Source organism: Coregonus clupeaformis, chromosome 20 (genome assembly GCF_020615455.1).
Source record: "Coregonus clupeaformis isolate EN_2021a chromosome 20, ASM2061545v1, whole genome shotgun sequence".
Lineage (NCBI taxonomy): Eukaryota > Metazoa > Chordata > Actinopteri > Salmoniformes > Salmonidae > Coregonus > Coregonus clupeaformis.
The window spans coordinates 59,474,173-59,604,381 of NC_059211.1; the positions used below are offsets into that span (position 1 = coordinate 59,474,173).

General features: G+C 44.2%; 2 protein-coding genes across 2 annotated transcripts; both read right to left on the reverse strand.

Moving 5' to 3' along the window:
- Positions 1 to 26,130: 26,130 nt before the first annotated feature.
- LOC121538929 (nesprin-3) lies at positions 26,131 to 71,524 on the reverse strand. Its single transcript, XM_045205833.1, has 19 exons — positions 71,396 to 71,524; positions 65,905 to 66,060; positions 61,772 to 61,944; positions 61,310 to 61,448; positions 60,824 to 60,994; positions 57,256 to 57,411; positions 56,707 to 57,054; positions 54,335 to 54,471; positions 43,716 to 43,890; positions 42,670 to 42,852; positions 42,419 to 42,562; positions 41,969 to 42,103; positions 40,745 to 40,906; positions 40,309 to 40,481; positions 38,697 to 39,912; positions 36,872 to 37,030; positions 35,044 to 35,241; positions 33,494 to 33,541; positions 26,131 to 29,458 (listed from the first exon to the last, which is right to left on the reverse strand). Exons 2-19 carry the CDS (start codon positions 66,046 to 66,048, stop codon positions 29,270 to 29,272), a joined length of 4,050 nt encoding a protein of 1,349 aa, XP_045061768.1. The 5' UTR covers positions 66,049 to 66,060; positions 71,396 to 71,524; the 3' UTR covers positions 26,131 to 29,269.
- A 381-nt stretch (positions 71,525 to 71,905) lies between these two features.
- On the reverse strand, positions 71,906 to 109,206 carry LOC121539586 (gamma-aminobutyric acid receptor subunit rho-2-like). The gene is made up of 9 exons (XM_041848203.2): positions 108,883 to 109,206; positions 106,980 to 107,086; positions 78,852 to 78,919; positions 77,787 to 78,010; positions 76,636 to 76,718; positions 76,229 to 76,369; positions 75,682 to 75,834; positions 74,273 to 74,493; positions 71,906 to 73,965 (listed from the first exon to the last, which is right to left on the reverse strand). The coding sequence occupies exons 1-9, from the start codon at positions 109,107 to 109,109 to the stop codon at positions 73,615 to 73,617; spliced, it is 1,575 nt and encodes a 524-aa protein (XP_041704137.1). The 5' UTR covers positions 109,110 to 109,206; the 3' UTR covers positions 71,906 to 73,614.
- Between the last annotated feature and the right edge of the window lie 21,003 nt (positions 109,207 to 130,209).

Here is a 130,209-nt window from a genome sequence, read left to right on the forward strand (position 1 = left end):
ATGAACATTTTGAAATGTAAAAATAACAGTTTTCCCACCTTGAGGGGAGGAAAGAGTCCACTACATTCAGTGGTTTATTTTGGATCAAAGAATCACCCTCTCCTAACATGGTCTGATTTTGCATCCCAAATGGCACCCTATTTCCTACTTTTGACCAGAACCCAGAAGGCTTTGGTAAAAAGTAGGGCACTTTGTAGGAAATAGGGTGCCATTTGGGATGCCACCAGGTCTCTGTGGGTAGCTGGCCCATATAACCTGGTTCCTGTGTAGGGCCACGTCAATAGAATGGCCTTATGATGTGTGCTCTGCATGCTAGCGGGCGTTATTAAAGGTACAAACAGTGATTAAAGCCCTGGTAATTATAAGGTTTAACCAGAATTATGTAAATTATTCTAAAATTACAGGTCTCTTCTCTATGTCCAGTCCATAGGAACTTCATGCACAGAGGAAATCGTAGGCCCACTTTGTAATAAGATGTAGATGGCAGTCAACTTGCAACAGTAGTTAACGACAAAAAAGAGCAAAAGATTAAAAGAAACCCATGAAAGCCCTTCTTGTATTACTGATATGAACTTGCATGCCATTTTCAAGACTCTTTCTAAACCCTCTGTCAAAATGTTACACATACCTTCACATGAGATGTCACACTACCACTTGTATTGTCACCTGCCTTCACCTGAATGATGTACAACCAACGCCTGTTAGTATAATGTTTTACAGTATTTCAGATCTGTATCCAACATCCCTTTGAATGGCTAGTGTGCAGTGTGCACCTGTTCATAGTCTTACAATAAGGATGATTGACCTCCATAGTGTAAATACAATAAGTAAACCCATTAAAAAATATGACACTGCCTGAGCAAATATGCACAATTTGCAACGTTGGTACTAGGGTTGCAAGCATATTTGTTATTTTTTATAACCAGGATACAGGATACAAACAGCTCAAGAGGTATGCTTAGATATGCAGAAAAAAGCCATCCTCACATACTTGGTGCCCCCTCAGAGTTTTGGGATGCATGACACCCCTGCACACACACACACACACACACACACCTGGCAGGTGGTTCACACACACAAAAACACACAAAAACACACACACACACACACACACACACACACACACACACACACACACACACACACACTGAACGATCCTATACCCGGTAGGTGGTTCATCCATTATAGATTAAAAGCCCTATCATGGAGAGGAGCACAGCAGATTCCTGTTACCATCCTTCTCCCACAGGGAGCATGGACATATCCTATTATAATACTTTTATAGTAGCACTTTGGACACTTAATTAAACAATGAATTACATCATCAAGCACTCACAGAATTAATTTTAATCTCTTCTCTGTTCACGTTTTCTAATGACACTGTATAAACAAGCAACATTTTGTCGGCTGTGGATATTCATTTCTGTTGGTCTCTCCTTCCAGGACTGAAGTCCCTGAAGCCTTAGCGGTGGCGTCTGTCTGGCTTGTACAGTACTGTGCTGTGCTTCACAGGAAATGTGAATCAATAATTAGTGAAGCGAGTGTTTATGCAGCATGATGCGAGGCAGGCTAGATCCTGCGACAGATATTTGTATGTCTTCATTATACAGTACTATACAGTACTATACAGTTTCTGACATATAGTGGGAGGAAAAGACAGAAGCTCAAGTACTGTAGTTGATAAGAAACAGGTGTCAGAGTGGTTTAGATAAGAAACTGTACATTAGATTGTTTTAAAGACACACTACAGTTCATACTGTGCTCAGTATAGCAATCATACAGTGTGTGTATGAAATGTGAGGATTGCTTATGTAGCAATTGTTTGTCAGCCAGAGAGGGTCATCTAAAGTGGATAAGTAAGTTTTGGTTCTGTTTTTCTGTCCATGTCATGGAAATGTTGTTCTGGGTAAATGAGAGGAATAGCACGTTTGACAATTTTATTATTTTTTTCAACATCAGTTAAGAAAGTTCAGGAGAATTCAGGAAAGCATGTCAAAAGAATGCAGTAGAAATGGATTTACAGTATGACTGTATAGCATTGTTTGTTTGTTTGTTTGTTGACAAACTCAGTGCCAGCTAGGTCCCATCTGGGCAATACTAGGCACAGCTTAAGGCAGGGCACCAGCTGCTGCTGGTTCGAATAAGGCACAAAGAGAGGACCGACAGGCAGTCAGACAGATGCATAGAGAGGAGTGTTGAAAGGACAGACAAACAGTGCAGATGCAGTACATAAGAAAAATAGGGTAGCAAAGTCAGAAGCACTGAAACATAGCAACTCAGCTCTCAACTGCAGTATAGAATGCCTTGTAGAATGAATCATTTGTCACCTCCTCAGAGTAGCCGATAGGCAAAGTCGAGTTAGGATGTGTCAGTTATCCCGTGAGAGCTTTTATCCCGAACCCATGACAGTGTTTTAGGTGCCAAGCTTATGGTCATGTTGCAGCAGTGTGTAGGAGGGAGATTCCTAGTTGTGAGAAGTGTACAGGAGGGCATGAGGAATGAGTAGTATCGGTGTGTGTTAACTGTAGGGGTACCCATGGTGCTGGAGATCAGAAGTGTCCGGTGAGAGAAAGGCAGGTTGCGGTTGCCAGGGTCAGAGTAGTACAGAAGGTGTCGTATGATGAGGCAGTGAAGAGAGTAGTAGAGGAAGATGGGTCCAGGGTGAGGGACCCTAAGAGGCTCCCTGTGAGTAGGCCGAGACCAATAGAGAGTGATAGGAATAACATGTTTCAGTAAGGTTGGTTTCTTAGTGTTCATAGCCATGGATATCAACTGTACAGCAGAAATGGAACGTAAATCACAGAAAATAGATGTTGTGGTGGCAGCTGCAGAATTTTACTGCAGAAGAGTTACAAGGTGTGTTGAACGATAGTGTCCCGTCCTCCCAGGATCCCGGCCTGGTGTAGGATCAGATAGAGCCAAGTAGTGGAATAGTGGTGAGGTTTTAATGGGTATAGGGTTAGTTGAAAGGGCAATTTCCCTTTTCCCCATCCCTTTCCCCTTCAATTTTTTTGTCACAAAGTGTCATGAATTCACACTCCAGAACAGTAGGCAGAAACACAGGGCTAGGTAAGATAAATAGATGAATAGGGAGGCCGTAACCAGCCTCACACTCCAGTACAGTAGGTGGGGGTATATGTACCTTTCAGTTGGTTGCGATCCGCCAACACAAATTTAAAGAAGAAGAAGAAGTGTAAGCGAGCTAGAGAGAGAGATGGGGGGAGATATAGGGAGAGAGAGAGACAGGTGGGAAAGACAGAGGGAGAAAAAGAGAGAGACAGGTGGGGAAGAGAGAGAAGAATGCTGCAGAATAGACCAGTCCCAAAAACGACAATAGCAGCACATTTTATTTTGTTTTTCTCAGAGCTGTATTTAAGATAAGAGAGCCCCTCCCTCTCCCTCTCCCTCTCCCTCTCCCTCTCTCTCTCTCTCTCTCTCTCTCCCTCTCCCTCTCCCTCTCCCTCTCCCTCTCCCTTCCCTCTCTCTCTCTCTCTCTCTCTCTCTCTCTCTCTCTCTCTCCCCCCTCTCTCTCTCTCTCTCTCTCTCTCTCTCTCTCTCTCTCTCTCTCTCTCTCTCTCTCTCTCTCTCTCTCTCTCAGGGTCTGCTTCGTGCAGTGCCGATCAGTACAGTCATATGTATGAAGCGTTGGGTCAATGCTCTCCAGCCCACTCTGAGTACCATGCGGAGGCAGCTGTTGTATAACACAACACAGAGCTGAAAGTGATTTTACTCCCACAGAAAGTGGTTGAATTTTAGAGAAAGAAATAGAAATGTACTTTATTCAACACAAATCAACTCCATCACTTAGCTACATCTAAATAGTGCTCTACAGTGCTTCATAATACATAATGTCACACCCTGATCTGTTTCACCTGTCTTGTGCTTGTCTCCACCCCCCACCAGGTGTCTCCTATTTTTCCCCATTATTCCCTGTGTATTTATACTGTACCTGCATTTTCTGTTTGTCTGTTGCCAGTTTGTTTTGTTTTGTCTGGTCTTACCAGCGTGTTTCCCATTTCTTCAGTTCTTGTTTTCTAGTCTTCCGGGTTCTGACTTTTCTGCCTGCCCCTGAGCCTGCCTGCCGTTCTCCCTTTTTGACTCTGCCTTGGATTACAAACCTCTGCCGCCCTCGACCTGCCCGTTTGCCTGCCCCTTTGTTATAATAAATATTCTGAGAACCGAACCATCTGTCTCCTGTGTATGCATCTGGGTCTTATCCTGAGTCGTGATAGTACGAACTGGCCATGACTGACCCAGCAGACTCGGACCAGCTCGGCAACACTGTCTCCCTCCAAGGAGCCACCATTGGAAGACACAAGGAGTTACTGCTTAACCTTGTGGAGGGACTCCATACCTTGGCGGAACACCATGACCATGCCTTCAATGCATTGTTGGAACAATTCCGCGGACTATCTACTAGGCAGCAAGCTGTCCAGTAAAATACCAGACTCATCAGTAGGTAAGAGTACACTGGTGGGCCATACAGGGAGTCTCCCATCTCCCATTACTCGCACTCCTCTCCATGCTATTCTGCTATGGGGTGACCGGTCTAAATCTCTCCGGGTGCTCATGGACTCTGGGGCCGACGGGAGCTACCCTGGTGTCGGAGCTGGGCATCTCCACACAACCCCTCTCCATTGGACGGACGCTCTATTGGCAGGGTCACTCACAGTACGGTTCCCATCAACCTGCCAGTGTCAGGTAACCACAGTCCATGCAGTTTCTGTTCATTGAGTCTCCTCATGTGCCTGTGGTTTTGGGATTGTCATGGCTCCAGAGGCACAACCCCCTGATCGACTGGGCTATGGGTTCTATCCTGGGTTGGAATCCCATTCTGTCATGCACATTGCCTCAAGGCGGCGCAGCCCACCCCTGGGCGCCCTCCTGCGGGCTTGGGAAAAGCCTCAGACCTCTCAGCCGTTCCCGCGGAGTACCAGGACCTCCGGGAGGTTTTCAACAAGGCCTCGCCACATCTCTTCCTCCGCATTGACACTACGACTGCGCCATTGACCTCCTCCCGGGCACTACACTGCCTCGGGGGCGGTTTTATTCCCTGTCTGGTCCAGAGACCAAGACCATGGAAGTATACATTGAGGACTCTCTAGCTGCACGATTCATTCATCCTTCCACCTCCCCGGCCGGCGCAGGGTTCTTTTTTGTGGAGAAGAAGAACAAAACCCTGTGCCCGTGTATCGACTACTGGGGCTTAATGACAACACGGTAAAAAAACTGTTACCCTCTACCTCTCTGCTCCTCGGCTTTTGGGCGTTTCCAGGGGGCAACCATTTTTTCGAAGTTGGGCCTTCAGAACGCCTACCATCTGGTTCGGATACGGGAAAGAGACGAGTGGAAGACAGCCTTTAACATGGCTAGCGGGCACTATGAGTACCTTGTTATGCCATTCGGACTGACCAACGCTCCCGCAGTGTTCCAGGCCCTGGTCAAGGATGTGCTCTGTGACATGTTGAACCGGTTCGTGTTTGTCAACCTCGATGACATCCTTATCTTTTCCCGTTCGGCTCAAGAGCATGTTCTCCACATCAGACAAGTCCTCCAGTGCCTCCTGGAGAACCAGTTGTTCGTTAAAGCTGAAAAATGTGAATTCCATCACTCCACTATCTCTTTTCTGGGATACGTCATCGCTGCAGGGAACATTCAGATGGATCCTAACAAGGTGAGAGCGGTGGTGGAGTGGCCCAAACCTACCTCCAGAGTGCAGCTTCAACGCTTCCTGGGATTTGCTCATTTCTGCCGACGCTTCATCCGGGGCTACAGCACCCTGTCTTCCCCCCTCTCTGCACTCACCTCATCCAAGGTTCCGTTCACGTGGTCCCCAGCTGCTGACCGGGTGTTTTCGGATCTCAAGCATCGATTCACCACAGCCCCCATCTCAATCCATCTGGACCCATCCCGTCAGTTCGTGGTGGAGGTCGATGCCTCAGACATTGGAGTGGGGGCCGTCCTGTCCCAGCGTTTTAATCCCACTGAGATGAACAACGAATTAGAAAATCGGGAACTTCTTGCGGTCAATATGGCGCTGGATGAGTGGAGACATTGGCTAGAAGGGGCAGAACATCCATTCTAAGTGTGAACCGACCATAAGAATCTGGAATATCTCCGCACCGCCAAGCACCTCAACTCAAGGCAGGCTCGTTTGTCCCAGATTCTGCCCGGTTCCTTGTCCTGGAATGGGCTCATTCCTCTAACCTCACCTGCCATCCCGGCTCCCGCCGGACCTTGGCTTTCCTCAGACAACAGTTTTGGTGGCTCACCATGGTTCCTGATGTCTCCACGTTCATCGCCACCTGCACTGTGTGTGCACAGAGTAAGACTCTGTGGCAAGCTGCGGCAGGCCTCCTTCAACTACTCCCTGTTCCTCACCGCCCCTGGTCCCATATATCCCTGGACTTTGTCACTGGTCTCCCCCGTCTGATGGCAACACCACCACACCCGTCGCTATGGGCGGGCCATAGGGGGCCGGGCCCGCCCCCAAAAATGCTTGTGCCCCCCCCCCACTTAAGGGAATTTATTATTAAATATACGTACTGTAGGCTAATAATAATTGTGCCCTGCCCTCCCATGCATTTCATATGCCCCCCTTAAGACTGAGGTCTGGCGACGGGTCTGAACACCACCATCCTTACGGTAGTGGATAGGTTTTCCAAAGCCGCCCATTTCATTCCCCTTCCCAAGTTACCCTCAGCCAAGGAGATGGCCCAGCTCATGGTAGAGCACGTCTTCTGGATCCAAGGACTTCCGGTCGACATGGTCTCCAATCAGGGTCCTCAGTTCTCGTCCCGATTCTGGAAGTCGTTCTGCACCCTCATTGGGTCATTGGCCAGCCTGTCCTCCAGGTTTCATCCCCAATCTAACGGCCAGTTGGAGCAAGCCAATCAGGACCTGGAGACGACTCTTCGTTGCCTCGTCTCTGCCAACCCCACCACCTGGAGCCAGCAACTCGTGTGGGTGGAGTACGCCCGCAACGCCTTTCCCTGCTCAGCCACTGGTCTCTCACCCTTCGAGTGTTCTTTGGGTTACCAGCCTCCGCTCTTCCCTGAGCAAGAGGAAGTCAGCATACCTTCGGCCCAGATGTTCGTCCGCCTGGAAGAGAGCCCGGTCCGCCCTTCTTAAGACCACCTCCAGGTATCGCGACAGGTGGACCGCCACCGGACCCCGGCTCCCCGCTATCGTCTCGGGCAGAGGATATGGCTCTCCAGTCAGGATCTGCCCCTCCGGGTGGAGTCCCGTAAACTGTCCCCCCGCTTTATCGGCCATTCCCCATCTCTAAAATCCTTAGCCCCACTGCTGTTTGTCTTGTGTTGCCCCGCACCCTTCGTATACATCCCACTTTCCATGTGTCTAGGAATAAACCTTTGTCTCACAGCCCTTCATCTCCTGTTTCCAGAGAAACCTCTGCCTGCCCTCGACCTGCCCTTTTGCCTGCCCCTTTGTCATAATAAATATTTATTAGAACCGAACCAACCGTCTCCTGTGACTGCATCTGGGTCATATCCTGAGTCGTGATACATAATCCCTTTAAAGGCACAGTGCACTATGAGGTTGGAATAATACTGTGAAATTGTGAAAATTATGAAAATGCCCTTCTAGCATAAGAGCTGTTTGAAATGACCGCCTGAAATTTCTGCCTGTTTTGGTGAGATGGAGTTTTGGCCTTCCATTACGACAATGAGTTAAATAGACCAAAAAGAACGAGCGTTACAGACCTTGAATAGAAGACAACAACATATTTAATGAATCAATGCTAGCTCTTAAAGGGGCATTGGGTGTAAAATTTTCAATTACAGCATTATTTAATCTGCACTTATTCTTCAGCTATTTATTCTGTTACCAATAACATTTAAATGGTAATATTATCTTCTGGTTATAATTATTATGTCTGATCTTTTAACTAAATGCAATCTATTAGCTTTTTAAAAATGTGAGTAGGTATATCTAGCTGTCCGATAACACATTTTGATAGAATGGCTTGTCCTGCACAACACAGAGTGCATTGAGTGAATGTCGGAAAAAGATCTTGGTTCCTTTCTAAACATAGCAATGTGAATGCAAAGAGGACTCAGGCCACAAAATAGGTGAAGTGAACTGGCAAAAGGGTTGAGTCTTCATTCAAAAGCAAGAGTTCACTTTAAAGAGGACTGAGATTGGTTATTTTAAAGAGGACTGTATGTGAAAACACCATAAGGTACATAATTGACCCTTTGCTAAGCCCCGCCCCCCTTGCTTACCGTTGCAACTCAGCCATTTTCCCGGGAAGCCCAATTCCCCATTCAACCATTGGCGAAATCCCCTCTCAATGATCTCAAACTGTGTTTGTAATACACAATGAAATTAAACACAGACTACCCCTTGATAATTAGGAAACTCTTGGGTCTATTGTGATGGACTGTCATTACAATTGCTTCACATAACCTGGTTTGTTGTGTAGCTAGCCACTGAATGGCTCTGAATTCACTGTCAGCATGCAGTCAAAGCTATAGCCACTTTTGGAGCCAATTAGTGCTCTCAAGTCATCTCCTGATGTTGACAGCAGTTCGGAGTTGAATTCATAACATTGCTAACTTAGCTACACAGCAAATTGGGCAGTGTTACCTAGTGTTGATTTTTCAGAGTGACATTTCTAGTGTTGATTCAGATGTTAAATGAACTCTGTAAGTGTTACATTTACACTCATTGATGTAAAAGAACCCCAGTGTTGGTGTTATTAACCAGTGTTAAACAAAAACCATGCCCATCATTATCATATTTTCCAGCATGCTGTATTGCAGGTAGATTTTTTATTTATTGTTTGTTTCAATATCTATGTTTTCGCATGTACATTGATTGATTAATTAATCTTACGCTACTCAAATATAAATAACATATATTTTTTCTAAACTAATCCAATCTGTTACGTGGACATACTACACCTGTTACTGAAATGGTTGTTCCAGTTTAAATGGTTTAGATGGTCTCATATCATTCTTAATTCCAAATGCTGGATATCCCCACTTTGGCTGGATTCCAATAGGAATTACACATCACTTTGCAAGCCATCATAATGTGACTTGCAGGCCTGTTAACCTTGAGTTTGCCACTGTACTAGGGTAACACTAGGCCCTCAAAATAAGGCCTTATTAAATTAACAAATACAGTCATGGGTGGTAACTCTACAATTCAATTGAAAGGCATGTGCAAAATGTGCAGTTTTGTCACACAACACAGATGTCTCAAGTTTTGAGGGAGCGTGCAATTGGCATGCTGACTGTAGGAATGTCCAACCCGAGCTGTTGCCAGAGAGTTGAATGTTCATTTCTCTACCATTGACCTGACTGCAGTTCGGCGTCGTAACCGACTTCAGTGGGAAAATGCTCACCTTCGATGGCCACTGGCACCCTAACCCTGGAATACACTACGGACAATGAACATAATTGCATTTTATTGATGGCTATTTGAATGCACAGAGATACCATGACGAGATCCTGCGGCCCATTGTCGTGCCATTCATCCGCCGCCATCACCTCATGTTTCAGCATGATAATGCACGGCCCCATGTCTCAAGGATCTGTACACAATTCCTGGAAGCTGAAAATGTCCCAGTTCTCCCATGGCCTGCATACTCACCAGACATGTCACCCATTGAACATGTTTGGGATGCTCTGGATCGACGTGTACGGCAGTGTGTTCCAGTTCCCGCCAATATCCAGTAACTTCGCACAGCCATTGAAACGGAGTGGGACAACATTCCACAGGCCACAATCAACAGCCTGATCAACTCTATGCGAAGGAGATGTTTCGCGTTGCATGAGGCAAATGGTAGTCACACCAGATACTGACTGGTTTTCTGATCCACGGCCCTACCTTTTTTTTTTAAAGGTATCTGTGACCAACAGATGCATATCTGTATTCCCAGTCATGTGAAATCCATAGATTAGGCCCTAATTTATTTATTTTAATTGACTGATTTCCTTAGATGAACTGTAACTCAGTAAAATCTTTGAAATTGTTGCATGTTGCATTTATATTTCTGTTCGGTGTTTATTGCATGGGTTAAGAATCTTTTTACATATTTGGAGCTGTGATGCCTTCGAGATGACTCACCTTAGCTTGTCCCACAATCATAGTGTTGCAATGGAGAGCTACAGTTGAAGTCGGAAGTTTACATACACTTAGGTTGGAGTCATTAAAACTAGTTTTTCAACCACTCCACAAATTTCTTGTTAACAAACTATAGTTTTGGCAAGTCGTTTAGGACATCTACTTTGTGCATGACACAAGTAATTTTTCCAACAATTGTTTACAGACAGATGATTTCACTTATAATTCACTGTATGACAATTGGGTCAGAAGTTTACATACACTAAGTTCACTGTGCCTTTAAACATCTTGGAAAATTCCAGAAAATGATGTCATGGCTTTAGAAGCTTCTGATAGGCTAATTGACATAATTTGAGTCAATTGGAGGTGTACCTGTGGATGTATTTCAAGGCCTACCTTCAAACTCAGTGCCTCTTTGCTTGACATCATGGGAAAATCTAAAGAAATCAGCCAAGACCTCAGATTTTTTTTTTTAGACATCCACAAGTCTGGTTCATCCTTGGGAGCAATTTCCAAATGGCTGAAGGTACCACGTTCATCTGTACAAACAATAGTACGCAAGTATAAACACCATAGGACTACGCAGCTATCATACCGCTCAGGAAGGAGACGTGTTCTGTCTCCTAGAGATGCAAATCAATCCCAGAACAACAGCAAAGGACCTTGTGAAGATGCTGGAGAAAACAGGTACAAAAGTATCTATATCCACAGTAAAACGAGTCCTATATCGACATAACCTGAAAGGCCGCTCAGCAAGGAAGAAGCCACTGCTCCAAAACCGCCATAAAAAAGCCAGACTACGGTTTGCAACTGCACATGGGGACAAAGATCGTACTTTTTGGAGAAATGTCCTCTGGTCTGATGAAACAAAAATAGAACTGTTTGGCCATAATGACCATCGTTACGCTTGGAGGAAAAAGGTGGATGCTTGCAAGGCGAAGAACACCATCCCAACCGTGAGGCACGGGGTGGCAGCATCATGCTGTGGGGGTGCTTTGCTGCAGGAGGGACTGGTGCACTTCACAAAATAGATGGCATCATGAGGAAGGAACATTATGTGAATATATTGAAGCAACATCTCAAGACATCAGTCAGGAAGTTAAAGCTTGGTCGCAAATGGGTCTTCCAAATGGACAATAATAATAACAATGACCCCAAGCATACTTCCAAAGTTAAGTTAAGGACAACAAAGTCAAGGTATTGGAGTGGCCATCACAAAGCCCTGACCTCAATCCTATAGAACATTTGTGGGCAGAACTGAAAAAGCGTGTGTGTGTAAGGAGGCCTACAAACCTGACTCAGTTACACCAGTTCTGTCAGGAGGAATGGGCCAAAATTCACCCAACTTATTGTGGGAAGCTTGTGGAAGGCTACCCGAAATGTTTGACCCAAGTTAAACAATTTAAAGGTAATGCTACCAAATACTAATTGAGTGTATGTACACTTCTGACCCACTGGGAATGTGATGAAATAAATAAAATATGAAATAAATCATTCTCTCTACTATTATTCTGACATTTCACATTCTTAAAATAAAGTGGTGATCCTAACTGACCTAAGACAGGGAATTTGTACTGGAATTAAATGTCAGGAATTGTGAAAAACTGAGTTTAAATGTATTTGGCTAAGGTGTATGTAAACTTCCGACTTCAACTGTATATGCATTAGCTAGATCAGAAAGGGGCTGGTGGGCTGAGTCTAGTCCAGGCTAATTTAGCTTATCTATCTGCAGGGGTTTGATGTTTCTGGACACAGATGACAAGTGGCGGCAGCTCGGCCTATATTTAAACTGTGTTTGTGTCTGTGTCCCAAATGGCACCCTATTTCCTATAAAGTGCGCTTCTTTTGACCAGGGAATATATAGGGTGGTATTTGGGACAGTCCTGTGACTTCATAAGGCAGGGACACTTCCTTATTTCTGGGAGATTTGACACCTCTATTTCCTGTCTTGTTGTTATAAGAGAAAGCTGGGAATGTTTATGTATCCCCAGTGGTGATGCTAATGTGGTGGAGGGACTAGTGTGACTCATTAGCAATAATGGAAACTGGCTTGTAATGAAGCTGTAAGTGAACTTGGAGTGTGTCCTTTGCAGGGAAAAAATAAGGAATGCAGAGAAATGCTTTGGAGGGTTAGAGGCTCTGAGGTTTTAACCATAGAAATAGGATGATTCTATTTCTGTGGTTGTAACGAACATGGACCTCTGTACTCTATCTAGAAAAGCAGGTCTAACAGTGGACATACATGCAGTAGTACTACACATACTGTACTGTGCATAGCAAACAGCCACACATGCAAACCCATAGAGCCTAACTCACATGCTCACAAACAGTAAAATGTAAAATGTAAAAATATAAACAGAAACAAATAAACAGCTCCTCCCACCCCCACACCTCCACTCACTCCCGAAGCTCAGCGTCCATCTCTCTGTCTATCTGTCCTCCTGATTGGCTGGATATGGAGCTTGGATGGTCAGAGGGAGAACAGGCTTTTAACCACAGACACACTGAGCATGCGTCAACCACACTGTGTCAGTACACAGACACTACTCTAGTCTACACACAATCTTATGCATCAGTCTAGACTCTAATGTATTACAGCAGCTGGGCCAAATACATGATACAAATACAATATGAATGGAGTTGTCAGGTGTAAAAACATCCTCTCCCACTCTCACCCCGTTTTGTCATCGTGACATAATTTCACCACAATGGAGACCTAATTTTCTAGACCTAGTTTCCCTGTGTATAGTTCTACAGTCAGCAAGTTTGTAGTTGCATTTAACAGAAAACTGATAGTGCCTGATGAGCTGATAGAAACACGATATGCGTGACACTTACCGATGATCTGACTGGATTAGTAATCACAAAATGTGTACGGATTAGGAATATACAGATGTGCCATAACATTGGGGATAAAAAAGGTGTTGGTGAATCATAGACTAAACAACACTAAAGCAGACAGTGATCATGAAATGAAAAAGACCAAGTCTGATTCTGAATGGATGAACTGTATCCATATACCATAACCTTATAGGCCTACAGTATAATAGTCTGGGACGTCTTTGGTGACAGCGATTTACAACCGCCTGTATTATCGAGCTCTCCTGAAAGCTCTCTTACCAATCTTAAGGCCATTGTCACTGCCCAATACAAATCACTCAAAACACACTGGCTCGTCACAGCTCCTCACAACACCAGAGGCATCGATTCTGTCCTAAACTGTCCAATTTTTTATTTTTCATTTTCTTTGTAATAGATAGGGTTGCAAAGCTAGTGGTAATTTACCAAAGTTACCAGAATCTTCTTTAATTTTGGTAATTAACAGAAAATCTATGGCAATCTGTCGTAACTTTTGTAATTTATACTTGAATAACTTAAAAAACATATATATATTCATAGACAGTGCCTTCAGAAAGTATTCACACCCCTTGACTTTTTCCACATTGTGTTGTCTTATAGCCTGAATTTAAAATTCAGATTTTTGTCACTGGCCTACACACAATACCCCATAATATCAAAGTGGAATTTAGTTTTAAATTGTTTTAACAAATTAATTAATAGCTAAAGTGTCATGAGTCAATAGGTATTCCACCCCTTTGTTATGGCAAGCCTAAATAAGTTCAGTAGTAAACATTTGCTTAACAAGTCAAATAAATTGCATGGACTCACTCTGTGTGCAATCATAGTGTTTACCATGATTTTTGACTGACTACCTCATCTCTGTACCCCACACATACAATTATCTGTAAGGTCCCTCAGTTGAGCAGTGAATTTCAAACACAGATTCAACCACAAAGACCAGGAAGGTTTTCCAATGCCTCGCAGTAGATAGGTTTAAAAAAATATACACTGCTCAAAGAAATAAAGGGAACACTTAAACAACACAATGTAACTCCAAGTCAATCACACTTCTGTGAAATCAAACTGTCCACTTAGGAAGAAACACTGATTGACAATAAATTTCACATACTGTTGTGCAAATGGAATAGACAACAGGTGGAAATTATAGGCAATTAGCAAGACACCCCCAATAAAGTAGTGATTCTGCAGGTGGTGACCACAGACCACTTCTCAGTTCCTATGCTTCCTGGCTGATGTTTTGGTCACTTTTGAATGCTGGCGGTGCTTTCACTCTAGTGGTAGTATAAGACAGAGTCTACAACCCACACAAGTGGCTCAGGTAGTGCAGCTCATTCAGGATGGCACATCAATGCGAGCTGTGGCAAGAAGGTTTGCTGTGTCTGGCAGCGTAGTGTCCAGAGCATGGAGGCGCTACCAGGAGACAGGCCAGTACATCAGGAGACGTGGAGGAGGCCGTAGGAGGGCAACAACCCAGCAGCAGGACCGCTACCTCCGCCTTTGTGCAAGGAGGAGCAGGAGGAGCACTGCCAGAGCCCTGCAAAATGACCTCCAGCAGGCCACAAATGTGCATGTGTCTGCTCAAACGGTCAGAAACAGACTCCATGAGGGTGGTATGAGGGCCCGACGTCCACAGGTGGGGGGTTGTGCTTACAGCCCAACACCGTGCAGGACGTTTGGCATTTGCCAGAGAACACCAAGATTGGCAAATTCGCCACTGGCGCCCTGTGCTCTTCACAGATGAAAGCAGGTTCACACTGAGCACATGTGACAGACGTGACAGCGTCTGGAGACGCCGTGGAGAATGTTCTGCTGCCTGCAACATCCTCCAGCATGACCGGTTTGGCTGTGGGTCAGTCATGGTGTGGGGTGACATTTCTTTGGGGGGCCGCACAGCCCTCCATGTGCTTGCCAGAGGTAGCCTGACTGCCATTAGGTACCGAGATGAGATCCTCAGACCCCTTGTGAGACCATATGCTGGTGCGGTTGGCCCTGGGTTCCTCCTAATGCAAGACAATGCTAGACCTCATGTGGCTGGAGTGTGTCAGCAGTTCCTGCAAGAGGAAGGCATTGATGCTATGGACCGCCCGTTCCCCAGACCTGAATCCAATTGAGCACATCTGGGACATCATGTCTCGCTCCATCCACCAACGCCACGTTGCACCACAGACTGTCCAGGAGTTGGCGGATGCTTTAGTCCAGGTCTGGGAGGAGATCCCTCAGGAGACCATCCGCCCCCTCATCAGGAGCATACCCAGGCATTGTAGGGAGGTCATACAGGCACGTGGAGGCCACACACACTACTGAGCCTCATTTTGACTTGTTTTAAGGACATTACATCAAAGTTGGATCAGCTTGTAGTGTGGTTTTCCACTTTAATTTTGAGGGTGACTCCAAATCCAGACCTCCATGGGTTGATAAATTTGATTTCCATTGATAATTTTTGTGTGATTTTGTTGTGAGCACATTCAACTATGTAAAGAAAAAAGTATTTAATAAGATTATTTCATTCATTCAGATCTAGGATGTGTTGTTTAAGTGTTCCCTTTATTTTTTTGAGCAGTGTATATTAATTACATTTTGGATGGTGTATCAATACACCCAGTCACTACGAAGATACAGGCATCCTTCTTAACTCAGTTGCCGGAGAGGAATGAACCGCTCAGGGATTTCACCATGAGGCCAATGGTGTTTTTAAAACAGTTACAGAGTTTAATGGCTGTCATAGGCTTGACAACTGAGAATGGACAACAACATTGTAGTTACTCCACAATACTAACCTAATTGACAGAGTGAAAAGAAGGAAGCTTGTACAGATATTTTTTTTTTATCTCCAAAACATGCATTCTGTTTGTGGGAAAGCAATTAACTTTTTGTCCTGAATACAAAGTGTTATGATTGGGGCAAATCCAATACAACACATTACTGAGTACCACTCTCCATATTTTCAAGCATAATGGTGGCTGCATCATGTTATGGGTATGCTTGTAATCGTTTTGGACTATGGAGTTTTTCAGGATAAAAAATCTACGGAATGGAGCTAAGCACAGGCAAAATCCTTGAGGAAAAACTGGTTCAGTCTGCTTTCAACCAGACACTGAGAGATGAATTCACCTTTTAGCAGGACAATAACCTAAAACACAAGGCCAAATCTAGTTGCTTACATAGAAGATATTCAATTTTCAAAACCTAGACTAGCGTAGCTTTACAGTGTCATCATATCTAGATTTACGAGGTCATCCCCGAGGGCAAGACCTTGTGACAGCAACACGGTTGTCACTAGTCACCACAGACACAAAGTCTCTCCCTATTTCTACAATTTCTCTTCTTAAAATGTGATTAGATAACGAGCCGTTAATATCATGGCTGAACTGAGATGACTGTATAGGAGTTAAAAATGTGCTTGAGGGTGTTCTAAAGGTTAGGTCTCCCTTTCATACAAGTCTATTCTATCATTAAAAAAGAAGAAAAAACAAGGATGGCCGACAGGCGCAGGCCTGGGGCGGTGACAGTATGGTGAAAACAACCTATCAGAGAGGGAGCTGTAAATCTACTCGAACAGATTGATGGCAGGTCACATTCCATGACAGGACTCTGTCCACACACACACATTCCATGGGGGGCAGAGACCGAACACAGCACATCCACTGGTCTAGCACCTCACCTTAAAATTGATGTTTTGTTTTCCAAAGATCCAACCTGTTCTCCACATCCAACCTGACACAAAAAAATAAATAAAAAAGAAATAAAAAAATGTATGCACGCATGACTGTAAGTCGCTTTGGATAAAAGCGTCTGCTAAATGGCATATTATTATTATTATTATCACACAGTTAAAACAAAAACATACTCGGACCGACTTAGACTATAAAGAGGCCTTGGCGTTAGTGTTAACCTGGTGAGAAGAGAAGAAAGAGGAGAGAAAGTTATTAAATTTTCCAAACCTAGACTAGTGTAGCTTTACAGGGTCATCATATCAAGGTCATCCCCGAAGTCAACACCTTGTGACAGCAGTGTTTTTACTAGTTACCACAGTCACAAAGTCATCAACCCCGCCTATTTCTAAAATGTGAATGCCTAAGCCTAACGTTAAATGAAGACCAAAAAGCAAATTTTTGTTTTCATACATTTTTATGATATAGACAATATTTACTTTGTGGCTGTGGTAACTAGTGGAAACCCAGCAAGCAGCAGCTGCCATGGCAACGCAGTGAAGGATTAAATATTTACCCGTGTGGGTGGTGAGGTGTTGGTCAGCCAATCAAACTACAAAATGGAGGTGGTCTGGTCAGCAGACAGCCGTAGCAGCACAAAAGGGCCAGGTTCAGTGAGAGGGCAGATAGAGTTCCTAAGAGGTGTTTACAGGCTAAGTGATCATGGGACTATACTGCTGTGGAGCACCTTTGAGCTGAGAGAGAGCCCTGACTGTGCAAGGACAACTTCACTATGTTATTCAATGCGTTTGAATGGGCTAATAGCAGTAAGGCCAAATAAAAATGTTAATCAAATTATTTTGGTATATATATTTTTTGATACTTCAGGGGGTCTTAAAATTCCAAATCAAACAAAATCAAACAGCAAAATGATCCTTGGTATGACCTTCTTAAAACAATTCCATAGAGCTTAGTAGGCACAGATCTGGGGAAGGGTACCAAAAAATTCCTGCAGCACTGAAGGTCCCCAAGAACACAGTGGCCGCCATCATTCTTAAATGGAAGAAGTTTGGAACCACCAATACTCTTCCTAAAGCTGGCCGCCCGGCCAAACTGAGCAATCGTGGGAGAAGGGCCTTGGTCAGGAAGGTGACCAAGAACCCGATGGTCACTCTGACAGAGCTCTAGAGTGCCTCTGTAGAGATGGGAGAACCTTCCAGAAGGACAACCATCTCTGCAGCACTCCACCAATCAGGCCATTATGGTAGAGTGGTCAGACGGAAGCCACTCCTCAGTAAAAGGCACATGACAGCCAACTTGGAGTTTGCCAAAAGGCACCTAAAGGACTCTTAGACCATGAGAAACAAGATTCTCTGGTCTGATGAAACCAAGATTGAACTCTTTGGCCTGAATGCCAAGCAACACGTCTGGAGAAAACCTGGCACTATCCCTACGGTGAAGCATGGTTGTGGCAGCATCATGCTGTGGGGAGGTTTTTCAGCGGCAGGGACTGTGAGACTAGTCAGGTCGAGGTAAAGATGAACGGAGCAAAGCAAGAGATCCTTGATGAAAACCTGCTCCAGAGTGCTCAGGACCTCAGACTGGGGTGAAGGTTCACCTTCCAACAGGACAACGCAGGAGTGGCTTCGGAACAAGTCTCTGAATGTCCTTGAGTGGCCCAGCCAGAGCCCGGACTTGAACCTGATCGAACATCTCTGGAGAGACCTGAAAATAGCTGTGCAGCGACGCTCCACATCCAACCTGACACAGCTTGAGAGGATCTGCAGAGAAGAATGGGAGAAACTCCCCAAATACAGCTGTGCCAAGCTTGTCGCGTCATACCCAAGAAGACTCGAGGCTGTAATCGCTGCCAAAGGTGCTTCAACAAAGTACTGAGTAAAGGGTCTGAATACTAAATGTGATATTTCAGTTTTTTATTTTTAATAAATTAGCATTAAAATAAAAGTGGCCTCCATCATTCTTAAATGGAAGAAGTTTGGAACCACCAATACTCTTCCTAGAGCTGGCCGCCCAGCCAACCTATAAATAAACATACCCCGAACAGGATACGTTTTTTTTTTGTTTTACCGTTCAGGAAACGTATGGCTTCATTCCCCCAACCAATGTTAAACCAAAAACATACGTTCCCACAACTCCCAACTAAGTAAATGTGCTAGCTGGGTGTTTACCTTGATGCTGTGCATTGGCAATTTTAGCATGTAAATGTTGGGGCAAACTCAAAACTTTTTTTTTATGCATGCCAGCAAAGCCACTACACAACACATGAATTGCACTATAACGGTGACAAACGGTGCTCACAAACTGTTAGGGCCTCCATAAAGCTGTCCCAACAGCAGTCCCAACACCTTACCACTGCTCCACCTGGCTATCAGCGGAGCCTTGTCTGGCAACAAAACAGTTCATTCAGCCTCATTTACTGACTTTTAAAAAAACATAGCTGATATGGCTGACTTGCTTAAGCAAATATGGTTTCTACTGACAACTGAGATGTACAAACTATGGCATAAGGGGACGACATGCGGATAAGAGGCAATCCGTAATTTCGATTAAGACAATAATGAGCGAGCTAGGACGGATGTAGTCAACATAATTATTTGTTCAGCACTTTTGAAATGTACATCGACAGAATTCAGAACATGGGCCGTTCTTACAGTATTCTCCCTGTACACCAAGTCAGAAGCGTAACATAAATAAAGGGGGCAGACAATGAAAGCTCTTACAATATTCTATGATTACATTTCTCTAAAACAGGCTATAGGCTACCATGTGCACCACCAAGTCAGAACAGTAGGCTAAATTATGAGGGGAAAATTGACCAAATTATTAGGATGTGGCACATGGGCTACTAACAGCTTACTGCACAACATACACTTAGTATTACTTTCTTAGCTACAGTATACATATCTCCCTGGCATATTACATCATTTATGCAGCAGCATACAAGACACTTTTGGACACACTTTGTTGTGCTGTGCTCACTTGAACAGGAAGGTGGCGCGGCGGTTATCAAACTGTCATCAAAGCCTGGCATTCTCTGGCTTTATGGTGCTTTCAAGACAACTGGGAAATCTGAAAAAATCAAGGTCGAATCATGATGACGTCAGTGATCTTCAGGTCAGAGCTCTAGAAAGAGGCCCAAGTTCCCGACTGTAATTCCGAGTTGGTTGACCGTTCAAAACGTATTTTCCCAGTCGGAGCTCGTTGTTTTCTGAGTTCACAGTTGTCTTGAACTCACTGAAGTCTGAGATTTCCCAGTTCCGAGTTCCCAGTTGTTTTAAGCGCGGCAGAAGTCATGCTGGATTGACAGCATGGACAATGTTGAATGTTTATCCTTTTAAGCTTGGAAAGAGAACCTTAAACCCAGACTTGGACCACACACCCACTCCCCTGAATAGCAGGCTAGTGATTGCTTTGCAATGCTTGCAGTTAGTTCCTTCCTAACCACTCATTGTTGAATTTGCAATTTCCAACTTGTTGTGTAATGTTTACATCCAATGGCCGATGAGCACCGATACATTTTATCTATAATTTATCTTCATTATTTCTCTTCATATGACAAGGATTGAAAAGGATTTTCCAGTAGATTGTTGACTTACATTTACATTTTAGTCATTTAGCAGACGCTCTTATCCAGAGCAACTTACAGGAGCAATTAGGGTTAAGTGCCTTGCTCAAGGGCACATCGACAGATTTCTCACCTAGTCGGCTCGGGGATTAGAACCAGCGACATTTTGGTTACTGGCACAACGCTCTTAACCACTAAGCTTCCTGCCGCCCCACTTGATTCATGATGATGACTGCTAGCTTGCTAGCTAAGATTTTGAAAGTATGATGTTGTCATGATCAGTCCAAACAAAGCTACTGTAGATATAACATAATATGATCTAATTTTATTTGTTGCCAATGACCTTGAGCCTTCTTGGATGTGCACTTCTATTGTAACTCTATGGCAGCATCCATGGGGCTTGAATTTATTAGCTCTACCCGTAGATGACTGACAGAACACCGAGCCAATCACGGCGCAACTAGAGAACATTATCAACCCCAACACTCCGTATTTTCCGCTGGCTGCCCCACCACAGAAAGCACTGAGCTAGGCTGAAACACCTGCATTTTGGAGCTGCATTACTCAAGAAATCAAAAAAGAGACCAAGTTTGTATGCGGCTTTATTAACTCAATATTTTTTTTTTTTTTTACATTGCTTGCAAACTGATATGTGACACGTATTAACGCCAAAATAACATACAAAACAGGCAACAGAAGAAAAAAAAAACTTGCCCTGAATGACAGGTCGCCACTGATGCTGTGTTTACCCTCTGCTCCCTGAATACAGCTCTCTCCTCTGTTTACTCTGCAGTCTAATGAGAATTGGCTGAATCCGGTTACCATAATAAAATCAACAGCCTACTGTTCCGGCAGGCAAACAGGTAGCTCACTAGTGATTTGTCCCGCCACAGTACATGCATCACAAATGGAACACTATTCCCTAACTAGTTCACTACTTTTGACCAGAGATATGGGTCCTGGTCAAAAGTAGTGCACTAAATAGGGAATAGCATTACATTTGGAATGCAAACAGTGGCAGCCTTTCAACCTGCCGCTAAGCATTTCCCCCCTTTCATCCAGGTCATTAGAAAAACACATAGCAGAGATATACAGAGGCCACAGACTAAGGTCAAATAAAGAGGATGCAATGAAATACACTACCTGACCAAAAGTATGTGGACACCTGCTCATCGAACATCTCATTCCAAAATCATGGGCATTAATATCTAGTTGGTCCGCCCTTTGCTGCTATAACAGCCTCCACTCTTCTGGGAAGGCTTTCCACTAGATGTTGGAACATTGCTGCAGGAACTTACTTCCATTCAGCCACAAGAGCATTATTGAGGTCGGGCACTGAGCCGTTGTTGCTCCTAGGTGTTTCCACTTCACAATCACAGCACTTACAGTTGACTGGGGCAGCTCTAGCAGGGCTGAAATCTGACGAACTGACTTGTTGGAAAGGTGGCATCCTATGACAGTGCCACACTGAAAGTAACTGAGCTCTTCAGTAAGGCAATTCTACTGACAATGTTTGTCTATGGAGATTGCATGGCGGTGTGCTCGATTTTATACTCCTGTCAGGTGTGGCTGAAATAGCAGAATTCACTAATTTGAAGGGGTGTCCACATACTTTTATATATACAGTGGGGAAAAAAAGTATTTAGTCAGCCACCAATTGTGCAAGTTCTCCCACTTAAAAAGATGAGAGAGGCCTGTAATTTTCATCATAGGTACACGTCAACTATGACAGACAAAATGAGAAAAAAAATCCAGAAAATCACATTGTAGGATTTTTTATGAATTGATTTGCAAATTATGGTGGAAAATAAGTATTTGGTCAATAACAAAAGTTTCTCAATACTTTGTTATATACCCTTTGTTGGCAATGACACAGGTCAAACGTTTTCTGTAAGTCTTCACAAGGTTTTCACACACTGTTGCTGGTATTTTGGCCCATTCCTCCATGCAGATCTCCTCTAGAGCAGTGATGTTTTGGGGCTGTCGCTGGGCAACACGGACTTTCAACTCCCTCCAAAGATTTTCTATGGGGTTGAGATCTGGAGACTGGCTAGGCCACTCCAGGACCTTGAAATGCTTCTTACGAAGCCACTCCTTCGTTGCCCGGGCGGTGTGTTTGGGATCATTGTCATGCTGAAAGACCCAGCCACGTTTCATCTTCAATGCCCTTGCTGATGGAAGGAGGTTTTCACTCAAAATCTCACGATACATGGCCCCATTCATTCTTTCCTTTACACGGATCAGTCGTCCTGGTCCCTTTGCAGAAAACCAGCCCCAAAGCATGATGTTTCCACCCCCATGCTTCACAGTAGGTATGGTGTTCTTTGGATGCAACTCAGCATTCTTTGTCCTCCAAACACGACGAGTTGAGTTTTTACCAAAAAGTTATATTTTGGTTTCATCTGACCATATGACATTCTCCCAATCCACTTCTGGATCATCCAAATGCACTCTAGCAAACTTCAGACGGGCCTGGACATGTACTGGCTTAAGCAGGGGGACACGTCTTGCACTGCAGGATTTGAGTCCCTGGCGGTGTAGTGTGTTACTGATGGTAGGATTTGTTACTTTGGTCCCAGCTCTCTGCAGGTCATTCACTAGGTCCCCCCGTGTGGTTCTGGGATTTTTGCTCACCGTTCTTGTGATCATTTTGACCCCACGGGGTGAGATCTTGCGTGGAGCCCCAGATCGAGGGAGATTATCAGTGGTCTTGTATGTCTTCCATTTCCTAATAATTGCTCCCACAGTTGATTTCTTCAAACCAAGCTGCTTACCTATTGCAGATTCAGTCTTCCCAGCCTGGTGCAGGTCTACAATTTTGTTTCTGGTGTCCTTTGACAGCTCTTTGGTCTTGGCCATAGTGGAGTTTGGAGTGTGACTGTTTGAGGTTGTGGACAGGTGTCTTTTATACTGATAACAAGTTCAAACAGGTGCCATTAATACAGGTAACGAGTGGAGGACAGAGGAGCCTCTTAAAGAAGAAGTTACAGGTCTGTGAGAGCCAGAAATCTTGCTTGTTTGTAGGTGACCAAATACTTATTTTCCACCATAATTTGCAAATAAATTCATAAAAAATCCTACAATGTGATTTTCTGGATTTTTTTCCTCAATTTGTCTGTCATAGTTGACGTGTACCTATGATGAAAATTACAGGCCTCTCTCATCTTTTTAAGTGGGAGAACTTGCACAATTGGTGGCTGACTAAATACTTTTTTTCCCCACTGTATAGTGTATAATATGATTTTTATTCATTGAGTAGTGATGTGATTGTGGGGGAAACATTTTCAGACGGAACACAACCTGTCATGCCGTTAACAGTAATTGTGTCAGTTGTCTTGCTTTGAGGAGATATCTCTAAAGTGAATGGATGTGACCAAAGTGAGTCAGGGAGGAATATGGGATTTGGAAAGTGTAAAGGGATTAATCCCTCAGTGCATTGTGTAAACAGCAGTAAACATGCTGCTGTGCTCTCTCGGCTGACAGGGGAACATACTGTTACATGGTGGTTACGTGGAATCATGATTGATGGCTCATCTGGAGAATGGAATGGATAAATGTGTGTGTGTGTGTTCATGCACTACGTGTTTGTGCACCCCCTACAGAATATGTGCCCTTGAGGCATCATACATTACGTTGTAAACTTTCACTAATAGGCTAGGTTGTAGCAACCTCATGATGGGTATAGGGAACAGTATCATGTAGTAGACTAAACCTATCGGTTACATTGAGCTGAGTGAATGGAATATGAATGACAGTCATCCAATATGCTGTAATAGAAATAAGGCCATGCTCATCTTAAACGCCACCGACCGCCAAAGTTGTGTGTGTGTGTGTGTGTGTCTCTCCATATTCTCTAGGAAGTGCTAATCCTCCTATAGGAAGGCTTTGTGAGTGAGAAGGAAGAGTATTTCTATCACAGATTTATTAACATGCCAGATTGAGTCTCAGTGGTGTAGCTGAGAAAAGCAGGGTTGTGTGTGAGCGAGGAAGCAGTTTGCAGAGAGTGGGTGGATGGGTAGAGGCAGTGAAATACACATACACACTGATCAAGAGTGTGGCGAGGTACTGTGTATGTGGGTTGGAGGAAATAATCAGTGCCACACAGAAGAGATGCATAGTATTAGGTAAGAGTTGTTGATCTGTTGTGTACGTGGGTAGTAGGAAAACACATTTAAAATCACACAAGTACACATACAGGCACACACACATTCACAGGCACCCAGTAATTTGAGCTCCACAACCCATATCCAGTGAGTGGGTTGGTGGTATACCGCACACATAGAATAGAGAGAGGAGAAGAGAAAACAGTCCAACTACACCAAGAGGGAATTCCATTTGAAGTAATTAGGCCAAACAAGGGCTCGCGCACATAGCAAAGTGTGCCACTGTCGCTATCAGCCTCTGCCAGGTAGGGCATAGTCTACACAAATCAAGAAGATTGACCAATTTGACTTCAGATTCTGACGTTTATCCACGTTTCTCCAAAGTCAAATTTCGAAGTATTTTCACGAAATTCCGACGTGTTTTTAAGTTAAGGGTTAAGGTTTAGGATAGGGTTAAAACTAAAAAAAGACATAACGAGTGTCTTGTCATGACCTTCGGATCCATTCGGAATGAATTCGGATCCAGAGTCATGGGATTACGGCCATCCGCGACGCCCGTCCACAACGCCCTAGCAAACCCAAGCCTACTTGATGTTAATAGCACTCACTGTTGCCCCTAGTGGCTGGAAGGCAAACGGTCACCTGAGTGTTGCACCAGAGTGCTTGTCATGCACAGGCTGAGCACCAGACATAAATATTGTTTGTCTGCCAGATTGTGTGTGTGTGTGCGCGTGGGTGTAGAATTGGGAGCTCATCTGTAACTAACAAATCAGATGTTTTGGCAGGGCAGCTACTGTGTCTTCCTTAGATGAGATGTTCTTGCTTTCACTGGTGGCCTAAATCACAGCCAAATGAATTTACTGAGAATGTCATAGTACGGTACAACTGCACATCTCGTGATCTGTTTTGCAGAGAGAGAGAGAGACAGAGAGGCAAAGCGAGCAGTAGAAGAGCTAGTAAACGTTTCATATTTGACTGTGAGGCTGTCTCAGGTTTTTGGTGTCAGTGTGTCTGGTGTGTTCAGTGTGGTCCAGCTTGTTAGACCCGTTCAGTCCTAACCCTCTATTTAACACAGGAAAAGGAAAACCTATCTGCACCTATGAGATACTGTTACATTAGCGGGGCTGTATTTCATTCCAAAATGTTGTCCCCTCCCTTCTGCCCTTTGCTCACCCACCTTCACAGAGCTGATACAACTGGAAAGGTGAAAGCAATATGGTGGAAACTAGGTGTAGGAGCTAATGCTTACACATGTTCAGTCATTTCAGATCCAAAAAGGAGAGTGAACAAGAGCAGAAAGGAAGATATTTTTTGGAATTAAATGCTGACCTGTAGAGGTGCAACCTAGTATGTGTATTAGTAAGCAACCTGTGGTAATATAATATGCTGATCTCCTATTTCTTTATATTTTTGTTCATATTTTTGTGAATAGTTCACTAAAGTTTAGCTTTATCATACTGGCCCCCTTTTAGTCTTTTTTGACATGTGCAGGCACAACCTCACCTAACATCCTGGTATGTGATAAGGAAACATGTGCTTACTCCATGACCTGCTCAGAGCCTTTCAATCATTGACTAACCAGAGGCTAGTTAAACTAAACAGCCTACTACACTTTAAACCTGTGTGCATCCCAAATGGCACCATATTCCCTACATAGTGCACTAGGTTTCTCCAGAGCCCTGCTCTGGTCAAAAGTAGTGCACTATGTAGGGAATATGGTGCCATTTGAAGTGCAGACCTGGTAACTCAGGCATTTTACTCATGCTGATCCAGTGAGTATTTTCTCCCCAACAACAATAACTCAACCATGAGCGACACCATATAGACTCAGATATCAATTATACACACTGCACATTTATTGCCAGTTTGAGTACAATACAAAAATATTGGTTAGGCCCTGTTGATACATTTTAAGCATTTAGTTCATTTCAAAATATAGTAATAAAATAGAGCATAATATTGTGCCGTTTTACAAAAGCTTAGAATCTTCATTCCTGCATGCGCGTTTAAGTATTTTTTTTGCAAAGCGGATACTCATTTGCATAACACGTTATTCCAATCTACTCTTATGTCCATTTTTATTACATTGATACATTTAGCAGAGCACTTAGTAGACAAACTCCTTCCTAAAAACACCCAAAAGGAATGTGATTAGGGTTGCAAAATGTTGATAACCTGGACATTTTTGCAAAGTTTTCCAGAAATCCTGGTTGGAAGATTCATGGAATCAGGTCTCTCAAATACTCCAACCTAGATATCTGTAAAAAAAAAAAAATCTGATTTTTACAACCCTACTTCCAATACACACTGCAGAGTAATCTGATACAGTATTCCATGATATTCCCTTCATTCTCCACCACTATTTCTCATCTATTATTGATTCCCAGTTCCACTGCAGATCCTTTCAAGAGCACTTCTGAAAAAGGTTCAAGTGTAAGTCCATATGGATGCTCCACATGTCTGGCTACACACATACAGTGAGATTCCTGGCAGGGTATTCATTTGAACCTGCGTTGATTGTAAAGGTTTGCATACGCATCTAACTCACTCTAGCAGTGCAAGAAGCAGATTGGTACTCAAAAGAATGCAGCATATTACTCTATGGTACAAGTATGGTGACGTTTAGTCCTCTGTATTTAGTTGAGCATTTATGTCTAATATTATCACATTTAGAGCTAGATATGTTTCATAAATATGTATGAAGACTAAAGAAGAGCATTGCATAACTTGTGTATAGATAACACTAGAATGGTATAAATATTCAGTTAGTTCTGCTTTGGACAGGTAGGGCAGGCATGCGAGTTTCCTTTAATTCTTTCTTAAGAATGAAGTTTCTCAGTCATTTAACATTCATGATGACAGACGAAGACAGCCCTCTGAAACCTTCGACTCAGTCGAACTAACACACGCTCTCCCTCATTCCGAACAAAAGCTAACAGTTCAACTTTAATCAAATTTTAAAATATCAAACTATTTGTGGGTTATAACCTAATTTTGCTGTCGTAACAAAAAGACCTGTACTGTGTGATAGGACACTAATAGATTTAATGCGATTTGGTCTCCGTTGCCCTAGCAACCCTCTGGTCTGTAAAACAAACATGTGAGGGAGGGAAAAGTACAAAAGTGAATGAGAGAAGAGAGGGGGATGCAAGAGAGAGAGGAAAGAGAGCAAAGGTTGACCGGGTCATTGCATCGTTTTAAGAGTCTGCTCAAAAAAGGACATTCTCCCATAACAGGAGCTATTTCCATTATATAATCTTGGCCCTGCTGAACATTACGTATTATAAAGAAAGTTAACTTTGCCTCTAAAGTACTCTGTGGTCCAAGAAAACGTCATGGGCCAAGATAGAAGGCTTTCTAATTGGTGTTTTCATAGAGAAGTTAAACTGTGTGAAGGGATCATTACGACAGTGTTCAAATATAGCATAGCACCTTTAGGAAAGAAAAGCATATTGTTCAAACATGCCTACAGTACAGTACAAATAAATATACTTGTACAGTCAGAAGTGGGTACATCATGCATACCAGCACTGACTGATTTTCTGTATGACAGTTTTTTTTTAACACTGAAACATGTCAAATTGATTAATTTGAATTGACACACGATAGAACAGGGGTGTATTCATTACGCTGAATCTGTTGTAAAACGTTTTGCAACAGAAAATGTTTACTCCAAACAGAAAAAGTTTTGCAACGAAAACGAGTTCCTATTGGACAAATTCAGTTAGGTCCCTCCCCGTTTTTTCTCTGTTTGCTCCCTTTTGGTTCTTAAAATGGTAAAGGGTTTCCGTTGCAAGATGTAATGAATACACCCCAGACATTGTGTTTTGGGATGTGAGCACATCCTGCATCTAGAATTGAAGCGCTAGACTGTCATGAACACAGTGCTAAAATTGATAAGGGTCCTTTATGCAAAATACATTATGTACAGATAAAAAATAAAGCTTTAAAACATCTTACAATCACGCAAAAAGAAAAAAAGCATAATGTTATTTGTGCAGTTTAAAATTAACCACATCTTTGCTATACACCAGTCTTTAAAGGGGTAGTAAACATTATATTTTTGGGGGGTGTATGATCAACGCAGTCATTTTCTAAGACATCAAATCCCTCCAAATAGAGGAAATAAAAATCCACTTCCTCATCCCACATCCTCTCCACTCCATCATCATGCAAAGTGCTTGGTGGCCATTACTGTAGCTACTGTAGTACTGTGAATAGGAGAGGGAGTGGAGCACTCTACTCTGTGGATGTGCTGCCTGCCTGTGTGATAGAGGAGCTGAATTGGCCTGATCGTGTGGGTTGCAGAGTGGAGAACAGCTTGAGTCAAAAGGAACAGGTGGAAAGAGCCGAGGCTACCCGCCCACACACTGACACATCCAGCACAGACACACATTCACACACTAAAGGCGTCAGCATGCTTCAGTTCGGCTGGCACCTAGCCGAACAAGTGTGCGGTTTGTCCATTTGAAACGCCGTAGCCAATATACAAGTCCTCAAAATAGTCAGAACTAACCTAAGATAACTCAAGACATCCGTTTTTGCCAAGGAGATCTTAGTCGCGCAATTTTACATCTAAGATGTTTGGTGCAGTATTTCTCAATGAAAAAATGTGCATTCAAACGAGTCGTCTCGTTGAATGACAGCAAAGACTTTACTGAAGAATCCCTATTGTTGACCAATCACCAATAAAGGGGCGTAGACTTCGGCACCGAACTTCAGCTTGCCTCCAGAAAAAAATTTGTGTGCCCGAACAGCCGATAAAACCCTCACTGAAGTCCAAAACGTCACAAAATGTTGTATGCACAAACTCCTCCGAACTGTTTAGGCTGGGAAGCATGCGGATGCCTTAACACACACTCACTGACCCAAACTGACTCTTACACATACCCACAGTCACAAAGACACAGTCACAATCACGCACACACACTGAATGGATTGAGGGTGAAGAGGAATCGACTTATATAATCCTCCTATGTGGGTGGAGGTCCATCGTAGCGTAGCATGATGTTGAAGGAGCGGGCAAAGTTGTTGGACAGAGAGCAGCTGGAGCCTTCGTCCATCCAGGGCAGGAAGAACGCGAAGAGGAGTAGGGCCAACAGCAGGAGCCAGAGGGGCAGGGCCACCCGACACACACGGTACAGCAGGCCTGGAGTCTTCCCCTACAGGGAGACAATATAGAGATGTTAATACACACACACACACAAAACCTACTTTCCCATGCCTGTAATTTAGTAAGGGAAATATTGCCAACTACACAAACACTCACAGACATGTAAGTATCGTAATTGAACCCATCAAATCCCATTCTCGTACTTTCTCTCAAATACACATACTGTTGTACATTCCTTGTCTATACCATTAAGAGCACGAGTGAATAACCAGTGATTGAGGATAAACCGTAAACCTTTTAGAGGGGCCATGTAATTATAATGGGAATCAGAAAAGCCCAACTGACATCAAAATTAATACAAAAGTGTGTGTGTTTTACTCTGAGTATTTCTGTGTCCCATCAACTGTGGGCGATACACAACGTCAGAATGTTAATCCAATGTACCAGACTCTCAGTACATCTGCCTCTCAACATGGAGGAACATTCTGTGATGCTGAAATATAAATGCTTCTCATAATTGGTAGGTAATGACACCACATTTGACTGGTTCATAATGAAACAACGTGCCAATGTCACAGTCAGATAGGCATCTTAAAGGGATAATCTGGGATTCCAACAACAACAAAACGACTACGCAGCTACTTTTTTTGGTAGTCAGCAAGGCTGGAGAAATGTAACCACTCAAATTCAGAGACGGAGTTATGGATGCAAGGACTGACAATCCATGACATCAAAATTATAGTTTAATGTCCCAGTTTGTTGTACAAATCCCAGATTGCCCCTTTAAAGGGAGTGTTAAACGGAGTCACTTTTAAGATGACTCATTCACTAGGGTCATGGTAGCAAGCTAAGTAAACAACAAACAGAAAAGGCTCACATCCCTTTCAATATTATCAGGGCTGTGATGACACACACAGCATTCACGCACACCCACACACCACAGAACAGAGTGCTCTTCCAAGTGAAGCATGTAAATCCTCGCCCACTCTGTCCTCTCTGCCCTCCACCTTCATGTTCACTCACTCAACAAGACCCTCTCCATCAACCCCCTCTTCCTCCTCTCCCTCCTTCTCTCAAACTGCTTTCCAGAGCACATAGGATCGAGAGAGGAGGAAGATGTTGAGGAGGAAGCGCAAGAGAAAATCTCTCAACAGACCTGCAACTTTCCTCGTTCTACCTCTATATCCAAACTCCCATCACCGCTGTCCCAGGTACTCAAACTAAGCAGTCCCAATAGCAATCCATTTGACAGACAGGTGCTAAGCGCCCTTAAAGAGATTAATCAATCAATCATTGTATACAAGCACTAAACTCATCAAGCACCGTTAAACTCAACCCCCTGCCAGAGTGAAAATTACTCAGAGAGCTGTTCTAATGGGAATAGGGGTGATGAAGATGATTATTTTATCCACTTCAATGATAATGAGATTGGTGATGATTTGTTTTTGTAATTCATTATCTGGTGTATGTGAGGATTGTGTGTAGCCAGTGGAGGAGATTACGGTTGGCCAGGGGGTGTAAGTTTGTGTTGGGCCGTGAAGAGGTATAATACAGGCCAGGGGGTGTAAGTTTGTGTTGGGCCGTGAAGAGGTATAATACAGGCCAGGGGGTGTAAGTTTGTGTTGGGCCGTGAAGAGGTATAATACAGGCCAGGGGGTGTAAGTTTGTGTTGGGCCGTGAAGAGGTAAAATACAGGCCAGGGGGTGTAAGTTTGTGTTGGGCCGTGAAGAGGTATAATACAGGCCAGGGGGTGTAAGTTTGTGTTGGGCCGTGAAGAGGTATAATACAGGCCAGGGGGTGTAAGTTTGTGTTGGGCCGTGAAGAGGTATAATACAGGCCAGGGGGTGTAAGTTTGTGTTGGGCCGTGAAGAGGTATAATACAGGCCAGGGGGTGTGTGAACTCTGGGTTTAGTAAATTGGAGGGGGTCCTCTGCAATCTTTCATGCCATCCTCTGCATGTTTGTGTTATAGTTGTCCAGGAAGTTTTGGTTGTTGGGTTTACCTTTGTCAGTAGATAGGAAGGTTGTAGGCCAGGGGGCTCAATTATGTAAACAACCCTATGTTTATACTCCAAAGTAATGACAGGTCAGAAAGGAACTCAAACTAGCTAATGAGACCTGAAGAGTTAGCTATCTCTCTTGATCTCTCCATAGGTGTGTTTATGTGGGACAAAGGCTCCTATTGTATGAGGCGCAGGTGCCATATCTACACTCATTGGATAGTGTGCACTTAGAATGCTAACAAGCACCTTTAAACATGACTAAAATAACTAAGAGTAGTAATAACAGTCGTCTATGCAGCGTGAACAGATGTTGACACTCATAGCCCGCAGAACTAGCAACCACAATTCCTATAGAGTGATTTGTGGATGGATGAGTTTCAGTGTCTTAGTGCAGATGCTGCAGTGCTCTGATTTTTCTCATTGGGGTACTTTAGAATGAACTTTAGTCTTTGCTGTGAGTCACACTACCGCTTTGTTCTTTCATCTGTTTTTCTCATATCAACAACCTGGGGGTAAACTCAGTGAGCTATCCTCCTTATTTTCTGCCATCCATGCACCTGCTGCGTTCACAGCTCTATGATAGACACACACACACACACACAGACAGAGAGACAGAGAGAGAGCGAGAGAGCGACAGAAAGAGAGAGACAGAGAGACGAGACCAGGAGAAGACAGAGTAGAATGAGGTTACTCATAGATGAGGATTTGTTATCCATTCCCCCCTTCTCCAAATGGTTAAGGTGAGGATTGTAGAAGGGTATGCTGATCCTAGATCTGTTCCAAAAGGAAACTTGTACCTAGAGCAGAGAGGACTGGGAAGAGGCTGTACACTTACTTAGCCATCAACAGATGGAGAGGAGGACAAGGTTTAAAACCAAGGCTCCAGGTACAAGTTGCCCTTAAATTGACCTCAGAACAATGGCTGAGGCATCATCTACCAACGCCAAAACATGGTGCAAATCCTCTGGAATGTTGTGTAATATCGAGGGGACCCACGCTGTGGGGATCGAAGGGGGTGAGGGAGGGAGGCTCCACTCCGCCCCACCGAAGGAAAGAAAGAAAGAGAGAGAGCGAGATCTGAGGGGGGCAAGGGAGGGAGTGAGGGGGCATGGCATTTCTTAATCTCTTCTCCACCCAGCCTGGTCTCATAGACAAGACGTAACAAAGTCAATGTAAATCCGGGACACTCGAATTAGTAAGATATGTTACATTTGATATGGTTACATAAGACAGAAGGTTACTTACGGTAAAAACGAGAGGAGGGTAGTTGGTCGGGGTGGGCGTATAACGCAAATGTCTAGCAACACAAAAGTTGGTGTTCGAATCTCATCAGGGACTACATTCGCTTTTTAGCTACTTTGCAACTACTTAGCATATTAGCTAACCCTTCCCCGAACCCTAACCCTTTTAGCTAACCATTTAACCTAACTCCTAACCTTAACCCTAACCCCTAGCCTAGTTAACGTTAGCCAGCTAGCTAACCCTTCCCTGAACCATAACCCTTTTAGCTAACCCTTTAATCTAACTCCTAACCTTAACCCCTAGCCTAGCTAACGTTAGCCAGCTAGCTAACGTCAGCCACCAAGCTAACGTTAGCCACAACAAATTGGAATTCGTAACATATTGTACGTTTTGCCAATTTGACATTTATTGTACATTTTGCAAATTTATGTCCCTGATTTACAGACAGAATAATACGAAATTCTCTGAGACCAGGTTGCTCCACCCCACTGGGCTGCCAAATTAACTGGTGTTTGTTAACTGGAGACAGCAGGCTTGACTTGGTGCCAGTCTTGGGTGGTCAGACAAGTGGTCCTAGAGCTGTGTTTACTAAGCCCAGAGGAGTGGGGAGGCTCAAAGACTCCACTGAAGGGGGACTTTTGCTGCTTTTAAACTCTCTGGAGCACTCCTTGCATGTTTTCTTTGTTAATAGGACAGATAGGAGAGAGTGTGCTCATTCAAACCCATGCTGTAGCGATATATGTTCCATAGGCCGCGGCTTAGACCACACGTTTCTCCAGTTTGAATATTAAAGGAACGTTTGACCATGACACAAGCTCTGAGCTGGATTGATAACTGTACCTTAGCTGTCCTGGTGTGTTCATCCCGTCCAGCAGCACTTGCACCCTGCTGGAAATAAACCCAGAAAGCTATACAGTACAGTTCAGTCAGATCATTACCTAACGTTGATGATACACTGCTCCCTTGTGGTAGACCAATGTATCATCTCTTTATTATAGGATACTCTTCATAGCCTCTGCTGGATGTAGATTTTACACAGCACCCTATATCAGTGGTCACCAAGCTTTTCTAAGTCAAGATCACTTTAGAGTCAAAATGCAAGCCGAGATCTACCGCTCAGATTGTTTAAAAACATGTCTTGAAAAACGTAAGCCTATGCAACATGAACCAATTAAAAAGAGCTCTGTAGCAATGAGGTTTGTGCAGTAGGCTATAGGCCCAATACATTATCACTGCATATTGGCTATGCTTGAATTGCCCTGCCAATGTTCTTCTTCTCAGACAATTTTGAAATGTTTAAAATGTTGGTATATGATCACACTGGTAATAGATAATCTGTTGTATTACTTGTGAGGGACAGTTTACTGGACTGATGGCCTGCATCTGATGGTCAGTCTGAGGGGAGGGAGGGAGGCAGAGAGCAGTGCTGAAGCTGCCTCTCACCCGACTCACTGTCCCTCCACTCTCCCTCCCTCCGCTGAGAAAAGGGGACACAGTCTTCCAGCTGATGGCGAAAAAACTCAAGTCGCACTGCATTATTTCTGCCTCATGCACCAATTCATGTTGTTACTCCTATGACCAGAGAAAGTGAAATATTCCTCGATATTAAAACACAAGCCACTATCTAAATACTTTTCTATACCCATTCATTGCAGCTGCAGTGCTGGTTGTAGCGTGAGTGGAAGTAGGGAGAACGCGCATTTTATGGCTTATAAGTGTTGAACAAAGTGCTAACAGTGCTGAATAACAACTTAAACAGCTCTCTGCTGTATTCATTGAATCTTACAGTATCAACTTTGCTGTGCGCTCGAGGCTTCTTTTTACAGTCTATGGCTTGAGGAAACTGTGCAGACATGGTGATCTGAGCTATCTGATTGGCCAGCGGTAGGCCTATAGGTGCACTTGATTTGCTCTCTGTTCTACCTTGACATATGAAATGGTTCAAAATGGGAACACTTTGCCTTCCCGACACTAGGGCTGCTGAATCAAGTGCACCTACCACCAACAGCGGGAAACAAATAAAATAAATAAGAATGCAAGGCTTTATCTGTTTTTTTTTTACAGAAATGTTTGGTGATCGACTAGGAATTCCTTGGAGTTGGTGACCACTGCCCTATTTAGTGCACTACTTTTGACCAGAGCCGTATAGATCCTGGTCAAAAATAGTGCACTATAAAAGGGAATAGGGTGCCATTTGGGAGGCACAATACAATGTATACAGCATTACAGTTTTACATTTTTGTCATTTAGCAAACGCTCTTATCCAGAGCTACTTACAGTTAGTGCATACATTTTCATACTGGCCCCCCGTGGGAAACGAACCCACAACCTTGGCGTTGCACGCGCCATGCTCTACCAACTGAGCTACAGGGGACTACAGCATCTCTTACCTTGACATTCAACAGAGCCTTGAGGTCTCCCACATCCTTCAGTTTGGACTTGTAGAGCATCCAGCGATAACGTATCTCCTCCATGCCAACATCCTCAGCCCAATGGTCAGCCCCGTCCCCGGCTCCAGCTGCAGCCGCCCCAGACGTCAGCAGTAGCTGGAACTGCTCCTGACCCCAGCCCACACTGGACCGCAAAGTCTGTGGGAGATAGAGGACAGAGAGAGGGAGAGAGAGAGAGGGAGGAGGAGGGGGAGAGAAGAGGTGAGTGAACAACAGGGGGATGGAGAATGAGGAAGACTAAACAGTTGCATATGGCTGAGGGATAAGCAGAGGAATTGTTGCATAAAGTAATAACAATAAGCAATGTGTCAGTGTGTAATGTCTACACAGGATCTTTGCACAGAAGAATAGCTACAGTAGTAAATCCTGAAGGAATACTTCTTAACCCTTTATCTCCACTGAAACCACAGCAGCACATACATACTGTATATCCCCAAACAAACAAGCAAACATGCCTTGATTCAATGTCTGCTGACATTGAGGCATGCTCTGTGCTCGGTTATCCCATCCTGACAGATACATCCCAACCACTAACATGGCCTGATAGCATCCCAAATGGCACCCTATTTACTATATAGTGCACTATTTTGGGCCAGAGCCCTATATCAAAAGTAGTGCACTATATAGAGAATACCCACTGGACACCTTTATTTAACTAGGCAAGTCAGTTAAGAACAAATTCTTATTTACAATGACGGCCTACACCGGTCAAACCCGGACGACGCTGTGCCAATTGTGCACCGCCCTATGGAACTCCCAATCACGGCCGGTTGTGATACAGCCTGGAATCGAACCAGGGGGTCTGTAGTGACGCCTCAAGCACTGAGATGCAGTGCCTTAGACCGCTGCGCCACTCGGGAGCCCAATTTCATTGAAATGACGTAGAACCAACGTTGATTCAACCAGTGTGGGCCCAGTGGGTAGAGTGCCATTTAGGATACTACCTGTCTGAGTGTCAGGCAGCTTGTGGTTGGGATGTAAGTGTAAAGCCGTTAGTTCAGCTGCCAGTTATTTTAGTCATCTAGAGGAACGCTTGAAGGTTTGTGGTGTGCCACAACAGCCAAATACTCCATCTAAACGTGAATCGATTCTCAATTGCGGTATGGTTCTAGAAACATAAAGTTTCATCACATCAAAATAATTTCACAAATGCAAAATACACACTTACTGTACACTGTTTTAACCGGTTTTAACACAGTTGCAGCCAACAGTATTTTTCAGTGACAACATGTTTGTGGCGTCCGTCTTCTGTTTACACACAGGTGTTCGGAGATGGAGGTAGCTAATTAGGAGAGGTATGCCTCGGGCCTCCGTCTGTTTACCATAAATAAGCGCTGTAACATGGAAATATGGCAGTGGGAACCCTTACCCTATAAAGGTGTGTAGTATTTTTACCTTTTGTTTTTGAAAATTATTTATTGCTGATATGAAAGATAAGATCCTTATGTTTCCAAAACCATGCCGCAAGCGATGCGTTTTAATGTTCAGAACGAGGCTCTTAATAAAACTCCTCCGGCCAGAAGATTAGTTTAGTTTCGACCATCCTAGAGCTTTGTTTTGTGCCCTTTGAACATAACGTCCTCCAGAAGTTCTCACGAAGTATGCATATTACTTAGAAAATAACTTGTTTTAAGCAGTCCCTAACCATAAGACGGCCACAGCACTTGAGTACCTCATTATTTCTGTGTGAATATAAACAGGAATGGAATACTGTAATAATAGAAATGGAATACTGTATATTTTTCTGAGAAGAATCATCAGCACCAACCTTGAGTGTGTTCTGCCTGATCTTGAGTTCTCTGGTGCTCAGCGGTCCCTTGGTGTTGAGAATCCCTGAAAGAGTATTGTTTTCCTTCTGTAGCCAGGCCTCAAACTCCCTCTTCCTGTCCTTGTACTCCGCTGCACTAAGGGCTAACCCTGGACCTGCCTGAAGGACCCCAACAACAACAACAACATTATCAACAACAACTTACTTTAGGTGATATTTCACAAAAGACAATCAGTTAACTAATTTCCTTAATATTCCAGTTTATAACGGCAGTCAAATATGGGTTAATGAGAATATTGAGTGATGAGTCAATTACTTTGTAAAAAAGGTTGACGACATCCGCTCCTCATTCACTCAGCCTATTGAGTCCACTGGTCCCACTCACACAGAACGCCTTGACATCTTTTTCCTTCTCTCACCAGATGAAATCCTGCGACTAGTGATGTCCACCCGCCCGACAACATGCCCACTCGACCCCATCCTCTCTTCCCTTCTCCAGACTATCTCTGGAGACCTTCTCCCATTCCTCACTTCCCTCATCAACTCATCCCTGACCGTTGGCTGCGTCCCCTTCGACTTCAAGATGACCAGAGTCGCTCCTCTCCACAAGAAACCAACACTCGACCCCTCTGATGTCAAAAACTACAGACCAGTATGCCTGTTTCCAAAACACTTGAGCATGCTGTCTCTGACCAACTCTCGTTATCTCACTCAGAACAATCTTCTTGACCCTAACCAGTCAGGCTTCAAAATGGGTCACTCAACTGAGACTGCTCTCCTCTGTATCACGGATGCTCTCCGCTCTGCCAAAGCTGACGCTCTCTCCTCTGTTCTCGTCGCCCTAGATCTATCCGCTGCCTTCGACACCATGAACCATCGGATCCTCCTCTCCACCTTCTCAGGGCTGGGCGTCTCAGGCTCTGCACACACCTGGATTGCATTCTACCTGGCTGGTCGCTCCTATCAGGTGGCGTGGAGAGGACCATGGTGCTTGCCTACAGAGCAGCAAGGGGAACTGCCCCTCCCTACCTTCAGGCTATGCTCAAACCCTACATCTCAACCCGAGCACTCCGTTCTGCCACCTCTGGTCTGTTGGCCGTCCCACCCCTACGGGAGGTCAGCGCCCGCCTAGCCCAGTCAAAGCTCTTCTCTGTCCTGGCACCCCAATGGTGGAACCAGCTTCCCTATGATGCTAGGACAGCAGAGTCCCTGCCCATATTCTGAAAACGTCTGAAACAGTACATCTTCAAAGAGTATCTTAAATAAGAAATACCCCCCGCCCAAAAAAAAAAACCTTGTACTTGTCTTTTCTTACTAGCACTAACTTTGCTGATACCTTTTGTATTGAGGAAAAATTTACTTAATACGACTGTGATATGTGGTTGTCTCACCTAGCCATCTTAAGATAAATGCACTAACTGTAAGTCGCTATGGATAAGAGCGTCTGCTAAATGACAAAAATGTTGTTATAAACCGGGTGGTTCGAGCCCTGAATGCTGATTGGCTTAAAGCAGTGGTATATAAGACCGTATACCATGGGTATGACAGAAAATTACTTTTTACTGTTCTAATTACGTTGGTAACCAGTTTGTAATAGCAATAAGGAACCTCTGGGGTTTGTGGTACTGTATATGGCCAATATACCACGACTAACGGCTGTATCCGCGTTGCGTCGTCCATAAGATCAGGCCTGATATTGGCAAAATACCACACCCCCTCATACCTTATTGCTTAATTATACCACGCCCATTTGTTTATCTTCCTTTATTAACTAGAAAATAATGAGTATGTGATTATGAGTTAATAGAATCAGTGGAGACCGTACCGTGGTGTGTTGACTTGAGCCCTGTAGCCCTCCAGAAGTTTTTCTAGCAGAGCCTTGCTCAATGACTGAATCCTCCATCTTTGTCTTGATCGGGGTGAAGGACCCTCTGTGTCGCAGGTGTCCCCCTCCACCTCCACCTCCACTCTGGTCTCCCATTTCACTTGTTCCCTCTCCATAGCTGCTTCTGCTGCCCTGACTATGCCCTAGCCCTAACCCTAACCCCACGTCTACCTCCATGGCCACAGGTTCAGCCACACCTCTGGACCTCTGCTCGTCCACCCACTCCTCTGTCCGCCCGCTACTGCTGGACCCAGACGCCCCCACTACCACCACTCCGCTACTCCTAGACCCTGATCCCGCCATCACTCCGCTACCTGTAAAACCAGAACCCCCCATCACCCCACTACTCCTGGACCTCTCCCCCACCACCTCACTACTCCTGGATCCAGAGCCCCCCACCACCCCACTACTCCTGGACCCAGAGCCCCCCACCACCCCACTACTCCTGGATCCAGAGCCCCCCACCACCTCGCTACTCCTGGACCCCTCCACCACCACCCCTCCACACTGGGGGCTTCTGCCTCCTGTGTGGCCTAAGGTTATCCCTGTGGTTCCCTCTCTGGTCTCCCCCTCTCCTCCCTGACCGTACCCCCCTCTCCAGGCAATGGAGTCCACCTCCTCAATACCAAAGCTGTGCTCACCTCCACCCCTCTCCTTCTCCCTTTCCCTCTCCCTGCCATTGCCCCTGCTTTCACTCCCACTGCCCTGTCCCGGTCTCTGACTGACTCCTTGGCTTAACGTCATTGGACCCAGTTGTTGACCCAGAGTCTGTGAATCACTACCCTGTCTCTCCCCATGTTCAGAGAGATCCATATCCTCCACACTGCCCTCGAACCCTCCCTCGACCCCCACACCTTCTTCTGCTCTAAAAATTGCCCCTTCGCTTTGCTCCATCCTTGCCCCTGACCCTGTTCTTCCCCCTCTCCCAGACCCTGACCCAGAGCTCTGAGAGACCCAGACACCATGGTCCTCTCCTGGGGATCTCTCTGGAGCACCCTCCCTCTTGCTGCTGGAGCCACTTCCCTTGATCATGTCTCCTCCCTCCCCAGGAAAGAGCTCCCTAGCTGGGCCTGGCAACTCCCCAGCCTGGCCTCTCGCCCTCTCTCTCTGGATGTCTAAGTCAGGGTCCTCAGAGGAGCTGTGCCCATTCAGCAGCCTGGGAACGGAACGGCAGACAGTCAGTAACTGAAGGCACCTCTTAGGATTGGTGTGTAATTGGCCCCATGAAATACTTTTCACCCAGATGCAGGGACAGCACATGCAACATATTGACTTCTTTCTAGAAGGCTACAGTTGGTAAGGTTTTTGGAGATAAATGTGCACAAGCCATACGAGGTTGTCGAGAACCTCCACTGAAACACACTAGAGATGAAGTAGCATTAGTAGTAATGGTACTAGAGTAGTCCTCCCATAGAGACCCTATCATTCACTAGAGTGGAAGATTCAATAAATGTGATAATAGCAGCCATCTTGGTCAAGAATAATTGTCGATTCCAGAGTTCTATATGTAATTGTATGAGTTTTCCATCCAGCCTGCTATAGTGTAGTGCACCTGAAGAGGTTGAGGCTGAGGTCATGCAGGGCCATCCAGGACTCTCTCAGGCGCTTCATGTCCCTGAGGATGTGCACCCGTCCCTCCTCAGAGGTCCTCTCCAGCACCCCCTGGCCCTGCACCTCTGTCTGGTGCAGCAGCAGCTCCTTCTCTGGGAACTCACCTAGTGCCCTCTACAGGACCGGAGGAGGAATAACACAGGATTGGACAGGACTTATTAACTACATACAAGTACAGCACTGGATAGAGTCACAGTTTACATCCCATAACTTTTTGAACCGTTTTTTTTTTTTTTTTTTTACAGGAGAGATGTCACGGAAATCCTCTCCATAGTAGTCCAGTGCCTAGTCATGTTTGTCTGTCTTCATCAAAATCTCCATAATCAGAGTGCCACGTTACAAGAGATAACAGACAGATATGTGTGGTATGTCAGTACCTCAGCTTCATACTGTCTGTTGTCCACGCTCCACTCCCCAGCAGAGCTGCGGTAGGACTCCAGCTTCTGCCTCATAATCATCAGCCACTTCTCTACATTCAGCAGGCTCTCGTGGAAACTCTCGTGCTCCCTGATGCTCTCCTCACTCTCGTTCCCCTTCACCTGACACACACACACACCACACACATGTTAATATCAAAAGACATACACTCAGTGGCCCGTTTATTAGGTACACCCATCTAGTACCGGGGCGGACCCCCCTTTGCCTCCAGAACAGGCTAAATTCTTTGGGGCATTCTAGAAGGTGTCAGAAATATTCTACAGGGATGACACGATGGCATCACGCAGTTACTGCAGATTGGACGGCGGTATATTCATGCTGCGAACAGCCCGTTCCATCTCATCCCAAAGATGCTCTATTGGGTTGAGGTCTGGGGACTGCACAGGCCACTCAAGTAGACTGAACTCGCTGTCAATGTTCCAGGCAATGTTTTTCCACTCCTCAATTGTCCAGTGTTGGTGATCGCGTGCCCACTGGAGACAGTTCTTCTTGTTTTTAGCTGATAGGAGTGGAACCCAGTGTGTTCGTCAACTGTAATAGCCCATCTGTGACAAGGATCGACGAGTTGCGCATTCCGAGATACCGTTCTGCACATCACTGTTGTACTGTGCCGTTATTTGCCTGTTTGTGGCCCGCCTGTTAGCTTGCACGATTCTTGCCATTCTCTTTTGACCTCTCTCATCAACGAGCTGTTTTCGCCCACAGGACTGCCGCTGACTGGATGTTTTTTGTTTGTCGCACCATTCTCGGTAAACCCTAAACACTGTCAAGCATTAAAAAAACCGCAATTTCTGAGATAAGGATCCGGCGCGCCTGGCACTGACGATAGTACCACGCTCAAAGTCGCTTAGGTCACTCGTTTTGCCCATTGTAACGTTCAATCAAACAGTAACCGAATGCCTCGATGCCTGTCTGCCTGCTTTATATAGCAAGCCACATGACTCACTGTGGAGCGATCAATTTTTGTGAACAAAACTCACACAGCCAAATGCACACACTGATACATAACACATGAAGCAAATGCAATTACATGCTACACTATTACTTCACAAATACACAGATTGATTAATAGGAAATGATATCCATTTCAAAAGCAATGTTTTGCCACTAAAGTTACATATTTTTCAGAACTTCTGCTTAGTCAAATCCTTCCCCTGTCTTACCCTGACTGCCTTGTATAGGATCCTCCAGTCCCCATACAGCCTCTCAAACTGGGTCCTGTTAGTGGAGCTGGATGACACCAGAGTCTCCAGAGCTGTGATGTGGGCCTCACAGTCCTCCAAGTCCTTCTTGATCACCTGAGAGACACAAAGCAACATTGCTTATAAATGCTTTACGAATACTTTATGAATCCTTTATACATGCTTATATGTTCTTTCTAAATGAGTCTCCTAGTGCCCCCTGGACACAGGCTCAACCTCAATTCATCTTTCCTCAATTCCCTGCATCCTATCTCCTCGCCTCCTTCTCAACCCTATTGGAGGAGAAGGTCCAAGGTCCCTCCACTCGGACCATCTTCTCCAATGCCTTTGAGAAGGAGGTGAGGAGAGAGGATGTGAGGAAAGATTAAATTGAGAACGGGCCACAGGTGTAGAATGCAGTGAGTGACCCACCCGTAGCTGGTCTGACTGGCTCTTCTTGGCCAGTATGTCTGGTTGGAGGCTGTCTGCTGAGATCAGTCTGTCTCTCAGGAGGGTCAGCTTGCTCCTGATTGACTCGTAGGCGTCGCCAAAGTCCTTAGTCTTCGAGATCAAACCCTAAGGACATATCAGAAATTAGGTTCCATCCCAAATGGCACCCCATTCCCTAATAACGCCCTACATTGGACCAGAGCCCTATGACACACCCACACGCACTCACACACCTGCAGTCTTCCCTTCCTCTGCAGAAGCTGGCTGTGCAGTAGCTCTCGGTTCCTCATGGTGGCGTTGAGCTCCGTCAGTAGACTCTCTGCTCTGTCAGAGCCAAACACTGAACCCAGCAGATCTCTCTTCACCTGCAGCAGACTCAACCGCTCCTGCAGCTGCAGACTGTGCATCATCAACCTCTGTAGGGGGGATAGAAAGAAATAGAAAGAAAAAAAGAGAGAAAATGAATTAAAGAGGGCCACGCCACAGATGAAAGGTATGTGTGGTAGAAATATGTGCCTCGTGGCATCTAGATCACACATTCCTCTGTGTCAACGTAAAGCAAGCATGATCCTCAGATCTCTCTTTTTCAAAGATCAGGAAATGGTTGAACTCCTTGACCTGTGCTTTCAGTATTCCCATGTCTGGAGGGAGGAGGTTATATAGGGAAAGCCACTTTATGCTGTCCACCGTGGAGGATAGATTCAATTTTAGAAGGCCCAAATGGCACTCTATTCCATATATAGTGCACTACTTTTGACACCCTATTCCATATAGTTCACTACTTTTGACCAGAGCCCTATGGGCCCTGATCAAAAGTAGTGCACTAAATAGGGAATAGGGTGCCATTTCGGACACGGCCTAAGCCGATCTCTGTCCAGTACTGTCTGTATGTAGGGCTGATTGGATTTCCATAGCTGACCTAATTAAGGTAACATGACTACTGTAGATCTCTTCATTATTACAGTGGAGGTCTCCAGGCGTTGAGGGCCACAGTGACTAAAAGTATGGTTTCTCAAAAATCAAGTGTTCCCTTATGAACACAATCCTGGTTTAGCTGCTTGATTGATGGGATTGTATTCTGTATCATGTCCTGCTACATCCCTTTTAAGCACCTTTTCTCTATGCATTTTACCGTATTGTATTAGCTGCATTGTATGTTTTCTGTATTCCGTATCATGTCCTGCTACATCCCTTTTAAGCACGAGAGAACACATTTTCCCTGGTGGAATAAGAGTTGATCAAATCAGTAGCAGCCTGCATTGCAGTGCGGTGTTCATACCTCGATGTTCTGCACCAGCATGGCGATGTGGGAGAACTCAGACACCTCTGCTGAGGCCTCCAGCACCTGAGAGACCAGCTGGCTCCACTGAGAGAAGCCATGCAGAGGGTCCTGCAGCACCAGTCTCAGCCCTGTCTCTGATTCCGCACACAGCTTCATAGCACGACACTTCACACTACAGACAGAGAGAGGAGAGGAGATGGCCTTAAAACAGGTTAGATATGGTGCTTTTCATGAAAAATGTACATATTTTTTAACACAGTGTAAAATGTCAGAGGGAAAATGCAGCTTATACATTTAGCCTTTTACACTAACACAAAGTAATTACTGTACGTTTAAAGAAATGATTATGTTATAGAACAGCATAGACATCCTGCCTTTCCCTATAGAGAGAAAATACTATGTTTGCATGAATTAAATGCATAAATACTAGGCTATGCCCTTAACTTTATCAGACCATTCCTGTCACATGAATTACTATTAGTTAGTTATTTAAAGGCAAGACACAGAACCTGATATCATACAAACAGCAAAAGCACATCAGTAGGGGAAAGTGGAGTAAATTGAGCCATGTTTTTACATTCAGCATCACTCCGTCAAGGGGAATATAGTATTCTTTCTAACAAAGATATCTAAATATTTTCAGGATGTCGTGTATCCCTGGAAATAATCAGAATTCACGTAAACATTCGTTTTGAAAACACACACTATGACTAAAAGTATGTGGACACTTGCTTGTCGAACATCTTATTCCAAAATCATGGGCATTATTATGGAGTTGGTCCCCCCTTTGCTGCTATAACAGCCTCCACTCTTCTGGTAAGGCTTTCCACTAGATGTTGGAATATTGCTGCGGGGACTTGCTTCCACTCAGCCACAAGAGCATTAGTGAGGTCGGGCACTGACATTGGGCGATTAGGCCTGGCTCGCAGTCGGCGTTCCAATTCATCCCAAAGGTGTTCGATGGGGTTGAGGTCAGGGCTCTGTGCAGGCCAGTCAAGTTCTTCCACACCAATCTCGACAAACCATTTCTGTAGGGACTTTGCTTTGTGCAAGGGGGCACTGTCATGCTGAAACAGGAAAGGGCCTTCCCCAAACTGTTGCCACAAAGTTGGAAGCACAGAATAGTCTAGAACGTCATTGTATGCTGTAGCGTTAAGATTTCCCTTCACTGGAACTAAGGGGCCTAGCCCGAACCATGAAAAACAGCCCCAGACCATTATTCCGCCTCCACCAAACTTTACAGTTCGTACTATGCAGTCGGGCAGGTAGGGTTCTCCTGGCATCTGCCAAACCCAGATTTGTCCGTCAGACTACCAGATGGTGAAGCGTGATTCATCAAATCAAATTTTATTTGTCACATGCGCCAAATACAACAGCTGTAGACCTTACAGTGAAATGCTTACTTACAAGCCCTTAACCAACACTGCAGTTTTAAGAAAAATAAGTGTTAAGTAAAAAATAGAAACAAAAAAATTATTATAGAGCATCAGTAAAATAACAGTAGTGAGGCTATATACAGGGGGTACCGGTACAGAGTAAATGAGCAGGGGCACAGGTTAGTCGAGGAAATATGTACATGTAGGTAGAGTTAAAGTGACTATGCATAGATAATGAACAGAGTAGCAGCAGCGTAAAAGGGGGGGGTCAATGCAAATAGTCCGGGTAGCCATTTCATTAGCTGTTCAGGAGTCTTATGGCTTGGGGGTAGACGCTATTAAGAAGCCTTTTGGACCTAGACTTGGTGCTCCGGTACCTCTTGCCGTGTGGTAGCAGAGAGAAAAGTCTATGACTAGGGTGGCTGGAGTCTTTGACAATTTCTAGGGCCTTCCTGTGACACCGCCTGGTATAGAGGTCCTGGATGGCAGGAAGCTTGGCCCCAGTGATGTACTGGGCCGTACGCACTACCCACTGTAGTGCCTTGCGGTCGGAGGCCGAGCAGTTGCCATACCAGGCAGTGATGCAACCAGTCAGGATGCTCTCGATGGTGCAGCTGTATAACCTTTTGAGGATCTGAAGACCCATGCCAAATCTTTTCAGTCTCCTGAGGGGGAATAGGCTTTGTCATGCCCTCTTCACAACTGTCTTGGTGTGTTTGGACCATGATAGTTTGTTGGTGATGTGGACACCAAGGAACTTGAAGCTTTCAACTTGCTCCACTACAGCCCCGTTGATGAGAATGGGGGCGTGCTCGGTCCTCTTCTTTTTCCTGTAGTCCACAATCATCTCCTTTGTCTTGATCATGTTGAGGGAGAGGTTGTTATCCTGGCACCACACGGCCAGGTCTCTGACCTCCTCCCTATAGGCTGTCTCATCGTTGTCGGTGATCAGGCCTACCACTGTTGTGTCGTCGGCAAACTTAATGAAGGTGTTGGAGTCGTGCCTGGCCATGCAGTCATGGGTGAACAGGGAGTACAGCAGGGGACTGAGCACGCACCCCTGAGGGGCCCCCGTGTTGAGGATCAGCGTGGCAGATGTGTTGTTACCTACCCTTACCACCTGGGGGCGGCCCGTCAGGAAGTCCAGGATCCAGTTGCAGAGGGAGGTGTTTAGTCCCAGGATCCTTAGCTTTGAGGGCACTATGGTGTTGAACGCTGAGTTGTTGTCAATGAATAGCTTTCTCACGTAGGTGTTCCTCTTGTCCAGGTGTTTGCTTGTAGAGATGTTTGCTTTGTATGCTGCTGCTGGTTGGGAGGTGTGTGTGTGTGCGTATTCCCTATGTTCTGTGTCAGAGACTGTCAGTGTAGATCAGGCTGTTTCTAAGGCCTAGCTAGCTGTCACAGTCAAACTGTGGGGAGTTCTGTCAGTGTTCTAACTCTGTATCGACCGTGGGAGAGAGAGCGAGAGGGAAAGAGTAAACTGTTTACAGCAGGGCTCTCCAACTCTGTTCATGGAGCGCTACCCTCCTATAGGTTTTCGCTCTAACCTCAGTTGTAACTAACTTGATTCAGCTTATCAACAAGGTAATTATAAGCATCAGATGTGCTAGATTAGGGTTGGGGCAAAAACCTACAGGATGGTAGCTCTCCAGGAACAGGGTTGGAGAGTCCTGGTTTACAGTATATTCATAGCATGTTTGCCTCCTATTATTCATAATGGGAAGGAAATGGTGCATTGGTGCGAACAGATGCATTATGCTGTGCACATCTGATTTATTGTATCTATACAGGGGTTAAAATGTGCATAAGAAAACAGAGGCATGCATGTACAGTATACTTTGCATATGTGGCTTATTGATATACGGAAATATAATTGTGCAATATCAAACATATGCATTCTTCTTGTAAATAGGATTTGCATGGAGATGCCAACAATGTATGTGTCACAAATAGCACCCTATCCACTATATAGTGCTACAGTATGCAACATTTGTTAAATTTAACCTTTATTTAGTTTAGTATTGTGTAGTGATATACGTATCAACAGCTTGATGATGATTTCACTAGAAAGCTCTATTCTGATCACACATGATGATGTTTTCACCCCATTTATCCCTTGACCTGGCACACATACAGCAAGGGAACACACCATCTTAACATGAATTAAACAACCACGTCGCTGTGCCAAATGGCACCCTATTCCCTCTATAGTGCACTATTTTGGACCAGAGCCTTACGCCATTCGGGACGCACTACACACCAGTTCATGTGATGAAGTCATTGATAGTTAAAATAGATCAACAGCTGTTTCCAGTGCTAGAAAACATGCTACATGTGCCAAAGTTTAGGATTAACACACGTTCTATGTGTTCTCAAACGTGTTACTATAAACATGCATCAACTGAATGGGTTAATGGGTTTTTTCCTTTGGCAGAGAGAGAGAACATGGAAAGTAATCACACTGACTAACACTATCATCAGATCGTGAAAATGTACTTTTGGACACCAAGTAACAATAAAGTTAACTTAAAGTAAACTATAAGAGCAGGTCATCATAAGAGACGTATTTACATTTCATATTCTGGTCAGATTCAGAAGCCTTTGTAGTTCCTTTGTTTGCACGAAGAGGAGATATTGATAGTCGACAGCTGATAAAGGGCTCTGTTAAACAGTGTTTTTGGGCATTCAGCCAACAAGCTGTCCCTGAATAGAGTTTGACTTAGGTGAAATAGTATCCTCTGTCTTGAACAAATCTTCAGCAAGGTGCCAAAGCGAAAAACCTTTACTTCATACACCCACTCTTTCTGTCAGTCAACAGGAAGAGAAAGCTTCATGGACTATGCATGATATGGTCTCCAGATAGCCTATTAGATACACATGTCTTATAGCCTCAAGGCCTTCACCTCTACAGACCAGGGTGCGGTAGGTTAATTTCTAAATGTAATCTGTTACAGTTAATAGTTACCTGTCCAAAATTGTAATCTGTAACAACTTTTGGATTACCCAAACTCAGTAACGCAATCTGATTACTTTCAGTTACTTTTGTAATGTGACGCTCCAGAACTTTTGTATAATTTCAGCAAGTAGTTTTGTAAGTGGTGCTCAGATCTGTTTCTGCTATCTTGCCAACCATCATATCAAAGTAAACTTGGAGTCACGCAATGATATTAAGTGTGGTCCTCCCACTAAGACTAGGGAAAGCATGCAGTATATTATATTGCGTTCACGTGCTATCGGAGTTATCGGAAGTTCCTAGTTCTGACTGGGAAGTTTCACTTGAACAACCCTCCAAGTTGGAATTATAAGTGGGAAACTGAGAAAATGTTGTTCCCCTTGTTGCCTAGTTGTGACGTTTCACCACTGACCTTGTACCTTTTCAACCAAAAGATGATAACAAATCAGTTTTTGACAACTACAATATTGTCAATGTTAAGCAAGCTAGCTAACTTTATTATAAACAATGTTAGCTAGCTTATCAAGCTAGCTAATATCTTATTGGTTGAAGAATTGTTCCGACCAAAAAGCACATGAATGAAACAAAGTTGTATTTTCGACATCACAACAAGGAAATAAGAATCTCCGATGAGCATGTGAACGCAGCATTCGGCTAAAGATTAATTAAGTTATGATGAACTTCACAGGGTGGTGAAAGTGCACAGTAATGAGCTTGATAACCTATTCCAATAAATATCAAGGGTCTTATTCTGGTGACATGATGATCGATGCTTGGCTGCCGTTTGACAAATAAAAATACTATTTTGTCCATAATAATTTCATCATGTAGGTATGCTATACACGCACTATATCTGCGAGCTGTTGGCTAGAGCGCACGTGCCAATACATTGTGGGCACTTTCGATATAACGCAACATTTTTGGTGACAAAACCATCAGTACAGTTGAAAATGCGATGGAAACCCATTTAACTTTGATTTTTTATTCAGTACATGGACATTTTACAGCAAAAGTTATTTTTATGTGCACTACGTCATCACGTACAGCCTTTCATCCGCAACAAGTCAATTTGATGGAAACACATCTCTTGTGGGAAAATTGTTTTATGCAGATTTTAGAATATTCACATGGAAATCTGTCGCCAATTGGATAGAAACCTAGCTAGTGAGAAATGTATTTTGTTTTCTTCTTCAGAATTTAAAAGTAATCCAATAAGTAATAATCTAGTTTTTCAAAAGTATATGTAATCTGATTACATTATTTTTGTTGGTAAGGTAACTGATTACAGTTTTGTTGTATTCAGATTACAGTGGGGGAAAAAAGTATTTAGTCAGCCACCAATTGTGCAAGTTCTCCCACTTAAAAAGATGAGAGAGGCCTGTAATTTTCATCATAGGTACACGTCAACTATGACAGACAAAATGAGATTTTTTTTCTCCAGAAAATCACATTGTAGGATTTTTTATGAATTTATTTGCAAATTATGGTGGAAAATAAGTATTTGGTCAATAACAAAAGTTTCTCAATACTTTGTTATATACCCTTTGTTGGCAATGACACAGGTCAAACGTTTTCTGTAAGTCTTCTCAAGGTTTTCACACACTGTTGCTGGTATTTTGGCCCATTCCTCCATGCAGAGCTCCTCTAGAGCAGTGATGTTTTGGGGCTGTCGCTAGGCAACACGGACTTTCAACTCCCTCCAAAGATGTTCTATGGGGTTGAGATCTGGAGACTGGCTAGGCCACTCCAGGACCTTGAAATGCTTCTTACAAAGCCACTCCTTCGTTGCCCGGGCGGTGTGTTTGGGATCATTGTTATGCTGAAAGACCCAGCCACGTTTCATCTTCAATGCCCTTGCTGATGGAAGGTGGTTTTCACTCAAAATCTCACGATACATGGCCCCATTCATTCTTTCCTTTACACAGATCAGTCATCCTGGTCCCTTTGCAGAAAAACAGCCCCAAAGCATGATGTTTCCACCCCCATGCTTCACAGTAGGTATGGTGTTCTTTGGATGCAACTCAGCATTCTCTGTCCTCCAAACACGACGAGTTGAGTTTTTACCAAAAGGTTCTATTTTGGTTTCATCTGACCATATGACATTCTCCCAATCCTATTCTGGATCATCCAAATGCACTCTAGCAAACTTCAGACAGGCCTGGACATGTACTGGCTTAAGCAGGGGGACACGTCTGGCACTGCAGGATTTAAGTCCCTGGCGGCGTAGTGTGTTACTGATGGTAGGCTTTGTTACTTTGGTCCCAGCTCTCTGCAGGTCATTCACTAGGTCCCCCCGTGTGGTTCTGGGACTTTTGCTCACCGTTCTTGTGATCATTTTGACCCCACAGGGTGAGATGTTGCGTGGAGCCCCAGATCGAGGGAGATTATCAGTGGTCTTGTATGTCTTCCATTTCCTAATAATTGCTCCCACAGTTGATTTCTTCAAACCAAGCTGCTTACCTATTGCAGATTCAGTCTTCCCAGCCTGGTGCAGGTCTACACTTTTGTTTCTGGTGTCCTTTGACAGCTCTGTGGAGGGACGTACAGTGAGGGAAAAAAGTATTTGATCCCCTGCTGATTTTGTACGTTTGCCCACTGACAAAGAAATGATCAGTCTATAATTTTAATGGTAGGTTTATTTGAACAGTGAGAGACAGAATAACAACAAAAAAATCCAGAAAAACGCATGTCAAAAATGTTATAAATTGATTTGCATTTTAATTAGGGAAATAAGTATTTGACCCCCTCTCAATCAGAAAGATTTCTGGCTCCCAGGTGTCTTTTATACAGGTAACGAGCTGAGATCTCAACTTGTTACCTGTATAAAAGACACCTGTCCACAGAAGCAATCAATCAATCAGATTCCAAACTCTCCACCATGGCCAAGACCAAAGAGCTCTCCAAGGATGTCAGGGACAAGACTGTAGACCTACACAAGGCTGGATTGGGCTACAAGACCATCGCCAAGCAGCTTGGTGAGAAGGTGACAACAGTTGGTGTGATTATTCGCAAATGGAAGAAACACAAAATAACTGTCAATCTCCCTCGGCCTGGGGCTCCATGCAAGATCTCACCTCGTGGAGTTGCAATGATCATGAGAACGGTGAGGAATCAGCCCAGAACTACACGGGAGGATCTTGTCAATGATCTCAAGGCAGCTGGGACCATAGTCACCAAGAAAACAACTTCTCCGCATCAAAGGGACGATGGACGGGCCATGTACCGTCAAATCTTGGGTGAGAACCTCCTTCCCTCAGCCAGGGCATTGAAAATGGGTCGTGGATGGGTATTCCAGCATGACAATGACCCAAAACACACGGCCAAGGCAACAAAGAAGCGGCTCAAGAAGAAGCACATTAAGGTCCTGGAGTGGCCTAGCCAGTCTCCAGAATCTGTGGAGGGAGCTGAAGGTTCGAGTAGCCAAACGTCAGCCTCGAAACCTTAATGACTTGGTAAGATCTGCAAAGAGGAGTGGGACAAAATCCCTCCTGAGATGTGTGAAAACCTGGTGGCCAACTACAAGAAACGTCTGACCTCTGTGATTGTCAACAGGGTTTTGCCACCAAGTACTAAGTCATGTTTTGCAGAGGGGTCAAATACTTATTTCCCTAATTAAAATGCAAATCAATTTATAACAATTTTTTTGGATTTTGTTGTTGTTATTATGTCTCTCACTGTTCAAATAAACCTACCATTAAAATTATAGACTGATCATTTCTTTGTCAGTGGGCAAACTTACAAAATCAGCAGGGGATCAAATACTTTTTTCCCTCACTGTATATACCCCTGCCGCAGGGACTCAGTGACGTATATTTCCATAGCCTCCGTTTCAGCCTGCGACAGGGGATACAAATGACTCCTGGGAGGTACAGCGTCTACCCGAAGGTTCATCGCGCAATCCCCCTCCCGATGAGGTGGTAATTTAGTCGCTTGCGTCTTGGAAAATGCGAGCGCCAGATCATGGTATTCGGGGGGAATGTGCACCGTCTGGACTTTCCAAGTGGTCGCACCAATGGAAACACCTAGACACCTACCCGGACACTCACGCAACCACCCCGTAAGAACCCTCTGCGGCCATGAGAAATTGGGGTTGTGAAGGGCTAACCACGGGATACCCAAGACTACAGGGTAAGCAGGAGACTCAATAATCATAAAGGTGATCTGCTCAACATGCGTCTCCTGCGTAATCATGGTGACTGGTACAGTAACTTCCTTAACCAACCCGGACCCTAATGGTCGACTATCTAGTGCTCTGATGGGGAGTGGAATGGTTAGGGGAACCAATGAAATGCCTTGACGGTGTGCAAATGTCCTGTCCATAAAATTCCACGCTGCGCCTGAATCGACTAGCGCCTTACACTGGGAACCTACCAAGTGATCTGGAAAGGAGATAGATAAAGTACAGTGCGCCGCAAAAGGCTCTGAATACGTTTGTGAGTTCGTTACCTGGGGTGATGTGTGAGTACCCTGCCTACCGCCTCCAGACCCAAAAGAACGTTGAATGCGACGTGAGATGGATTGTCCCTTCGTGCCACCAGAGTGGCACTGTCGCTGTCCTCCTGCGCTCTCTCGATCGGCGGCTCCCCCCAGCTCCATCTTCTCAGGGTCGAAGTCGTCCGGAGTGGGAACAGGCAGACCCCTACCAGGACGTCCTCTGGCTGCTAGCAGATTGTCCAGCCGGATGGCCATGTCCACCAGTTGGGAGAACGATAGCATGGCATCCCGGCAGGCTAGCTCCCATCGGACGTCCTCCCTTAGGTTGCACCGGAAATGGTCTATCAGGGCCCGTTTGTTCCACCCGGACCCCGCTGCCAGCATCCGGAACTCGTCCCCTGTCTTAGATGGACCAGTCGTTCGCCCGCCTCTCGACCCTCAGGCGGGTGATCAAAAACGTCCCGAAAGAGGCGAGCAAACTCCCCGTAGTTCTCGAACGTGGTACCTCCCTCGTTCCATACGGCGTTGGCCCACTCCAGGGCTCTCCCACAAAGGCAGGAAACGAGGACGGATACCTTCTCCCGCTCCCGGGGCTCCGGCCTGATGCTATCTGGATCCATCCAGGGGCTGGGGTGTAGGTGGCTGGATCTGGTTGACCAGTTGGTCTCGATAGATCGGATCCTCTCCTCTCCAGGCATTCCACCACCTGAAGAACCCGATCCATCGCTTCCCCAAAGCTGGCCAACATCGAGGAATGCTCCTGGACCCTTGCCACAACTCCAGGCATGCAGTCTTCTCCTGCTGACTCCATAATCAGATCAGGTGAGTGATTCTGTGATGAGGTGTGAACGAAGGAGTCAGGCGCAGGAGGTAAAATACCGAAGTCCAGAGTTTCATCCGTTTGCATAAATCAAACGCCCCAAGCGTCAAACGAAACTGTACAAGGGAAAAACATCCACCTTGGCAATAACACAGTGAAATGTAGCTCAACCGAGCTACACGCTCTCACAACAAAACAATCACTCACACTTATACATATACTAATTAGGGAAAAGAGCACCAGGTGTGTGTGATTGACAAGACATGACAAGTGGAGTGATGAGAATGGGATCGCGAACGCCGAAGCCTGCCCGAACCAGGAGGGGGGGCAGCCTCGGCGGAAGTCGTGACACCTATCAGCAACGGGTGTGGCAGAAATAGACGAAATACACTAATTTGAAGGGGTGTCCACATACTATTGTATATACAGGGAAAAAAGTATTTAGTCAGCCACCAATTGTGCAAGTTCTCCCACTTAAAAAGATGAGAGAGGCCTGTAATTTTCATCATAGGTACACGTCAACTATGACAGACAAATTGAGAGAAAAATAATCCAGAAAATCACATTGTAGGATTTTTAACGAATTGATTTGCAAATTATGGTGGAAAATAAGTATTTGGTCAATAACAAAAGTTTCTCAATACTTTGTTATATACCCTTTGTTGGCAATGACACAGGTCAAACGTTTTCTGTAAGTTTTTTTTCTCAATTTGTCTGTCATAGTTGACGTGTACCTATGATGAAAATTACAGGCCTCTCTCATCTTTTTAAGTGGGAGAACTTGCACAATTGGTGGCTGACTAAATACTTTTTCCCCCACTGTATAGTGTATCTGATAAGGTCCATTATCTGCTCCCTGGACTTTAAGCAAATTCTGCTGAACCATCCCTGTAAAGGTGAATCGCAATAGTCTAAATAGGAAAAGCACTCGCAGAGCTTTAACATTTTTTAAATCTCAATAGTCTGAAAACGCATCTTCCTCTCCATCGCCCCTCTTCTTCTACACTGTGAGGCGCTCTGAGTGTCCACTCACCTCTGGTGCTCCTTCACCACAGCCAGGACATCGTCAGAGAGATGCCGTGAATCTTGGGAAAAGCGGAAGAGTTCTTTAAGCTGGGCCTTGAGGTTCTCCACCTGGGATTCCTCTGCTGACAGAGTATTCCGGACGTTCTGAGAGGGGGAATACCAAAAGGGAATTTTATTTTATTTTATTTTTTTCAGAACAATTGTTTAAAAACCTATCACAGAGACCAGCCTGGGCACCTGGCAACTCGCTCTCTACACACAAAGCACACACCAACAACAAAAACAACCAAATTGGGATAAACACTAACTTAATTTCCTCCTTAGTGCCAGAGTTAAACTTTTATACAAGACCTTTCTCCCATAGAAGAGGAAATGTTTAAACTTGACGTAATTCATGTTAATGTCAAGCAATTTTAAACCACTATTGCAATCCTCCTTGACAAGGGTGAAATTGACCTCAGTGGAATGAAAGCAGCAGGCACCAAGAGGCCTCTGATGCTGTAATTTGTTAAGTGCATTTGTCTAGATCAAAGGTCTCTAACCTTTTCTAGGATGAGAGCTACTTTTACAAATTGAAACATTGCGAGCTACTCTTTTTTTTTTTATAGCAAAAAAAATAAAAAACGAATCTCTTCTACTCTACCCTGCACCTCTTCCATGGGTCCTTGGTGTACAATATATTTTCCTGTCAATACACCTGGTAAAATAATGGTTAATCAACAATTCTAAGGGGGCCCCCTAAAATTATATTTTCTCGGTTTAATTTTTCCTGGTTTTTGATAATTATTCATAGAGAAACAATGAAAATGGATGTCCATGTCAATGCTTAAATCACATCAGAAGACTATTTTTGAAGTCTAGAGAGAAATGTTTCGGTCTGGCGATGTTTCTGCTGTTAGGCCTACACTCTTAGAAAATACAGTATGTGTTGTTGAACAACACAATTCTGCTGCAGCACTTCATGGCAGAGTTTGCAAAACAATCCCCACCCAATTGATACAAATAATCTTGATATAGTTATGTCAGGTAAGCCTACTTTGCATTTAACATTTCATTGATAAGGTTTTGCAAAAAAATAAGTTCATATGTGCAATTCCTCAGCAATATCTTAAGATTTACTGATTTTCTTACGAACTTCTCAAATACATTCTTACAAATCTTCTTAAGATGTTTGTTGCTAGGCAACCATTTAGCTAGCTATCTAGCTAGCAATGGCAATCATGTTAGCATATTTCTTACTGAGATTACTGTTCTAAAACATGTTCTTGGGTTTAAAATAATTAATACTGAAACTTTCAGATTAAGTTTGTGTGTGAATTAAACATGTTCAATTGCTTTCATGAGCTTTTTCTCTCATTGCGCTGAGTTTAAGGCAAGGGTTTAGCTATCTTGGAATTAAGAACATTTCCAATAACTTTATTTTCAAGAATCACATTTCTTCTTAACTTTTTGCTTAAGGAGAAACATACTGTAAGAAATAGCGCAATACATTTTCCAATAACCTTTTTGAGGAACAGCAACTTTGCTTAACTTCCTTCTTAAGTCTATAGTTAAGAAAAAAATGGCAGTTAAGAAGAAATGTCTTCTTAATAAGGTTTTGTGAATCTGGGACCTGGTCTAGACACTGGGATAAAATGACTATACTAATCTTTTCACTCTTCTGCTAGCTTTTGTTTTTCAGACTGATCTCAATAATCTACTGTAGCTTCCGAGCCTCATCTCCTCTCCATCATCTACAGTCCTAAATGGAACGCTATTCCCTACATAGTGCACTACTTTTCACTAAAGCCCTATGATCTGATCTGAAAACACAGGACAGGTAAAAGCAATGTATTGAAAGCTTATGTAGGCATTTCCTTGCATCTGTCCAATTAATTGACATCATTGAATTGAAGGAGATTAGAAGAGGAAGGAAGCCACTTCAGACAATCAATACAAATCCATAGACTGTGGGAACCTGCCCCACAACAGCTACATTTTGACTGTGAGGATACAATACCAGCCCACAACCATTATCTTCTATGTCATCTCCACCACACCTCTCCCAAGCATGTAGCCAGAGGGCAAATTCCTGCAAGGTAATAGTTAGAGCAACTGCCGATGCCGTGTCCGACCCTTGTTATAGCTAGTAACTAAAGCTGTAAGCCATAGGGTTGAGGAGTGAAATTGACAGAGACATTGAAAGAGAAAAAGAAAGCAATGAACAAGGAAGGGGAAGGAGATAAGAGTGGAAGAGAGAAGGGTCTAAAAAGAAAGGCAGAGGGAAGACTGGAGAGAGAGAGAGGTAGAGGAAGACAACAAGGAAATGAAATTAGGAAGAGAGCGAGAGAAAATGAGAGCGAGAGATAGAACGAGAATGAGAGCGTGTATAAAACCCACCATGTACTTCCTCCACTGCCCAACCATCTGTTCCTCGGTCCTGTCTCCCTCCATGGCGGTCTCCAGGTCTCTGGTCAGTCTGTGGAGCAGGGCCTGGAGCTGCGCGATGTCCTCCCCCAGGCGCTGGCAGTGGCTCTGGTACTGGCTCTGGGAGTCTAGGCTGCTCCTCAGGCCCTCCCCAGCCTCACACAGGCTCTGTCGGAGCCTCTGCCAGGCCAAACGAAGCTCCTCCGCCTCCTCCTCCACCACCGCCGCCCCCCCGGGGGACGTGTTGGCCCGCACCGCCTCTGCCATGCCCTCAATGTGCTGCAGCATCCGCTCTTCACTGGCCACACTGTCGTCCAGGGTCTGACAGCGGGGAGAGGAGAGAGAGTTAGGCGGTGTCACTATTCTCCACCCTTCTCAATCTTCATTCAAAGTGCATTTAAAATCGCAACAAACTTTACAGACGGCAAAGAAAAGAGATTAATAAAAGAACAGTGATGTGACTAGGCTGAACTCTCATCTGTCCCTCCCAGGAGTCGTGTGACTAGGGTGTACTACTCTCACCTGTAGGGATCTGAGCTTGTTCTCGGCTGTGTCCTCTGTCTCAATAAGGGTGTTCAGCTCCTTAGCCTTGGACACCAGCCAGGCCTGGAACTTCAGGACGTAACTCTGGTACATTTGGTGCTCTTCAGCTATCTTCTGCAGCACCGACAGCCTCTCCTGTTGAAGGGGAAATCCACCACTTTTTATATTACGCATCATCTCCAGCACCATACCAGGGTCTACATACAGTATGTGAAAATGGCATTCTGTTTAAAAGATAAGACGAAAAGGTTGCAAGAAAACTTTTAGAAAAAAGCAACAACAAATGCTCTATGATAATAAACAGAGCTACAGACAGGGATAATAATAAAATGAAAGAAAACCATATCAATATGCAGTAGATACAGAACACGCGTATTGCCTTGAATAAAGGAAACCCATTGGAGTATTTGGTGAATAGTAGAATAGAATCTTATTCAGTGAGGGCCTATTAGTTTACAGTGCCATCAGAAAGTATTCACACCCATTGACTTATTCCACATTTTGTTGTGTTACAGCCTGAATTTAAAATTGATTAAATTGAGATTTTATGTCACTGGCTTACACACAATACCCCATTATGTTAACGTGGAATTATGTTTATTGACATTTTTACAAATTCATTAAAAATTAAAAGCTGAAATGTCTTGAGTCAATAAGTACTCAACCCTTTGTTATGGCAAGCCTAAATAAGTTCAGGAGTAAAAATTTGCTTAACAGTCACAAAATAAGTTGCATGGACTAACTCTGTAGGCAATAATAGTGTTTAACGTGATTTTTGAATGATTACCTCATCTCTGTACCCAACACATACAATTATCTGTAAGGTCCCTCAGTCGAGCAGTGAATTTCAAACACAGATTCAACCACAAATACCAGGGAGGTTTTTGAATGCCTCGCAAAGAAGGGCACCTATTGGTAGATGGGTAAAAAAAATAAAAAATAAAAATAAAAAGAGGCACACATTGAATATCCATTTGAGCATGGTGAAGTTTTTCATTTCACTGTGGATGGTGTATCAATACACCCAGTCACTACAAAGATACAGGCGTCCTTCCTAACTCAGTCGCCGGAGAGGAAGGAGACTGCTCAGGGATTTCACCATGAGGCCAATAGTGACATTACAACAGTTAGAGTTTAATGGCTATGATAGGAGAAAACTGAGGATGGATCGACAACATTGTAGTTATTCCACAATACTAACCTAATTGACAGAGTGAAAAGAAGGAAGCCTGTACAGAATATAAATATTCCAAACCATGCATCCTGTTTGCAACAAGGCACTAAAGTAATACTGCAAAAAAATGTGGCAAAGCAATTAACTTTTGGTCCCGAATTCAAAGCGTTATGTTTAGAGCAAATCCAATACAACACATTACTGAGTACCACTCTCCATATTTTCAAGCATAGTAGTAGTGGCTGAATCATGTTATGGGTATGTTTGGAGAAAGCACAGGCAAAATCCTAGAGGAAAACCTGGTTCAGCCTGCTTTCCACCAGACACTGGGAGATTAATTCACCTTTCAGCAGGACAATAACCTAAAACATAAATCTACACTGGAATTTCTTACCAAGAAGACAGTGAATGTTCCTGAGTGGCGTAGTTACAGTTTTGACTTAAATCGGCTTATACATCTATGGAAAGACCTGAAAATGGTTGTCTAGCAATTATCAACAATCAACTTGACAGAGCTTGAACAATTTTGAAAATAATAAAATGGGCAAATGTTTCACAATCCAGGTGTGGAAAGCTCTTAGAGACTTACCCAGAAAGACTCACAGCTGTAAAATCGCTGCCACAGGTGATTCTAACATGTATTGACTCAGAGCGCTGAATACTTATCTAATCAAGATCTATTAGCGTTTTATTTTTCATGAATTCTTCACAAATGTATAATTTATTGAATCCACTTTGACAGAGTATGTTGTGTAGATCCATTGTAATCCCACTTTGTAACACAACAAAATGTGGAAAAAGTCACGAGGTGTGAATACTTTCTGAAGGCACTGTAGAACTAGCTGGTTCTAGCTACTTTCAAAGAGTAGGGGAACAAATGTTCTCCTCTTTTGAGCAACAGCCTCCATGTGAAAGAGAATATAAATCATTAGAACGATATCCCCCCTTTGGACCAAACGCACGGCTCTGCCATGAGCTAAGCATGTTCAAACGGGCGAGGAGCGCCTTTGAAAGTAGAGACAGACAGGGAGAGGAGAGGACAGTTGTGGACTGTAAGATGTTTCAAAGAGCTAGATGAAACACAGAAAGAAACAGGAACGGCATTGCCTTGATTGTGTGACTACAGAAAAAGAAAGTCCACAACAAAAGAAGCTCGGCACAAATGGAAGAGTATTCACCAACAACGCTCAGAAACTAAAGTTACTAGAATCTGAGAACCTAGAAGTGAGTTACTGTACCCTGCAGCCTGTCTGGATGTGAATAACACCACTCAATAACAGCAACATGGTTTCAATCATTCTATTGTGTTCGCTATATAGCCTACCCCTACCCGGGTCCGGATCCAAAATTCTAATCATGTGACGGGTCTGGGTTAGATATGATTGTCACGGATCTTGGGTATGTGTAATTTTAACTGACTTGTCCGGAAGGACCAGTACAGATCCGAACGCGACTGCTGCAGTACAGAGAAATAGATGTAATCATTTTTGCTGCTGCACTTGCTTTTCACAAGAGTGGCGCGTGTAGCTTGTTGTTGGCCAATCATAAGTCATCAAAGCGGCAATAGGCTACAGTCATAGAGCCTCCATGTGTGGCAAAAGTTAGATATCTAATCAATGGAAAATTTTATTAAAATGGCGGAATTCAAAGTTAAAGGAGAAGGATAGGCTACAACAACCAAGAGCCAACAGGTTGGCTGCTACTTAATATTTTGAATGGAGTTATTCTTGTTCGTAGCTGTGTAGGACGAGAAAGCGCATGCCTCCATTAGCCTAGCTAGCTTAACTAGCTTCTCCCGGTTTGATGCAGTCAAGACAGGTAATACGTAATCATATTTGATGATAAATAACCTAGCTATGGCAGCTATTAGTCTACTATAGCGCGAGTCGGCTTGGTTGGTTGCTGTCTCTTGTCTCTTTCTCCGTCCTCCCTGCTCACCATGTCACTTGCTCACACTCACAGTAGCCTACACACACAGCACAGCCCCTAGACCATCACCTCTCTCTAACTCCTCTCCCTTGTGCTTTATCAGCTCCGGTTAACAAAGTAGCAGATCGGACCGGATCTGGATCCGACCAGGTCTATACGGAACAGATCTAGTTGTCCTCGGGTGCATTCGGAACGGGTCTCTATATTTAACAAATGTATTCATGCATATTGGGTCCAAGTGAGAAAGCCCCAGGTCCATTTCGCAACGGGTCCAACTTTTTGGACCCGTGAAGGCGTCTCTCGGTCCAACTTTTTGGACCTGTGAAGGCCTCTAAGCTCTATACAGGAATGCTAGCTTGGGTTTTGTGCAGAGAATTTGAGGGGATAGATGGAGATTTTGTATGAGAGTCATCAGAAAGCCTCCATTATACTGCACACACACACCTCAGCCCTGTCCCGTATGCTGTTGTATGCCTCTTGCAGTCTCTCCTGTGCCTCCTGGTCCACACTGGGGTCCTGGGTACGGTTGTGCAGTGCTGCAGCCTCGTCCAACAGCCTCTCCAACAGCATTGCCTGGCTCTGCACGTCACTCAGCAAGACATGCTGGTGGTCCACCTGGAAGACACACACGTTAGCTATTGTGTGCATCGGTTTATGCGCTCTCTATAGGAATGATTGGCAGCATTTGAAGGCTAGCTTGATGTAGCTAGGTTTATTATTCCTTATGACCAAACAGCCAGACTCAAAATATGGCAGTACAGTTGGGCTTCTGATATGGTATCAGTAGTATTACTTTATAGTCAGTATCCGTTGGAACCACGGCCTACCCTCTTCACTCACACTCTAGAGTTTCCAGACCTCTCTTCCCCTGGCTAAACATAGACATCACTATTGTTGACACCCAGGCCAGTGTCAGGTGTGTTCGCTCACCTGCCACAGTTTCTCCTTCACCCCCAGCTGTAGTTCCACCTCCGGCTCCAGACTGCGACGCACGCGGACCAGCCACATCTCAACCTCCTCATGCGCCTTCAGGTACTCACTCCAGTGCAGCCACACCCACTCTATCCGGCTGGGAAAGAGAGAGTAGTAGGGTGGGTTGAAGTGTAATGATAGACCATAGAAAAACAAAGAAAGACCTTAGAAAACGGTGTATGTACGGCCTAAACAAAAACAAGGCCTTCTGCCATGCCATTAACAATCAAATCTCTTTAACTGGACAAATGGAATGTATTCCCTCATGCATATATTACCCATGTGTGTGTAATATTTACTGATGTGACAGACAATAAAACTCATGGCAGTTCCTTTTTAAGGAGACATAGTAATTGAACTGCCCTTTTCAGTTGCCACAGAGGTCATTGGAGGTCATGGAAGAGATCATGGGTTAACTACCTGTGGCAGTGGATGATGTAGGTGCAGGTCTCCTCCCATAATGCTTTGAGCTCTTTGAGTCTGGCGTGGGTGTTGCTCCTGGTCTCCTGGTCTCCGTTCTGCAGTAAGACCTCTGCAGCCACCAGCACCATGTCCATCTTCACGCGACCCTCATGCTCAGACTCGTGGATTTTCTGTCCACCAATAACACACAGGAGATGCTTGATGAGATCATGAATTTTGGGCTGACAGATAATGTGGTCATACAGAAGCTTCCCTCGAGGGCAATGAAATTGAGTGAGTGGTGGAAGCAACTGAACGAAAATGGAAAATTGGACTCTGGTGTCACATACCAGGGTCCTACTGTATTACAGGGGTTAAAGGTGAGGGATCGGTTGTGGGCAGTCATAACAACAGCCATGCTGGAAAGAACAATGTGATAAGATGTATCCGAGCCTGCACAGTATGGTTCAGACTGGCTGAATAGTGTGAAACATGTCTTGGACCCTCGTTAAGTGGTTAGGGTTGGGTCTCATCTCTTTCTCTCTGAGCGAGTATGAATAGTTAGTTAGGGCTGGGTCTTGCTCACATCATCTCTCTCTGACAGTGTCAGTGGTTAGTTGGGGTCAGAGATGGGCAGTGTTTCTGTTACATGTATTTGAAATACGTATTTTAATTACTTCTGAGTATTTTGTATGTTGTATTATTACACTGGGCTGAAATACACTCCAATGCATTTTGCATCTCCAATGCAGGATACATTCGAAAGCTGTAATTTGTATTTTCAAAATACTTTTCTATACCATTTCTTTATAGCGGTTCACAATTTTGTGGCCCCCTTTCAGCCTGCATTGGTATCAAAAGTCTGATCGCACTACAGCGTGATAAGAGCGTCTGCTAAATTACAGTGCATTTTGGGAAGAATTCAGACCCCTTCACTTTTTCCACATTTTGTTACGTTACAGCCTTATTCTAAAACTGATTAAATTATTTGTTTTCCTCATCAATCTACACACAATACCCCATAATGACAAAGCAAAAACAGGTTTTTACAAAGGTTTTGCAAATTGATTAAAAATAAAAAATAGAACTACCTTATTTACTTAAGTATTCAGATCCTTTGCTATGAGACTCGAAATTGAGCTCAGATGCATCCTATTTCCATTGATCATCCTTGAGATGTTTCTACAACTTGATTGGAGTCCACCTGTGGTAAATTCAATTGATTGGACATGATTTGGAAAGGCACACACCTGTCTATATACGGTCCCACAGTTGACAGTGCATGTCAGAGCAGAAACCAAGCCATGAGGTCGAAGGAATTATCCGTAGAGCTCCAAGACAGGATTGTGTCGAGGCACAGATCTGGGGAAGGGTACCAAAACATTTCTGCAGCATTGAAGGTCCCCAAGAACACAGTGGCCTCCATCATTCTTAAATGGAAGAAGTTTGGAACCACCAAGACTCTTCCTAGAGCTGGCTGCCCGGCCAAAATGAGCAATCGGTGGAGAAGGGCCTTGGTCAAGAACCCGATGGTCACTCTGACAGGGCTCCAGAGTTCCTCTGTGGAGATGGGAGAACCTTCCAGAAGGACAACCATCTCTGCAGCACTCCACCAATCAGGCCTTTATGGTAGAGTGGCCAGACGGAAGCCACTCCTCAGTAAAAGGCAAATGACAGCCAGCTTGGAGTTTGCCAAAAGGCACCTAAAGGACTCTCAGACCATGAGAAACAAGATTCTCTGGTCTGATAAAAAAAACAAGATTGAACTCTTTGGCCTGAATGACAAGCGTCACATTTGGAACAAACCAGGCACCACTCATCACCTGGCAAATACCATCCCTACGGTGAAGCATGGTGGTGGCAGCATCATGCTGTGGGGATGTTTTTCAGCGGCAGGACCTGGGAGACTAGTCAGGATCGAGGGAAAGATGAACGGAGCAAAGTACAGAGAGATCCTTGATGAAAACTTCGGGACAAGTCTGTGAATGTCCTTGCGTGGCCCAGCCAGATCCCAGACTTGAACCCGATCAAACATCTCTGGAGAGACCTGAAAATAGCTGTGCAGCGACACTCCCCATCCAACCTGACAGAGCTTGAGAGGATCTGCAGAGAAGAACGGAAGAAACTCCTCAAATACAGGTGTGCCAAGCTTGTAGCGTCATACCCAAGAAGACTCTGTTCTTTTAAAATCTAAACCTGTTTTCGCTTTGTCATTAGGACTATTGTGGGTAGATTGATTTTTCAAAAATAATCAATTCTAGAATAAGGCTGTAACGTAACAAAATGTGGAAAAAGGTCAAGGGGTCTGAATATTTTCCCTAATGCACTGTAACTAAATGTAAAATGTACTGTATATGTAAAAATGAACAATTGCAAAGCATGCTGAGTATTACTCTAATGAGCTCCGCCCCGAAACAAGGCCAATGACAATACCCAGTGTGCTTTGCAGTTGTTCATTTTCAAATATACAGTACCAGTCAAAAGTTTGGACACACCTACTCATTCAAGGGTTTTTCTTTATTTTTACTATTTTCTACATTGTAAAATAATAGTGAAGAAATCAAAACTATGAAATAACACATATGGAATCACGTAATAACCAAAGAAGTGTTAAATCAAAATATATTTTATATTTGAGATTCTTCAAAGTAGCCACCCTTTGCCTTGATGACAGCTTTGCACACTCTTGGCATTCTCTCAACCAGCTTCATGAGGTAGTCACCTGGAATGCATTTCAATTAACAGGTGTGCCTTCTTAAAAGTTAATTTGTGGAATTTCTTTCCTTCTTAATGCGTTTGAGCCAATCAGTTGTGTTGTGACAAGGTAGGGTTGGTATACAGAAGATAGCCCAATTTGGTAAAAGACCACGTCCATATTATGGCAAGAACAGCTAAAATAAGCAAAGAGAAACGACAGTCCATCATTACTTTAAGACATGAATGTAAATCCGGAACATTTCAAGAACTTTGAAAGTTTCTTCAAGTGCAGTCACAAACAATCAAGCGCTATGATGAAACTGGCTCTCATGAGGACCGCCACAGGAAAGGAAGACCCAGAGTTACCTCTGCTGCAGAGTTATATGTTCATTAGAGTTACCAGCCTCAGAAATCCGCAATTAACTGCACCTCAGATTGCTGGCCAAATAAATGCTGTCCTTTGGTCGGATGAGTCCAAATTGGAAATGTTTGGTTCCAACCGCTGTGTCTTTGTGAGACGCAGTGTAGGTGAATGGATGGTCTCCGCATGTGTGGTTCCCACCGTGAAGCATGGAGGAGGTGTGATGGTGCTTTGATGGTGACACCGTCTGTGATTTATTTAGAATTCAAGGCACACTTAAACAGCATGGCTACCACAGCATTCTTCAGCGATACGCCATCCCATCTGGTTTGCGCTTAGTGGGACTATCATTTGTTTTTCAACAGGACAATGACTCAACACACCTCCAGGCTGTGTAAGGGCTATTTGACCAAGAAGGAGAGTGACGGAATGCTGCATCAGATGACCTGGCCTCCACAATCACCCGACCTCAACCCAATTGAGATGGTTTGGGATGATTTGGACCGCAGAGTGAAGGAAAAACAGCCAACAAGTGCTCAGCATATGTGGGAACTCCTTCAAGACTGTTGGAAAAGCATTCCAGGTGACTACCTGAGAGAGAATGCCAAGAGTGTGCAAAGCTGTCATCAAGGCAAAGGGTGGCTACTTTGAAGAATCTCAAATATAAAATATATTTAGATTTGTTTAACACTTTTTTGGTTACTACATGATTCCATATATGTTATTTCATAGTTTTGATGTCTTCACTATTATTCTACAATGTAGAAAATAGAAAAAATAAAGAAAAACCCTTGAATGAGTAGGTGTGTCCAAACTTTTGACTGGTACTGTACATATACATTTTGGTCATTTAGCAGACACTCTTATCCAGTGCATTCAAAAAAGTTTCTCTAACCGTTACTGAGAATGTTGTTGCTGTACGCCCACTACTTGCAAATGTATTTTAGTATTTTAAAATACATACATTTTAATTAAATACAATACAAAAGTATCTTATATTATATTTTGATACATTGGTCTTTAGGGTATTTTGTAGTAATTTATTACCATCCCTGGTTGGGGTTCCGTGTCAGTGGTTAGGGTTGGGTCTCACCTCTGTCTCTCTGAGCCTTGCCTGCAGGGCGGCCCGGGGGCCCTGGGTGTTGTCATTGACCCGGAGCCTCTCCTGGACGGCCTGCATCCAGGACAGAGCTGCCTCCAGGCTCTCCGTAAACTCCTGCTGCTCCTGCTGAGTCATGTGGGAGCCAGACTGAGGCAAAACACAGAGAGGAGAGAGAGGTTTGGTCTGTATATAGTGCATTGGTAACTGAAGATTTGTCAGGTGATGGACTGGAGATGGGCTTGTTTGACATGGCAGCCAAAATAGCAGGCAACGGCAGACTGACTGATCTACAATTCACCTTGCATCATAAATAACCACTCATTATTTCACAATTTACCCACAATTCATCAATTAATCTATGCTTGCCGTCATGACTACTATGTTGGCCACAACACAGAAGAGAAATTATACTGCTCCATGTTGTTTTTCTCTTGTGTTGCAACCAACTCACAGCTGCGTATTCAGGATGTAACGGTTTCTTTAGAGAAGATATGGCTATACTTTACTAGGGAGGATCTATCACAACACATCTGATCAAGGAGACACCACCACAAAATAAATCATTGAACTGATGTAATCATCATACTTCAGTCAGTGCTGCACTGTTGACTCCTGCTTTGAAGGAGAGGGTGTTACGTTATTGCGCTCACCAGACAATATAGCATATCTATTATGTGTGTGAACATAACATCTACGACACCCAACAATGATACTGGTAGTGTAATAAGGTGTATTTGACATGATGGCTTAACTCAAAGTCTCGCTGCAGACCTTGTCCATGTGATGTCTGTCTGATTGAAAAATGTTGTGCTTTTAACAGTGGCGACCCGTCATTCAGGGCAGGTGGGGCAGAGCTCCACATGTTTTGAGCCACACATTTTTAGCAAAAGAAATACAATTATAATAATAATGCCTGTTTTGCATGTTATTTTGATATTAATACGTGTCACATCAGTTTGCAAACAATGTAAAAAATAAATAAAAATCATTGACTTATAAAGTTGTATACAAACATGGTCTCTTTTTTGCTTTCTTGAGTAAGGCAGCTCCAAAATGCAGGTGTTTCAGCCAAGCTCAGTGCTTTCTGTGGTGGTGGGGCAGCCAGCGGAAAATACGGAGCGTAGGGGTTGGTAATGTTCTCTAGTTGCGCCGTGATTGGCTCAGTGTTCTGTCACTCATGGGAACACTACTTCACCGCCAAATCTAAGGGTAGAGCTTGAAAATTCAAGCCCCTTGGGTGCTGCCATAGAGTTACATTAGAAGTGCCCATCCAAGAAGGCTCAAGGTCATTGGCCACAGACAAAATGGCGTCAAATCACGTTATATCCACAGTAGCTTTGTTGGACTGATCATGTCAACATCATACTTTCAAAATCTTAGCTGCAGTCATTATCATGAATCAAAGTCGACAATCTACTGGCAAATCCTTTTTAATCCTTGTCATATGAAGAGAAATAATGAAGAGAAATTACAGATAAAACATATCGGTGCTCATCGGCCATTGGACATAAACATTACACAACAAGTTGGAAATTGCAAATTCAACAATGAGTGGTTTGGAATGAATCAGTGGCTACATTAACTGCAAGCATTGCAAATCACTAGCCTGCTATTCAGTGGAGTGGGTGTGTGGTCCCATGGGTCTCTTTTCCAACCTTATAATGATAAACATTCAACATTGGCCATGCTGTCAATCTAGCATGATTTCTGCCACGCTCAAAACAACTGTTAACTCGAACTGGGAAATCTGATTTCAGTGAGTTCAAGACAACTGGGAACTCGGGGGGAAAAAACGAGCTCCGACTGGGAAATACGTTTTCAACGGTCATCCAACTCGGAATTGTAAGTCGGGAACTCAGGCCTCTTTCTAGAGCTACAACCTGAAGATCACTGACATCATCATGATTCGACCTTGTTTTTTTCCTGAGTTCCCAGTTTTCTTGAAAACACCATAAAGCCAGAGAATGCCAGACTTTGATGACAAAGTTTAATGACAACATTTGCCCACGAAGGACCGCCGCGCCACCTTCCTGTTCAAGTGAGCACAGCACAACAAGGTGAGTCCAAAAATGTATTGTATGCTGCTGCATAAATTATGTAAAATGCCAGGGAGATATGTGTACTGTAAAAAAAACAAAAAACAAAAAAAATAAGCTAAGAAAGTAATACTATGTTGTGTAGTAAGCTGGTAGTAGCCCATGTGCCTCACCCTAATTATTTCTTCTATTTTCCCCTGTTAATTTCACCTACTGTTCTGACTTGGTTGTGCACATGTAGCCTATAACCTGTTTTAGAGAAATGTAATCATCAAATATTGTAAGAGCTTTCATTGTCTGCTTACAGTGCTATGAAAAAGTATTTGCCCCCTTTCTAATTTTCTCTACTTTTGCATATTTGTGATACTGAATGTTATCAGATCTTCAACCAAAACCTAATATTAGATAAAGGGAACATAAGTGAACAAATAACACAACAATTACATATTTATTTCATTTATTTCATAAACAAAGTTATGCAACACCCAATTCCCCTGTGTGAAAAAGTAATTGCCCCCTTACATTCAATAACTGGTTGTGCCACCTTTAGCTGCAATGACTCCAGCCAAATGCTTCCTGTAGTTGTTAATCAGTCTCTCACGCCGCTGTGGAGGAATTTTGGCCCACTCTTCCATGCAGAACTGCTTTAACTCAGTGACATGTGGGTTTTCAAGCAGGTTTTAAACTGCTCGTTTCAAGTCCTGCCACAACATCTCAATTGGGATTAGGTCTGGACTTTGACTAGGCCATTCCAAAACTTTCAATTTGTTGCTTTTTAGCAATTTTCGTGTAGACTTGATTGTGTGTTTTGGATCATTGTCTTGCTGCATGACCCAGCTGAGCTTCAGCTTCAGCTCACAGACGGATGGTCTGACATTCTCCTGTAGAATTCTCTGATGCAGAATTCATGGTTCCTTCTATTAAGGCAAGTCGTCCAGGTCCTGAGGCAGCAAAGCATCCCCAAACCATCACACCACCACCACCATGCTTGACCTTTGGTATGATGTTCTTACTGTTGAATGCAGTGTTTGGTTTTCGCCAGGCATTACTGGCCATGTCGTCCAAAAAGTTATCCTTTTGAATCATCTGTCCATAGAACGTTCTTCCAAGAGTCTTGATGATCATCCAGGTGCTTTTTGACAAACTTGAGTCAACTTTTTGGACGAGATGGGTCCCATTATGCCTGGCGAAAACCAAACACTGCATTCCACAGTAAGAACATCATACCAAAGGTCAAGCATGGTGGTGGTGGTGTGATGGTTTGGGGATGCTTTGCTACCTCAGGACCTGGACGACTTGCCTTAATAGAAGGAACCATGAATTCTGCATTAGAGAATTCTACAGGAGAATGTCAGACCATCCGTCTGTGAGCTGAAGCTGAAGCTCAGCTGGGTCATGCAGCAAGACAATGATCCAAAACACACAATCAAGTCTACACGAAAATTGCTAAAAAGCAACAAATTGGAAGTTTTGGAATGGCCTAGTCAAAGTCCAGACCTAATCCCAATTGAGATGTTGTGGCAGGACTTGAAACGAGCAGTTCAAAACCTGCTTGAAAACCCACATGTCACTGAGTTAAAGCAGTTCTGCATGGAAGAGTGGGCCAAAATTCCTCCACAGCGGCGTGAGAGACTGATCAACAACTACAGGAAGCATTTGGCTGGAGTCATTGCAGCTAAAGGTGGCACAACCAGTTATTGAGTGTAAGGGGGCAATTACTTTTTCACACAGGGGAATTGGGTGTTGCATAACTTTGTTTATGAAATAAATGAAATAAATATGTAATTGTTGTGTTATTTGTCCACTTATGTTCCCTTTATCTAATATTAGGTTTTGGTTGAAGATCTGATAACATTCAGTATCACAAATATGCAAAAGTAGAGAAAATTAGAAAGGGGGCAAATACTTTTTCATAGCACTGTATATGCCCCCATTTATTTATCCTACGGTTCTGACTTGGTGTACAGGGAGAATAATGTAAGAACGGCCCATGTTCTGAATTCTGTCGATGTACATTTCAAAAGTGCTGAACAAATAGTTACATTGACTACATCCGTCCTAGCTCGCTCATTAATGTCTTAATCGAAATTACGGATTGCCTCTTATTCGCATGTCCTCCCCTTATGCTATAGTTTGTACATCTCAATTGTCAGTAGAAACCACATTTTTTAAAGCAATTCAGCCATATCAGCTATGTTTTTTTTAAAGGCAATAAATGAGACTAAATTAACTGTTTCGTTGCCAGACAAGGCTATGCTGATAGCCAGGTGTACCAGTGGTAAGGTGTTGGGACTCTGCTGTTGGGACAGCTTTAGGCCCTAACAGTTTGTGGGCACCATTATAGCGCAATTAATGTCTTGTTTTGTGTTGTGTAGTGGTTTTGCTGGCATGCAACCCTCATTATTATTTATTTTTTTGCCCCACCAAGATTTACATGCTAAAATCGCCACTGGCCTTTAAACAACACCGAAATCTTTGTTTCTACTATGCTAAAATCTGTTTCTACTAGGCTAAAATCTATTTTTCTACTAGGCTAAAATCGATGTTTCTACTAGGCTCCTCTCTCAAGGGAAGTTCGATCCTTGAATAGAATAGAGTGCATTGTATGCCTAGTCATGATAATACAATGTTAGGAAGGAAAGAAGGGGTGGTTTGAAGACACATGGGCACCACAGCTCTTATTTTATTTACAGGTCAGAAAATTAAGCCAAACCCATTTTCCTGAGTGACTCATTTTTCCCGCCACGTCAAAACTCCCCTTCCCCCTTTTAGGGAAGTTATACTCAACTGTGGATCTTGTATGTTCTCTACCGATCCACAATATAGAATAACAGAACAATAGAAAGAACAAACACCATAATATAGTAAAAATGTACACGTTATATTAATGGAGAAAGTAAACTATACTTACGTTTCAAAGCCAATAATAGTCTAATAGACAAACTTAAATGTACTTTGAGAGTTTACGGGTGGCTACGCTCCGCCCCGCCCCGCCATCTGTTGTTTGACAGCTCGCGCGTCGTAAATAGACTCCCAACATGATCGATTCATTTCACACTCTCGCTACATTGCATCAGTCCCAGGTGGCGTTATACGTGTGTGTATTGACTGAAACGATTCGGATCTGCAGTCGTTGACCCAAGACTTGATAATTTGCGTGTATCCAAATAACTTTTATGGAACTAGCCTAACGACTGAAACGGCAAGCTATTTCGGGACGTTTTCAAACCTATATTATAATAGAGACTTCGATTTAAAGCATATTGGGATATAGGCCTACAAATGGAAATGTATATATATAATGTGAGGCTACTGAAGTCTGACAAAGTGATATTGTGACGATGGAGTCATAATACGTTTGTCATCATGCTATTTACCGTACAAATATCCATATCACGAACAGCCCTAACGATAACCGAAATAATAGTCGATATGAAATGACTTACCGATTCCTGTGCATCTGGTGAAAGTAACAACTAGCGTTCCTGTCCACAAATGACCTTATATGCACTGTAAACTTGTAGCATAACGCAGGAAGTGTAGGAGAGGCCTCTGCTATAGCTGCATAGGCTAGCTTTACCAGATTTAGCCAGACGAGAGCAGCAAATCCGCAGAGCAACTGATAATCGTGGGGTGTGATTGTACTACGTCAACAATTCAAACTGAAAGGCGCGCCCGAAAGAGCTAGACAGTTACTGTGGGCTACTGGACTGTCTGATTGACAGAGCAAGTGTGTGTGAAGGGGACCCCAATTGCAGTCCGTCTTGTCCTTGACGAATGTGTTAAACACACTCGTATGATGGACATAGTTTGCGTCCCAAATGGCACCCTATTCACCAGGGCCCATACCCATACTGCTCCAATACAGAAGGAACACCAGTAAATGAAATTGAATAGGATACAGGAGCCAGGGGAGGGGGGAGTTTAATAGTCTTTGAACAGTTGTAATGCTTGCAACAAACAACATAAATGCGAACAGCAACATATAAAACACATTTAATAAATAATATTTTAATACCACCAAATTATACAATAAATACATTATTTTATTTTCATAATGAACAATATCAACATGGGGATAAAGGAAAATAGTTTCCCCTACTGACTCCCTATTAAAAATGGAATGGCTAAAGTAGTATTATGGTTTCACAAAACTAATGTGAACTGTTGTCTAGTGAAGAAATAGCCTACAGCTGCATTTATTTAAAGCTAATTTCTGCTCACACATTGACATAAAAAAGTGTTTACTAAAAGCTGTTCCAGCCATAGAATTAGAATGAGAGAATAGAATCATTCATCTAATTTTATGGTTCCAGCTTCTCACCTGACTATTAAAGCCTCAAGTGGTCAAAATAAAAGTATATTTAGTTTTAGGCAAAAATCATCTATACTGTACATTTAAGATCAATATCTCAAGCCAAGCCATGTGTTGCCTGTCGTGGCTGTAGCTTGTTAAGGTATGATGGCATGGGACACCTTAGATGTTTTTAAACATGTAATTAATTCCATTAACCTTTATTAAGTGCTACAGTGTATTTGCTTTTAGATTTATATCTTTACATTGTAGACCTACATTCTTTTTTTACAATGGCATGTAACCATACAATGTGACCATATGAGAGGTATCAGAAAAAGGAAAATACATATCTATACACGATTCCTCAGTTCCTTTACTTTATACAGTAGGCTACAAATGTGCCAGTAACTGTTGTTCACAGCTTGAAAGGCTCTACGTTGTTGTTATTGTTGTTGTGCTTTAATGACTTCACAGCTGTTTTAGAACCACTGAGAGAGACCTCACTTGAACCACAAACCATTATATATACTGTAGTATATTACATCAATTACATCATAACATTTCACATACGTATGTAGCAGATGCTCTAATTCAGAGCATTGTGTGCATCCCAAATGGCACCCTATTTCCTATATAGTGCACTACATTTGCCCAGAGTAGTCCACTATAAAGAGAATAGGGTGCCATTTTGGACGTAACCATCAAACACCACTCTGTTAAACACGGTTTCAACAGACTGAACTGGTACTTAGACCTGAATGTCAAATAGACCTGAATGAAAAGCTAACAACATTGTAGACACACCTCTGTTGCCAAATGCCAAGCCCAGAGTACAAAAGACTTGTTGAAATAATAGTTATTTGGACAAAATAGTTTTTAAACAACAGCTGATACGTACTTGCAGAACAATCAATTACCCTGTGGACTCGATTGAGAGAAATTCACAAGCTACAGTTGGATGATGAAGAACGTCTCTGTCTCTCTCTGGTGCTTTTCTCTTTGTCCATCAGTGCCAAATATCCACATAGAACTCAGTCTCTGTCTCTCAGACTTTCACAATCTCCCTCGTCATTCGCGAGTGAGTTACACTTACCTTAATATACATAATAAACATAAACCCATATATATCAGTCTCATATGGGCCAATACCCCAGTGAGACCAGTCAGTAGTCCATCCAAATATTGGCCATTAGTATCAAATGTCCATGTAAACCCCAGTTACAGTCTCTCTTAGCCTTTCTCTTGTCCTTGACGAGTGTGTTAAACACAGTTGTATGATGAACATAGTCTGTGACCCAAATGGAACCCTATTCACTACATAGTGCATCACTTTTGACCAGGGCCCATACTGCACCTATACAGTAGACCCTACGCTCCTATACAGTATGAACACCAGTAGATGAAGTTGAATAGGATATAGGAGCCAGGGAATAACATCCTGGAGTACTTGTCGATGGCGTGTGTATTCTGGATAATTTTGAGGGCCCGGATACCTTTCTTCTTGGTGGTTGTGGACTCGCTACTGACAGACAGGTGGACCACCATGTGCTCCCCAGGAGGCTGCTTCTCGGTCATCACCTCACGGGGCATCTCCACGTCCTCCTCGGGCACCATAGTTCCTGAGGTGTAGCCGGCCAGGCTGTTGGTGTCCGCCTCGCTGTAGGTCCCGTCTAATATCATGGTCCTCGTCTGGGACATGCCACAGGTGCAGGGCAGCGACTGCAGGGCAGGAGAGAAGGTGAGGGAAAGATAGAGCTTATGCCAGGAAAAATGTATCTAAACTAATTTGAGATGCATGCCTGTAATTTTTTAATCATGCATGTCAATGAGACATTTGACCAAACATTAATGTGTTAGCATGTGTTAGGTTAGGCCCTAAGAAAAGAAGAGGAATTCTAATGTGTCAGCAGTGTCTCGCAGTCAACCAAAGTGCATGAAATTAAGAGCAAACTGTATTCACAAGAGATATTCAGTTACTCTTAGAAAATTGTCTTAGATACACACTACTGTGGTAGCATCTCATTACCTGTGACCTGGCCCTCTCCCTTATCTCGTCTCTCATCTTGCGTTCCCTGCGGTCCTGCACAGTGGACAGGTAGTTGACGGCAGCGTACTCCAGCACGGACAGGAAGACAAACACGAAGCTGACCCACAGGTAGATGTCCACAGCCTTGATGTAGGACACTCTGGGCATGGAGGCGTTCACTCCAGTGATGATGGTGGACATGGTGAGCACTGTGGTGATACCTGCAGGGGAAAGGAGAAGACAATAAAAAAAAGTTCAAGTCTGTTGGTTTAAAAAAATATATATATATATATCTCCGCACTGCTAAAGCTAACTCTCTCTCCTCTGCTCACGTCCTTCTAGACCTATCTGCTGCCTTTGATACTGTGAACCATCAGATCCTCCTCTCCACCCTCTCCGAGTTGGGCATCTCCGGCGCGGCTCACTCTTGGATTGCATCCTACCTGACAGGTCGCTCCTACCAGGTGGCGTGGCGAGAATCTGTTTCCGCACCACGTGCTCTCACCACTGGTGTCCCCCAGGGCTCAGTTCTAGGCCCTCTCCTATTCTCGCTATACACCAAGTCACTTGGCTCTGTCATATCCTCACATGGCCTCTCCTATCATTGCTACGCAGACGACACACAATTAATCTTCTCCTTTCCCCCTTCTGATAACCAGGTGGCGAATCGCATCTCTGCATGTCTGGCAGACATATCAGTGTGGATGACGGATCACCACCTTAAGCTGAACCTCGGCAAGACAGAGCTGCTCTTCCTCCCGGTGAAGGACTACCCGTTCCATGATCTCGCCATCACGGTTGACAACTCCGTTGTGTCCTCCTCCCAGAGTGCAAAGAGCCTTGGCGTGACCCTGGACAACACCCTGTCGTTCTCCGCTAACATCAAGGCGGTGACACGATCCGTCACCACCTTCCGGAGACACTTGAAACCCCACCTCTTTAAGGAATACCTGGGATAGGATAAAGTAATCCTTCTACCCCCCCCCCATACCCCACCCCAAAGAAGAAAAAAAGAAAAAATAATTGTAAAGTGGTTGTCCCACTGGCTATCATAAGGTGAATGCACCAATTTGTAAGTTGCTCTGGATAAGAGCGTCTGCTAAATGACGAAAATGTAAATGTAAATATGGAATGGGGGCTACCAGAATAGAGTTCAGACATTTCTATAAGTTTCAGAGTATTTTTGAATATGTATTCTTTCTTGTAATCGTACAACACCAATATATCTTCATCAGGTCTGACAAAGACGGCTTTAATGTTTGAAGCTCGATGCTGAAAACCATTGTGATACTTACACAATACCACCAAAAGCCTGAAATGTGGCAATGAGGAGAATAAGCAGCACTAGAGAAGACATAAACTGTAAGACTTCTGAGCTATTGGTAGCTATTACACCACCATAATCGTACCCAGCGAGACGCGGGCTGGGACGGCCCTGTGGTCTATCCAGAAGGACACCCAGGACAGCATGACCATGAGGGTGGCAGGGAAGTAGGTCTGGAGCAGGAAGAAGAAGATGTGTCTCCGCAGGGTGAAGTTGATGTACAGACGATTGTACCAGCCTGTACAGGAAGACACAAAACAAAAGGAAAGTATCGGTCAATAATATCATGGGAATATCAATGCTTATGATTCCCTCCATGTGGTTATTGTGATGATGACTTAAATGACTGTGATGATGTCACGTTTTATTTTACTCTAATCTAATTCATCTAGCTGGGAAAAACTCACTGTGTATTGGAGTTTTTAACTGAAATCATGTCATGTAGTGTGGTTGTTTCCTGTGCCAATACCTCATTGACCACTGATCGTGATCACTAATCTTAGTCAATACCTTTAGCTCAACCAAAATTACCCTATTTGTCCGTAACATTGATAATGCTGTCTTAACTGTACTGTACTGTACTGTACTGCACTGTACTGTACTGCACTGCACTGTAATGTACTTTACTGTACCTGTGCTGCTATAGAACGCCAGGTGAGAGGTGGTGTGGAACTTCTGGATGAGGAACTGAGACAGGGAGATACGGTCGTCCGTACTCAAGGACTCATCCCCACTCTTCCAGTACAGCATCAGATCCTCATCCGTATAGGCATCTGGGGAGCACAACCAACATTAGATATTTTCTCCATAATATTGTTCTGTTTGTGTATTTACTGTAATCAAAAAGACAACATTTTGTGCCCAGGGGGAAAAATCCTAACCAGAGATATCGTAGACATTTGAGTACATCATCTATTGATGTCAAATGGAGATTTCTGTGTGTATCTTAGTTAGGATTCCTCCCTTTATAAAAAATAGTGAGAGGTATGACTGTTTCAGCCTTAATAGTAGTTAATAGTAGTTGATGACAGTTACTCACAGCTCTCCAGCTCCAGTGAGCAGGTCTGGGTGTCCAGAGGGAAGCGGCTGAAGTCCATGTTACAGGCTGCTGTCACTGTCACCCTGTACAGTAAGGACAATACAGATCCATGATGTGACATCAACTAAACTAAGATTCCCCCATGAGCCTGTTTGCAACACATAAGATTCATTGTAGAGGTTCCGCAATGTATGCTATTTTCAAAGTTGTATGGTATTTGCTCTTTTTGCCTTCTGGAATAAATAAATAGAATGACATAACTTTGAAAATCTCATTTTTGGAGTGTGGACTCACTACATACACTGTACATATACACTGAATCACCTGTTTACAACACCAAATAAAGTGGGTCCTTTCTGTTGCCTTTACTATTTCATACAACCAATTCAACACTGACTATAACTGTATGTAGTAGACGATCTGAAAAAACAGGGCCACTTTCATGAATAACAATAAGCATGTTCTCAACCCATTAGAACACAATTTGTGCATCCAATGTCTGGTGAATGACTTTGGGAAGCATAATAGAACAATCTATCTGGCATAAATAACAACTTAGTAGTACCTTCACATTTTGGCCTAGTTTTCAAAAACAGATTTTTAAAAACATCATCAGCCAGAAGCACATTTCTAATTTTAACAAACAACAGAGGCAAAATGCAAATGAATCTTCTTGTCTAGATGTCATCCTACATCCTGCACAGAACCATGTTATTTTTAGTATTAAAAGTTAGGATACTATTAATATTCTAAACATGTCAACAGCTAAGTACATAATCCCAGTATTGAGAATTTTAGGAGTCGATCACTTTGTAGCAGGGGAGGCGAATCGTGGCAATGGAAGGCCACAGTGTGTGAAGGCTTTTGCTCCATCCCAGCGCTAGCACAGTCAATTCAAAATGAATTTAAAATTGAATTAACCCCAACCCTGCATTGCAAAGAATGACCCATACCATAAGGTTGCGAAATTCTGCTAACTTTACAAAAATGCCCAGGTTTTCCAGAAATTCCAGGATTCCAGGATTCTGGATTTCCTGCTTATTCCCTTCTGATTCCGGAAATCTTCCAAACAGGATTTCTGGAAAACATGGGTATTTTGGAAAAGTGACTGGAATTTTGCAACCCTAATCCCCAAAGCATCCCAGACCCACCTCAGGCTGTAGAGGACGTGTCCGTCGGGAAAGACCCTGAGCATGATGTTGTCTGTGGTGGTGTCGTGGATGAAGGATCTCTTGGAGTGCACAAAAAACACATCTGGAACCCAGATCTTCTTCACCAGACGCCCGTCGAATGTCATGCTCTTATTGGTGGAGCTGGTGAAGGTCAGGCGTTCGTCCTTCCAATAGTGTCTCAGGTACAGGGTCATGGTGAAGTCCTATTGGAACAGAGAAGGGGAAAGTTATGCATTGCCCAGTACCCAGGGTGCGTGGACCAATATAATGGTCTAAAATGTAGAAACTTTATGATGCAAAATGAAAGAGCCCAGTGATTGTGCAAAACTATTCCCAGTGAATCATCTTAGTCATATATCATACATAACTATGCTATTGAGGTCATAAGGGGTTGAGTTATCCCAGTGAGTAAATTACACAAATCAATGTAGAGCTTTGACTTTGAGAAAAGTGCTACAGTTTATACATGTAAATAGAAATCATTCACCCAGCTGTCAGTACTTACAGCACTTTGGGTTGAAATTCTGTTGGGGCTGAAATTAAGTGTAGCCTGAAAGTCAATGGTCAGAGCAGTCTCTTTGATTTCTCTGCAACCTCTCATGCCTCTTGGGTTGAGCTCCACCACAAAGAGACTCAAACCTCTTCCTCCTCAGCCTTAACCCCCTCCTTCTCCGCTTCCTCCTCATCCCCCTCCGCCTACTCCGACTCCTCACTAAACCCCTAAAGTAGATATCATCCCTCTCTCACTCCCTATTTCACCCCTCTCCCTCTCACAATTTGTAATGACTAGCAACAGTTGGGAGTACCCATCATTATGATGACCATCTGCATGGTAAACAAAGACTATCCAAATGTTACAGTCTGTTAGATAAGGGATTTAGCTAGCCAAAAAATACCAACAAAACGTGTCCATATGGATCCAGGAAGCAATGACATAAGTGTTAATGATGTGGGTATTTTACTATAAATTTATTTCAACAACGCGCAGTTGGAAGTTTTTGTGTCATAACTTGGTAGTACAAAAATGGGTTAACCTAAACCTACCATGTCTACTTCTGAGATACTGTCCAAGCTTTCTACTTGTACGTCCACTCCGACTGGAATAGCCGGGCCTGGAAAACAAAAAGAAAGAAACCACATAGAAAAACATGTGTGAAGTTAAAAACGTTGTATAATTGGGTGCAGAAATAAAGTACTGGGGAGAAGCAATATTCGTTGTGCAGGCCTCTCAATCCTTTATCTCAGTATTATTTCTTAGTCCAGCACCGCTATTCTTAAATTTAAGATGTGCATATCACCCTCTTTTTCTTCCGACAAACTACAGTATGCCATGTCAGGTGGCTCATAGATTGTGATACCTGGGTACAGTGATTGAGCTGGATTCTCCTACAGGCAATTAGGGGAACGATCAGCTTTGAACTTGAAAGCAAAATCGTTGCACGGTGATGACTCACTCATCATTGACCTGACTCAGTCTAGTACTGTAGACTTAAATGGGAGCGGAAACGAAGGGATTTAGAACCAATTCCGCTGGCTGAAGGCAGAAGTGAAAGGATCAAGCCAAATTACACAACTGCACTCAGAAAAACCTCTGACTGTATATACTCTGTCTTTCATGTAATGACCTTGCAGTACCTCTGTTCCGTCGTCAGGGCCCAGCAGTGGTATTTTGGTATTGGTACTTTATTAGGATCCCCATTAGCTGTTGCAAAAGCAGCAGCTACTCTTCCTGGGGTCCACACAAAACATGAAACATGACATAATACAGAACATTAATAGACAAGAACAGCTCAAGGACAAAACTACATAAATTTTTTAAAAAGGCACACGTAGCCTACATATCAATACATACACGCAAACTATCTAGGTCAAATAGGGGAGAGGCGTTGTGCCGTGAGGTGTTGCTTTATCTGTTTTTTGAAACCAGGTTTGCTGTTTATTTGAGCAATATGAGATGGAGCGGAGTTCCATGCAATAATGGCTCTATACGCTTTCTTGAATTTGTTCTGGATTTGTGGACTGTGAAAAGACCCCTGGTGGCATGTCTGGTGGGGTAAGTGTGTGTGTGTCAGAGCTGTGTGTAAGTTTACTATGCAAACAATTTGGGATTTTAATGTTTCTTATAAAAAGAAGAAGTGATGCAGTCAGTCTCTCCTCAACTCTTAGCCAAGAGAGACTGGCATGCATAGTATTTATATCAGCCCTCTGATTACAATGAAGAGCAAGACTCCGCTCTGTTTTGGGCCAGCTGCAGCTTAACTAGGTCTTTCCTTGCAGCACTGGACCACACGACTGGACAATAATCAAGATTAGACAAAACTAGAGCCTGCAGAACTTGCTTTTTGGAGTGTGGTGTCAAAAAAGCAGAGCATCTCTATTACGGACAGACCTCTCCCCATCTTTACAACCATTGAATCTATATGTTTTGACAATGATAGTTTGCAATCTAAGGTAACTCCAAGTAATTTAGTCTCCTCAACTTGTTCAACAACCACACCATTCATTACCAGATTCAGCTGAGGTCTAGAACTTAGGAAATTATGTGTACCAAATACAATGCTCTTAGTTTTAGAGATGTTCAGGACCAGTTTATTAGTGGCCACCCATTCCAAAACAGACTGCAACTCTTTGTTAACGGTTTCAGTGACTTCATTAGCTGTGGTTGCTGATGCGTATATGGTTGAATCATCAGCATACAGCATACATGGACACACATGCTTTGTTTAATGCCAGTAGCAGGTCATTGGTAAAAATAGAAAAGCGTAGAGGGCCTAGAGAGCTGCCCTGTGGTACACCACACTTTACTTTTGTCACACACAACCGAATACAACATGTGTAGACCTTACAGTGAAATGCTAACTTACAAGCCCTTAACCAACAATGCAGTTTTAAGAAAAATAAATGTTAAGTAAAAAATAGATGAGTAAAAAATGTAAAATGAAAAGAAATAACAAATAATAAAGAGCAGCAGTAAAATAACTGTAGCGAGGCTATACAGTGAGTGAAAAAAGTATTTGATCCCCTGCTGATTTTGTACGTTTGTCCACTGACAAAGACATGATCAGTCTAAAATTTTGATGGTAGGTTTATTTGAACAGTGAGAGACAGAATAACAACAGAAAAATCCAGAAAAACGCATGTCAAAAATATTATAAATTGATTTGCATTTTAATGAGGGAAATAAGTATTTGACCCCTCTGCAAAACATGACTTAGTACTTGGTGGCAAAACCCTTGTTGGCAATCACAGAGGTCAGACGTTTGTTGTAGTTGGCCACCAGGTTTGCACACATCCCAGGAGGGATTTTGTCCCACTCCTCTTTGCAGATCTTCTCCAAGTCATTAAGGTTTCGAGCCTGACGTTTGGCAACTCGAACCTTCAGCTCCCTCCACAGATTTTCTATGGGATTAAGGTCTGGAGACTGGCTAGGCCACTCCAGGACCTTAATGTGCTTCTTCTTGAGCCACTCCTTTGTTGCCTTGGCCGTGTGTTTTGGGTCATTGTCATGCTGGAATATCCATCCACGACCCATTTTCAATGCCCTGGCTGAGGGAAGGAGGTTCTCACCCAAGATTTGACGGTACATGGCCCCGTCCATCGTCCCTTTGATGCGGTGAAGTTGTCCTGTCCCCTTAGCAGAAAAACACCTCCAAAGCATAATGTTTCCACCTCCATGTTTGACGGTGGGGATGGTGTTCTTGGGGTCATTGGCAGCATTCCTCCTCCTCCAAACACGGCGAGTTGAGTTGATGCCAAAGAGTTAGATTTTGGTCTCATCTGACCACAACACTTTCACCCAGTTCTCCTCTGAATCATTCAGATGTTCATTGGCAAACTTCAGACGGCCCTGTATATGTGCTTTCTTGAGCAGGGGGACCTTGCGGGCGCTGCAGGTTTTCAGTCCTTCATGGCAATTGTTTTCTTGGTGACTATGGTCCCAGCTGCCTTGAGATCATTGACAAGATCCTCCCGTGTAGTTCTGGGCTGATTCCTCACTGTTCTCATGATCATTGCAACTCCACGAGGTGAGATCTTGCATGGAGCCCCAGGCCGAGGGAGATTGACAGTTCTTTTGTGTATCTTCCATTTGCTAATAATCGCACCAACGGTTGTCACCTTCTCACCAAGCTGCTTGGCGATGGTCTTGTAGCCCATTCCAGCCTTGTGTAGGTCTCCAATCTTGTCCCTGACATCCTTGGAGAGCTCTTTGGTCTTGGCCATGGCGGAGAGTTTGGAATCTGATTGATTGATTGCTTCTGTGGACATGTGTCTTTTATACAGGGAACAAGCTGAGATTAGGAGCACTCCCTTTCTCCTAATCTCAGCTCGTTACCTGTATAAAAGACACCAGGGAGCCAGAAATCTTTCTGATTGAGAGGGGGTCAAATACTTATTTCCCTCATTAAAATGCAAATCAATTTATAACATTTTTGACATGCATTTTTCTGGATTTTTTTGTTGTTATTCTGTCTCTCACTGTTCAAATAAACCTGCCATTAAAATTATAGACTGATCATTTCTTTGTCAGTGGGCAAACGTACAAAATCAGCAGGGGATCAAATACTTTTTTCCCTCACTGTATATAGGGAGTACCGGTACAGAGTCAATGTGCAGGGGCACAGGTTAGTCGAGGTAATTGAGGTAATATGTACATGTAGGTAGAGTTAAAGTGACTATAGATAATAAACAGAGAGTGGCAGCAGCGTAAAAGAGGGGGTGGGGGGGTGGGGGGGGACAATGCAAATAGTCCGGGTAGCCATTTGATTAGCTGTTCAGGAGTCTTATGGCTTGGGGGTAGAAGCTGTTAAGAAGCCTTTTGGACCTAGACTTGGCACTCCGATACCGCTTGCTGTGCTGTAGCAGAGAGAACACGATGACTAGGGTGGCTGGAGTCTTTGACAATTTTTAGGGCCTTCCTCTGACACCGCCTGGTATAGAGGTCCTGTATGGCAGGAAGCTTGGCCCCAGTTATGTACTGGGCCGTACGCACTACCCTCTGTAGTGCCTTGCGGTTGGAGGCCGAGAAGTTGCCATTCCAGGCTGTGATGTAACCAGTCAGGATGTAGAACGTTTTGAGGATCTGAGGACCCATGCCAAATCTTTTCAGTCTCCTGAGGGGGAATAGGCTTTGTCGTGCCCTCTTCACGACTGTCTTGGTGTGTTTGGACCATGATAGTTTGTTGGTGATGTGGAAGTAATACAAGACAAATTAAATAAAATACACAAGAATGGAGCTATATACAGGGAGTACCAGTACCAGATCAATGTGCAGGTGTACGAGGTATTTGAGGTAGACATGTACATGAAGGCAGGGTAAAGTGACTAGGCATCAGGATAGATAATATGAGTAAAATAAAGAAAGGAATATCAGCAGCAAATGATGAGTGTAAAAGTGTGTGAGTGCATGTGTGTTTGTGTTGTGTTGGTATGCATGTGTGTGTTATGTGTGTGTGTGCGTATGTAGTGTATGTGAATGTTTGTGTTTTGTGTGGGAATGTCAGTGTAGTATAGTCTAGTGAGTGTGCGTAGGGTCAGTGCAAGATAGAGTCAGTGCAGATAGTTTGAGTCCCATTAATTGACTATTTATCAGTCTGGCTATTTAGGAGTCTTATGGCTTTGGGGTAGAAGCTGTCTCGGACCAAGAGAGCCGATGCTCCTGTACTGTTTGCCGGACGGTAGCAGAGTGAACAGTCTACGGCTTGGGTGGCTGGAGTCTTTGGCAATTATTCAGGCTTCCTCTGACGCCGCCTGATATAGACGTCCTGGATGGCAGGGAGCTTTGCCCCAGTAATGTACTGGGCTGTCCGCACCAGCCTCTGTAGCGCTTTGCGGTCAAGGATGGTGCATTTGCCATACCAAGCTGTGATGCAGCCAGTCAAAATGCTCTCGATGGTGCAGCTGTATAACTTTTTGAGGATCCAAGGGCCCATGCCAAATCTTTTCAGCCTCCTGAGGGGGAAGGGGAACTGTTGTGCCCTCTTCATGACTGTGCGGGTGTGTGTGGCCATGTTAAGTCCTTAGTGAAGTGGACGCCAAGGAACTTGAAGCTCTCGACCCGAGGCTGACTCATCGCCGTCGGTGATCAGGCCTAGCACCGTCGTGTCGTCAGTAAACTTGATGATGGTGTTGGAGTCGTGCATGGCCATGCAGTTGTGGGTGAACAGGGAGTACAGGAGGGGACTAAGCACATACCCCTGAGGGGCCCCCATGTTGAGGGTCAGTGTGGCAGAGGTGTTGTTGCCTACCCTTACCACCTGGGGGCGGCCCGTCAGGAAGTCCAGGATCCAGTTGCAGAGGGAGGGGTTCAGTCCCAGTATAGTGACGAGCTTGGTGGGGACTATGGTGTTGAACGTTGAGCTGTAGTCTATGAACAGCATTCTCACATAGTTATTTCCACTCTGGTCCAGGTGGGAGAGGGCAGTGCAATTGAGATTGCGTCATCTGTGGATCTGTTGGGGCGGTATGCGAATTTGAGTGGGTCTAGCATGTCTGGGATGATGGTGTTGATGTGTGTCATGACCAGCCTTTCAAAGCACTTCATAATTACAGATGTGAGTGCTACAGGGCGATAGTCATTTAGGCAGGTTACCTTGGAGATATTGGGAACAGGGACAATGGTGGTCAGCTTGAAACATGTTGGGATTACAGACTGGGACAAGGAGAGATTGCCAGCTGGTCTGTGTATGCCTTGAGAACGCGGCCTGGTATTCCGTCTGATTGTTAACCTGTTTAAATGTTTTGCTCACATCAGCCACAGAGAGCGAGATCACACAGTAATCTGGAAAAACAGGGTGTTTCACGCAAGGCAGAGTGTTTTCTTTCTCGAAGCGAGCATAAAAGGCATTAAGCTAGTTTGGGAGTTCTGCATCGCTGGGCAACTCATGGCTGGGTTTCCCTTTGTATTCTGTAATCGTCTGCAAGCCCTGCCACATACGACGAGCGTCAGAGCCGGTGTAATAGGATTCCACCTTCCTCCTATATTGTCTTTTTGCATGTAGGATGTCTCGTCGGAGGTCGTTGCGAGCTTTCTTGTATGCGTCCATGTCTGTGTCCCGTTCCTTGTAAGCAGTAGCTGTAGCCTTTAGCTCAGCACGGATATTACCTGTAATTGTCATGAATCCCGCTTCCTGAGTCTGTTTCTGCCTGAGTTGCCTGTTTTCTGTCCTGGAGTCTGTTTTCCTGAGGTTCTTGAACGCACCCTGTCTGGTTGCTGGGCGACGAAGCTAGGCGGGAGATCTTTCTATTACCCGCACCTGCATCTCATCAGCTATCTGCACACCTGGTCCTGATCATCACCTCTCCACTTCATAAGCTCTGACCTGACATCCATTCCCTGCCGAATCGTTAGTCATGAACAGTATGTTGTGTCAGCGTATCAGCCTCAAGTTTTCTAGAGTTTGTTTTGTTGTTTTGTACTTTTTGCTTGCCGTGTACTTACCTCCGTTTACTCTGTCTACAGTTATTCTCCCGGAACATTCACTCCACACTTGCCTGGTCATCGGTGGGTTCTGTAACATCATTGGATCTGCCTATTCACTTCCCCCAACTCACCTCCACTGCCCGCTCCGTCTCCTGAATGATCCTGCTTCCACATTTGAGTCGTTAAATAAATACTCCCCTTCTGTCTACTCACCTTGTCCTGGTCTGCTTCTGGGTTCTGCTTTAGAGAATCGTGACAGTAATCCATGGTTTTTGGTTTGGATACATTCTTATAGTCATTGTGGGGATGACATCATCTATGCACTTATTGATGAAGCCCATGACTGTTGTGGTAAACTCCTCAATGCTATCGATGAATCCCGGAACATACTGTATCCCAGTCTGCACTAGCAAACAATCTTGTAGCCTCGCGTGTGCTTCATCCGACCACTTCCATCACTGGTACTACCTGTTTGAGCTTTTGCTTGTTAACAGGAAGCAGGAGAATGGAGTCATGGTCAGATTTACATTTTAGTCATTTAGCAGACGCTCTTATCCAGAGTGACTTACAGTTAGTGAGTGCATACATTTTTCATACTGGCCCCCCGTGGGAATCGAACCCACAACCCTGGCGTTGCAAGCGCCATGCTCTACCAACTGAGCTACAGGAGGGCCTGGGGATTTGCCAAAGGGAGGACGAGGGAGGGCCTTGAATGCATTTCTGTGGGTAGAATAAAAGTGGTCTAGAGTTTTAGCTCCCCTAGTGGCGCAAGAGATGTGTTGGTAGAAGTGAGGTAGGATGGTTTTACGTCTCCCCGTGTTAAGTCTCCGCTCACCAGAAACGCTGCCTTTGGGTGCCAGAGTGGTGTTGGCTTGTGGAGTGATGTTGACAGCCATGATAATACAAAAATACAAATACTGTATAAATGTTTAACAAAATAAAGAAAATCTATTATGAGTAAACATCTAAATATTGCTCTCAGCGTTGATCAAAGCTCAGAGACGCTTCTTGATCTGACTGATTTCTAATCGTGCCTGCTTCTTTCCGAAACGAGTGTAATCATAAACAGTGGTTTGTTCATTATTTTCGCCTGCGTCCACCGGATTTGTCGTCCCGGATTTGCCTTTTTAGCAGCACATTCACCACTCTCTCAAACAGCTAACGCCGCCCTCTCACGGCACAGGCCGAGGGTCTGAGAAATGAAACTAACTACCCCAGCTCGCAGTCAGCTCAAATAGGCAACTAGAGACGTTGCTGACAGTGTGGCTGTGTCTACACTTGACACTTAGAGTACATGTGACTTCTGCTATCAGAATACGAAGATCGCGTTGAAAAGACGGGTCATCAGCACTCCAGAAAGCTTGTGTTTTGGGACCAAGAGGCACCTTAATAGCTGAAGCCTGCAGTGAATGCCGTTCAGGAGAAGGATCCCGACACACTAACAGGTGGACTTTGTTGCATTTATAGCGCAAGTGATTAATTGCAGTTGTCAAACCACCTGGCGCCGACAAGAATGGCGGCATCGCGACTAGCTCTTAGGAAACTTTGCATTATTTTGTTTTTTTATGTACTATTTTTTACATTATTAGCTCAGAAAGTGTTTTATATCATTACATACAGCCAGGAAAAACTATTGGATATCAGAGCGGCGGTAACTCACCAGCATTACGACCAGGAATACGACATTCCCGAAGCAGATCCTTTGTTTGCTCTCCCCAGGGCAATTGAACTGATTCCAGCGGCTGACCCAAAATATCGCCAGCGGAGGAGAGGCACTCGGAGCGGCCTGCTGGTTCGACTTAGGAGGCGCGCACACCACCCACCACTTCCAAGTATACTACTCGCTAATGTTCAGTCTCTGGTCAAAAAGCTCGACGAGCTCCGGACAAGGATTTCTTTCCAGAGAGACATCAAGGCCTGTAACATACTTTGTTTCACGGAAACATGGCTCTCTGGGGTCCAGCCAGATGGGTTCTCAGTTCATCGCGCAGACAGGAATAAATATCTCTCCGGGAAGCAGAATGGTGGAGGTGTGTGTTTCATGATTAACGACTCATGGTGTAATTGTAGAAACATACAGGAACTCATGTCCTTCTGTTCACCCGACCTAGAATACCTCACAATCAAATCCCGATCGTATTATCTCCCAAGAGAATTTTCTTCGGTTATAGTCACGGCCGTGTATATCCCCCCTCAAGCCGATACCACGACGGCCCTCAAAGAACTTCACTGGACTTTATGCAAACTGGAAATCATATCCTGAGGCTGCATTTATTGTAGCCGGGGATTTTAACAAAGCAAATTTGAGGACTAGGCTGCCGAAGTTCTATCAACATATTGACTGTTGTACTCGCGCTGCTAAAATCCTCGACCATTGCTATTCGAACTTCCGGGATGGTTATAAGGCCCTCCCCCGCCCTCCTTTCGGGCAAATCTGACCACGACTCCATTTTGCTCCTCCCTTCCTATAGGCAGAAACTCAAACAGGAAGTACCCGTGCTAAGGACTATTCAATGTTGGTCTGACCAATCGGAATCCAAACTTCAAGATTGTTTTGATCACGCGGACTGGGATATGCTCCGGGTAGCTTGCGAAAATAATTTAGACGAATACACTGAAACGGTGACTGAGTTTATCAGGAAGTGTATAGGTGATGTTGTGCCAACTGTGACTATTAAAACCTACCCTAACCAGAAACCGTGGATAGATGGCAGCATTCACGCAAAACTGAAAGCGCGAACCACGGCATTTAACTATGGCAAGGTGACTGGGAATATGGCAGAATACAAACAGTGTAGCTACACACTCCGCAAGGCAATTAAACTGGCAAAACATCAGTATAGAGACAAAGTGGAGTCGCAATTCAACGGCTCAGACACGAGACGTGTTTGGCAGGGTCTACAGACAATCACGGACTACAAAAGGAAAACCAGCCACATCGCCGACACCGACGTCTCGCTTCCAGACAAGCTAAACACCTTCTTCGCCCGCTTTGAGGATAACACAGTGCCACCGACGAGGCCCACTACCAAGGACTGTGGCCTCTCCTTCTCCGTAGCCGACGTGAGTAAGACATTTAAGCATGTTAACCCCCGCAAGGCTGCCGGCCCAGATGGCATCCCTAGCCGGGTCCTCAGAGCATACGCAGACCAGCTGGCTGGTGTGTTTACCAACATATTCAATCTCTCCCTTTCCCAGTCTGTTGTCCCCACATGCTTCAAGATGGCCACCATTGTTCCTGTACCCAAGAAAGCAAAGGTAACTGAACTAAATGACTATCGCCCCGTAGCACTCACCTCTGTCATCATGAAGTGCTTTGAGAGACTAGTCAAGGATCATATCACCTCTACTTTAACTGTCACCCTAAACCCACTTCAATTTGCTTACCGCCCCAATAGATCCACAGACGATGCAATCGCCATCATACTGCACACTGCCCTATCCCATCTGGACAAGAGGAATACCTATGTAAGAATGCTGTTCATTGACTATAGCTCAGCATTCAACACCATAGTACCCTCCAAGCTCATCATTAAGCTCGAAGCTCGAAGCCCTGGGTCTGAACCTCGACCTGTGCAACTGGGTTAGGAAACAACATATCCACTTCGCTGATACTCAACACTGGGGCCCCACAAGGGTGCGTGCTCAGCCCCCTCCTGTACTCCCTGTTCACCCATGACTGCGTGGCCAAGCACGCCTCCAACTCAATCATCAAGTTTGCAGATGACACAACAGTAGTAGGCTTGATTACCAACAATGACGAGACCGCCTACAGGGAGGAGGTGAGGGCTCTGGGAGTGTGGTGCCAGGAAAATAACCTCTCACTCAACGTCAACAAAACAAAGGAGATGATCGTGGACTTCAGGAAACAGCAGAGGGTGCACCACCCTACCCACATCGACGGGACCGCAGTGGAGAAGGTGGAAAGCTTCAAGTTCCTTGGTGTACACATCACTGACAAACTGAAATGGTCAACCCATGCAGACAGTGTGGTGAAGAAGGCGCAACAGAGCCTCTTCAACCTCAGGAGGCTGAAGAAATTTGGCTTGGCACATTAAACCCTCACAAACTTTTACAGATGCACAATTGAGAGCATCCTGTCGGGCTGTATCACCGCCTGGTACGGCAACTGCACCGCCCGCAACCGCAGGGCTCTCCAGAGGGTGGTGCGTTCTGCCGAACGCATTACCGGGGGCAAACTACCTGCCCTCCAAGACACCTACAGCACCCGATATCACAGGAAGGCCAAAAAGATAATCAAGGACATCAACCACCCGAGCCACTGCTTGTTCACCCTGCTATCATCCAGAAGGCGAGGTCAGTACTGGTGCATCAAAGCTGGGACCGAGAGAATGAAAAACAGCTTCTATCTCAAGGCCATCAGACTGTTAAATAGCCTATTGAAATCACTGGCCACTTGAGATAGAAATGGAACACTAGTCACTTTAATAATGTTTACATATCTTGCACTACTCATCTCATATGTACTGTATATACTGTACTCTATTCTATAATATCCTACTGTATCTTAGTCCATGCCGCTCTGTCATTGCTTGTCCATATATGTATATATTCTTAAATTCCATTCCTTACTGTTGTGAAATTGTTAGATATTACTTGTTAGATATTACTACGCTGTCGGAGCTAGAAGCATAAGCATTTCGCTACACACGCAATAACATCTGCTAAACACGTGTATGTGACAAATTAAATTTGATCTGATTTGATTTATAAGGAAATCAGTCAATTTCACATGACTGGGAATACAGATATGCATATGTTGGTCACAGATACCTTAAAAAAAAGTAGGGCCGTGGATTAGAAAACCAGTCAGTATCTGGTGTGACCACCATTTGCCTCATGCAGTGTGACTTCGCATAGAGTTGATCAGGCTGTTGATTGTGACCTGTGGAATGTTGTCCCTCCTCTCTTTAATGGCTGTGTGAAGTTGCTGGATATTGGCGGGAACTAGAATACACCGTTTTACACGCCAATCCAGAGCATTCCAAACATGTTCAATGGGTGACATGTCTGGTGAGTATGCAGGACATGGAAGAACTTGCACATTTTCAGCTTCCAGGAATTGTGTACATATCCTTGTGACATGGGGCCGTGCATTATCATGATGAAACATGAGGTGATGGCGGCGGATGAATGGCACGACAATGGGCCTCAGGTTCTCGTCACGGTATCTCTGTGCATTCAAATTGCCATACATAAAATGCAGTTGTGTTTGTTGTCCATAGCTTATGATTGCCCATATCATAACCCCACCGCCACCATGGGGCACTCTGTTCACAACGTTGACATCAGCAAACCGCTCGCCCACACGACGCCATACTCGCTGTCTGCCACCTGCCTGGTACAGTTGAAACCAGGATTCATCCATGAAGAACACACTTCTCCACTGTGCCAGAGGCCATCGAAGGTGAGCATTTGCCCACTGAAGTCGGTTACGACGCCGAACTGCAGTCAGGTCAAGACCCTGGTGAGGACAGATGAGCTTCCCTGAGATGGTTTCTGATAGTTTGTGCAAATATTATTCTGTTGTGCAAGCCCACAGATTCATCAGCTGTCCGGGTGGCTGGTCTCAGATGATCCCGCATGTGAAGAAGCCCGATGTGGAGGTCCTGGGCTGGCGTGGTTACACGTGGTCTGCATTTGTCAGGCCGGTTGGAAGTACTGCCAAATTCTCTAAAACAACGTTGGAGGCGGCTTATGGTAGAGAAATTAGCATTACATTCTCTGGCAACAGCTCTGGTGGACATTCCTGCAGTCAGCATGCCAATTGCAAGCTCCCTCAAAAAACTTGAGACATCTGTAGCATTGTGTTGTGACAAAACTGCACATTTTAGAGTGGCCTTTTATTGTCCCCAGCACAAGGTGCACCTGTGTAATGATCATTCTGTTTAATCAGCTTCTTGGTATGCCACACCTGTCAGGTGGATGGATTATCTTGGCAAAGGGTTCTCAGAATGGCGCCAGAGGGGATGGCTGCCGTTTTACGGGCTCCTAACCAACTTTGCTATTTTGTGTGTTTTTTCGCATTGTTTTTAACTTATTTTGTACATAATGTTGCTGCTACCATCTCTTATGACCGGAAAGAGCTTCTGGATATCAGAACAGAGATTACTCATCTCGAACTGGACAAATAATTTTTCTTTAATCAGTCCGACGCGAAGGATATACTGCTTCTCCGAGACCAGGCCCAAATCCCCGTCATTCGCGTGAAGAAAATATGGAAATACAGGGGGCGGAGTTCGGGGTGCCTTGTGAGAATTCGTCGGCGAGTGGGTAAACTGCCTCTACCATCCGTTCTATTGGCCAACGTGCAATCACTGGAGAATAAACTGGATGATCTCCGTTCGAGACTATCCTACCAACAGGACATTAAAAACTGTAATATCTTATGTTTCACCGAGTCGTGGCTGAACGACGACACAGACAATATACAGTTGGCTGGGTTTTCCAGGCATCAGCAGGACAGAACAGCTACGTCTGGTAAGACGAGTGGTGGTGGTGTGTGTCTATTTGTCAATAACAGCTGGTGCTCGATATCTAATATTAAGGAAGTCTCGAGGATTTGCTCGCCTGAGGTAGAGTACCTCATGATAAACTGTAGACCACACTATCTACCAAGAGAGTTTTCATCTATATTTTTCGTAGCTGTCTATTTACCACCTACAGCAGCCAAGGTGATAATGGCTGGGGTCATTTTTGCTTGTTTTTGCTGTTCTCCAAATAGTATTTAAACATTCTTTAATTGTATAGAAATGCAGTAAATGAACTTCAACTTTTAAGAAATGTCCACTTCCGGACCTCACTTAAAACTCAAACCCTGGATACGGCCCTGTCTGTACTCTGGTGAGATTAGCGGAGACGCTAAATGTTAGATTAAAGACAGTGCCTCCCAAAGCCATTGAGACCCGCAGCAGAGAAGGGATCTCTATGACTCTTTGGGATTACTCCCCACTTACTGGTACAATGAAAGAAGAAAGATCAATGTGTGCATCTCAAATAGCACCCTATTCTCTTTATAGTGCACTACTTTACAGAGGGGGAAAATCCCTCAATATCCTCTGGATAGAATGTCATCTATGATATGGGTCATTCTATAAATTGGGGGTTGGATATTTTTGTTTTTTCTGTATCCTATTTTTTGCAAACTTTCAGCACATCTCTTCCAACATATGTCAGGTAGTCATACTCTATACACTGAGTGTACAAAACATTAAGGAAACCGGCTCTTTCCATGACATACACTACCAGTCAAAAGTGTGGACACACTTACTCATTTGAAAGGTTTTCCTTTATTTTTACTATTTGTTACATTGTAGAATAATAGTGAAGACATCAAAACTATGAAATACCACATATGGAATCATGTAGTAACCAAAAAAGTGTTAAACAAATCAAAAAAAATGTTATATTTGAGATTATTCAAATAGCCACCCTTTGCGTTGATGACAGCTTTGCACACTAAAAAAATAAAAAATAAACTGATTTTCAAAACCTTTAAAATGAATTTAGAGAAATGTCATCTTTATTGTTCTCTGTAAAATGTTCAATGTATTAATCTGAAACTTGTTGATTGATTTACTTATGCATCTAATTCATTATGTTGTTAGATGTTTAAATTATCACTTTTTAGTCATTTAGCAGATGCACTTATACTTGCTCAAGGACACGTCAATAGTCAGCTCGGGGATTCGAACCAGCAACATTTCAGTTAATGGCCCAACGCTCTTAACCGCTAGGCTAACTGCTGCCCCATCACTTTACCTATCTTTATTTTGGTAAAATAACTGGCATTTAGGAGTCAAGTGTTAATCATAGAGATAAATGGAGGACTCTATTTTTATTATAGACATTGCCATTGAGGGTCTCCACCATTTAAAAGTAGTCAACTGGGAGTGATCAGCCAATGATCAGAGAGCATTGTCTTTTTCAAATTGGGTTGCATATGGTTTGTAAACCAAAGACTAAGGTAATATCCAGGAGCCGAGACCAAGATTTATGGTCCCAAGATCCAGACCCAGTGAGTTGAGGCCATGACAAGGTCCCCCTTTCCTGCAGTCAAATGACCAGCCGAAAATCTGGTGTTTCTATGTCAAATGGTTTTGTTAAATTTCAGTCTTCTGTGATGTATATAACGTGTAATATTGGGATGCAAACTCAAAATGTAATACATTTCGACTCTATATCTGACATGGTATGGCTGCCTTCTTTTTTTTAAGCCCATAACCGTGTGTGAGGTGTATACTTTGGTTTCAAAGTAGATTTGTTTAAGACTACCAAGAAACACTCTGTGTGACCCTGATTTAGCCCACTGCAGTAAAAGTTTATTAAAGACCGAATTTGTGTGGTCTTGAGTGGCCCAAGACCAAGACCACTGGATCAAGAGTCCATGGCCCCTTTCTTCAATTGTAAGAAACTCAAGTAGAGTAAACAGTACAGTATAGTACAGTAGAGTACAGCACAGTACAGTAGAGTAAAGTACATTACAGAACAGTACAGTACAGTACAGTACAGTACAGTATAGCACATTAAAGACGTATATGTTTTGGCCAAATATATGTAAATGTTTGGGCTCTTGGAGGGTTGGAGCCCCCCTGCTGGCTATGCATCTCAATACTCTACACTTTTTCTTGAAGTGTGCACTTGTCCACTATCCACATGGTGGTCCTCTGTAGCTCAGTTGGTAGAGCATGACGCATGCAACTTTAGAATGGAAATAACGCTGCCGCTGCTGTTACAGACGCCATAATAGCACAGATACAAAGATGAGACCTCTATATATCTCTATGGTGTCAATTGTTTCGGTTGTGAACATTTCGGTTTGAACAATTTTGACTTATTTTGGACTTTAAAGAATCCCCATAGCTAACATATGGCTGTATATCTTTCTTTGGACAGTCTTTCAATGTGGACAGTCTTTCAATGTGTGTTTCGGTTGTGACATCAAAAGATGGGACAGCATTTGTTTTGAAATATTTTTTGAAATATTTTTTAAATACTAACTACAAGATGTTCTATTGAAATAATAGTGTTAAAAAAATCATTAATTGCTTTATTTTCAAACACCTCTCAATATAAATAAGTGTATAAACAATGTACTATATTATGTACAATGTACTATATACAGTATGTACAATATAAACTTTATAATATGTTTGTTATTGCCTTGGATTGAATTAAAACATATCATGATGTAAATTTACAGTGCTATGAAAAAGTATTTGCCCCCTTTCTAATTTTCTCTACTTTTGCATATTTGTGATACTGAATGTTATCAGATCTTCAACCAAAACCTAATATTAGATAAAGGGAACATAAGTGGACAAATAACACAACAATTACATATTTATTTCATTTATTTCATAAACAAAGTTATGCAACACCCAATTCCCCTGTGTGAAAAAGTAATTGCCCCCTTACACTCAATAACTGGTTGTGCCACCTTTAGCTGCAATGAGGAATTTTGGCCCACTCTTCCATGCAGAACTGCTTTAACTCAGTGACGTGTGGGTTTTCAAGCATGAACTGCTCATTTCAAGTCCTGCCACAACATCTCAATTGGGATTAGGTCTGGACTTTGACTAGGCCATTCCAAAACTTCCAATTTGTTGCTTTTTAGCAATTTTCATGTAGACTTGATTGTGTGTTTTGGATCATTGTCTTGCTGCATGACCCAGCTGCGCTTCAGCTTCAGCTCACAGATGGATGGTTTGACATTCTCCTGTAGAATTCTCTGATACAGAGCAGAATTCATGGTTCCTTCTATTAAGGCAAGTAGTCCAGGTCCTGAGGCAGCAAAGCATCCCCAAACCATCACACCACCACCACCCTGCTTGACCTTTTGTATGATGTTCTTACTGTGGAATGCAGAGTGTTATTTGTTCACTTATGTTCCCTTTATCTAATATTAGGTTTTGGTTGAAGATCTGATAACATTCAGTATCACAAATATGCAAAAGTAGAGAAAATTAGAAAGGGGGCAAATACTTTTTCATAGCACTGTATGTCCTAAATTTGAAGACTTAACTGTTTTTGTTAATAGTTTTTTGGGGTGGGACTGCAATTTGCACCACTTCTGTAGAATGCCCCATACAGTGACTTGCGAAAGTATTTACCCCTTTTGGCATTTTTCCATTTTTTAAAAATTAAAATTGGTAGCTTAGTGGGTAAGAGCGTTGTGCCAGTAACCGAAAGGTCGCTGGTTCTAATCCCCGAGCCGACTAGGTGAAAAATCTGTCGATGTGCCCTTAAGCAAGGCACTTAACCCTAATTGCTCTGGATAAGAGCGTCTGCTAAAATGTAAAAAATATTTTTGGGGTTTGTATCATTTGACTTACACAACATGCCTACCACTTTGAAGATGCAAAATATGTTTTATTGTGAAACAAACAAGAAATATGACAAGAAAACAGAAAACTTGAGCGTGCATAACTATTCACCCCCCCCAAAGTCAATACTTTGTAGAGCCACCTTTTGCAGCAATTACAGCTGCAAGTCTCTTGGGGTATGTCTCTATAAGCTTGGCACAGCTAGCCACTGGGATTTTTGCCCGTTCTTCAAGGCAAAACTTCTCCAGCTCCTTCAAGTTGGATGGGTTCTGCTGGTGTACAGCAATCTTTAAGTCATACCACAGATTCTCAATTGGATTGAGGTCTGGGCTTTGACCAGGCCATTCCAAGACATTTAAATATTTCCCCTTAAACCACTCAAGTGTTGCTTTAGCTGTATGCTTAGGGTCATTGTCCTGCTGGAAGGTGAACCTCCCTCCCAGTCTCAAATCTCTGGAATTCCCTCAAGAATGTCCCTGTATTTAGCGCCATCCATCATTCCTTCAATTCTGACCAGTTTCCCAGTCCCTGCCGATGAAAAACATCCCCACAGCATGATGATGCCACCACCATGCTTCACTGTGGGCATGGTGTTCTCTGTGTGATGAGAGGTGTTGGGTTTGCGCCAGACATAGCGTTTTCCTTGATGGCCAAAAAGCTCAATTTTTGTCTCATCTGACCAGAGTACCTTCTTCCATATGTTTGGAGAGTCTCCCACATGGCTTTTGGCGAACACCAATTGTGTTTGCTTATTTCTTTCTTTAATGAATGGATTTTTTCTGGCCACTCTTCTGTAAAGCCCAGCTCTGTGGAGTGTACGGCTTAAAGTGGTCCTATGGACAGATACTCCAATCTCCGCTGTGGAGCTTTGCAGCTCCTTCAGGGTTATCTTTGGTCTCTTTGTTGCCTCTCTGATTAATGCCCGCCTTGCCTGGTCCATTTAAATTACAGGTTGTAATGCAACAAAATAGGAAAAATGCCAAGGGGATGAATACTTTTGCAAGGCACTGTATATGGAGACAGATTCACTCCAGCGAAGACATCATCAGAGAATTCAGAAATCATAGCTGACATATAATTTCAGAAGAAGTTGTGATTCGGATTGGCCTGCAAGCTGCTTTTTGATTATCTGTGATTCAAAATCACTTAATACGGAACGTCTTCACGTTTTTGCTTCTGAATGAATCTGTCTTCTTTATCAATCAGAGTATCTGAGCTGAGAATGAGATGAGGGCTACATCCCAAATGGCACCTCATTCCCTTCATAGTGCACTACTTTTGACCAGGGCCCATAGGGCATGATATAGACTAGTATATAGCATGTAGTGCACTATATAGAGAATAGGGTGCCATTTACTGCATATCAAAGTGGCTCTCCCCTCCCTTTTAAGATGCATAGTTATCAGCTTGTCTGTGGAAGCAATTATAGAAGAAAACTGCTTTGCTATCACATGATGCAATTTCCTATTTCTGTTTGCATCACTGGGTGAAATAAAGGCTTTGGTTAATTGGGATAACTTGCACAGACAATAACTAACCTAAGTGCTACATGCTTCACTCTAAGTTACATACATTAACATAATGTGGATACATTGCATAAATATAACCAGAGGAAAGATCTGAATCTAAATCTAGAGCTGCATGCATGGTGGTTTCACTCTGCCATACTTTAGATACTACTGTATATCACGCAGCAACACATCCTACAATCTGTTGGTCGTTTGTTGTGATCGGATTAGATTAATGTTCATATCACTCTCCATTGGGTAAACAATGCTGGTACATGTTCGAATAAACACCCCCAGGCCTATTAATTTCCCTATGGTTTGTTGTGTGTGTGTGTGTGTGTGTGTGTGTGTGTGTGTGACACACACAGCTAGCCAGTCTGCATCCTGTCACTCTGACCTTGGTTCGATTTGCCCCAACTTTGTCCCAGTTCGGTCTGACATTTGGCCTAAAAGAGACCCAGGAGATCAATCGTTTCTGACTGTTTCTGCATAGTAGTCATCAATGCAATGTTCTCTTTTTACAACTTGAGATAATTCAATTGACAGCATGGTGATGGCTTGTACCCTCAATGTTTATTTTAATTTTTATTTTTTTACATGCCGATATACTGTCGATTTACATTGACATCTCAACTCATTGAAATAAGTGGTGACTGTAACAGTGCAGCAGCCTAGATGTTATTATAAGAAGGTATCTCGAGTCAATTTGCATTGAAGGATGATATGAATTATTTAATAGTATGAATTAATGAATAATATTGACATTCCAAATCCACATAAAAAACTTGGCAGCATATTGCATATCAAATGTCTTTAAAGGACATCAATTATAGGCAAAAAGACCTCCCGGAGTTACTTTTAGTTTTTTATGCAAACCCCATGCACTTTTGTCAAACGACTTCATGTTGCCCTCTTCTAGTGCTTTGTGGAGCAAAATTGGGGTCAAGTAAGCCTACAGATATGCAAAAATGCATTGCAAACTGGTAATGTCTTCAGGCTACGTCCCAAATGGTACCCTATTCCCAAGTAGTGCATTATGTGGGAAACAAGGTGCCATTTGGGATTCAGCCAAAATCTACTGATCACCCCAAAACTGTTGTTCAGCAGGACGATGTCACTGCTAGTATATAATGTCTGTTATAGTAATACTCTTAGTCCTACTCAGTACTGTCTGTACTGTAAGTATTTAGTACTACTCAGTACTGTCTGTGTTCTTTAGTGCCCAACTGAGCCAGCCTGGCAGCACATCTGGTCTGTCTGTTGAGACAGTGTTATGGATGGTAAACAGCTGTCAGCAGGAGTCCCTAGTGCATTATGTGCTAATCCACACGGTCAGCAGGAGGAACCCTTGCCTGCTTAATCTGGTCATGATCGTTAGCATCGCCGGCTAGGCTAAGCTAAGACTAGCAGCTAGCTACAGCAGTTAATACAAATCTAGATGAACTGGCTAGGCTAGGGCTAAGGCTACAGCAGATGGCTAGGGGTTAACCCAGCTGTATAACTTTTTGAGGATCTGAGGACCCATGCCAAATCTTTTCAGTCTCCTGAGGGGGAATAGGCTTTGTCGTGCCCTCTTCACGACTGTCTTGGTGTGTTTGGACCATTATAGTTTGTTGGTGATGTCCTCTCTTTTTTCCTGCAGTCCACAATCATCTCCTTTGTCTTGATGACGTTGAGGGAGAGGTGGCAGCAGTGTTTACAATATGTTGGCCTCTACTCTCCTCTCAGTTCCTATCCTCTTCTCTCCTCTCCTTGCTTTCCTCCCCTCTCTTCTTCACTCCTTTCTACTCCTCAGCTGTGTCAGGGAATGTCACTGTGTGGTTTATTGGTGGTTAAATAAGAGTAAGAGTGAAATAAGTATGAACTTCACTGTTGACCTCGTGAACTCAGATAAATCCTTAATGCCACTAAACCACCACATTTCTGAAAAGTACGCTGTGGCTTCACTTTACGTCCAGTACAGAGTATCATGTGAACGGTGCTCAATGCTCTCTATCTCTCCATCTTCGTGCATCAAATGATACCAGAGTGCTCCCCTTATCATGGATTAGCAATGAGATTAATGTGTTATCCCTGGATTAAAAGCAATGAACCCACTCTACCAATGCATTAGATTAGACCAGACCTTCTCACTTCTGTTGACATCCATACTATGGATAGAATACCTGCAATGTCAAACTATATACAATGAGTGTACTTTCCATGACATATCACATATGTCACATGACTGACCAGGTGAATTATTGATGTCACTTGTTAAATCCTCTTCAATGAAGGGGAGGAGACAGGTTAAAGAATGATTTTTAAGCCTTGAGACAATTGAGACATGGATTGTGTATGTTTGCCATTCAGAGGGTGAATGGGCAAGACCAAATATTTAAGTGCCTTTGAACGGGGTATGGTAATACGTGCCAGGCACACCGGTTTGAGTGTGCCAAGAACTGCAATGCTGCTGGGTTTTTCACACTCAACAGTTTCCCGTGTGTATCAAGAATGGTCCAACACCCAAAGGACATCCAGCCAACTTGACACAACTGTGGGAAGCATTGGAGTCAACATGGGCCAGCATCCCTGTGGAACACTTTCGACACCTTGTAGAGTCCATGCCCTGACAAATTTAGCCTGTTCTGAGGGCAAAAGGGGGTGCAACTCAAGGTGTTCCTAATGTTTTGTACACGCAGTGTAAATATACAGCCTAAGGGTAGGAGCCCTTACAAAAACAACGCATCTCAAATTTGCAGTTTCACATGTGAAAATCGCATTTTGAAATTGCAAGTTCACATGTGAAAGTTAAAATCAAATTTGCATTTTCGCATGTAAGAAAACTCAACATGTGAAAATCTCAAAATAAATATAATTGGGGGACAGGTTAATGGATCAAGTTCAAATGGCAACATAGTTCTGCTTAGTTGCTACATCCATTTTTGGACATAAATTAATGATATAATACCCATTGATTCTTGAAGAATATAACGTATAAATGCCTCAAGAGCTTAGTTCAACTGTCACACCCCATCAGAACCCTAAATAGAAGCTTGTTTTACTCCAATGTTTGTAAACAAATTAAATGTAAACAACCACTGTATAGCTTAAAGACATGGTTAAAACTATAATTTTTATATCATGGATGGTCAGTCCTTGCATCCATAGCATAGTCTATGGATTTGAGAGTGGTTGCATTTCTCCAGCCCCATCCCTCAGCTTTTGACTGAAACTGTGTGGCAGGGACAACTATTTGTTAAAGTTTAAATTAAGGATCGCTGCTTTAAATAACTTTAATGGAGTAACAGTGTTATGATATGGCGCAATCCTCTAGTGAGTGAGTTACTTTGTGTCCATTAATATTAAGCAAAACTACTGATGTCAAGAACACTATTCTTAGTATTGCATACAAAAATAATGATATTGAAAGCAAGACATAAACCAAAAAGTATTGATAGCAAAAAAAAATCTTGCAAGGAAATGAATTGTAAATGGATGTAAAAAAAAAATCTGTAAAAAAATGTTTGCGATAATGCGATTAAATAAAACGCCCCCCCTTTCCTGCAATTTTCCCTATATTCAGTTATGTTACCCTGTCCTTTGATTTAGCTGCCATTTTTTACAATCGCAATTTTTGGCACATTCATTCCAGCTACATAGCACCCTGCATCCCACTACTGGTTTGTCTCTGAAGCTAAGCAGGGTTGGTCTTGGTCAGTTCCTGGATGGGAAACCAGATGTAGCTAGAAGTGGTGAAAAATAAATTAATGAGTAAAAAAATAACATGTGAAACTTCACGTGTCTGACTTGTGAACATTTCCAAAAAATGTATGTGTGTTCACACATGTCCAAAAACCACATTTTTTATGTAAGGGGAGGGCAAAGCAATTGCATAATGTGAGTCTACAAACTGCATGCAGACTACAAGTCAGTGTCCCAAGACATGCATACATTCACAGAGCACAGACTTTAAAAATGCATGGAGGGACTAAAAGAAGCCAAGCCTGTCCAAGGGAAGCTCCTTTACTGGGCCATTTGCATGCAGAAAGTTACACACCGCTAGTTACTCTGTTCTAGTCCTGTGTAACTCCACATGCGTGTTTCTCTTCAAGGAGAGGAGACTGTAACTGTATGTGCCTGAGTTAGTCCGTTTCCATTGTAGTGTGATTAGATCCATTTACCCTCTGTTGAGATGTTGGGGATGATTGTACTCAGGCTATTTCCAGCTCTGCACGACACTGTGATGCCCCGCTGAACGGTGTGTGTGTGTGTGTGTGTGTATGTATGTGTGTGTGACCCCCTGCTGATCGATGTTCCCCTTCATTCCCCTGCAGTACAAGCCCCCCTACTTTCATCAGGCTCCAAACAAGAAACAAGTTGAGAAGAAAACATCAAAAGAAAAGAGAACTTGTTCATGCTCTTTCTCTCTCTTCCCTATTTTCTCTCGTTTTCAAATGCAGCATCTCCAAACATTGTTAAAAAAAGCTGTCTTGTCACGAAGAAAACAATCCTAAAGTTTGAGTTGGTCGATTTCTCGGCTGCAACGAACGAAGCAAACTTTTAAGTGCATCAACACAAAGACTAGCCCTGAACTCATCCAATAATACAAGTCTGCTTAGATTTCACACACTTAAAGTAGCAACGGTCATTTTTTAAAAACAATTCTAATAGATGCAAAAGTTGTACAATGGATGAAGATACTCCAAACTTTTTGAAATTGTATAATCCATCAGATATTGACTGAATTATAGCACATAAAATATTTCACTGGCACGGACAAATAATGAATGGAGTTCAGGAATTTTGGTGGGAATTCAGGTATTCAATTTATTGTCAAATTGCACTTTATTTTCTTATAATGTACTCTCGCTCTATTTTTTGTTATTGTATTTAACAATGATTTTGTGTTAAAACAAAGAAAATGATATGTTCCTCATTTGCATAAATACACAGGGTGTATTTGAATATATTCGTACATTTACATAAATGGGTGGAACAGGGTCTGCTGAGTGCAAACTTGAACGTTGTGAAAATTCTGTGCAACTTCCAGCACGTGTTTACTGTGAACACTGAGGCTGTACCCGCTTTAAGTTACAGTGTTAACAGTGGCCAAGTAGGCTACTGTGGCTATTTCGTCATACTGTGGGCCTACCAGAGTGGCCTACCATCAAAACAATGGAGAAAATGCATCCCATAACATTTTAACATGGAAATAGCTGTTCTATCATTCAGCCTACAGTAGCAGCCAATGTGCTGTGTTCAATGTAGGCCTCCGTTCCATGAGACTGAAAATGTTGTTATGCATTATTATTCCCATATCATTATTACAGAGAATCAAACAAATGATGCTACCCTCTGCCTATTGGCTACTACAACAATGCCCCTTTAAGACAAAAAAAAGCTCTTTACCTGACTCTCTTTTCAAAGATGTCTAGAAATGTACATGTTTTGTGCTCTTGTAGGAAGCAATTACTCCCCTATTGCTGACTACAAATTATCTATAACTGGGCTAAAAACTCACTAACTAGCAAAGGATTTGAACAAAATGTGTACACGTGGCTACAGCAGCACTCGCTTTAATCTCAAAACAAGCGCATCTACTCACGACCGCTCATGCTGTAAACACAGTCCAGTTCAAAGTAAATGGCACAGATCCATATATGGCAATGGTCAATTTGCATATAGGCCTACTGCAGCTCTGATTGGTTATGCCGCACCAGTCTGTGTAGAGTACGGGCTGAGTCGTGCGTGTCAATGCAATAGAATCCTACTCCGATGCATTCTGCCTACAACAAAATATCTTGCATAGTTTGTTTTGTTTCGGTATGTTGCATTGAAAGTGGCTAATATTGTGTTGATTCAATCACAATTGCCACAGTAAAGGGAAACGTTGATAGTGTTAACAGGGAAAACTCTAGAACATTGGTCATCAACCTTTTCTGTGTCAAGATCACTTTCTGAGTCAAAATGCAAGCCGAGATCTACCGCTCAGTTTTGTTTTGAACATTATTTAAAATAACGTAAGCCTATGCAACATTAACCAATTAAAAACAGTACTGTAGCAATTAGGTTTATGCAGTAATCTATATGCCCATTACATTATCAACGCATATTAGTTTTGCTTGAATTGCCCTACCAATGCATTGTTGTTTGGCCATTTTCTAAAATGATATTTACAAAATTTGAGGTAGGCTATATGATCACACCGGTAAGAGATCCGTTGTTGTATTACTTGTGAGGCACAGCTTAGTGAGCATACATAATTTGCTTTTTATTTTACTGGGCTGATGGTGCCTGCATCTGATGGTTAGTCTCAGCGTAGGGAGAGAGCAGCAGACTGAGGGTCCGCCTCTCAGCATCCCTCCGCTCTCCCTTTCCTCCACTGACACTGACCAAAAAGGGACAACCACTTCCAGCTGATGGCAAAACTCGAGTCGCACCGCATTTTTTCTGCCTCATGCAGAAATGAACAGAGAAAGTGAAATATTCCTAGATATTAAAAAAGATGCAAGCCACTAATAATACCAACAACGCAAGCCTATCGATACACTTTCCTACTCATACATTACTGCTGCAGTGCTTGTTGTAGCGCTGACTGTATATAGGAAGAATGCACATTTTATGACTTATTAAAGTGTTGAATACAAAGTGTTGACAGTGCTGAGTAAGAACTTAAACATGAACTCACTCATAAAAACAACAGTTATTTGCTCTATTCGTTGACAGTCTCTCTCTAGTCATGGTTTTAAACATTTTGAAATCTCACATTATCAACTTTGCTGTAGCTTTCTTTTATACCTGCTACTTTACTGCAGACACAGTAATCTGAGCCATCCGATTGGCCAGTGGTAGGCCTATAGTGCACTTGATTAGCTCTCCAGGCCCACCGGGAAGGCAGAGTTTGTACTTTCAGACACATGACATGGTTCTAAATGGCAACAGCTTGCCTACCTGGCGCGCAGGGCAGCTGAATCGGGTGCACCTACTGCCAACAGCACCTACTGCCCCAAAAAATAATGTATAGGAACACAAGGCTTTATCGTTAGGTTTTTAACAGAAATGTTTGGGGATTGACTAGGAATGCCTTGGAGATCGACCAGTTGATCCCGGTTGGTGACCACTGCCCTAGAAGGTTGAGTGAAGTTCAATCTCATGCTTCTCTCTGTGGGCTGATATTTCTTCTGCACGGCAGTCTCAGGCTACTGCATGTGCTCAGGCTACTGCGCGCCCGAGCACCCCCGCAATTTAGAGGGAACATTGGTCAGGAGCGAGATAGCTGCCGGTGTGGCCATAAGGTGGGGGTAAGATGGCTGACAGGAAAAAAATGAGAAAAGTGGAACATATTATAAGTAAATATGGAATAGGGGATTTCACAAGCCTTATGGAAGATCTGATGAAGGAGAAGATGGCGGACAGGGAAAAGCAAAGTGGAACATGTTTTGTGTGAATACTGGGGACAAGAACTGTGACTTGCTTTCCTCTCCGGAGCAGGGCGCCGTTGAAAGGAGTGATAACTGGAGTGGCGTTAAGTGTTGAGGAGGATCAACTGAAGTTGAAGATTCCCGGTGTCTGTGACACCCACCATTTGGTGTGACGCAGACCTGGTGGAGAGTGTGGTAAAACAGAGAAGACACTTTCTGTACTACTGAGTTTTGATGCAGAGTCTTTACCAGATAAAATCAAGTTAGGATGTGTCAGTTATCCCGTGACAGCTTTTGTCCCGAAACCATTACAGTGTTTTAGGTGTCAAGCTTATGGTCATGTGGCAGCAGTGTGTAGAAGGGAGATTCCTAGATATGAGAAGTGTGCAGGAGGACATGAGACAAAGGAATGTGTAGTATCGTTGGGAAAAGTTGTGTGTGTAAACTGTAGGGGTACCCATGGTGCTGGAGATCAGAGGTGTCTGGTGAGAGAAAGGCAGGTTGCGGTTGCCAGGGTCAGAGTAGTACAGAAGGTGTCGTATGATGAGGCAGTGAAGAGAGTAGTAGAGGAAGATGGGTCCAGGGTGAGGGACCCTAAGAGGCTCCCTGTGAGTAGGCCGAGACCAATAGAGAGTGATAGGAATAACATGTACTTCAGTAAGGTTGGTTTTTTGGCGTTCATAGCCATGGATATCAACTGTACGGCAGAAATGGAACGTAAATCACAGAAAATAGATGTTGTGGTGGCAGCTGCAGAGAAGTACTTGGGTGTATGAGATTTTACTGCAGAAGAGTTACAAGATGTTTTGAACAATAGTGTCCCGTCCTCGCAGGCTGCTGGCCTGGAGTAAGGTCAGATAGGGCCAAAGTAGTGGAATAATGGTGAGGTTTTAATGGGTGCAGAGTTAGTTGGTAGGGCAATTTTTTCACAATGTGTAATGAATTCATACTACAGAATAGTAGGCTGATACACAGCTAATATAGTAGGTGGCGGCATGCACCTATAATATTTGTTTGCGGACCGCCATAATACCAAAGAAGAAGAAGAAGAAGAAGAAGACAGTGCTGCAACCACCAAAACACTTGCTCTGTCTACCCTACCTGCACTGTCTAGACTGCCTCATTAATTATTGTACCATCGGATAAAAAATCCACACGCTTGGATAGATTACACCTATCTAAACATACAGTACTTCACATTGTTTGTCAGATCAGACATAATATCACTATAATCCGAATGTTCATTTTCAGAAGTTGCTTTCATTTCAGCGCATCTAATTTGTAAACATTGCAACTGTATTAAATGATTACTTTTTTCAATTCCACAAAAAATGTACACCCATCAAATTAAAGTTATCTTTCTTATTTTTCTTGTGATGTAAGTGTCGAGACTGTGCGTAAAATCACACACAAAGACAATGTATTCCATTCAGGCCATTTCAGCAATGTTTTAGTGTGTTTGACAAGTCATTACAAAAATGAAAAAATGACAGGCACAAGCAAGAGAATGAAAGAGTCACTGGCGTAAAATGAAAGCAATCAATGCAGCGAGATTTAAGTGACAAGTGGATTTTGCAACTCTCAAATACAGGAAATAGATGGCTGAAAAAGACAGATACTCAAGTGGGCGGGGCATGCATGTTGCTACTCAAAGCACTAAGAAATACTCTGGGTTCACTCACAGTAAATCCATGAAACAGCTCATGAATTGTTCTCATCGTGCTGCTGCACAAAGAACATATTGAGTCAAGTTTGTAGGCTATAACAAGCTAGAGTACAGTATGTAACTGAAAACTAAGTAGACAGCTTTAGATGCTTTAGAGCGGGGTAGCTGGATGTCAGAAATTTGATTATTTGGAGGTACTGAAACAGAGGCTTAAAACCATAGAATTAGAATAGAGTAGAATGGGCATAGAATCAGTCTATCCATTATGGCATCATTGACCGTTCTACTCATTCTAAATATATGATATGCTTAAAACTCAGGTCCAAGACTGCAAATCTAATTGTTTAAACAATACACAGGTACTGTATACTTATATTAATCCCAAAGTATTTATAGTTTACAGACAGTAAGAAGCTCTGCTTTTCTAACAAGCAGGAGAAGGTGTGTAATTGGAGGTCATGTTCTCTCCCTTTACCTAATGTGTGTAATTGAACTGTCATGTTGGACAGCAGTTGTTACAGTACTGTGAATGCGCTTACAGCTAAACTATTGAACTCAGTAACTGAGTGAAGTCAACTAGCACTAAAGAGTTACCATTTTACATTTAGCAGACACTCTTATCCAGAGCGACTTACAGTTCATGCATTCAACTACGGTAGGTAAATACCATGAATGGGAAATGCATGCTGTTCGTGCATGATGTTTAAGGTGTGTTTCACATGATATCTTACAGACAAATGGGGTCCCCTGAAAAGCATCCATTAGGAGCATATCTGGATTCTTCAGCCAGTGTGTGTGTGTGTTTGTGTGTGTGTGTGATCCCCCCTACCTCCGAATGCCGGCCTCATGGTGAAATCATGATCATCTACTTTCAGAAGCTGCTCTGTCTTCAGCTTGCGGTTTTTGGTCACATCTGGAGGCTTCTTTGTCAGGGAACTGGTATAAGACAACACAAGACAACACCATAATAAGTAATGACGACTGTCTGGCGTAATAATTAATGTCTTACTTGGCACAAGCCCATCTGGAATGAGAACAAACACAATTCTAAATGAGTGGAGAATATCTCACTTTGGTCTCTCTGAGCGTATTAATATTGTAGCGAGTGGGTTAACCCTAATGGCGCGATGTGTAGGGTGCTTGCCTTTCAAGCCAGTTACCGCACTGTTCGCTACATTGGTGTCAGAAGTGGGATGGCGGACCGTGAGGCCATCATCTGAGTAGTCGAATTACGGGGACATGCCTTCCCCTTCAAAGGGACAGTGTAGCAATCCTCGCTATATGAGCCATTTTACAATTCCCACGTGGGCTAACCCTATTTGCGCAATGCGTAAGGTGTTTGCCTTTCACACCAGCGACCCGTGTTCGCTTTCCTGCCCTGCCGTTCGCTATAACATAAAGCACAATCAAAGCGGAATGGAAATTCATGTTGCTTTGCTTTATTAAATGAAAACAGTAACTGCAGTTCTCAGCCCCTATTGGGTGACATCCAGATAACTGTGCTTCCCTCCCTGATGGCTTTGACAGATGGCTTTGAGACAAGTGGTCGTGCTTATCGTACTTGAGGCACTGGCAGCCAACCGCTAAACTGTAATTGATGAGTAGGCACAACAAGTAGGCTATACCTAGGGTCTTCCCTGGCTGTCTAGTGTTGCAACCTGGTCTCAGAGCATTTCACATTATTCTGTATGTAAAGCCAAGACACTCTATTTAGTATGATATGTTACGTTTCGTATCAAATGTAATAATTTGTGGATGTACATTACCCATTTTGTATGATATGTTACGAATTTGCTAAACATACAATATGTTACTAATTTGCTAAATGTGTTATATGTTACGAAATTACAAAACATACAATATGTAACGAATTTACAAAAGTATATTATGTTACTAATTTGCTAAACTTATGATATGTTACGAATTCAGCTAGGTGGCTAACGTTAGCTAGACTAGGGGATATGGTTAAGGTTAAGTTTAGGAGTTGGGTTAAAGGGTTAAGGTTAGGGGAAGGGTTAGCTAAAAGTGTTAAGGTTAGGTAAAGGGTTAGCTAAAAGGGTTAAGGTTAGGGGAAAGGTTATCTAACATCTTAAGTAGATGCAAAGTAGCTAAAAGTAGTAAGTAGTTGAAAAGGTGCTAATTAGCTAAAATGCTAAAATTGTCCGTAATGAGATTCGAACTCACAACCTTTGTGTAGCTAGACATTCCCGTTATAGTTTTTGCCCCAAGTGACAATCTGTCTTATGTAACCATACCAAACCTAACATATCAACTAAATGGAGTGTCTCCGATTTTACATTTTAGTCATTTAGCAGACGCTCTTATCCAGAGCGACTTACAGTTAGTGAGTGCCTACATTTTCATACTGGTCCCCCGTGGGAAACGAACCCACAACCCTGGCGTTGCAAGTGCCATGCTCTACCAACTGAGCTACATGGTCCGATTTATGTGCAGAATAATACGAAATGCTCTGAGACCAGGTTGCGTGTCTTCTACCACTGTCTGTCTGGGTTTTGTTAGATTTTCACCGCCCCTCTCTGTCCATTACAATGACTGTAGTTATTGGATAGTTTTTCCATGTCCAATTCAGACTATCAAGTTTTGTGTATTTCAATGATGAAATCCGCATCAAAGCGAAGACCCAAGCAGACAGACAGAAGACACTAAACGGATATTGAACCATTGCACACCAAAGAACCACTCCTGGGTGAACAGTATCGGGTACCACTTACGTGCCATGCTTTGCTGTCTCTGTGCCATGCTTTGCCGTCTCCACGGTTCCCGTCCATCTCCGTACTCGGTGTCCGTGCTTACGGCATTCCCCGGTAACGACCAGACAGAAGAGTAAAAACAGCGGTTTAGCCAGATAAGGCATCGTCATGCGTGCAAGTCTAAAATTCCACAAGTGACTCCAAAAGCCTCGTTCAGTTATCCTACAGGTACACAGCTTTGTACGCATCTCCTTGCTCACGGGAAACCAAGCGCTCTGACAGGAATTGCATTGCAATTGCGATGGTTTGATAATGTGTAGGTTGTGTTTGAAAACGGACGCTTGGGAATCTATACTTCGAGAGGTTTCTTCCGATTGTCATTGGTTAGCAACTGCACAGCTGTTTTGATGCGCCCAGTGCCCCCAGTCATGGTTGGTCATCCTCGCAGCAAACACAAAGCTGTCATTTTTAACATGAATTATAAAACCCGGGGATAAGTATGTAACCTAGCCAACTTTGAGATACTCATTGTGCAGTAAAGTTAAGTGAAAAGTGTAGGCCTACACTACCGGTCAAAAGTTTTAGAACAGCTAGTCATTCAAGGGTTTTCCTTTATTTTTTTTACTATTTTCTACATTGTAGAATGATAGTGAACACATCACAACTATGAAATAACACATATGGAATCATGTAGTAACCAAAAAAGTGTTAAACAAGTCCAAATATATTTGAGATTTGAGATTTTTCAAATAGCCACCCTTTGCCTTGATGACAGCTTTGCACACTCTTGGCAGTCTCTCAACCAGCTTCATGAGGTAGTCACCTGGAATGCATTTCAATTAACAGGTGTGCCTTCTTAAAAGTTAATTTGTGGAATTTCTTTCCTTAATGCGTTTGAGCCAATCAGTTGTGTTGTGACAAGGTAGGGGGGTATACAGAAGATAGCCCTATTTGGTAAAAAAACAAGTCCATATTATGGCAAGAACAGCTCAAATAAGCAAAGAGAAATGACAGTCCATCATTACTTTGAAACATGAAGGTCAGTCAATACGGAACATTTCAAGAACTTTTAAAGTTTCTTCAAGTGCAGTCGCAAAAACCATCAAGCGCTATGATGAAACTGGCTCTCATGAGGACCACCACAGGAATAGAAGACCCAGAGTTACCTCTGCTGCAGAGGATAAGTTCATTAGAGTTACCAGCCTCAGAAATTGCAGCCCAAATAAATGCTTCACAGAGTTCTCGTAACAGACACATCTCAACATCGACTGTTCAGGAGACTGTGTGAATCAGGCCTTCATTGTCGAATTGCTGCAAAGAAACCACTACTAAAGGACACCATTAAGAAGAAGAGACTTGCTTGGGCCAAGAAACACGAGCAATGGACATTAGACCGGTGGAAATGTGTCCTTTGGTCTGGAGTCCAAATTTGACATTATTGGTTCCAACCGCTGTGTCTTTGTGAGACGCGGTGTGGGTGAATGGATTATATCCGCATGTGTATTTCCCACTGTAAAGCATGGAGGAGGAGGTGTTATGGTGTGGGGGTGCTTTGCTGGTGACACTGTCTGTGATTGATTTAGAATTCAAGGCATGGCTACCACAGCATTCTGCAGCGATACGCCATCCCATCTGGTTTGGGCTTAGTGGGACTATCATTTGTTTTTCAACAGGACAATAACCCAACACACCTCCAGGCTGTGTAAGGGCTATTTTACCAAGAAGCAGAGTGATAGAGTGCTGCATCAAATGACCTGGCCTCCATAATCACCTGACCTCAACCAAATTGAGATGGTTTGGGATGAGTCGGACGGCAGAGTGAAGGAAAAGCAGCCAACAAGTGCTCAGCATATGTGGGAACTCCTTCAAGACTGTTGGAAAAGCATTCCAGGTGAAGCTGGTTGAGAGAATGCCAAGCTATCATCAAGGAAAAGGGTGGCTATTTGAAGAATCTCAAATATAAAATATATTTTGGTTTGTTTAACATTTTTGGTTACTACATGATTCCATATGTGTTATTTCATAGTTTTGATGTCTTCACTATTATTCTACAATGTAGAAAATAGTAAAATTAAAGAAAAACCCTTGAATGAGTAGGTGTTCTAAAACTTTTGACCGGTAGTGTATGTGTAGAAGAAGAAAAAATTATGCATCACTTGTTTCCAAATGTACACAGTTCAAAGTTGTGCTGTGCTTTACGACGGCTGGCCCATTAGTATTCTCTCTGTGATTCCTCCTTTCTTTCAAGTTGAGATGATAAGGGCCATTCTCAGGGGGTCCTGGGCTCCACGCTGGGACCTGGCTTTCAGATCCGCAGGGGGGTAAGAGGCACCAGGGTCCCTGGGGCACCTCCAGTCCCGGCCGTGGCGCTGAGAAGCATTTTTAAAATGTGTTTTGTCGTCGCCCACGCAGCTCTCACTCTGCTCAAGCCCCTGAAACGCATATTATGTGGGATTTCAGTGCAATTCTTCCCGGTCCGTGTTATCCGGGATCCTTGGGACGTCCCTACACCATTGACGTTGTCATTTAAAAGGGTTAGGGTTAGGTATGGGTTATGGTTATGACCAATTCTCCCTTTCCACAAACAGTATGCCCGGAGATCTCCCACTGTCACCTGAAGCAAGCCGCTGAAACGGACTCACGCTAACGGAGCTGTACTGCCGGTTCCCAGTTATTATGTAGGCTAATGAAACATTAGTCTGCATGGCCTTTCCATATTAAAAAGGGATACATCCATTCTGTAAATGTGTCTCTATTCCCCACGCACACTTAATCCACTATCAATATTTATAGAAATAATATATGACAAATTGAATTGGTCAAAACAAACTGATAAACATGCAGTCATTAATTTGATGTTTAATTTAATTGAAAACATCAGTGTGTACATATAGGAGCTTTGCATGTTATAGTCCAGTGTGCCCCTTATGAAAAAACGACATGATTTTACATGAGGAAAGTCAAATGTGACATTTCCAGATGATTTCACATGTAACATTTCCTCTTATTTTGCACATGTGAAATCATGTGAAACCATGTGTTTTTGGAACACTTCACATGTGATAATGTGGATTTTCACATGTAAAATCATGTAAAACCATGTGTTTTGGAACAATTCATGTGATGATATTTCACATGAAGTTAGAAATTTGAAATTTCACATGTGAATTCATGTGATTGTCCAAATGTGAAATCATGTGGTTCAACATGTGATAACTATGATGAGTGATTTCGAAGGAGTCAGGGGCAGGAGGGTAAATCACAGAATAACAGGACTTAAGTTATGAAGTAGAGCGTCAAAACACTCCAGTGCGCAAAACAGGAAAGGCACAAGGGGAAATATCCCGCCGATACAAAATACTAGGAGCTCCAGCGAGCTTCACTAACCTCACAATAAACAATCACACACAAAGACAAGGGGGCAGAGGGAACACTTATACAGGTACTGATGAGGGGATATGAACCAGGTGTGTGTTATAAACAAGACAAAACAAATGGAATGATGAGATGAGGAGCGGCAGTGGCTAGAAGGCCGGTGACGACGAACGCCGAAGCCTGCCCAAACAAGGAGAGGAAGCAGCTTCGGAAGAAGTCGTGACAGTACCCCCCCTAGATGCGAGCTCCAGCAGCTCGCCGACACCGGCCTCGGGGATGGCCAGTAGGACGCGGAGCAGGGCGAGCCGGATGGCGACGGATATCCCTCACCGGAACCCAGTACCGCTCCTCCGGACCGGAGCCCTCCCACTCCACGAGGTACTGAAGGCCCCCCACCCAACGCCTCGAATCCGGGATGGAACGAACGGAGTACGCCGGGGCCCCCTCGATGTCCAGAGGGGCCGGAGGAACCTCCCACACCTCAGACTCCTGGAGCGGACCAGCCACTACCGGCCTAAGGAGAGACACATGGAACGAGGGGTTAATACGGTAATCTGGAGGGAGTAATAACCTATAGGTAACCTTGTTTATCCTCCTCAGGACTTTGAACAGCCAAACAAAACCGCGGGCTCAGCTTCCGGCAGGGCAGGCGGAGGGGCAGATTCTGGGTCGAGAGCCAGACCCGATCACCCGGTACCAAGACCGGGGCCTCAATACGGTGGCGGTCAGCGTTGGCCTTCTGGCGACGCACGGGCGCTGGAGGTGGACGTGAGCAGCGTTCCACGTCTCCTCCGCGGGCCGAAACCAGTCATCCACCGCAGGAGCTTCAGTCTGGCATGGATGCCATGGTGCCTGAACCGGCTGATCACCTAAAACACATTGAAAGGGCGATAGGTTAGTGGAGGAGTGGCAGAGAGAGTTCTGGGCATATTCTGCCCATGGCAAGAACACCAACCACTCCCCCGGTCGGACCTTGCAGTAGGACCGCAGGAACCTACCCACATCCTGATTCACCCGTTCCACCTGCCCATTACTCTTGGGATGAAACCCAGAGGTCAGGCTGACCGAGACCCCCAGACGTTCCATGAACGCCTTCCAGACCCTGGATGTAAACTGGGGACCCCGGTCAGACACTATGTCCTCTGGCACCCCGTAGTGCCGGAAGACGTGAGTAAACAGGGCCCCCGCAGTCTGCAGGGCCGTGGGGAGACGGCAGGCTTTAGAAAAGCAGTCCACAACAACCAGGATGGTGGTGTTACCCTGAGAGAGGGGAAGTCAATACACAGGTGGGACCATGGCCGTTGTGGAACTGATAAGGGCTGTAACTTACCCGCTGGGAGGTGCCTAGGTGCCTTACTCTGGGCACACACCGAGTAGGAGGAGACATACACCTTCACGTCCTTAGCCTAGGTAGGCCACCAGTTCTTTCCGGTCAGGCAGCGCACTGTGCGACCGATACCTGGGTGACCAGAGGAGGGGGACGCGTGTGCCTAATAGATCAGATGGTCACGGACAAGAGATGGCACATACTGCAGCCCAGCTGGACACTGAGGTGGAGATTGCTCTGTGCATAACGCCTGCTCTACGTCCACGACCATCGCCCACACTACCAGCGCCACAATGCAGCAGGCCGGGAGTATGGGGGTGTTATCTATGGGCCGCTCCTCTGTGTCGTACAGCCGTGACAGTGCGTCTGCCTTCACGTTCTTCGTACTTGGGATGTAAGATAGTGTAAAATCAAACCGGGTCAAAAATAGGGTCCACCTGGCCTGGTGAGGGTTCAGCCTCCTCGCTGCCCAGATGTACTCCAGGTTACGGTGGTCCGTCCAGACGAGGAAAGGGTGTTTCGCCCCCTCGAGCCAGTGCCTCCACACAGTCAAGGCTCAGACAACAGCCAACAGCTCCCGATCACCAACGTCGTAGTTCTGCTCCGCCAGGCTGAGCTTCTTGGAGAAGAAGGCACAGGGACGGAGCTTGGGTGGCGTGCCCGAGCGTTGAGATGGGACAGCGCCTATCTCGGACACATCCACCTCCACTACGAACGGTAGTGATGGATTGGGATGGGCCAGTACCGGGGCTGAGGTGAACAGAACCCTCAGGTTACTGAAGGCCCTGTCAGCCTCTCCAGACCAGCGGAGCCGGGAAGGCCTACCCAGAGATGTGATGGGAGCTGCGACCTTGCCAAAGCCCCGGATAAACGTCCGATAGTAGTTGGCAAAGCCAATAAAGCGCTGCACCTCCTTGACCATGGTTAGAGTCGGCCAATTACGCACGGCTGAAATGCGATCTCCCTCCATCTCCAACACCTGAGGTGGTAATGCGGTATCCGAGGAAGGAGACTGACTGTCGGATGGAGTATTCATCAAACCGTACGGCATAACCAGGTATTCTCCCGAGTGGCTCAGTGGTCTAAGGCACTGCATCGCAGTGCTAGCTGTGCCACTAGAGATCCTGGTTCGAATCCAGGCTCTGTCGTAGCCGGCCGCGACCGGGAGACCCATGGGGTGGCGCACAATTGGCCCAGCGTCGTCCAGGGTAGGGGAGGGAATGGCTGGCAGGGGATGTAGCTTAGTTGGTAGAGCATGGCGTTTGCAACGCCAGGGTTGTGGGTTCGATAAAATAATGTATGTGCTAACTGTAAGTCGCTCTGGATAAGAGCGTCTGCTAAATGTATTCGTAATGCCCTGTGGTTGTGCTGAATGCTGTCTTCCTCTCGGACACGCACCAGGTTGCACTCTGGAATTCTAATTTTGTGAAGCGCGCCCAATGCATTGACTCGATCACAGATGGAATGAGGGGTAGAGGATAACTATAACGTATTGTCCCCTTGTTCAATGCTCGGTAATCAATGCAAGGGCGCAGACCTCCGTCTTTCTTCTTCACAAAAAAGAAACTCGAGGAGGCAGGCGAAGTGGAGGGACGTATGAACCCCTGGCGCAGGGACTTAGAGATGTATGTCTCCATCACCTCCGTTTCAGCCTGCGACAGGGGATACACATGACTCCTGGGAGGCACAGTGTCTACCCGGAGGTTTATCGCGCAATCCCCCGCCCGATGAGGTGGTAATTTGGTCGCCTGCGTTTTGGAAAACGCGTGCGCCAAATCAAGGTATTCGGAGGAAATGTGCACGGTAGAGGTAGTGTCTGGACTTTCCACCGTGGTTGCACCAACGGAAACATCCAGACACCTACCCTGACACTCTCGTGACCACCCCGTGAGAACCCTCTGGGTCCATGAAAAGGTGTGATTGTGGAGTGCTAACCAGGGAAGACCTAACACAACAGGGAAATCAAGAGACTCAATAATTTAAAAAAAAGGGACTTGCTCTCTATGGGACTCGTGCGTAACCATAGTGACTGGTGCTGTAACTTCCCTTACGAACCTGGACCCTAATGGTCGACTGTCAAGTGCTCTGATGGGGAGTGGAATGGATAGGGGAACCAATGTAATACCTAGACTATGTGCTGACGACCTGTCCATAAAGTTCCCAGCTGCACCTGAATCGACCAGCGCCTTACACTGGGGAACTACCGGGTAATCAGGAAAGCGGATGTGTAGGGTACAGTGCGCAGCAGAGGGCTCTGAACGAGTGTGGGTGTTTGATACCTGGGGTGACGCGAGAGTGTCCTGCCTGCCGCCTCTAGACCCAAAAGAACGCTGACGACAGTGTGCAGTCGAATGTTCTCTCGTGCCACAAGAGTGACAGTGGCGCTGTCGTCATCTGCTCTCCCGGATCGCCGCACCACCCAGCTCCATCATCTCGTGATCCAGGTTTGGGGAGGGGGTGAAACGGGAAGGCCCCTTCCAGGACGTCCTCTAGAAGCCAGCAGGTTGTCCAACCGGATAGCCATGTCCACCAGTTGATTGAATGATAACGTGGTGTCCCGGCAGGCATGCTCACTTCGTACGTCCTCTCGCAGGTGGCACCAGAAGTGGTCAATAAGGGCCCACTCGTTCCACCCGGACCCAGCCGCTACAGTACGAAACTCCAGGGCAAAGTCCTGTGCGGTCCTCGTCCCCTGCCTCAGGTGGACCAGCCGCTCGCCCGCCTCTCTACCTTCGGGCGGGTGATCGAAGACGGCCCGAAAGAGGCGAACAAACTCCCCGTAGTTGTCCAACGCGGCTCCTCCTTCACTCCGGACCACGTTGGCCAACTCCAGGGCTTCCCACGAGAGGCAGGAGACGAGGGCGGACACCTTCTCCCGCTCCGATGGAACCGGGCTGATGGTCGAGAAGTATAGATCTAGTTGCAGGAGGAATCCCTGATAGAGGGCAGCTGTCCTGTCAAAATCCCTTGGTCGGGATATATTAATCCCCCTGAGTGCTGGGGTGTGGGGGGCTGGATCCGGTCGCTCAGCTGGTCCCGAAAGATTGGGTCCTCTCCTCTCCAGGCATTGGAAGACCTGGAGAACCCGATCCATCGCTTCTCCCAAGCTGGCTAGCATCATCAAATGCTCCCGGACCCGCGCCACGACTCCAGGCATGTGCTCCTCTCCTGCTGACTCCATGTGTTGGTGTGTGATTCTGTGATGAGTGATTTCCAAGGAGTCAGGCGCAGGAGGGTAAATCACAGAATAACAGGACTTATTCCGAAAACACAAAGTTACGCAGTAAAGCGTCAAAACACTCCAGTGCGCAAAACAGGCGCACTGGAAATAAGGCATACAGGGAAATATCCCGGCAATACAAAAGTGGCTAGAAGGCCGGTGATGACGAACGCCGAAGCCTGCCCATACAAGGAGAGGAGGCAGCTTCGGAGGAAGTCGTGACAATAACATGAAACTACACTGTTAGCCATTGCTGTTAATTTTGTGGTAGATTTTACAGTCATTGTACAGTACATTTCTACATTAATAAGAAGATACTGTACTGGTGTTTTGCTATGTATTTACTGTCAATCGCAATGAACTTGGGTTATTTTAGGCCCATCCTGCAAATTAACTTGGCATGCCTCACTTGCAATTGCATTTAAACCTATAGGATAATTTAGATGTGCTTATGGCCCAAAGTGTTAAAAACATTTATTGTAATGTTAAAATAAGTTACAGGGTACTGATTTGCTGTGAAAATAGTGGAAGCAACTTTTAATGTATTTCTACAGCTGAACTGTATTGTGTCTGTAAATATACAACAGCAAACTGTATTCCGCAATTACAATTCTAATTCAATTATTTTCAATACTGGTAGAATAAATTAGGTTTACTTTCTGAATTGACTGGAACTTAAATAGAATTGACCTCAGTTGTTAGCACACTTGTGATGTAACCACACCTGGAATTTGAACTTACAACCTCTTACAACCTGAATTTCCTGCTTCGCCACCAGGTCTGTGGCTGTGACAGATCGGCCACAGAATTATTGCCAAGAATACATCTCTGCAAAAAGTTGCCTGGAATCAAGTCAATAATTGTGTGATTATTTGACAACACCAACCAAAAAGAGCAGTGCTCAGGGACACTTGACATTAAGGCCCAGATTCAATCAGATCAAGCATAATGTAATGCAGATGCAGGGAGTCAGGAAGCAAGTGCAATTAGTGAGTTTAATTAGGAAAGAACATTGAACAATACAAAACAAGACAAAAGCGTGTAAATATTGGCTGGTGGGTGATAACAACGGAGTGCTATGTAAAGGGTAAGTAATCAGGGAGGTGATGAAGTCCAGATGTGCGTAATGAAGGTTGCCAGGTGTGCGTAAGGGTGGGTTGCCAGGACCGGTGGTTAGTAGACCGGCGACGTCGAGAGCCGGAGAGGTGGAGCGGGACTGGACGTGACAGACAAACTGGTGGAGGAGTGACGAAGTGAGTTCTGGGCGTACTCCGCCCAGGGAAGAAACCGGGCCCACTCCCTCTTCCGGTCCTGACAGTGACTCCTCAGGAACCTCCCCCAGCTCCTGGTTGGTCCTCTATACCTGCCTGTTGGATTGAGGCCGGTAGGGTCTGGGTGTTTCAGCAATGGGGCAAAGATGAAACGCCCCTTCAGCAGGCGGAAGGCCTCATCAGCTGTAGGATTCCACAACAATTTACGGGTCCACCTTTGAGGAGAGAGGAGAGGCGATGGAGCTGAAGTCCCTAATGAAGCAGCGGTAAAAGTTGGCAAACCCCAAAAACCGTTGTAGTCCCTTTATGGTGGTTGGGACTGGCCATGACCTGACCGCATCTACCTTCCTTTCCTCCATAACCACTCCCTGCGGTCTGATCCGATATCCCAAGAAGGAGACGGCGACCTGATGGAACTGGCACTCCTCCGCTTTCACGTACAGATGGTTCTCCAGGAGGCATCCCAGGACTACCCGGACGTGGGCGATATGTTCCTCCAAGGTGGCTGAGTAGATCAGGATATCGTCGATATACACGACCACCTTGCGCCCAAACATGTCCCGAAACAACTTGTTCACGAATGCCTGGAACACCGACGGAGCATTGGCTAAACCATAAGGCATCACCAAGTACTCGTAGTGCCCAGACACCATGCTGAAGGCCGTCTTCCATTCATCTCCCTCCCGGATGCGGATCAAATGGTAGGCACTCCGCAGGTCAGCTTGGTAAAAAACTGGTCCCCGCGGAGCTGTTCAATGGCGGCCGGCACCAACGGGATGGGGTAACGGTACTTGGTGGTGATGGCATTGAGCCTCTGTAGTCCATACACGGACGAAGACCCCCCGTCCTTCTTGGCCATGAAGAAGAAACCAGCCGAAGCAGGGGAGGTGGATGGGCGGATGAAACCCTGTTGAAGAGCCTCCTGGATGTACTCCTCCATAGCCTTGGTTTTAGCCACCAACAGGGGGTAGATGCAACTGCGCGGAGGCGCAGAGTCGGTTATCAGGTCAGTGGCACAGTCCCAGATCCTGGTAACCCTCCGTGATGTCGGCCTGGAGGGCAACCACAGGACTCTCAACCGACGTGGAACGACAAGGTAAGGGAAAGCAGGTCTTCCGGCATCCAGGTGTCCAGGCCGTAATCTCCATCCTCGGCCAGGAGATGGTGGGTTCATGGCGTTGGAGCCACAGGAGGCAGAGGACGACTTTGTGTAAGGGTGCCTGGATGATGAGGAAGGGCAGGCTTTCTTGGTGCAGGGGTCCCATGGTGATGGTGAGTAGTGCTGTGATCTGTGTGACTGTGCCAGATCACAGTGGTCGGTTATCCAGTGCTTGAACCGGAAACGGAGAGGAGAGCGGGTATGATGTTATGTTCAGGGAGGAGGCAAGGGCCTGGTCAATAAAATTCCCTGCGGCTCTGGAGTCCACTAGAGCTGTGGAAACAACACGAGGTGAAATCAGCTAGTGAAATCGGTACTAAGAAAGGTTTGGTGGAGAGTGAAGGTGATGGAATACTCACATCTCCCCCAGGAGATGGATGATCACTGGACCGTCCCTCTGCTCTAGTGACTCTCGGGTTAGAACGTAGCGGACACCGTTGAAGCTGGTGTCCCTCCTGGCCACAATAGGGACAGAGCCCCAGTTGTCTCCGATGGTGTCGCTCAGCCGCAGGGAGGCGTGTGGCCCCTACCTCCATGGGTTCAGGTTCTGATTCAGATCGGTCAACGAAGGAGGGAGAGAGGCGATGGGAGTGCTGACGCTCCCGAAGGAGGTTATCTAGACGGATGGCCATCGCAATGAGTGCGTCCAATGAGAGGGTGACGTCTCGGCGTGCCAGCTCCATCTGGACCTCCTCACGCAATCCTCTTCTGAATAACCTCATTCCATCCGCTGGATGCTGCCATTGTACAAAAGGTGAAGGCATACTCTGCAGCGGTCTGGTCCTCCTGCCATAGTTGGAGTAGGCACTCACCCCCTCTCTGCCCTCCGGTGGATGATCGAAGACTACTCGGAACAGAGCCATGAACGTTGGAGAAGGGGAGCAGGAGTGGATGTGACACATAAACACGCAATAGTCGACACCTGCATAGCTGGTGTTTTGGCTTCTGTCAGAGGTGTAACTGCGGTAGAGCTGTCAAATCGGTGAGTAGCTGCTCGGGTAGTCATTGCCACTAGGCCACACCCGTTCTACTCGCATTAGAAGTTCAGAACGAGAAAGTGTAGGCTATATAGAAATAATGACATAAATTGAAAATCATGAGGATTTCTGTCTGTTTTATCAAGGTGTAGATTACATAACACATTCCAACTTGTAAACAAGGCTGCATGGTATTTCTCAATGTAGCCAATTGCAATGTCCACTTTAGGTATAATGCCGGGAGACGCTTGTGGATTTGACAGCTCTAATGCAGTTCCACCTCCGAAACAACCACTATGCAGGTGTCTGCTAGAATCTAGCCCTAAGTGTGCATAAACACTCTTGGGATTTGAACTAGCAACCTTTTGGTCTGGAGTACATTAATGTCTCAGCAGTGCCACCAGATGGTTATTTGTTACCAAGAACATATAGCCACACACTCAAAAATAAGAGTAAGGTTACGGTACAGTGTTGTTCCCTGGTGTACAAAAATAAAATTGATGGATTTTACAATAACTTACTGACAAGTAGTTTCCAGTTAAGAAATGACAAATTCCCAGCAATTTCTGGCAACAAGTTGCCATTAAGTTACTGGAAAATGCACAATAACCTCTTCCGAGTGCAGTTCATTACTGACAGATTCTCTTACAAAGTTTGCAGAACAGACAGTGTCAAAGGAGGTCCTCTACTTGCATTGGAATAACCATCAAACACTTAAACTGCTGCAACACTTAAAATCAAATTGTATTTGCCACATGTGCCGAATACAACAGGTGTAGACATTACAGTGAAATGTTTACTTACAAGCCCTTAACCAACAATACAGTTTAAGAAAAAAATTAAAACAGCAAATAATTAAAGAGCAGCAGTAAAATAAAATAACAGTAGGGTGGTTATATACAGGGGGTACCGGTACAGAGTCAGTGTGCGGGGGCACCGGTTAGTCGAGGTAATTGAGGTAATTAATTGAGGCAAACTGTACCATGTGGACTCATATGTGTACCTGTGAAGTGTACCTTTTACCTTTTTGTACCCTAGGGAACAACACTGTAGTGTGCCCTAACCATACCCTTATATTTTGAGAGTGTGGTAGTTAAGCAATAAGGCACGAGGGGGTGTGGTATATTGGCCATATACCACAAACCCCTGAGGTGCCTTATTGCTATAAGGAACTGGTTACCAACGTAATTAGAGCAGTAAAAATACATGTTTTGTCATACCTGTGGTATACTGTCTGATATACCACGGCTGTCAGCCAATCAGCATTCAGGGCTCGAACCACCCATTTTATAATATACTTTATACCGTGGCATTGTTGAATATTCGTTTCTGATTGGCTTGAAGGGCATTTTAGAGCATGCATTATTTCCCTATAACGCGCAGTATATCAGCACGGTAAAATGCAATGGCTGTAGTTCATTCTTACATGTACTATGTTTGAGCTGCTTTTGAAAGCAAAAGTTGAATTGAAAACATTATTAGCATTGTTGAATTAGATTTTCATAATAGCAAGCTAGGACTGATGGTTTGGTTAGCTAAACTAGCAAGTCTGTTTGTTTGGTTACCAAGGCAACTACTGTAGCTATCTAGTGAACTTGCTACCTACTTCAGTGGATGTTGAACACTATTCTACCTGCAAAGAACAATTTTTGTGGCAAATGTGTTAAATTATAGCCATTGAATAAAAGGGATAACTAACTCGGGGCTCTATACATTCTCTGGAAAGTAATGCAACTCTGTGGAAGGTTAGTTCCACTCCGCTAGCGTGTTGTGGAACACACATTCCACGTCGTTCATTATTTTCCATAGAACGCATAGCCCCTCATTGATTATCCCTTATGTATGTTCCATGCAATTAGTATGAACCTGTTGGCACTGCAGAAACATTGATGCACTCCCAACCAAGAGGTTGAAAGTTCAAATCCCCAAAGAATGTATGATTACTCTGTGTCCTTGAGCACTGCTAGATTTACATTGGTTGTGATAATTGAACAGTAATTTACCTGATTCTGGGCAATGTTTAGCAAAAATGCATTCTTGCCAATAAGTCTGTGGCCATATCCCCTTCGTGCTCACAGATCTGGTGGTGTAGCTGCACTGTTGCAGGATGTCTCTGGTTTCTAGCGACCAAGAGGTTATACAAATGTATTCTTGCCAATCCCTATTATGTCCACAGACCTGGTGGCGCAGTAGGCACTTCAGGTAACTAGCAACCAGGAGGTTGTGAGTTCAAGTCCCAAGTAATCAGCATACAGCAGCATACTGTCTTAATATTAACGCCTGAATTTAACTGTAACTAGTTGTAGAGTTACCGTATTTTAACAGCAACTAGACAATAACCTCCAGGGGATCATGACACAACGTCCTTGGGGACATCCCTGGAACAAACTGGGAACTAGACAAAACCTGCAGGGGACCATGACTGTTTAAATTGAATTAATGAAAATTATGCCTTTCAAAGTAAAATATTCTAAAAGACATTTGACACCTGGGTTTTCACGTGTTCAGATCTTGGCACATGTAGTGTCATGGTATCACATGTTGAAATTTTGCATCCCCATGTTGTCACATTTATTTCACAATGATTTCACATGAGATCATGTTCTCACGTGCTCACATGTTGTCACATGTAGTTTTATGTTATCACATGTTGCTCTACATGTTGTCACGTTGCTTCACATGTTGTTACGTTATCACATTAACTTCACATTAAATCACTTGATCACATGAGATCACACGTGAAATTTACGTGGTTATTCCATAAGGGGCCTCCCAAATGGCATCATATTCCAAATGGCACCCTATTCCCTATATAGTGCACTACTTTTGACCAGAGCCCTATGAGGCCTGGTCAAAAGTAGTGCACTACATAGGGAATAGGGTGTCATTTGGGACACAATTCTACTGTTGTTCATGCTCTTACAGGTGACACCACTCCCTCTCTGTGTGAGTTTTAACAGGAAATACACTCTAGGCTTGACCTTTAGCGCAATTAAAAGGTGAAAGGATAGAATATAATGCAACCTCCAAAGCAAATGGAGACATTTAGTTCTTCACCACATTGCTCACATGTCAAAAAGGTGATGTGGGAAGGTCAAGGAAGTTAGGGGGGGCTTTTGAGACTCAAGCCCAATCCCATGTCAGCCCCAGACACATCTACATGGCCCCTCGACAACCTGAGGATACTAAAGCTGTCACGATCGTTTAAAGACTGGTCGAACCAAGGCGCAGCGTGATAAGCGTACATGTTTATAAAACAAATAAACACACGACAAAACAACAAACAAACGATACGTGAAGTCTTAAGGTACACACAACAAACCTATATGGAACAAGATCCCACAACTAACAGGTGCCAAACGGCTGCCTAAGTATGGTCCCCAATCAGAGACAACGAGCGACAGCTGCCTCTGATTGGGAACCACCCCGGCCAACATAGAAATAGACATACCAGATACTACACCATAGAAACAACACAACACGGAATATACACACCCTGACTCAACAAATAAACGTCCCCTGAGTCAGGGCGTGACAGTACCCCCCCCCCAAAGGTGTGGACTCCGACCGCGCCACATAAACATAACAGGGTAGGGGCCGGGTGGGCATTCCGCCTCGGAGGCGGATCCGGCTCCGGGCGTGACCACCACTTTCTCTCCACCTCCCTGTTGCGCCCCTGGTTTGGTCTGGACCTCAGCGCGCTGCTTCCCCTCTCCTTCCTCCCACGAAGTACCAAGCCCTGTCTGGACCCTGGTGTGGGAGACCCCGAACCTGGAGAGGGGCTGACGTCTGGGTCTGGACTGGAACCGCTGACTGGAGCTGGACCCGACGACGGTGGATCGAACTGCACAGGCTCCGGACTGGAGCCGCTGACCGGAGCTGGACTGGGCACCGGTGGAGTGGATTACTCTGGCTCCGGAGTGGAGCAGCTAACCGGAGCTGGATCAGGCACCGGTGGAGCGGACTGCTCTGGCTCCGGAGTGGAGCAGCTGACCGGTGCCGGACCAGGCACCGGTGGGACAGGCACGGGCCGTGCCGGACTGGACACACGCACCACTGGCTTGGTGCGAGGGACAGGAACAGGCCGGGCCGGGCTGGCGACGCGCACCACTGGCTTGGTGCGAGGGACAGGAACAGGCCGGACCGGGCTGGCGACGCGCACCACTGGCTTGGTGCGAGGGACAGGAACAGGCCGGACCGGGCTGGCGACACGCACCACTGGCTTGGTGCGAGGGGCAGGAACAGGCCGGGCCGGGCTGGCGACGCGCACCACTGGCTTGGTGCGAGGGGCAGGAACAGGCCGGACCGGGCTGGCGACACGCACCACTGGCTTGGTGCGAGGGGCAGGAACAGGCCGGGCCGGGCTGGCGACGCGCACCACTGGCTTGGTGCGAGGGGCAGGAACAGGCCGGACCGGGCTGGCGACGCGCACCACTGGCTTGGTGCGAGGGACAGGAACAGGCCGGACCGGGCTGGAGACGCGCACCACTGGCTTGGTGCGGGGAGCAGGAACGGGCCGGGCCGGACTGGGAACACGCACCACTGGCTTGGTGCGGGGAGCAGGAATGGGCCGGGCCGGACTGAGAACACGCACCACTGGCTTGGTGCAGGGAGCAGGAACGGGCCGTACCGGACTGTGGAGGCGGACTGGAGGTCTGGAGCGGAGAGCTGACACAACCCGTCCTGGCTGGATGCCTACTTCCACACAATATGTGTGAGGCATTAGCACAGGACGTACGGGGCTGTGCACGCGTACTGGCGATACAGTACGTAGCACCGGCGCAGAATATACGGGACCGAGGAGGCGTACTGGAGACCACGAACGTTGAGCCGGCACACCCCGTCCTGGCTGAATGCCCATCTTCGCACGACACGTGCGTGGTGCCAGCACAGGACGTACAGGACTGTGCCGGAACACTCACGGCACAGTACGTAGCTCCGCATAACACGGAGCCTGCCCAGTCACACGCTTCCTTGCATGAGTACGGGGAGTTGGCTCTGCTCTAACACTAGGCTCCGCCAACCACCCTTTAGCCCCCCCAACATTTTCTTGGGGCTGTCTCTCGGGCTTCCTCCTCGGCCGGCACCTTCTGCGTTGCCGCTGCTCCTCTCTATAGCGCGCCTCCACTGTCTCCTCCCAAGGAGGGCGATCCATTCCGGCCTTAATCTCCTCCCAAGTCCAGGATCCCTTCCCGTCCAGAATCTCCTCCCAGGTCCAGGCTGTCTGCTCCTGGACACGCTGATTGGTCCTCATTTGGTGGGATCTTCTGTCACGATCGTTTAAAGACTGGTCGAACCAAGGCGCAGCGTGATAAGCATACATGTTTATAAAACGAATAAACACACGACAAAACAACAAACAAACGATACGTGAAGTCTTAAGGTACACACAACAAACCTATACGGAACAAGATCCCACAACTAACAGGTGCCAAAAGGCTGCCTAAGTATGGTCCCCAATCAGAGACAACGAGCGTCAGCTGCCTCTGATTGGGAACCACCCCGGCCAACATAGAAATAGACATACCAGATACTACACCATAGAAACAACACAACACGGAATATACACACCCTGACCCAACAAATAAACGTCCCCTGAGTCAGGGCTTGACAAAAGCTATATAGACCATTAGAGATGCATGGCAGGACCTCACCCACCGGGGCAAAAACTGGTATGTGATGATGTTGTATCAATGTGGAAAACTGATTGTATTTGCAAAAAGTCATCAAGGCATTTAGTCTTTTTTTCACCCACATTTGAACCTACATTTTTCTTGATTTCACATTGAGTTCACGTTAGTTGACACCTGAACCAAATGTAAATCAAAACTAGATGTTGAACTGATGTCTGTGCCCAGTAGGCACACTCTGGCTGCAGAGGCCCTCAGATCCTCCTCAGGGTTAACCCACACTCTACACAGCAGGGAATAGGATATACAACAGCCACAGCTGTATTGTACATGACATAATAATGAAATACCACAAAACAAGGGATAACACCGGGAATATGAGCATCAGTTCCATATGGCTCAGTTCATTTTTCCTCTCCTTACATGGATCCACTCCCATTGTGGAAATAAACTCCTTACACAACAGATTTATATTTGTTGTGTGATTAAGCTGTGATGCCAGCTTGTCTGTATTGGAATCAGTGCAGCATAACAGTACAGCTACAGTGCTTTTATAAATATGAAGGCGAAGGTTCAATCGAATAACAGATTTCAAATGACCGCGTTGCTGTGCTCACTGGCGAACTTACCATTAGGCAGAAGAGGCAATTGCCTCAGGCCTCACATCATCAAGGGGCCTCGTGAGCTGGGCATAAAAAATATTTTATCTGCTTCAGCCACCCCATGCTCCGCTCGAGGCATAATACATAAAAAAAAATGAAAAGAAAACCCACCAAAATCTGTCTGTTTAAGCTAGAGATATGTTTTTTTGCATGGGCTGCATCGCAATCCACTGTATCCACCGATTTCGGCCTTCCGCATCTGCGGTGGAAGGTGACAGAGCTACAGCGGTGTTTGTCAGACCAGGAGACATCTTGAAAATCTTAGTCTTCTCACTAAAATGTCTGCGGCGTCCAAACGGTGTGTCACAAGTGTCACAGGACTTGTCTGAAGGTAACCCGGTAGCGGGCCCAAAAATGAATGGAAGTGAATAGGGCATTTCCACGTCAAAGTTATACAGGTAATTTCTCGGTAAAAAAAAATCCAGAGCTTTCTTACATCTCTCAGATATAGGACAGACACCTCAAAACTTCCTTTTGATTACATTTTTTACTATGTTTTTCCATGTATGAATCTGTTATTCAATGCGTTTCTATGGGTTAATAGCAGTAAGGCCAACACTTTACTTGACACTCAGCATCATAACACGTTATGACACGGTCATAACCATGTCACAATATGTCATTACAGCTGACATAACTTGTCATAACCTGTTATAATATGGTCATAACACTGTCATGACACATATAATTAGACCATAGAGCTCCAGGACTCCTGGTCCTAACAATGACTGTGAGTAAACAATGACATAATGGGACATGCCAGCCACTAACTAGGGATTCCCCCTAAAGTGCTGCCATTATTTCCATGAAAGTGTTGGCAGTAGTCAAACATTGGTCATTGACACAGTTTTACAGAGCTACTGGCTTGCTACTGGCTGTGATTTGAAGGTAAACTGCTATTACTGTTGCTTCAACAGACACTACAGCTGGAGCAGCTCTTTGGCACAGGGCACAGTAAACCTGGGCCATACTCACAAGGGCTTAGCATTCACCATGTTGCAGAGAAAATGGAATGGAGTCATAGTCAGAATAGCCTGGTCACAGATCTGTTTCTGCTATCTCCTTGTCACACCAAACATTACAATTCCATGAGGAGTATAGAGAGCAGAAACAGACCAGCATCCAGGCTAGTCATAGAACACTAGCAGGTGGAATTCTCACTAGAGAACTTCTGAATGTTTAATGCATTTCTATATCTACCTGAAACATTCTGAACATTGTGTCCTAAATCTATCCATGTACAGTTATACTACATTTACATTTTAGTCATTTAGCAGACGCTCTTATCGAGAGCGACTTACAGTTAGTGAGTGCGTACATTATTTATTTTTTCATACTGGCCCCCCGTGGCAAGCGAACCCACAACCCTGGCATTGCAAACGCCATGCTCTACCAACTGAGCTACATCCCTGCCGGCCATTCCCTCCCCTACCCTGGGCCAATTGTGTGCCGCCCCATGGGTCTCCCGGTCACAGCCGGCTACGACAGAGCCTGGATTCGAACCAGCTAGCACTGCGATGCAGTGCCTTAGACCACTGCGCCACTCGGGAGACCTGACACTTCATGACACTTGCTAGGCTCATAATCTGAGGTAGCAACTGCGTCAGATCTACAAATCCATTAGCTAGACTACCCGATTAGACAACAATCACCCCATTATACCCATTTGGTTTGCAACTCAGTGAACCTGCGTAGCATTCGCTCAATTTGATGCCTACGAACGAAGATTTCGATGCATATCAAATTCTCCCTGCAGTTCTCTATCTTTCTGCAACTGGGACTTTTCAAAGTATTTTCAAGTGTGTCCTTGACAACTAATAATTATTTTTTGTACTACGGTGTTATTTTCCCTGAAGAACTCAATGTATCTGCAATGGGGGCTTCTTTAAGAGTATTTTAAAGGGTCCTCATGACAAAATAATATTTAATTGTAGCCTGTTTGGTTTGAATTGCCCCTTGCAATTCCAGGAAATCTGCATTTATATTCAGCTTTAAGAGAGATGTGTGAAATTCAATATCTGCTGCTGTGAAGAAATTATGATTATAATAGGATCCATTTTCATTCCTGTATACTCAGACCCCCAAGACATATTTCTTCACAAACACTCAATGTTCTGTCACAATCATTCCACAGTCAACACACTCACTGGGTTATAGTGGATTTGTATTGTGTGTGTGTGTCTGCGTGTGTGTGCATGTGTGTGTGTCTGCGTGTGTGTAGTATTTGTCTTTCAGAAGCAGGGTTGGGGAGTAACTGATTACATGAATGAAAAAGCACATGAAATCAGTTACATGTAATCTGATTATAACAAAACAGTTACCTTACCAACAAAAATATTGTAATCAGATTACATATACTTTTGAAAAACTAGATGATTACTTATTGGATTACTTTTAAATTCTGAAGAAGAAGAAAAAAAAAGACATTTCTCACTAGCTAGGTTTCTATCCAATTGGCGACAAATTTCCATGTGAATATTCTAAAATCTGCATAAAACAATTTTCCAACAAGAGATGTGTTTCCATCAAATTGACTTGTTGCAGATAAAAGGCTGTACGTGATGACGTAGTGCACATAAAAATAACTTTTGCTGTAAAATGTCCATGTACTGAATAAAAAATCAAAGTTAAATGGGTTTCCATCGCATTTTCAACTGTACTGATGGTTTTGTCACCAAAAATGTTGCGTTATATCGAAAGTGCCCACAATGTATTGGCACGTGCGCTCTAGCCAACAGCTCGCAGATACAGTGCGTGTATAGCATACCTACATGATGAAATTATTATGGACAAAATAGTATTTTTATTTGTCAAACGGCAGCCAAGCATCGATCATCATGTCACCAGAATAAGACCCTTGATATTTATTGGAATAGGTTATCAAGCTCATTACTGTGCACTTTCACCACCCTGTGAAGTTCATCATAACTTAATTAATCTGTAGCCGAATGCTGCGTTCACATGCTCATCGGAGCTTCTTATTTCCTTGTTGTGATGTCGAAAATACAACTTTGTTTCATTCATGTGCTTTTTGGTCGGAACAATTCTTCAACCAATAAGATATTAGCTAGCTTGATAAGCTAGCTAACGTTGTTTATAATAAAGTTAGCTAGCTTGCTTAACATTGACAATATTGTAGTTGTCAAAAACTGATTTGTTATCATCTTTTGGTTGAAAAGGTACAAGGTCAGTGGTGAAACGTCACAACTAGGCAACAAGGGGAACAACATTTTCTCAGAGTTTCCCACTTATAATTCCAACTTGGAGGGTTGTTCAAGTGAAACTTCCCAGTCAGAACTTCCAATAACTCCGATAGCACGTGAACGCAATATAATAAACTGCATGCTTTCCCTAGTCTTAGTGGGAGGACCACACTTAATATCATTGCGTGACTCCAAGTTTACTTTGATATGATGGTTGGCAAGATAACAGAAACAGATCTGAGCACCACTTACAAAACTACTTGCTGAAATTATACAAAAGTTCTGGAGCGTCACATTACAAAAGTAACTGAAAGTAATCAGATTGCGTTACTGAGTTTGGGTAATCCAAAAGTTGTTACGGATTACAATTTTGGACAGGTAACTATTAACTGTAACAGATTACATTTAGAAATTAACCTACCGCACCCTGGTCTGTAGAGGTGAAGGCCTTGAGGCTATAAGACATGTGCATCTAATAGGCTATCTGGAGACTATACTCATGCATAGTCCATGAAGCTTTCTCT

Excerpts from the sequence above, each read along its gene's own strand:
- LOC121538929 (XM_045205833.1), bottom strand. The coding sequence starts at position 66,048 with ATGACTCAGCAGGAGCAGCAGGAGTTTACGGAGAGCCTGGAGGCAGCT. Across the intron at positions 60,995-61,309 it reads TGAAGGAGAAACTGTGGCAG|GTGGACCACCAGCATGTCTT; the intron begins GTGAGCGAACAC and ends TGTGTCTTCCAG. Across the intron at positions 33,542-35,043 it reads AGGCTCTGTTGAATGTCAAG|CAGGGTGCAAGTGCTGCTGG; the intron begins GTAAGAGATGCT and ends GTTTATTTCCAG.
- LOC121539586 (XM_041848203.2), bottom strand. The coding sequence starts at position 109,109 with ATGCGTACAAAGCTGTGTACCTGTAGGATAACTGAACGAGGCTTTTGG. Across the intron at positions 76,719-77,786 it reads CACGTCCTCTACAGCCTGAG|GGTGACAGTGACAGCAGCCT; the intron begins GTGGGTCTGGGA and ends CTTACTGTACAG. Across the intron at positions 74,494-75,681 it reads CCCAGCCCGCGTCTCGCTGG|GTATCACCACAGTGCTCACC; the intron begins GTACGATTATGG and ends TTTCCCCTGCAG.